We start from the raw sequence: 144,179 nt of genomic DNA, 5'->3' as shown, positions 1-144,179 counted from the left end.
AAAATCCTCTTAATGTCATGGTGAAATGTCGACAGGAAGGCGGCCATTTTAGGTCAAAGTCAATATTTTGGCGTTTTAGCGCCTCGCATTTTAACGAACTCGTCCTAGAGCTTTTATCCCACTGAGCCACAAATTGCTCAGGATGTTCAGGAGGCATGTGTGATTAAATGTTGTGTTATTTCTTCTAATAGGAGACTTAGTTTACGAGGGGCGGGGCCTCAAAGTTTGATGTCTCGCCAGGAAAAATTAAACGGATATAACTCCCACATAAAGCAACATTTCTGCACCAAATTTGCTAGATATGATGGCAGTCCCCTCCTACAGAGTTCTATATGTCAATATTTTGATTATGAAATAGCCACGCCCCCTGGAGGTCAAAAGTGTTGTTTTTTGCTCACACACCCATAACTCTGGCTTGGTGGACACCACATGGCCCAAATTCACTCAGGCATCACAAAACATGTTGGTGAAGAGATCTGGTAAAGGACGTTGCTCTACGCTGCACGGCGTGCCCGTGACGCCATGGCGAAGTTCCATGCGGCGGCGTGACATCATAAATCACTATAAAATTGTCAATTTTGATCTGATCACCCTAAAACTTATAGGGATTAATAAGGGATCAGTCCTGAACAGATTAATGTGACCATTGCTGGTGTAGACCTAAGCCCCGCCCACTTACAACAGGAAGTGGTTTTTTCCACGTTTGAGGGTCATGCTTCTAAGGAAATGGTCCCAAACACTTGAGCCTCCTCCAAAACATGTCAAACCCTTTCATGATGCCACAATAAAAACCTCAAGTCGCTACGCTAAACGGGACATGGCGAATGGCGGTCCAACGCCATGAAACAGGAAGTACCTGTGACCAAGCCATGGAACCTTGGACCGCCACCAAACTTGCCATGACTGATGACAGTAAGGCCCTGAACTAAGCCCCATTGAAACATTATGGAATAAATGGAGCATGTCTCCATAGCGCCCCCTACAAAATTTCAATCAATCAGCCCCGCCCACTACATGGACCGACATGGATAAAATTCAGCACAGTTGGAGAACCTGCCAGTACCTTCAAAAAAGTCTCTTGGACATATGGGCTAAATCCAACAGGAAGTCGGCCATTTTGGAAAAAGTGCCATTTTTGGGGTCATTTCTTTGCCATGCATTTTAAACAACTCCTCCTAGGGATATTGTCCAACTGACACCCAACTTGCACAGGATGCTCAGGAGGCATGTGTGATTTAAAGTTGTGTTATTTCTTCTAATAGAAGATTTAGTTTAGGAGGGGCGGGCCCTCAAAGTTTTATGTCTCATTAACAAAGACTTATTGCCAAAACTCCCATATAAAACAACATATCAGCACAGGAATCGACACATTTGATGCCAGTCCCATGATAAACAAAATCTACAATGCAATGATATGACTCTGAACTAGCTCCACCCCTTGGCAACAACAAGTGTCTGATACCGTGAACCAGGAAGTACCTGTAACAAAGCCATGAAACCTTTGAACTTCACCATACTTGCCATGAGTCATGACAGTTATGTCCTTAATAGAGTAAAATTACAATATAGTGGAAAAGATGGTAAATGGCTCCATAGCGCCCCCTCCAATATTTCAATCAATCAGCCCCGCCCACTACATTGATCGACATGGATCAAATTCAGCACACTTGTAGCCCCTTCCCGTACCTTCAAAAAAGTCTCTTGGACATATGGGCTAAATCAAACAGGAAGTCGGCCATGTTGAAAAAGGTGCCATTTTTGGGGTCATTTCTGTCATTTTCTTTGCCATGCATTTTGAGAAGGTCCTCCAAAGAATTTTCTCCAACTGTAACCCAAATGAGTCAGGATGCTCAAGCTGCATATCTGATTAAAAGTTGTGTTATTTCTTTTAATAGGGGATATCGTTTAGGAGAGGCGGGGCAGCAAAGCAGATGTGATGCAATGAAAAGGAAAACTGACATAACTCCCACAAAAAACAACCAACCATATTTATAGACATGTATGTACAGATGAACATGCAGGTCCATCTGAAGGAATTATTAATTATGTGAATCAGTTTCATATGTGTTTAATTGTTTAGAAGCAGACTGATTGCTCTTTGATTTATAGACATTTGTTCAGATTCTTGGATAGAGTGGTATTGGATCAGCTCTGTTGATGGATTGATTAAAACATCCAGTGCGGCTAATACTTACAACAATAAGTTACTGAAAACTATATTTATGTAAATGATGTTAACAGTTTTTAACAAATGTCACAGGCATGTTAATAAGCATAATGAATTAAAACTAAACTTGAAGCATTTATGTATTATTCCTCCCTGTTGCTCTTTGTCTGTACTGTGGGGGATTACATGAAAAAGAAAAAATCTGAGGCTTTGGTTCTGAGAATGAGCAGCTAATTCTTGTTTTGAATAAAGTAAAAATAATGTAACATCCATTTATGGAAAACTGGTGGGATTTTTTTTTTTCAATTTCATTAAACACTGTGGCATATTTGATCCACTTTTAGATTATTTTTTTCAATGTATTGAAGCCAGAGTATGTAAGATTTCAAAGCGATTCTTTCCAACACTAGGTGGCAAACGCCATGTAGTGAGCAAAACCACACAACTGCTACCTCTACAAACCACCACAGGGCGGAAGTAGTGAGCTAAACATGCTCCTCACCCCTCCCATCCTCTAAATACAGCAGAACCGTCACCGTCCACAAGACTCAAAGTTTATTTCCATCCAGTATTTCAGCTACACATGAACCGGTAAGTAACTGTTAACACAACAGGCTCTTCGTCATGCTGAAAATGATACTCTCTTATGGTGTTTTTTTTGCAAAGTAGTACGTAAAAATGACAATATCGCGTATGGAATAAACGGTGGTACTAAGAAGAGGCTAAGCTACGTGCTAAGCTAGCTATAGTTGTTAGGCTAATTCTAACTTTATTAATATTTCTGCATATATTCAGCTGATGTTAGACTGAATCAGCCTAACACAGGCAGTCAGACACTGACATAATGCAGAATTTACATGTTTGAATGTTGTTACAGCGATGATCCGTGTACACACTTGTTTTCAGTGATGAATATGACATGTTAAGGTTGCCAGGAAGGCCGAGGCAGGGCTGGTGGACGGTCCGAGGACAAGCGGGTCAGTCTGAGGAAGACGAGCTGCAGCTTCCAGAGATGTGACTGGCTAGCTGTAGTACAGGTAAAATGCAGTTTCATGTTCACTGTTTTGTCTCAAGATATTACTGATAAAAAACATTTATTACAGGAATTCCACAGTATTCCAATAACCAACAATGGTAAACGAGGCTGAAGTTAGCTTCCGATTCGCAATATGTGTAAAGGGCAATTCCACTGAATTTTTCGGAAACACCACATTAGACCAGGTCCTGACAAAAAACTACAACACTTGGACTCTTAAAACCTGGGTTAAAATATTCCACATACTATGCAGATTCAATAAAACATAGTGTCTGATTTGTGAAATCTTTATTGTATTTGTGAAAATGCAAATAAGGGTCATTTCATGACTTTTTTGGCATCTGGACCACATTACATCAGGTCCTGACAAAAACTAAAACACTTAGACTCTTCAAATGTGGGCTAAAATATTCCACATACTATACCAGTTTTTTGTCAGTACCTGGTCTAATGTGGTGGTGTTTCCAAAAAATTCAGTGTAATTGCCCTTTACACATATTGCAGCCATAAGCTGCGGATCGGAAGCTAACTTCAGCCTCGTCAATGGTAACTGTTTTATGTATTATTTGTTGTTGTAACATAAATGTAATTTTATATTTGAGCTTGTTACCTACTGCTCTGTCTTCCATATGTTACTTGTTGCTTTGGCATCCAGACATTAGTTTTAGATATTACAGTAATATATTAACTTAGTCTCTGAACAAAGTTGGTAGACACAGACCTTCACTAAAAAATCTGATCTTTCACTTTTCACTTTGTTTTCCATCAGTTAGTAAAATGTGGCTCTATTTATCTAACCAATCTTTTGTATAATTTTGCAGAGACGTCTTGATGACATAAATGTGAAGGACCTAAGAAGACTCACATCCCAGCTCCTCAGAAGGAAACAAGGCTTGATTCCCAGTTGCTGTGTGGCTACTGAAGAGCAGTTTCCTGATCTGCACAGACACAACATTGGTTTTATTTTTGGTGTTTGATTCTTTTTTTTTTCTTCTAGTAAACCACAATTTAATAGCATTTCTGTGGAATCTATTGTTTACATGTTCGTTGATTGTATTGTTTCTTACTTATAACTTTGTGTTACTAATTAAGTAATTTGAGCTACTTTGTACACTTTGAAGCGTTTTTAAAATAAAGAAATTTAAATGCTTTTCCCCATTTATTCAATACATTCAAGTCATCTAAATAACTGCAGTAGGATGTGATCATACAGGAACAAGATAAAAGTTTATTACAATTTATGACTGTAATAAATACAGATCTAACAGTGTATAAACACAGCACAAATCCCACAGAGAAAAGTCTATGATCCACAAACAGAAGACACAACTATATACAAAAGATGTGAAGTTTAGATTCCACAATAGAAGGTCAATAATTCCTGTTCATGTTTTATGTGTTGCACCCTCGCTGCTGACTTCATACACATTTGTAAACTTTTTTGTTCATTACACTTATGGAAATAATTATAAGATGCAGTGGCCCAAATTCACTCAGGCATCACAAAACATGTTGGTGAAGAGATCTGGTAATGGACGTTGCTCTACGCTGCACGGCGTGCCCGTGACGCCATGGCAAAGTTCCATGCGGCGGCGTGACATCATAAATCACTATAAAATTGTCAATTTTGATCTGATCACCCTAAAACTTATAGGGATTAATAAGGGATCAGTCCTGAACAGATTAATGTGACCATTGCTGGTCTAGACCTAAGCCCCGCACACTTACAACAGGAAGTGGTTTTTTCCACGTTTGAGGGTCATGCTTCTAAGCAAATGGTCCAAAACACTTGAGCCTCCTCCAAAACATGTCAAACCCTTTCATGATGCCACAATAAAAACCTCAAGTCGCTACGCTAAACGGGACATGGCGAATAGCGGTCCAACGCCATGAAACAGGAAGTACCTGTGACCAAGCCATGGAACCTTGGACCGCCATCAAACTTGCCATGACTGATGACAGTAAGGCCCTGAACTAAGCCCCATTGAAACATTATGGAATAAATGGAGCATGTCTCCATAGCGCCCCCTACAAAATTTCAATCAATCAGCCCCGCCCACTACATTGACTGACATGGATATGATTCGGGAAACTTGTAGACCCTCCCAGTACCTTCAAAAAAGTCTCTTGGACATATGGGCTAAATCAAACAGGAAGTCGGCCATTTTGAAAAAGGTGTCATTTTTGGGGCAATTTCTGTCATTTTCTTTGTCATGCATTTCTAGAAGTTCCTTCTAAGAATTTTGTCCAACTTTAACCCAAATGAGTCAGGATGCTCAAGAGACATGTGTGATTAAAAGTTGTGCTATTTCTTTTAATAGGGGGTATCGTTTAGGAGAGGCGGGGCAGCAAAGCAGATGTGATGCAATGAAAAAGAAAACTGACATAACTCCCCCAAAAAACAACCAACCTGCACCAAATTTGCTACAGATGATGCCAGTCATATCCTTCACATTTCTGTATGTCAATAATTAGATTATAAATTAGCCCCGCCCCTTGGTGACAGGAAGTGACCGTTCATAAGGCCTAAATGGCCTGAAGTGCAGTCTGGCTGAACTTTAGGTTGAGAGAGGCATGGGAAGGATGTTGCCAGGGGAGGCGGTGGCATTATGCCGAGCGGCGCCATGGTGCGAGGGCCTATATCACCGCTTGCGGTTTTAATTATTATTATTATTTTTATTCGGACACTTCGCGTGCTTTTTTGGAGGCCTGAACGTGCTCGAAAACTCACCAAATTTTGCGTACCCCCCCAAGGGAATACGAAAAATTTGATATTTTGAGGTGCTCCAGAATGTTTGGGCGAAACTGAATGAGAGCGCCACCTAATTTAGGTGCCCCGCCACTGCATGTCGTTAGGCTTTATGAAAATTCATACACATGATCTACATGCAAGGGCGAAAAAAAAATCCTCTTAATGTCATGGTGAAATGTCGACAGGAAGGCGGCCATTTTAGGTCAAAGTCAATATTTTGGCGTTTTAGCACCTCGCATTTTAACGAACTCGTCCTAGAGCTTTTATCCCACTGAGCCACAAATTGCTCAGGATGTTCAGGAGGCATGTGTGATTAAATGTTGTGTTATTTCTTCTAATAGGAGACTCAGTTTACGAGGGGCAGGGCCTCAAAGTTTGATGTCTCGCCATGAAAAATTAAACGGATATAACTCCCACATAAAGCAACATTTCTGCACCAAATTTGCTAGATATGATGGCAGTCCCCTCCTACAGAGTTCTATATGTCAATATTTTGATTATGAAATAGCCACGCCCCCTGGAGGTCAAAAGTGTTGTTTTTTGCTCACACACCCATAACTCTGGCTTGGTGGACACCACATGGCCCAAATTCACTCAGGCATCACAAAACATGTTGGTGAAGAGATCTGGTAAAGGACGTTGCTCTACGCTGCACGGCGTGCCCGTGACGCCATGGCGAAGTTCCATGTGGCGGCGTGACATCATAAATCACTATAAAATTGTCAATTTTGATCTGATCACCCTAAAACTTATAGGGATTAATAAGGGATCAGTCCTGAACAGATTAATATGACCATTGCTGGTGTAGACCTAAGCCCCGCCCACCTATAACAGGAAGTGTTTTTTTCCACGTTTGAGGGTCATGCTTCTAAGGAAATGGTCCCAAACACTTGAGACTCCTCCAAAACATGTCAAACCCTTTCATGATGCCACAATAAAAACCTCAAGTTGCTACGCTAAACGGGACATGGCGAATGGCGGTCCAACGCCATGAAACAGGAAGTACCTGTGACCAAGCCATGGAACCTTGGACCGCCACCATACTTGCCATGACTGATGACAGTAAGGCCCTGAACTAAGCCCCATAGAAACATTATGGAATAAATGGAGCATGTCTCCATAGCGCCCCCTACAAAATTTCAATCAATCAGCCCCGCCCACTACATGGACCGACATAGATAAAATTCAGCACAGTTGGAGAACCTGCCAGTACCTTCAAAAAAGTCTCTTGGACATATGGGCTAAATTCAACAGGAAGTCGGCCATTTTGAAAAAGGTGCCATTTTTGGGGTCATTTCTTTGCCATGCATTTTAAACAACTCCTCCTAGGGATATTGTCCAACTGACACCCAACTTGCACAGGATGCTCAGGAGGCATGTGTGATTTAAAGTTGTGTTATTTCTTCTAATAGAAGATTTAGTTTAGGAGGGGCGGGCCCTCAAAGTTTGATGTCTCATTAACAAAGACTTATTGCTAAAACTCCCACATAAAACAACATATCAGCACAGGAATCGACACATTTGATACCAGTCCCATGATGAACAAAATCTACAATGCAATAATGGGACTATGAATTAGCCCCACCCCTTGGCAACAAGAAGTGTCTGATATCATGAACCAGGAAGTACCTGTAACAAAGCCATGAAACCTTTGATCTTCACCATACTTGCCATGAGTCATGAAAGTTATGCCCTTAATAGAGTAAAATTAAAATATAGTGGAGAAGATAGTAAATGGCTCCATAGCGCCCCCTACAATATTTTAATTAATCAGCCCCGCCCACTACATTGACTGACATGGATATGATTCGGGAAACTTGTAGACCCTCCCAGTACCTTCAAAAAAGTCTCTTGGACATATGGGCTAAATCCAACAGGAAGTCGGCCATTTTGAAAAGGGTGCCATTTTTGGGGTCATTTCTGTCATTTTCTTTGCCATGCATTTTGAGGAACTTCTCCTAAGAATTTTGTCCAACTTTAACCCAAATGAGTCAGGATGCTCAAGAGGCATGTGTGATTAAAAGTTGTGCTATTTCTTTTAATAGGGGATATCGTTTAGGAGAGGCGGGGCAGCAAAGCAGATGTGATGCAATGAAAAGGAAAACTGACATAACTCCCACAAAAAACAACCAACCTGCACCAAATTTGCTACAGATGATGCCAGTCATATCCTTCACATTTCTGTATGTCAATAATTAGATTATAAATTAGCCCCGCCCCTTGGTGACAGTAAGTGACCGTTCATAAGGTCTAAATGGCCTGAAGTGCAGTCTGGCTGCACTTTAGGTTGAGAGAGGCATGGGAAGGATGTTGCCAGGGGAGGCGGTGGCATTATGCCGAGTGGCGCCATGGTGCGAGGGCCTATATCACCGCTTGCGGTTTTAATTATTATTATTATTATTATTATTATTATTTTTATTCGGACACTTCGCGTGCTTTTTTGGAGGCCTGAACGAGCTCGAAAACTCACCAAATTTTGCGTACCCCCCCAAGGGAATGCGAAAAATTTGATATTTTGAGGTGCTCCAGAATGTTTGGGTGAAACTGAACGAGAGCGCCACCTATTTTAGGTGCCCCGCCACTGCATGTCGTTAATCTTCATGAAAATTCATACACATGATCTACATGACAGGACAAACAAAAAATCCTCTTAATGTCATGGTGAAATGTCGACAGGAAGGCGGCCATTTTAGGTCAAAGTCAATATTTTGGCGTTTTAGCACCTCGCATTTTAACAAACTCGTCCTAGAGCTTTAATCCCACTGAGCCACAAATTGCTGAGGATGTTCAGGAGGCATGTGTGATTAAATGTTGTGTTATTTCTTCTAATAGGAGACTTAGTTTACGAGGGGCGGGGCCTCAAAGTTTGATGTCTCGCCAGGAAAAATTAAACGGATATAACTCCCACATAAAGCAACATTTCTGCACCAAATTTGCTAGATATGATGGCAGTCCCTTCCTACAGAGTTCTATATGTCAATATTTTGATTATGAAATAGCCACGCCCCCTGGAGGTCAAAAGTGTTGTTTTTTGCTCACACACCCATAACTCTGGCTTGGTGGACACCACATGGCCCAAATTCACTCAGGCATCACAAAACATGTTGGTGAAGAGATCTTATAAAGGACGTTGCTCTACGCTGCACGGCGTGCCCATGACGCCATGGCGAAGTTCCATGCGGCGGCGTGAAATCATAAATCACTATAAAATTGTCAATTTTGATCTGATCACCCTAAAACTTATAGGGATTAATAAGGGATCAGTCCTGAACAGATTAATGTGACCATTGCTGGTGTAGACCTAAGCCCCGCCCACTTACAACAGGAAGTGTTTTTTTCCACGTTCGAGGGTCATGCTTCTAAGCAAATGGTCCAAAACACTTGAGACTCCTCCAAAACATGTCAAACCCATTCATGATGCCACAATAAAAACCTCAAGTCGCTACGCTAAATGGGACATGGCGAATGGCGGTCCAACGCCATGAAACAGGAAGTACCTGTGACCAAGCCATGGAACCTTGGACCGCCACCAAACTTGCCATGACTGATGACAGCAAGGCCCTGAACTAAGCCCCATTGAAACATTATGGAATAAATGGAGCATGTCTCCATAGCGCCCCCTACAAAATTTCAATCAATCAGCCCCGCCCACTACATGGACCGACATGGATAAAATTCAGCACAGTTGGAGAACCTGCCAGTACCTTCAAAAAAGTCTCTTGGACATATGGGCCAAAACCAACAGGAAGTCGGCAATTTTGAAAAAGGGGCCATTTTTGGGGTCATTTCTTTGCCATGCATTTTAAACAACTCCTCCTAGGGATATTGTCCAACTGACACCCAACTTGCACAGGATGCTCAGGAGGCATGTGTGATTTAAAGTTGTGTTATTTCTTCTAATAGAAGATTTAGTTTAGGAGGGGCGGGCCCTCAAAGTTTGATGTCTAATTAACAATGACTTATTGCTAAAACTCCCACATAAAACAACATATCAGCACAGGAATCGACACATTTGATGCCAGTCCCATGATGAACAAAATATACAATGCAATAATATGACTATGAATTAGCCCCACCCCTTGGCAACAACAAGTGTCTGATATCATGAAGCAGGAAGTACCTGTAACAAAGCCATGAGATTGTTGATCTTCACCATACTTGCCATGAGTCATGACAGTTATGTCCTTAATAGAATAAAATTACAAAATAGTGGAAAAGATAGTAAATGGCTCCATAGCGCCCCCTACAATATTTCAATCAATCAGCCCCGCCCACTACATTGACTGACATAGATATGATTCAGGAAACTTGTAGACCCTCCCAGTACCTTCAAAAAAGTCTCTTGGACATATGGGCTAAATCCAACAGGAAGTCGGCCATTTTGAAAAGGGTGCCATTTTTGGGGTCATTTCTGTCATTTTCTTTGCCATGAATTTTGAGGAACTTCTCCTAAGAATTTTGTCCAACTTTAACCCAAATGAGTCAGGATGCTCAAGAGGCATGTGTGATTAAAAGTTGTGCTATTTTCTTTAATAGGGGATATCATTTAGGAGAGGCGGGGCAGCAAAGCAGATGTGATGCAATGAAAAGGAAAACTGACATAACTCCCACAAAAAACAACCGACCTGCACCAAATTTGCTACAGATGATGTCAGTCATATTCTTCACATTTCTGTATGTCAATAATTAGATGATAACTTAGCCCCGCCCCTTGGTGACAGGAAGTGACCCTTCATAAGGCCTAAATGGCCTGAAGTGCAGTCTGGCTGCACTTTAGGTTGAGAGGGGCAAGGGAAGGATGTTGCCAGGGGAGGCGGTGGCATTATGCCGAGCGGCGCCATGGTGCGAGGGCCTATATCACCGCTTGCGGTTTTAATTATTAGGCCCGAGCACCTTGGCGGTGCGAAGGCCTATTGTAATTGCAGTGTTCATTAGGCCCGAGCACCTTGGCGGTGCGAAGGCCTATTGTAATTGCAGCGTTTATTATTATTATTATTATTATTATTAGGCCCGAGCACCTTGGCGGTGCGAAGGCCTATTGTAATTGCAGCGTTTATTATTATTATTATTATTATTATTATTATTATTATTAGGCCCGAGCACCTTGGCAGTGCGAAGGCCTATTGTAATTGCAGTGTTTATTATTAGGCCCGAGCACCTTGGCGGTGCGAAGGCCTATTGTAATTGCAGTGTTTATTATTATTATTATTATTATTATTATTATTATTTTTATTCGGACACTTCGCGTGCTTTTTTGGAGGCCTGAACGTGCTCGAAAACTCACCAAATTTTGCGAACCCCCCCAAGGGAATACGAAAAATTTGATATTTTGAGGTGCTCCAGAATGTTTGGGCGAAACTGAACGAGAGCGCCACCTATTTTAGGTGCCCCGCCACTGCATGTCGTTAATCTTTATGAAAATTCATACACATGATCTACATGACAGGGCGAACAAAAAATCCTCTTAATGTCATGGTGAAATGTCGACAGGAAGGCGGCCATTTTAGGTCAAATTCAATATTTTGGCGTTTTAGCCCCTCGCATTTTAACGAACTCGTCCTAGAGCTTTTATCCCACTGAGCCACAAATTGCTCAGGATGTTCAGGAGGCATGTGTGATTAAATGTTGTGTTATTTCTTCTAATAGGAGACTTAGTTTACGAGGGGCGGGGCCTCAAAGTTTGATGTCTCGCCATGAAAAATTAAACGGATATAACTCCCACATAAAGCAACATTTCTGCACCAAATTTGCTAGATATGATGGCAGTCCCCTCCTACAGAGTTCTGTATGTCAATATTTTGATTATGAAATAGCCACGCCCCCTGGAGGTCAAAAGTGTTGTTTTTTGCTCACACACCCAGAACTCTGGCTTGGTGGACACCACAAGGCCCATATTCACTCAGGCATCACAAAACATGTTGGTGAAGAGATCTGGTAAAGGATTTTGCTCTACGCTGCACGGCGTGCCCGTGACGCCATGGCGAAGTTCCATGCGGCAGCGTGACATCATAAATCACTATAAAATTGTCAATTTTGATCTGATCACCCTAAAACTTATAGGGATTAATAAGGGATCAGTCCTGAACAGATTAATGTGACCATTGCTGGTGTAGACCTTAGCCCCGCCCACCTATAACAGGAAGTGGTTTTTTCCACGTTTGAGGGTCATGCTTCTAAGCAAATGGTCCCAAACACTTGAGACTCCTCCAAAACATGTCAAACCCTTTCATGATGCCACAATAAAAACCTCAAGTTGCTACGCTAAACGGGACATGGCGAATGGCGGTCCAACGCCATGAAACAGGAAGTACCTGTGACCAAGCCATGGAACCTTGGACCGCCACCATACTTGCCATGACTGATGACAGTAAGGCCCTGAACTAAGCCCCATTGAAACATTATGGAATAAATGGAGCATGTCTCCATAGCGCCCCCTACAAAATTTCAATCAATCAGCCCCGCCCACTACATGGACCGACATGGATAAAATTCAGCACAGTTGTAGAAGCTTCCAGTACCTTCAAAAAAGTCTCTTGGACATATGGGCTAAATTCAACAGGAAGTCGGCCATTTTGAAAAAGGTGCCATTTTTGGGGTCATTTCTTTGCCATGCATTTTAAACAACTCCTCCTAGGGATATTGTCCAACTGACACCCAACTTGCACAGGATGCTCAGGAGGCATGTGTGATTTAAAGTTGTGTTATTTCTTCTAATAGAAGATTTAGTTTAGGAGGGGCGGGCCCTCAAAATTTGATGTCTCATTAACAAAGACTTATTGCTAAAACTCCCATATAAAACAACATATCAGCAAAGGAATCGCCACATTTGATGCCAGTCCCATGATGAACAAAATCTACAATGCAATAATGGGACTATGAATTAGCCCCACCCCTTGGCAACAACAAGTGTCTGATATCATGAACCAGGAAGTACCTGTAACAAAGCCATGAAATTGTTGATCTTCACCATACTTGTCATGAGTCATGACAGTTATGTCCTTAATAGAGTAAAATTACAATATAGTGAAGAAAATCGTAAACGCCTCCATAGCGCCCCCTACAATATTTCAATCAATCAGCCCCGCCCACTGCATTGACTGACATTGATATGATTCGGCACAGTTTTAGAATCTTCCAGTACTTTCAAAAAACTCTCTTGGACATATGGGCTAAATCAAACAGGAAGTCAGCCATTTTGAAAAAGGTGACATATTTGGGGTCATTTCTGTCATTTTCTTTGCCATGCATTTTGAGCAACTCCTCCCAAGAATTTTATCCAACTTTAACCCAAATGAGTCAGGATGCTCAAGAGACATGTGTGATTAAAAGTTGTGCTATTTCTTTTAATAGGGGATATCGTATAGGAGATGCGGGGCAGCAAAGCAGATGTGATGCAATGAAAAGGAAAACTGACATAACTCCCACAAAAAACAACCAACCTGCACCAAATTTGCTACAGATGATGCCAGTGATATCCTTCACATTTGTGCATGTCAATAATTAGATGATAACTTAGCCCCGCCCCTTGGTGACAGCAAGTGACCCTCCATAAGGCCTAAATGGTCTGAAGTGCAGTCTGGCTGTACTTTAGGTTGAGAGATGCATGGGAAGGATGTTGCCAGGGGAGGCGGTGGCATTATGCCGAGCGGCGCCATGGTGCGAGGGCCTATATCACCGCTTGCGGTTTTAATTAGGCCCGAGCACCTTGGCGGTGCGAAGGCCTATTGTAATTGCAGCGTTTATTAGGCCCGAGCACCTTGGCGGTGCGAAGGCCTATTGTAATTGCAGTGTTTATTATTATTATTATTATTATTATTATTTTTATTCGGACACTTCGCGTGCTTTTTTGGAGGCCTGAACGTGCTCGAAAACTCACCAAATTTTGCGTACCCCCCCAAGGGAATACGAAAAATTTGATATTTTGAGGTGCTCCAGAATGTTTGGGCGAAACTGAATGAGAGCGCCACCTATTTTAGGTGCCCCGCCACTGCATGTCATTAATCTTTATGAACATTCATACACATGACCTACATGACAGGGCGAACAAAAAATCCTCTTAATGTCATGGTGAAATGTCGACAGGAAGGCGGCCATTTAAGGTCAAAGTCAATATTTTGGCGTTTTAGCACCTCGCATTTTAACGAACTCGTCCTAGAGCTTTTATCCCACTGAGCCACAAATTGCTCAGGATGTTCAGGAGGCATCTGTGATTAAATGTTGTGTTATTTCTTCTAATAGGAGACTTAGTTTACGAGGGGCGGGGCCTCAAAGTTTGATGTCTCGCCATGAAAAATTAAACGGATATAACTCCCACATAAAGCAACATTTCTGCACCAAATTTGCTAGATATGATGGCAGTGCCCTCCTACAGAGTTCTATATGTCAATATTTTGATTATGAAATAGCCACGCCCCCTGGAGGTCAAAAGTGTTGTTTTTTGCTCACACACCCATAACTCTGGCTTGGTGGACACCACATGGCCCAAATTCACTCAGGCATCAGAAAACATGTTGGTGAAGAGATCTGATAAAGGACGTTGCTCTACGCTGCACGGCGTGCCCGTGACGCCATGGCGAAGTTCCATGCGGCGGCGTGACATCATAAATCACTATAAAATTGTCAATTTTGATCTGAGCACCCTAAAACTTATAGGGATTAATAAGGGATCAGTCCTGAACAGATTAATGTGACCATTGCTGGTCTAGACCTAAGCCCCGCCCACTTACAACAGGAAGTGGTTTTTTCCACGTTTGAGGGTCATGCTTCTAAGCAAATGGTCCCAAACACTTGAGCCTCCTCCAAAACATGTCAAACCCTTTCATGATGCCACAATAAAAACCTCAAGTCGCTACGCTAAACGGGACATGGCGAATGGCGGCCCAACGCCATGAAACAGGAAGTACCTGTGACCAAGCCATGGAACCTTGGACCGCCACCATACTTGCCATGACTGATGACAGTAAGGCCCTGAACTAAGCCCCATTGAAACATTATGGAATAAATGGAGCATGTCTCCATAGCGCCCCCTACAAAATTTCAATCAATCAGCCCCGCCCACTACATGGACCGACATGGATAAAATTCAGCACAGTTGGAGAACCTTCCAGTACCTTCAAAAAAGTCTCTTGGACATATGGGCTAAATCCAACAGGAAGTCGGCCATTTTGAAAAAGGTGCCATTTTTGGGGTCATTTCTTTGCCATGCATTTTAAACAACTCCTCCTAGGGATATTGTCCAACTGACACCCAACTTGCACAGGATGCTCAGGGGGCATGTGTGATTTAAAGTTGTGCTATTTCTTCTAATAGAAGATTTAGTTTAGGAGGGGCGGGCCCTCAAAGTTTTATGTCTCATTAACAAAGACTTATTGCTAAAACTCCCACATAAAACAACATATCAGCACAGGAATCGACACATTTGATGCCAGTCCCATGATGAACAAAATCTAAAATGCAATGATATGACTATGAACTAGCCCCACCCCTTGGCAACAACAAGTGTCTGATATCATGAACCAGGAAGTACCTGTAACAAAGCCATGAAATTGTTGATCTTCACCATACTTGCCATGAGTCATGACAGTTATGTACTTAATAGAGTAAAATTACAATATAGTGGAAAAGATAGTAAATGGCTCCATAGCGCCCCCTACAATATTTCAATCAATCAGCCCCGCCCACTGCATTGACTGACATGGATATGATTCAGCACAGTTGTAGACCCTCCCAGTACCTTCAAAAAAGTCTCTTGGACATATGGGCTAAATAAAACAGGAAGTCGGCCATTTTGAATAAGGTGCCATTTTCGGGGTCATTTCTGTCATTTGCTTTGCCATGCATTTTGATGAAGTCCTGCTAAGAATTTTATCTAACTTTAATCCAAATGAGTCAGGATGCTCAAGAGACATGTGTGATTAAAAGTTGTGCTATTTCTTTTAATAGGGGATATCATTTAGGAGAGGCGGGGCAGCAAAGCAGATGTGATGCAGTGAAAAGGAAAACTGACATAACTCCCACAAAAAACAACCAACCTGCACCAAATTTGCTACAGATGATGCCAGTCATATCCTTCACATTTGTGCATGTCAATAATTAGATGATAAGTTAGCCCCGCCCCTTGGTGACAGGAAGTGACCCTTCATAAGGCCTTAATGGCCTGAAGTGCAGTCTGGCTGCACTTTAGGTTGAGAGAGGCATGGGAAGGATGTTGCCAGGGGAGGCGGTGGCATTATGCCGAGCGGCGCCATGGTGCGAGGGCCTATATCACCGCTTGCGGTTTTAATTATTATTATTATTATTATTATTCTCCTAATAAATGAATTGCTTTTTTGGAGGCCTGAACATGCTCAAAAACTCACCAAATTTTGCGTACCCCCCCAAGGGAATGCGAAAAATTTGATATTTTGAGGTGCTCCAGAATGTTTGAGCGAAACTGAATGAGAGCGCCACCTATTTTAGGTGCCCCGCCACTGCATGTCGTTAATCTTTATGAAAATTCATACACATGATCTACATGCAAGGGCGAACAAAAAATCCTCTTAATGTCATGGTGAAATGTCGACAGGAAGGCGGCCATTTTAGGTCAAAGTCAATATTTTGGCGTTTTAGCACCTCGCATTTTAACGAACTCGTCCTAGAGCTTTTATCCCACTGAGCCACAAATTGCTCAGGATGTTCAGGAGGCATGTGTGATTAAATGTTGTGTTATTTCTTCTAATAGGAGACTTAGTTTACGAGGGGCGGGGCCTCAAAGTTTGATGTCTCGCCAGGAAAAATTTAACGGATATAACTCCCACATAAAGCAACATTTCTGCACCACATTTGCTAGATATGATGGCAGTCCCCTCCTACAGAGTTCTATATGTCAATATTTTGATTATGAAATAGCCACGCCCCCTGGAGGTCAAAAGTGTTGTTTTTTGCTCACACACCCATAACTCTGGCTTGGTAGACACCACATGGCCCAAATTCACTCAGGCATCACAAAACATGTTGGTGAAGAGATCTGGTAAAGGACATTGCTCTACGCTGCACGGCGTGCCCGTGACGCCATGGCGAAGTTCCATGCGGCGGCGTGACATCATAAATCACTATAAAATTGTCAATTTTGATCTGATCACCCTAAAACTTATAGGGGTTAATAAGGGATCAGTCCTGAACAGATTAATGTGACCATTGCTGGTGTAGACCTAAGCCCCGCCCACTTACAATAGGAAGTGGTTTTTTCCACGTTTGAGGGTCATGCTTCTAAGCAAATGGTCCAAAACACTTGAGCCTCCTCCAAAACATGTCAAACCCTTTCATGATGCCACAATAAAAACCTCAAGTCGCTACGCTAAACGGGACATGGCGAATGGCGGTCCAACGCCATGAAACAGGAAGTACCTGTGACCAAGCCATGGAACCTTGGACCGCCACCAAACTTGCCATGACTGATGACAGTAAGGCCCTGAACTAAGCCCCATTGAAACATTATGGAATAAATGGAGCATGTCTCCATAGCGCCCCCTACAAAATTTCAATCAATCAGCCCCGCCCACTACATGGACCGACATGAATAAAATTCAGCACAGTTGGAGAACCTGCCAGTACCTTCAAAAAAGTCTCTTGGACATATGGGCCAAAACCAACAGGAAGTCGGGCATTTTGAAAAAGGTGCCATTTTTGGGGTCATTTCTTTGCCATGCATTTTAAACAACTCCTCCTAGGGATATTGTCCAACTGACACCCAACTTGCACAGGATGCTCAGGAGGCATGTGTGATGTAAAGTTGTGTTATTTCTTCTAATAGAAGATTTAGTTTAGGAGGGGCGGGCCCTCAAAGTTTGATGTCTCATTAACAAAGACTTACTGCTAAAACTCCCACATAAAACAACATATCAGCACAGGAATCGACACATTTGATGCCGGTTCCATGATGAACAAAATCTACAATGCAATAATATGACTACGAATTAGCCCCACCCCTTGGCAACAACAAGTGTCTGATATCATGAACCAGGAAGTACCTGTAACAAAGCCATGAAATTGTTGATCTTCACCATACTTGCCATGAGTCATGACAGTTATGTCCTTAATAAAATAAAATTACCATATAATGGAAAAGATAGTAAATGGCTACATAGCGCCCCCTACAATATTTCAATCAATCAGCCCCGCCCACTACATTGACTGACATGGATAAAATTCAGCACACTTATAGTCCATTCCAGTACCTTCAAAAAAGTCTCTTGGACATATGGGCTAAATCAAACAGGAAGTCGGCCATGTTGAAAAAAGCTGCCATTTTTGGGGTCATTTCTGTCATTTTCTTTGCCATGCATTTTGAGGAAGTCCTGCTAAGAATTTTATCTAACTTTAACCCAAATGAGTCAGGATGCTCAAGAGGCATGTGTGATTAAAAGTTGTGCTATTTCTTTTAATAGGGGATATCATTTAGGAGAGGCAGGGCAGCAAAGCAGATGTGATGCAATGAAAAGGAAAACTGACATAACTCCCACAAAAAACAACCAACCTGCACCAAATTTGCTACAGATGATGCCAGTCATATCCTTCACATTTCTGCATGTCAATAATTAGATTATAAATTAGCCCCGCCCCTTGGTGACAGGAAGTGACCCTTCATAAGGCCTAAATGGCCTGAAGTGCAGTCTGGCTGCACTTTAGATTGAGAGAGGCATGGGAAGGATGTTGCCAGGGGAGGCGGTGGCATTATGCCGAGCGGCGCCATGGTGCGAGGGCCTATATCACCGCTTGCGGTTTTAATTATTATTATTATTATTATTCTCCTAATAAATGAATTGCTTTTTTGGAGGCCTGAACATGCTCAAAAACTCACCAAATTTTGCGTACCCCCCCAAGGGAATGCGAAAAATTTGATATTTTGAGGTGCTCCAGAATGTTTGGGCGAAACTGAATGAGAGCGCCACCTATTTTAGGTGCCCCGCCACTGCATGTCATTAATCTTTATGAAAATTCATACACATGATCTACATGCTAGGGCGAACAAAAAATCCTCTTAATGTCATGGTGAAATGTCGACAGGAAGGCGGCCATTTTAGGTCAAAATCAATATTTTGGCGTTTTAGCACCTCGCATTTTAACGAACTCGTCCTAGAGCTTTTATCCCACTGAGCCACAAATTGCTCAGGATGTTCAGGAGGCATGTGTGATTAAATGTTGTGTTATTTCTTCTAATAGGAGACTTAGTTTACGAGGGGCGGGGCCTCAAAGTTTGATGTCTCGCCAGGAAAAATTAAACGGATATAACTCCCACATAAAGCAACATTTCTGCACCAAATTTGCTAGATATGATGGCAGTCCCCTCCTACAGAGTTCTATATGTCAATATTTTGATTATGAAATAGCCACGCCCCCTGGAGGTCAAAAGTGTTGTTTTTTGCTCACACACCCATAACTCTGGCTTGGTGGACACCACATGGCCCAAATTCACTCAGGCATCACAAAACATGTTGGTGAAGAGATCTTATAAAGGACGTTGCTCTACGCTGCACGGCGTGCCCGTGACGCCATGGCGAAGTTCCATGCGGCGGCGTGACATCATAAATCACTATAAAATTGTCAATTTTGATCTGATCACCCTAAAACTTATAGGGATTAATAAGGGATCAGTCCTGAACAGATTACTGTGACCACTGCTGGTGTAGACCTAAACTCCGCCCACTTACAACAGGAAGTGTTTTTTTGCACGTTTGAGGGTCATGCTTCTAAGCAAATGGTCCAAAACACTTGAGCCTCCTCCAAAACATGTCAAACCCTTTCATGATGCCACAATAAAAACCTCAAGTCGCTACGCTAAACGGGACATGGCGAATGGCGGTCCAACGCCATGAAACAGGAAGTACCTGTGACCAAGCCATGGAACCTTGGACCGCAACCATACTTGCCATGACTGATGACAGTAAGGCCCTGAACTAAGCCCCATTGAAACATAATGGAATACATGGAGCATGTCTCTATAGCGCCCCCTACAAAATTTCAATCAATCAGCCCCGCCCACTACATGGACCGACATGGATAAAATTCAGCACAGTTGGAGAACCTTCCAGTACCTTCAAAAAAGTCTCTTGGACATATGGGCTAAATTCAACAGGAAGTCGGCCATTTTGAAAAAGGCGCCATTTTTGGGGTCATTTCTTTGCCATGCATTTTAAACAACTCCTCCTAGGGATATTGTCCAACTGACACCCAACTTGCACAGGATGCTCAGGAGGCATGTGTGATTTAAAGTTGTGTCATTTCTTCTAATAGAAGATTTAGTTTAGGAGGGGCGGGCCCTCAAAGTTTGATGTCTTATTAACAAAGACTTATTGCTAAAACTCCCACATAAAACAACATATCAGCACAGGAATCGCCACATTTGATGCCAGTCCCATGATGAACAAAATCTACAATGCAATAATGGGACTATGAATTAGCCCCACCCCTTGGCAACAACAAGTGTCTGATATCGTGAACCAGGAAGTACCTGTAACAAAGCCATGAAACCTTTGATCTTCACCATACTTGCCATGACTTATGACAGTTATGTCCTTAATAGAGTAAAATTACAATATAGTGGAGAAGATAGTAAATGGCTCCATAGCGCCCCCTACAATATTTTAATTAATCAGCCCCGCCCACTACATTGACTGACATGGATATGATTCGGGAAACTTGTAGACCCTCCCAGTACCTTCAAAAAAGTCTCTTGGACATATGGGCTAAATCCAACAGGAAGTCGGCCATTTTGAAAAGGGTGCCATTTTTGGGGTCATTTCTGTCATTTTCTTTGCCATGCATTTTGAGGAACTTGTCCTAAGAATTTTGTCCAACTTTAACCCAAATGAGTCAGGATGCTCAAGAGGCATGTGTGATTAAAAGTTGTGCTATTTCTTTTAATAGGGGATATCGTTTAGGAGAGGCGGGGCAGCAAAGCAGATGTGATGCAATGAAAAGGAAAACTGACATAACTCCCACAAAAAACAACCAACCTGCACCAAATTTGCTACATATGATGCCAGTCATATCCTTCACATTTCTGTATGTCAATAATTAGATTATAAATTAGCCCCGCCCCTTGGTGACAGTAAGTGACCGTTCATAAGGTCTAAATGGCCTGAAGTGCAGTCTGGCTGCACTTTAGGTTGAGAGAGGCATGGGAAGGATGTTGCCAGGGGAGGCGGTGGCATTATGCCGAGTGGCGCCATGGTGCGAGGGCCTATATCACCGCCTGCGGTTTTAATTATTATTATTATTCTCCTAATAAATGAATTGCTTTTTTGGAGGCCTGAACATGCTCAAAAACTCACCAAATTTTGCGTACCCCCCCAAGGGAATGCGAAAAATTTGATATTTTGAGGTGCTCCAGAATGTTTGGGCGAAACTGAATGAGAGCGCCACCTATTTTAGGTGCCCCGCCACTGCATGTCGTTAATCTTTATGAAAATTCATACACATGATCTACATGACAGGGCGAACAAAAAATCCTCTTAATGTCATGGTGAAATGTCGACAGGAAGGCGGCCATTTTAGGTCAAAGTCAATATTTTGGCGTTTTAGCACCTCGCATTTTAACGAACTCGTCCTAGGGCTTTTATCCCACTGAGCCACAAATTGCTCAGGATGTTCAGGAGGCATGTGTGATTAAATGTTGTGTTATTTCTTCTAATAGGAGACTTAGTTTACGAGGGGCGGGGCCTCAAAGTTTGATGTCTCGCCAGGAAAAATTAAACAGATATAACTCCCACATAAAGCAACATTTCTGCACCAAATTTGCTAGATATGATGGCAGTCCCCTCCTACAGAGTTCTATATGTCAATATTTTGATTATGAAATAGCCACGCCCCCTAGAGGTCAAAAGTGTTGTTTTTTGCTCACACACCCATAACTCTGGCTTGGTGGACACCACATGGCCCAAATTCACTCAGGCATCACAAAACATGTTGGTGAAGAGATCTTATAAAGGACGTTGCTCTACGCTGCACGGCGTGCCCGTGACGCCATGGCGAAGTTCCATGCGGCGGCGTGACATCATAAATCACTATAAAATTGTCAATTTTGATCTGATCACCCTAAAACTTATAGGGATTAATAAGGGATCAGTCCTGAACAGATTAATGTGACCATTGCTGGTGTAGACCTAAGCCCCGCCCACTTACAACAGGAAGTGTTTTTTTCCACGTTCGAGGGTCATGCTTCTAAGCAAATGGTCCAAAACACTTGAGACTCCTCCAAAACATGTCAAACCCTTTCATTATGCCACAATAAAAACCTCAAGTTGCTACGCTAAACAGGACATGGCGAATGGCGGTCCAATGCCATGAAACAGGAAGTACCTGTGACCAAGCCATGGAACCTTGGACCGCCACCAAACTTGCCATGACTGATGACAGTAAGGCCCTGAACTAAGCCCCATTGAAACATTATGGAATAAATGGAGCATGTCTCCATAGCGCCCCCTACAAAATTTCAATCAATCAGCCCCGCCCACTACATGGACCGACATGAATAAAATTCAGCACAGTTGGATAACGTTCCAGTACCTTCAAAAAAGTCTCTTGGACATATGGGCTAAATTCAACAGGAAGTCTGCCATTTTGAAAAAGGTGCCATTTTTGGGGTCATTTCTTTGCCATGCATTTTAAACAACTCCTCCTAGGGATATTGTCCAACTGACACCCAACTTGCACAGGATGCTCAGGAGGCATGTGTGATTTAAAGTTGTGTTATTTCTTCTAATAGAAGATTTAGTTTAGGAGGGGCGGCCCTTCAAAGTTTTATGTCTCATTAACAAAGACTTATTGATAAAACTCCCACATAAAACAACATATCAGCACAGGAATCACCACATTTGATGCCAGTCCCATGATGAACAAAATATACAATGCAATAATATGACTTTGAACTAGCACCACCCCTTGGCAACAACAAGTGTCTGATATCGTGAACCAGGAAGTACCTGTAACAAAGCCATGAAACCTTTGATCTTCACCATACTTGCCATGAGTCATGACAGTTATGTCCTTAATAGAGTAAAATTATAATATAGTGGAAAAGATAGTAAATGGCTCCATAGCGCCCCCTACAATATTTCAATCAATCAGCCCCGCCCACTACATTGACTGACATGGATAAAATTCAGCACACTCATAGACCATTCCAGCACCTTCAAAAAAGTCTCTTGGACATATGGGCTAAATCAAACAGGAAGTCGGCCATTTTGAAAAAGGTGTCATTTTTGGGGTCATTTCTGTCATTTTCTTTGTCATGCATTTTGAGAAGTTCCTTCTAAGAATTTTGTCCAACTTTAACCCAAATGAGTTAGGATGCTCAAGAGGCATGTGTGATTAAAAGTTGTGCTATTTCTTTTGATAGGGGATATCATTTAGGAGAGGCGGGGCAGCAAAGCAGATGTGATGCAATGAAAAGGAAAACTGACATAACTCCCACAAAAAACAACCAACCTGCACCAAATTCACTACAGATGATGCCAGTCATATTCTTCACATTTGTGCATGTCAATAATTAGATTATAAATTAGCCCCGCCCCTTGGTGACAGGAAGTGACCCTTCATAAGGCCTAAATGGCCTGAAGTGCAGTCTGGCTGCACTCTAGGTTGAGAGAGGCATGGGAAGGATGTTGGCAGGGGAGGCGGTGGCATTATGCCGAGCGGCGCCATGGTGCGAGGGCCTATATCACCGCTTGCGGTTTTAATTATTAGGCCCGAGCACCTTGGCAGTGCGAAGGCCTATTGTAATTGCAGCGTTTATTATTAGGCCCGAGCACCTTGGCAGTGCGAAGGCCTATTGTAATTGCAGTGTTTATTATTATTATTATTATTATTATTATTTTTATTCGGACACTTCGCGTGCTTTTTTGGAGGCCTGAACGTGCTCGAAAACTCACCAAATTTTGCGTACCCCCCCAAGGGAATACGAAAAATTTGATATTTTGAGGTGCTCCAGAATGTTTGGGCGAAACTGAAGGAGAGCGCCACCTATTTTAGGTGCCCCGCCACTGCATGTCGTTAATCTTTATGAAAATTCATACACATGATCTACATGCAAGGGCGAACAAAAAATCCTCTTAATGTCATGGTGAAATGTCGACAGGAAGGCGGCCATTTTAGGTCAAAGTCAATATTTTGGCGTTTTAGCACCTCGCATTTTAACGAACTCGTCCTAGAGCTTTTATCCCACTGAGCCACAAATTGCTGAGGATGTTCAGGAGGCATGTGTGATTAAATGTTGTGTTATTTCTTCTAATAGGAGACTTAGTTTACGAGGGGCGGGGCCTCAAAGTTTGATGTCTCGCCATGAAAAATTAAACGGATATAACTCCCACATAAAGCAACATTTCTGCACCAAATTTGCTAGATATGATGGCAGTCCCCTCCTACAGAGTTCTATATGTCAATATTTTGATTATGAAATAGCCACGCCCCCTGGAGGTCAAAAGTGTTGTTTTTTGCTCACACACCCATAACTCTGGCTTGGTGGACACCACATGGCCCAAATTCACTCAGGCATCACAAAACATGTTGGTGAAGAGATCTTATAAAGGACGTTGCTCTACGCTGCACGGCGTGCCCGTGACGCCATGGCGAAGTTCCATGCGGCGGCGTGACATCATAAATCACTATAAAATTGTCAATTTTGATCTGATCACCCTAAAACTTATAGGGATTAATAAGGGATCAGTCCTGAACAGATTACTGTGACCATTGCTGGTGTAGACCTAAACTCCGCCCACTTACAACAGGAAGTGTTTTTTTGCACGTTTGAGGGTCATGCTTCTAAGCAAATGGTCCAAAACACTTGAGCCTCCTCCAAAACATGTCAAACCCTTTCATGATGCCACAATAAAAACCTCAAGTCGCTACGCTAAACGGGACATGGCGAATGGCGGTCCAACGCCATGAAACAGGAAGTACCTGTGACCAAGCCATGGAACCTTGGACCGCAACCATACTTGCCATGACTGATGACAGTAAGGCCCTGAACTAAGCCCCATTGAAACATAATGGAATACATGGAGCATGTCTCTATAGCGCCCCCTACAAAATTTCAATCAATCAGCCCCGCCCACTACATGGACCGACATGGATAAAATTCAGCACAGTTGGAGAACCTTCCAGTACCTTCAAAAAAGTCTCTTGGACATATGGGCTAAATTCAACAGGAAGTCGGCCATTTTGAAAAAGGCGCCATTTTTGGGGTCATTTCTTTGCCATGCATTTTAAACAACTCCTCCTAGGGATATTGTCCAACTGACACCCAACTTGCACAGGATGCTCAGGAGGCATGTGTGATTTAAAGTTGTGTTATTTCTTCTAATAGAAGATTTAGTTTAGGAGGGGCGGGCCCTCAAAGTTTGATGTCTTATTAACAAAGACTTATTGCTAAACCTCCCACATAAAACAACATATCAGCACAGGAATCGACACATTTGATGCCAGTCCCATGATGAACAAAATCTACAATGCAATAATGGGACTATGAATTAGCCCCACCCCTTGGCAACAACAAGTGTCTGATATCGTGAACCAGGAAGTACCTGTAACAAAGCCATGAAACCTTTGATCTTCACCATACTTGCCATGACTTATGACAGTAAAGTCCTTAATAGAGTAAAATTACAATATAGTGGAGAAGATAGTAAATGGCTCCATAGCGCCCCCTACAATATTTTAATTAATTAGCCCCGCCCACTACATTGACTGACATGGTTATGATTCGGGAAACTTGTAGACGCTCCCAGTACCTTCAAAAAAGTCTCTTGGACATATGGGCTAAATCAAACAGGGAGTCGGCCATTTTGAAAAAGGTGCCATTTTTGGGGTCATTTCTGTCATTTTCTTTACCATGCATTTTGAGGAACTTCTCCCAAGAATTTTATCCAACTTTAACCCAAATGAGTCAGGATGCTCAAGAGACATGTGTGATTAAAAGTTGTGCTATTTCTTTTAATAGGGGATATCGTTTAGAAGAGGCGGGGCAGCAAAGCAGATGTGATGCAACAAAAAGAAAAACTGACATAAATCCCCCAAAAAACAACCAACCTGCACCAAATTTGCTACAGATGATGCCAGTCATATCCTTCACATTTGTGCATGTCAATAATTAGATGATAAGTTAGCCCCGCCCTTTGGTGACAGGAAGTGACCCTTCATAAAACCTAAATGGTCTGAAGTGCAGTCTGGCTGCACTTTAGGTTGAGAGAGGCATGGGAAGGATGTTGCCAGGGGAGGCGGTGGCATGATGCCGAGCGGCGCCATGGTGCGAGGGCCTATATCACCGCCTGCGGTTTTAATTATTATTATTATTTTTATTCGGACAATTCGCATGCTTTTTTGGAGGCCTGAACGTGCTCGAAAACTCACCAAATTTTGCGTACCCCCCCAAGGGAATACGAAAAATTTAATATTTTGAGGTGCTCCAGAATGTTTGGGTGAAACTGAACGAGAGCGCCACCTATTTTAGGTGCCCCGCCACTGCATGTCGTTAATCTTTATGAAAATTCATACACATGATCTACATGACAGGGCGAACAAAAAATCCTTTTAATGTCATGGTGAAATGTCGACAGGAAGGCGGCCATTTTAGGTCAAAGTCAATATTTTGGCGTTTTAGCGTATCGCATTTTAACGAACTCGTCCTAGAGCTTTTATCCCACTGAGCCACAAATTGCTCAGGATGTTCAGGAGGCATGTGTGATTAAATGTTGTGTTATTTCTTCTAATAGGAGACTTAGTTTACGAGGGGCGGGGCCTCAAAGTCTGATGTCTCGCCATGAAAAATTAAACGGATATAACTCCCACATAAAGCAACATTTCTGCACCAAATTTGCTAGATATGATGGCAGTCCCCTCCTACAGAGTTCTATATGTCAATATTTTGATTATGAAATAGCCACGCCCCCTGGAGGTCAAAAGTGTTGTTTTTTGCTCACACACCCATAACTCTGGCTTGGTGGACACCACATGGCCCAAATTCACTCAGGCATCACAAAACATGTTGGTGAAGAGATCTGATAAAGGACGTTGCTCTACGCTGCACGGCGTGCCCGTGACGCCATGGCGAAGTTCCATGCGGCGGCGTGACATCATAAATCACTATAAAATTGTCAATTTTGATCTGATCACCCTAAAACTTATAGGGATTAATAAGGGATCAGTCCTGAACAGATTACTGTGATCATTGCTGGTCTAGACCTAAGCCCCGCCCACTTACAACAGGAAGTGTTTTTTTTCCACATTTGAGGGTCATGCTTCTAAGGAAATGGTCCCAAATACTTGAGACTCCTCCAAAACATGTCAAACCCTTTCATGATGCCACAATAAAAACCTCAAGTTGCTACGCTAAACGGTACATGGCGAATGGCGGTCCAACGGCATGAAACAGGAAGTACCTGTGACCAAGCCATGGAACCTTGGACCGCCACCATACTTGTCATGACTGATGACAGTAAGGCCCTGAACTAAGCCCCATTGAAACATTATGGAATAAATGGAGCATGTCTCCATAGCGCCCCCTACAAAATTTCAATCAATCAGCCCCGCCCACTACATTGACCGACATGGATAAAATTCAGCACAGTTGGAGAACCTGCCAGTACCTTCAAAAAAGTCTCTTGGACATATGGGCTAAATTCAACAGGAAGTCGGCCATTTTGAAAAAGGTGCCATTTTTGGGGTCATTTCTTTGCCATGCATTTTAAACAACTCCTCCTAGGGATATTGTCCAACTGACACCCAACTTGCACAGGATGCTCAGGAGGCATGTGTGATTTAAAGTTGTGTTATTTCTTCTAATAGAAGATTTAGTTTAGGAGGGGCAGGCCCTCAAAGTTTTATGTCTCATTAACAAAGACTTATTGCTAAAACTCCCACATAAAACAACATATCAGCACAGGAATCGACACATTTGATGCCAGTCCCATGATGAACAAAATATACAATACAATAATATTACTATGAATTAGCCCCACCCCTTGGCAACAACAAGTGTCTGATATCATGAACCAGGAAGTACCTGTAACAAAGCCATGAAATTGTTGATCTTCACCATACTTGCCATGAGTCATGACGGTTATGCCCTTAATAGAGTAAAATTACAATATAGTGGAGAAGATAGTAAATGGCTCCATAGCGCCCCCTAAAATATTTTAATTAATCAGCCCCGCCCACTACATTGACTGACATGGATATGATTCGGGACACTTGTAGAGGCTCCCAGCTCCTTCAAAAAAGTCTCTTGGACATATGGGCTAAATCAAACAGGAAGTCGGCCATTTTGAAAAAGGTGCCATTTTTGGGGTCATTTCTGTCATTTTCTTTGCCATGCATTTTGAGGAAGTCCTGCTAAGAATTTTATCTAACTTTAACCCAAATGAGTCAGGATGCTCAAGAGGCATGTGTGATTAAAAGTTGTGCTATTTCTTTTAATAGGGGATATCATTTAGGAGAGGCGGGGCAGCAAAGCAGATGTGATGCAATGAAAAGGAAAACTGACATAACTCCCACAAAAAACAACCAACCTGCACCAAATTTGCTACTGATGATGCCAGTCATATCCTTCACATTTGTGCTTGTCAATAATTAGATTATTAGTTAGCCCCGCCCCTTCTTGACAGGAAGTGACCCTTCATAAGGCCTAAATGGCCTGAAGTGCAGTCTGGCTGTACTTTAGAGAGAGAGGCATGGGAAGGATGTTGGCAGGGGAGGCGGTTGCATTATGCCGAGCGGCGCCATGGTGCGAGGGCCTATATCACCGCTTGTTATTATTATTATTATTTTTATTCGGACACTTCGCGTACTTTTTTGGAGGCCTGAACGTGCTCGAAAACTCACCAAACTTTGCGTACCCCCCCAAGGGAATACAAAAAATTTGATATTTTGAGGTACTCCAGAATGTTTGGGCGAAACTGAATGAGAGCGCCACCTATTTTAGGTGCCCCGCCACTGCATGTCGTTAATCTTTATGAAAATTCATACACATGATCTACATGACAGGACAAACAAAAAATCCTCTTAATGTCATGGTGAAATGTCGACAGGAAGGCGGCCATTTTAGGTCAAAGTCAATATTTTGGCGTTTTAGCACCTCGCATTTTAACGAACTCGTCCTAGAGCTTTTAACCCACTGAGCCACAAATTGCTGAGGATGTTCAGGAGGCATGTGTGATTAAATGTTGTGTTATTTCTTCTAATAGGAGACTTAGTTTACGAGGGGCGGGGCCTCAAAGTTTGATGTCTCGCCATGAAAAATTAAACGGCTATAACTCCCACATAAAGCAACATTTCTGCAACAGATTTGCAAGATATGATGGCAGTCCCCTCCTACAGAGTTCTATATGTCAAAATTTTTATTATGAAATAGCCACGCCCCCTGGAGGTCAAAAGTGTTGTTTTTTGCTCACACACCCATAACTCTGGCTTGGTGGACACCACATGGCCCAAATTCACTCAGGCATCACAAAACATGTTGGTGAAGAGATCTGATAAAGGACGTTGCTCTACGCTGCACGGCGTGCCCGTGACGCCATGGCGAAGTTCCATGCGGCGGCGTGACATCATAAATCACTATAAAATTGTCAATTTTGATCTGATCACCCTAAAACTTATGGGGATTAATAAGGGATCAGTCCTGAACAGATTAATGTGACCATTGCTGGTGTAGACCTAAGCCCCGCCCACTTACAACAGGAAGTGTTTTTTTCCACGTTTGAGGGTCATGCTTCTAAGCAAATGGTCCCAAACACTTGAGACTCCTCCAAAACATGTCAAACCCTTTCATGATGCCACAATCAAAACCTCAAGTCGCTACGCTAAACGGGACATGGCGAATGGCGGTCCAACGCCATGAAACAGGAAGTACCTGTGACCAAGCCATGGAACCTTGGACCGCCACCAAACTTGCCATGACTGATGACAGTAAGGCCCTGAACTAAGCCCCATTGAAACATTATGGAATAAATGGAGCATGTCACCATAGCGCCCCCTACAAAATTTCAATCAATCAGCCCCGCCCACTACATGGACCGACATGGATAAAATTCAGCACAGTTGGAGAACCTTCCAGTACCTTCAAAAAAGTCTCTTGGACATATGGGCTAAATTCAACAGGAAGTCGGCCATGTTGAAAAATGTGCCATTTTTGGGGTCATTTCTTTGCCATGCATTTTAAACAACTCCTCCTAGGGATATTGTCCAACTGACACCCAACTTGCACAGGATGCTCAGGAGGCATGTGTGATGTAAAGTTGTGTTATTTCTTCTAATAGAAGATTTAGTTTAGGAGGGGCGGGCCCTCAAAGTTTGATGTCTCATTAACAAAGACTTATTGCTAAAACTCCCACATAAAACAACATATCAGCACAGGAATCGACACATTTGATGCCAGTCCCATGATGAACAAACTCTGCAATGCAATAATGGGACTATGAATTAGCCCCACCCCTTGGCAACAAGAAGTGTCTGATATCATGAACCAGGAAGTACCTGTAACAAAGCCATGAAACCTTTGATCTTCACCATACTTGCCATGAGTCATGAAAGTTATGCCCTTAATAGAGTAAAATTAAAATATAGTGGAGAAGATAGTAAATGGCTCCATAGCGCCCCCTACAATATTTTAATTAATCAGCCCCGCCCAATACATTGACTGACATGGATATGATTCGGGAACCTTGTAGACCCTCCCAGTACCTTCAAAAAAGTCTCTTGGACATATGGGCTAAATCCAACAGGAAGTCGGCCATTTTGAAAAGGGTGCCATTTTTGGGGTCATTTCTGTCATTTTCTTTGCCATGCATTTGGAGGAACTTGTCCTAAGAATTTTGTCCAACTTTAACCCAAATGAGTCAGGATGCTCAAGAGGCATCTGTGATTAAAAGTTGTGCTATTTCTTTTAATAGGGGATATCGTTTAGGAGAGGCGGGGCAGCAAAGTAGATGTGATGCAATGAAAAGGAAAACTGACATAACTCCCACAAAAAACAACCAACCTGCACCAAATTTGCTACAGATGATGTCAGTCATATCCTTCACATTTGTGCATGTCAATAATTAGATGATAAGTTAGCCCCGCCCCTTGGTGACAGGAAGTGAACCTTCATAAGGCCTAAATGGCCTGAAGTGCAGTCTGGCTGCACTTTAGGTTGAGAGAGGCATGGGAAGGATGTTGCCAGGGGAGGCGGTGGCATTATGCCGAGTGGCGCCATGGTGCGAGGGCCTATATCACGCTTGCGGTTTTAATTATTATTATTATTATTCTCCTAATAAATGAATTGCTTTTTTGGAGGCCTGAACATGCTCAAAAACTCACCAAATTTTGCGTACCCCCCCAAGGGAATACGAAAAATTTGATATTTTGAGGTGCTCCAGAATGTTTGGGCAAAACTGAATGAGAGCGCCACCTATTTTAGGTGCCCCGCCACTGCATGTCGTTAATCTTTATGAAAATTCATACACATGATCTACATGACAGGGCGAACAAAAAATCCTCTTAATGTCATGGTGAAATGTCGACAGGAAGGCGGCCATTTTAGGTCAAAGTCAATATTTTGGCGTTTTAGCACCTCGCATTTTAACGAACTCGTCCTAAGGCTTTTATCCCACTGAGCCACAAATTGCTCAGGATGTTCAGGAGGCATGTGTGATTAAATGTTGTGTTATTTCTTCTAATAGGAGATTTAGTTTACGAGGGGCGGGGCCTCAAAGTTTGATGTCTCGCCAGGAAAAATTAAACGGATATAACTCCCACATAAAGCAACATTTCTGCACCAAATTTGCTAGATATGATGGCAGTCCCCTCCTACAGAGTTCTATATGTCAATATTTTGATTATGAAATAGCCACGCCCCCTGGAGGTCAAAAGTGTTGTTTTTTGCTCACACACCCATAACTCTGGCTTGGTGGACACCACATGGCCCAAATTCACTCAGGCATCACAAAACATGTTGGTGAAGAGATCTTATAAAGGACGTTGCTCTACGCTGCACGGCATGCCCTTGACGCCATGGCGAAGTTCCATGCGGCGGCGTGACATCATAAATCACTATAAAATTGTCAATTTTGATCTGATCACCCTAAAACTTATAGGGATTAATAAGGGATCAGTCCTGAACAGATTAATGTGACCATTGCTGGTCTAGACCTAAGCCCCGCCCACTTACAACAGGAAGTGGTTTTTTCCACGTTTGAGGGTCATGCTTCTAAGCAAATGGTCCAAAACACTTGAGCCCCCTCCAAAACATGTCAAACCCTTTCATGATGCCACAATAAAAACCTCAAGTCGCTACGCTAAACGGGACATGGCGAATGGCGGTCCAACGCCATGAAACAGGAAGTACCTGTGACCAAGCCATGGAACCTAGGACCGCCATCAAACTTGCCATGACTGATGACAGTAAGGCCCTGAACTAAGCCCCATTGAAACATTATGGAATAAATGGAGCATGTCTCCATAGCGCCCCCTACAATATTTCAATCAATCAGCCCCGCCCACTACATGGACCGACATGGATAAAATTCAGCACAGTTGGAGAACCTGCCAGTACCTTCAAAAAAGTCTCTTGGACATATGGGCTAAATTCAACAGGAAGTCGGCCATTTTGAAAAAGGTGCCATTTTTGGGGTCATTTCTTTGCCATGCATTTTAAACAACTCCTCCTAGGGATATTGTCCAACTGACACCCAACTTGCACAGGATGCTCAGGAGGCATGTGTGATGTAAAGTTGTGTTATTTCTTCTAATAGAAGATTTAGTTTAGGAGGGGCGGGCCCTCAAAGTTTGATGTCTCATTAACAATGACTTATTGCTAAAATTCCCACATAAAACAACATATCAGCACAGGAATCGACACATTTGATTCCAGTCCCATGATGAACAAAATCTGCAATGCAATAATGGGACTATGAATTAGCCCCACCCCTTGGCAACAACAAGTGTCTGATATCATGAACCAGGAAGTACCTGTAACAAAGCCATGAAACCTTTGATCTTCACCATACTTGCCATGAGTCATGAAAGTTATGCCCTTAATAGAGTAAAATTAAAATATAGTGGAGAAGATAGTAAATGGCTCCATAGCGCCCCCTACAATATTTTAATTAATCAGCCCCGCCCACTACATTGACTGACATGGATATGATTCGGGAAACTTGTAGACCGTCCCAGTACCTTCAAAAAAGTCTCTTGGACATATGGGCTAAATCCAACAGGAAGTCGGCCATTTTGAAAAGGGTGCCATTTTTGGGGTCATTTCTGTCATTTTCTTTGCCATGCATTTGGAGGAACTTCTCCTAAGAATTTTGTCCAACTTTAACCCAAATGAGTCAGGATGCTCAAGAGGCATGTGTGATTAAAAGTTGTGCTATTTCTTTTAATAGGGGATATCGTTTAGGAGAGGCGGGGCAGCAAAGCAGATGTGATGCAATGAAAAGGAAAACTGACATAACTCCCACAAAAAACAACCAACCTGCACCAAATTTGCTACAGATGATGCCAGGCATATCCTTCACATTTCTGTATGTCAATAATTAGATTATAAATTAGCCCCGCCCCTTGGTGACAGGAAGTGACCGTTCATAAGGTCTAAATGGCCTGAAGTGCAGTCTGGCTGCACTTTAGGTTGAGAGAGGCATGGGAAGGATGTTGCCAGGGGAGGCGGTGGCATTATGCCGAGCGGCGCCATGGTGCGAGTGCCTATATCACCGCTTGCGGTTTTAATTAGGCCCGAGCACCTTGGCGGTGCGAAGGCCTATTGTAATTGCAGTGTTTATTATTATTATTATTATTATTATTTTTATTCGGACACTTCGCGTGCTTTTTTGGAGGCCTGAACGTGCTCGAAAACTCACCAAATTTTGCGTACCCCCCCAAGGGAATGCGAAAAATTTGATATTTTGAGGTGCTCCAGAATGTTTGGGCGAAACTGAACGAGAGCGCCACCTATTTTAGGTGCCCCGCCACTGCATGTCGGTAATCTTTATGAAAATTCATACACATGATCAACATGACAGGGCGAAAAAAAAATCCTCTTAATGTCATGGTGAAATGTCGACAGGAAGGCGGCCATTTTAGGTCAAAGTCAATATTTTGGCGTTTCAGCGCCTCGCATTTTAACGAACTCGTCCTAGAGCTTTTATCCCACTGAGCCACAAATTGCTCAGGATGTTCAGGAGGCATGTGTGATTAAATGTTGTGTTATTTCTTCTAATAGGAGACTTAGTTTACGAGGGGCAGGGCCTCAAAGTTTGATGTCTCGCCAGGAAAAATTAAACGGATATAACTCCCACATAAAGCAACATTTCTGCACCAAATTTGCTAGATATGATGGCAGTCCCCTCCTACAGAGTTCTATATGTCAATATTTTGATTATGAAATAGCCACGCCCCCTGGAGGTCAAAAGTGTTGTTTTTTGCTCACACACCCATAACTCTGGCTTGGTGGACACCACATGGCCCAAATTCACTCAGGCATCACAAAACATGTTGGTGAAGACATCTGATAAAGGACGTTGCTCTACGCTGCACGGCGTGCCCGTGACGCCATGGCAAAGTTCCATGCGGCGGCGTGACATCATAAATCACTATAAAACTCTCAATTTTGATCTGATCACCCTAAAACTTATAGGGATTAATAAGGGATCAGTCCTGAACAGATTAATGTGACCATTGCTGGTGTAGACCTAAGCTCCGCCCACTTACAACAGGAAGTGGTTTTTTCCACGTTTGAGGGTCATGCTTCTAAGCAAATGGTCCCAAACACTTGAGACTCCTCCAAAACATGTCAAACCCTTTCATGATGCCACAATAAAAACCTCAAGTCGCTACGCTAAACGGGACATGGCGAATGGCGGTCCAACGCCATGAAACAGGAAGTACCTGTGACCAAGCCATGGAACCTTGGACCGCCACCATACTTGCCATGACTGATGACAGTAAGGCCCTGAACAAAGCCCCATTGAAACATTATGGAACAAATGGAGCATGTCTCCATAGCGCCCCCTACAAAATTTCAATCAATCAGCCCCGCCCACTACATTGATCGACATGGACAAAATTCAGCACACTTGGAGAACCTTCCAGTACCTTCAAAAAAGTCTCTTGGACATATGGGCTAAATTCAACAGGAAGTCGGCCATTTTGAAAAAGGTGCCATTTTTGGAGTCATTTCTTTGCCATGCATTTTAAACAACTCCTCCTAGGGATATTGTCCAACTGACACCCAACTTGCACAGGATGCTCAGGAGGCATGTGTGATTTAAAGTTGTGTTATTTCTTCTAATAGAAGATTTAGTTTAGGAGGGGCGGGCCCTCAAAGTTTGATGTCTCATTAACAAAGACTTATTGCTAAAACTCCCACATAAAACAACATATCAGCACAGGAATCGACACATTTGATGCCAGTCCCATGATGAACAAAATATACAATGCAATAATATGACTCTGAACTAGCCCCACCCCTTGGCAACAACAAGTGTCTGATATCATGAACCAGGAAGTACCTGTAACAAAGCCATGAAATTGTTGATCTTCACCATACTTGCCATGAGTCATGACAGTTATGTCCTTAATAGAGTAAAATTACAATATAGTGGAGAAAATCGTAAATGGCTCCATAGCGCCCCCTACAATATTTCAATCAATCAGCCCCGCCCACTACATTGACTGACATTGATATGATTCAGCACAATTGTAGAACCTTCCAGTACCTTGAAAAAAGTCTCTTGGACATATGGGCTAAATAAAACAGGAAGTCGGCCATTTTGAAAAAAGGTGTCATTTTTGGGGCAATTTCTGTCATTTTCTTTGTCATGCATTTTGAGAAGTTCTTTCTAAGAATTTTGTCCAACTTTAACCCAAATGAGTCAGGATGCTCAAGAGGCATGTGTGATTAAAAGTTGTGCTATTTCTTTTAATAGGGGATATCGTTTAGGAGAGGCGGGGCAGCAAAGCAGCTGTGATGCAATTAAAAGGAAAACTGACATAACTCCCACAAAAAACAACCAACCTGCACCAAATTTGCTACAGATGATGCCAGTCATATCCTTTACATTTCTGCATGTCAATAATTAGATGATAAGTTAGCCCCGCCCCTTGGTGACAGGAAATGACCCTTCATAAGGCCTAAATGGCCTGAAGTGCAGTCTGGCTGCATTTTAGGTCGAGAGAGGCATGGGAAGGATGTTGCCAGGGGAGGCGGTGGCATTATGCCGAGCGGCGCCATGGTGCGAGGGCCTATATCACCGCTTGCGGTTTTAATTATTATTATTATTATTATTCGGACACTTCGCGTGCTTTTTTGGAGGCCTGAACGTGCTCGAAAACTCACCAAATTTTGCGTACCCCCCCAAGGGAATACGAAAAATTTGATATTTTGAGGTGCTCCAGAATGTTTGGGCGAAACTGAACGAGAGCGCCACCTATTTTAGGTGCCCCGCCACTGCATGTCATTAATCTTTATGAAAATTCATACACATGATCTACATGACAGGACAAACAAAAAATCCTCTTTATGTCATGGTGAAATGTCGACAGGAAGGGGCCATTTTAGGTCAAAGTCAATATTTTGGCATTTTAGCACCTCGCATTTTATTGAACTAGTCCTAGAGCTTTTATCCCACTGAGCCACAAATTGCTCAGGATATTCAGGAGACATGTGTGATTAAATGTTGTGTTATTTCTTCTAATAGGAGACTTAGTTTACGAGGGGCGGGGCCTCAAAGTTTGATGTCTCGCCATGAAAAATTAAACGGATATAACTCCTACATAAAGCAACATTTCTGCACCAAATTTGCTAGATATGATGGCAGTCCCCTCCTACAGAGTTCTATATGCCAATATTTTGATTATGAAATAGCCACGCCCCCTGGAGGTCAAAAGTGTTGTTTTTTGCTCACACACCCATAACTCTGGCTTGGTGGACACCACATGGCCCAAATTCACTCAGGCATCGCAAAACATGTTGGTGAACAGATCTGGTAAAGGACGTTGCTCTACGCTGCACGGCGTGCCCGTGACGCCATGGGGAAGTTCCATGCGGCGGCGTGACATCATAAATCACTATAAAATTGTCAATTTTGATCTGATCACCCTAAAACTTATAGGGATTAATAAGGGATCAGTCCTGAACAGATTAATCTGACCATTGCTGGTCTAGACCTAAGCCCCGCCCACTTACAACAGGAAGTAGTTTTTTCCACATTTGAGGGTCATGCTTCTAAGCAAATGGTCCAAAACACTTGAGCCTCCTCCAAAACATGTCAAACCCTTTCATGATGCCACAATAAAAACCTCAAGTTGCTACGCTAAACGGGACATGGCGAATGGCGGTCCAACGCCATGAAAGAGGAAGTACCTGTGACCAAGCCCTGTAACCTTGGACCGCCACCAAACTTGCCATGACTGATGACAGTAAGGCCCTGAACTAAGCCCCATTGAAACATTATGGAATAAATGGAGCATGCCTCCATAGCGCCCCCTACAAAATTTCAATCAATCAGCCCCGCCCACTACATGGACCGACATGGATAAAATTCAGCACAGTTGTAGAAGCTTCCAGTACCTTCAAAAATGTCTCTTGGACATATGGGCTAAATCATACAGGAAGTCGGCCATTTTGAAAAAGGTGCCATTTTTGGGGTCATTTCTTTGCCATGCATTTTAAACAACTCCTCCTAGGGATATTGTCCAACTGACACCCAACTTGCACAGGATGCTCAGGAGGCATGTGTGATTTAAAGTTGTGTTATTTCTTCTAATAGAAGATTTAGTTTAGGAGGGGCGGGCCTTCAAAATTTGATGTCTCATTAACAAAGACTTATTGCTAAAACTCCCACATAAAACAACATATCAGCACAGGAATCGACACATTTGATGCCAGTCCCATGATGAACAAAATATACAATGCAATAATATGACTATGAATTAGCCCCACCCCTTGGCAACAACAAGTGTCTGATATCATGAACCAGGAAGTACCTGTAACAAAGCCATGAAACCTTTGATCTTCACCATACTTGCAATGAGTCATGACAGTTATGTCCTTAATAGAATAAAATTACAATATAGTGGAAAAGATAATAAATGGCTCCATAGCGCCCCCTACAATATTTCAATCAATCAGCCTCGCCCACTACATTGACTGACATGGATAAAATTCAGCACACTTGTAGACCCTTCCAGCACCTTCAAAAACGTCTCTTGGACATATGGGTTAAATCAAACAGGAAGTCGGCCATTTTGAAAAAGGTGCCATTTTTGGGGCCATTTCTGTCATTTTCTCTGCCATGCATTTTGAGGAACTTCTCCTAAGAATTTTGTCCAACTTTAACCCAAATGAGTCAGGATGCTCAAGAGGCATGTGTGATTAAAAGTTGTGCTATTTCTTTTAATAGGGGATATCATTTAGGAGAGGCGGGGCAGCAAAGCAGATGTGATGCAATAAAAAGGAAAACTGACATAACTCCCACAAAAAACAACCAACCTGCACCAAATTTGCTACAGATAATGCCAGTCATATCCTTCACATTTGTGCATGGCAATAATTAGATTATGAATTAGCCCCGCCCCTTGGTGACAGAAAGTGACCCTTCATAAGGCCTAAATGGCCTGAAGTGCAGTCTGGCTGCACTTTAGGTTGAGAGAGGCATGGGAAGGATGTTGCCAGGGGAGGCGGTGGCATTATGCCGAGTGGCGCCATGGTGCGAGGGCCTATATCACCGCTTGCGGTTTTAATTTTTATTGCAATTGACCTGTTGGTCAACCGAAAAGCACCAAAGACTGAAAAGCACAGAGTTTCTTTTCATTTCTGGTCTTAGAGTGCCGTCTAGTGGCCATGTAAAGGAACAGTTTTCTCTTTTAGGTACTATGAATAGGTACTATTCAGAGCTACTGAGCTGACTTGATATTTTTTCAGAAAAGGAAATGGGAGTCAGGATCACAATTTACTGGAAACTGAGAACTCGTCAATTCAATTCAGCTTTATTTGTACAGCGCCACTTCACAACAATGTTGTCCCAGGATACTTTACATACACATCATTTCCAGCCAGTTCATATATATCCTATAATAGAAACCAACTGATTGCATCGAGTCATGACTTGGATCCAATCCTCCATCCTGAGCTGCACGAGGCGACAGTGGGAAGGAAAAAACTCCCCTTTAACAGGAAGAAAACCTCCGGCAGAACCCGGCTCAGGGAGGGCAGCCATCTGCCTCGACTGGTTGGGGTGGAGAGGACAGGAAAGACAGATCAACATGTACAACTGCACTTATTCAGGAAGACCTGCGGAAAAAAGGAGAAATAAGATATAGACGGCAATATTGACATATATTTATACATTAATATATGAGAGAAATAGAGCGAGGTACTTCTCAGTGCATCAGGTAACATCCTCATTGCTACATAAGTAATGGATGACTAGACTACCCATAACTATAAGAGCAATGAGCAGAACCTGGACAGTTGGGTCCCGTACATGCAGACTCCAACTCAGGAGATGCTCATATCCTAACTATAAGAATCATGGAAAAGGAAGGTTTTCAGCTCCATCTTAAAGGTGTGGAGGGAGTCTGCCTCCTGAACCCACGGTGGGAGCTGGTTCCATAAGAGAGGAGCCTGATAGCTAAAGGCCCTTCCTCCCATAGGACTCTTTGAGACTCTGGGAACCACCAGTAAACCTGCAGTCTGAGAGCCAAGTGCTCTATTTGGAATATATGGAACTATAAGATCTTTTATGTACAATGGAGCTTGGTCATGGAGAGCTTTATATGTGAGGAGAAGAATTTTAAACTTGATCCTGGATTTAACAGGGAGCCAGTGTAGAGAGGCTAAAACTGGTGAAATATGATCTCTCCTGCTAGTCCTCATCAGAACCCTCGCTGCAGCATTTTGGATCAGATGGAGACTTTTCAGGGCATATTTGGGACAACCCATAAATAAGGACTTGCAGTAATCCAGTCTGGAAATAATGAAGGCATGGACTCATTTTTCTGCATCTTTCTGAGACAAGATGCCCCTAACTTTTGCAATATTACGCAGGTGGAAGAAGGCGGTTCTAGAAACCTGTTTTAAATGTGAGCTAAAAGACAAGTCCTGGTCAATAATGACTCCAAGGTTCCTCACAGTGGTACTGGAGGCCAGATTAATGCCATCCAGATTAATTACATTACTGGATCATTTTGTTCTAAGTTTTTCAGCCTGAAGATAACAACCTCTGTCTTGTCTGAGTTTAGAAGGAGAAAATTCAGAGTCATCCAGGTCTTGATGTCTGTAAGACATCTTTGTAATCTAAGAAACTGATTGGTTTCATCTGGCTTCATGGAGAGGTAGATCTGAGTGTCATCCGCATAGCAATGAACATTTATACCATGCTGCCTGATGATATTTCCTAAGGGAAGCATGTATAATGTGAAAAGTATTGGTCCAAGTACAGAACCCTGAGGAACTCCATGACTTACCCTGGTGTGTGAGGAAGACTCATCATTTACAAACTGAAATCTATCAGATAAATCTGACTGGAACCAGTCTAATGCGGTCCCTTTAATCCCAATAACATGTTCCAGCCTCTGTAGCAGAATATTGTGATCAATAGTGTCGAATGCAGCACTGAGATCTAAAAGAATGAGTCCAGACAGAAGTCCTTCATCTGAGGCCATGAGAAGATCATTAGACTTTCACCAGTGCTGTCTCTGTGCTATGATGAGCTCTAAATCCTGACTGGAACTCTTCAGATTGTTTCTGCTCAGATAGGAACATAGTTGGGTTGAAACTGAGAATTTTAGACCAGAAGGGGAGATTAGATATTGGTCTATGATTAGCTAAAACTCCTGGATCCAGAGTTGGTTTTTTAAGCAACAGTTTAATTACAGCTGTGTTAAAATATTGAGGTACATATCCTGTTAATAGAGATGAATTGATCAGGTCCAGTCCAGATGTATTGATTAGGAAACATATTTCCTTGAATAATCTGGTTGGGATGGGGTCTAAAACACAGGTTGAAGGTTTAGATGAAGCTATTATGTTGGTTAACTCGGAGAGCTGTACAGGCAAGAAACGGTCCAAATGACAATCAGCTTCTAAAGACGTCTCTAAGGCTGCTGCAGATGAAATAACATTAGTAGTGTTCAGGTTATTACTGATTTCCTTCCTGATAGAAACTATTTTGTTTCCAAAGAAACTCATAAAGTCGTCACAGCTTTGGTTGAAACGAATAGATGGCTCAACGGCACTATGGCTCTTAGTCAGTCTGGTTCCAGTGCTGAAGAGAAACCTGGGGTTGTTCTTCTTCTCCTCTATCAATGATGAATAATAAGCTGTTCTAGCCACACGCAAGGCTTTTTTTATACACTATTAAACTTTCTTTCCAGACTATGAGAACTCTTCTAAGCCAGATGAACGCCATTTTCTTTCCAAACGTCTTGATGTCTGTTTTAAAGCTTGAAGCTGGGAATTAAACCACCGGGCCCGCTTCTTCTGACTGGTTCTCTTCTTCTTTAGAGGAGCAACATTATCTAGTGTTATACGCATTAAAGCTGTCATTCTAGCAACACATTCATGGACCTGTGTTGGAGTAAAGCTTGGATGGGTGTTTCCTGTCAGGTTAACACATGGTGTTGGAGGAAATACTGCTGAAATAGACTTCTTATATTTGTTAACAACACTATCTGACAAACATCGACTAGAATGGATTTTCTTCTCAGCCCTTGTGTAGTCAAGTAAAGTAAACTCAAAAGTTATTAAAAATGATCAGACAGAACAGGGTTATGAGGAAAAACTGTTAGTTGGTCACTTTTGATGCCATATGTCAGAAGAAGATCCAGTGTGACGATGAGAATGAGTCGGTCTGTGGACATTTTGGGAAAATCCAATTGGACTTAATATAAAGTTAAAGGCAATGTTTAAACTGTCATGTTCACCATCAAGATGAATGTTAAAATCCCCCAGAACAATAACTTTATCAGTATTCAGCACTAAGTCTGATAAGAGGTCTGAGAAGTCAGTTAGGAACTGTGAGGAAGATCCAGGTGGACGGTAGACTACTACTAGGAGAAGTGGCTTCTCTCATTTCCATCTTGGGTGGGAGAGACTAAGAGTCAGGTGTTCAAAGCTATTGGAACTATTTTATGTCTAGGACTAATCAATAGTTCTGATTTAAAGATAGCTGCCAGACCTCCTCCTCGACCTGTAGTTCTGGGAACATGAACATTTAGACAATCTGGTGGAGTCGATTCATTAATACTAACATGATCCTCCTGCTGCAGCAGGTTTCCTTAAGACAGAATAGATCAATATGATGATCAGTAATCAGGTCATTGATTAACAGAGACTTCGACACAAAAGATCTAATATTCAATAAACCACATTTAATGGTTTTATTATTTTGTCTTATTAGATTCATTGTTTTGATATTGAGGTTTTCATGGTTTACTCCACCCGTGCTGTTTTATTCTTTCTGGGTTGTGGGGGGGCAGATACAATCATTATGGGTTGTGGGTGGGGGGGCGACAGGGGTGAGATTACAGAAAAGCATGTGAGACTACAACTCTGCTTCCTGGTGGTGCCAGTGAGCTGCTGGACTGAGAATTGTCGCTTAAGGGGGGGGATATCTGTAAGACTAAGAATGATAAACCTGTTGTTACAGGGGATGTCGTTTGGTGGAGGTGCGCTGCGACGCCTTCCTCTTTGCCGCCGTGGAGCGTTATGGAACCAGGCTCCTGTTGGCTCGGTGTGGAGCTGACCGGGATCTTTGGTTTAGCTTCGTGATGCAACCAGGTCTCTGGATCGGAGAACTGTGGAAGGGTCCCAGCGGCAGAATGGCCGTAAAGACCTTTGAACCAGCTAAAAAAAAAACAAAAAAAAACGTTTGACTTGATAATAGGTTTCAGATATAATTATAAATTTAAAGTCAGCAGTAAAAATTTGTGTTTGCTTGTTAAAGCTTTATGTTAAATCCTGGATGAGAACCTGGGCGTTGTACACCACTATGCATTTGTGTCACGGTGCACCCTGATGAAGAAGTCTGCAACTTGTTATGCACAAATTTGACCAATTTCTGAGTTGAATTTATGTTTTCTCCAATCACAAGACGGAATTGAAAAATTGACAAAGCTTGAATAACTGAAAAGGTTTAAATGTGAAAAAGCCAAACATGTCTCCTGAATGAGCTTAATGGTTTAATATTTGAATGGATAAAGTGGCAAAATGACAAAATAGAAGTACTGAGTTGACTTGATGTTACAAGGTTACGCCCACTTTTTTGAAAACATTGCAGAAAGGCTGAGCTGATGCTAACTATGCTAATTTAGATAGTCACAAACAGACACTGATGGTTGAAGAACTCAGCTGGGAAGCAATCATCTAATTTGACACATTGTGAATAAAAGCAGCTTCAATAAAAGCAAAGTTCCACCATGAATTTATGTAAAACTTGTTAGTTTTTAAGTAGTTCAGGGCAAATTTACATTGAGAAACCACTCCATGTGTACAGGACTGCTGTAAAACTCTGCCAAACTAGTAATTAAATGGAAGTTGTCAGTATTTATAAGGCTGCCATGTACCGGCCACTGGAAACTGTTGCAGAGCTCTGAACCCTGTTGAAGCAATTTCCAACTCATTATGCAAAAACTGACCAATAGTTGAGCTGCATTTTTTCTGTCCAATCTGCATTTGGTTTGAAGCGCTTTCAGCCAATCACAAGCCTGAATTTATTTTTACAAAATGCTAAATTTCTCAAATCTACAAAATGGTGCCATGACAAAAGTCATAGCTTCATTCTCATGAATGTACCAAAGAGTTTAATATTTGAATGGCTGAAGTGGCACAAACGGTAAAAGAGGATAATAATAAATAAGAAAGAATAAAAAGAAACAGGAACACAATAGTGTGAATAAATGTGACCTGTGAGTTTTCTGGCCTCTTCAAACAAACGAATCAGAACACTGCACCTGCACAGACATAAAAATACAAATACAGGAGGAGGCTATCCGTCACAAGTTATTATTAAAGTGGTTTATAAACAGTTGCCAAATTGAGTACAACGGATCTATTTGATCTCTTGAGGGAAATTTGATTTTCTCCAATTGTCAGTGGTGCATTACATGCCTTAGCATATGAGTTTGGGGGATTTATTTTTCCAGTTTAAAAGGATAAGGCGTCTTTCTAACAGTGTCACAAAGCTCAAATCATTTAATTGTTTTTTAACTTAAGCCTTTAGCTGTGGATACGCCAAAGAGGACCATTGTCGGGTCCAGGAGGAGCTGTTTTCCAAAAACAACAGACAATGTCTTGAATATTTGGCGGAAATATTTGTGCATGCCCAAAACATATGTGCTAATGAAGCAGAAGCCTGGCCACAACGATCACATTTTGAGTCCACTCCAAGAAACATCTTGGACAGCTTCAGTTTAGACAAGTGTAGCCTGTGTAAGACTTTGTACTGTATTAGTCCGTGTCTACTGCAGACGGAAGTGGAATGAACCAGTTTCTGCGCTTCAGTCCATTGGTCCTTGGCCATATCGATGCCCAGTTCATCACACCAAGCATCTTTCAAGTGGTTCGATATGCTTGTACAGTCTATTTGCGAGAAATTATTATATATCTTGGAAATGGCTCCTTTCTTTAGTGGGTCTGTCAAAAATAAATTATCTGAAGGAAGACTTTGTGGTCCTGCGATGGAGCGGCGAGCTGTCCAGGGTGTACCCTGCCTGTCGCCCAAAGCCAGCTGGGATAGGCTCCAGCTTCCCCGCGACCCTGCATTGGAATAAGCGGTTTAGAAAATGGATGGATGGATGGATGGATGGACTTTGTGGTTTGTTGGGAAAAGATGGAAATGTCTCCTTAACAAAATTACGAATTTGTAAATATTTTTAAAAAAATCTTTGTTCTCTGGTAAATTTTTGTTGGAGCTGTTGAAATGTAGGGAAGATGTTATCAATAAACAGATCCTTAATCGTGTGCACCCCTTTGGAAGTCCATTGCTGAAACGCTACTCCTGAAAATAATATGTGTGCTTGATTATGAATCAATGGTGTAAATATTTAACATTGGCGCCAATAAAAGTGTCTTCTGATCCGAAACCAAAATTTGAGTGAATTAGATACTACAGGGTTTTTACATTTATATTAACCAAGATTCAAATTTGAGTGAACTAAGTATTTGAGTGTATCAGGAAAAACAGGGTTGACTTTCCATCCATTCCCAATCCGGTCCATGTGCTCCACCCCTAAAGGACATACAGCGTTTATTACAAGCCCAATAATAAAGCTGGAAGCAGGGCAATCCCATTTCACCTACGACCCTAGGTCTTTGAAGAAACGTCTTTTTAATTCGGGTTGTCTTCTTATTCCAGATAAATTGGGAAATTGAAGAGTCTGATATATTTTTTAAATATTTTAGTAATTAATATAGGGATACATTGAAACAGAAACAGGAATTTCGGAAGTGGTCATCCTTACAATATTTATTCGACCAACCAGTGAGATGGGTAGTCAGACAAATTTTTAAAAGTTCTGTTTAGTTTGTTGATATAAATTTGTGTTTTCTCTTATGTATACAAAAATTGTATGACTGAGTGTATGTTGATAAATGTAAAACATACTGTATGTATGATTGTTATTGTTAAAAAAAATCAATAAATAGAATGAAAAACAATTGTGCAGAAATGACATTTCAAGATTAAATTTTTTGTGAAAATACTTTAAAGGAAATAAAGTTGCTCACGTTGAACAATAGTCTTTCACCCAGGGGTGTCAAACTCAAATTCACAGAGGGCCAAAATTAAAAGAAGGAACAAAGTCGAGGGCCAAACTCATTTTTTTTTTATTCAGAAAGTGACGGCTAAAAAAAAAAAAAAAGTGAAAGTTCATGTTATTATCTTTGAGATACAGTACTATATTAAACATTTCCATATATTAAATAATAGTTCTATTTTCACTTAAACACTGAACCCAGAACAGGCTTAAAAAACCTGAAATAAATATCAGACCTCTACATCTGGAACTTTATATTCATTTTAATTGTAACGTAAATCTTTTCATCACAGGCCATCAAGGCCAGCACCTAAATAATAATTATCTCTTTCAACAGAACAGACCATGCCTTCAGTAAATAACATATTTATCCAGTTTAGTTTGCTTCCATTGACTCTGATGATGCTCATGGGTCCAGTCCAGATACTGGGCGTCGCTTTTCACCTGCAAGTCCATCAGTTAGTGGAGTCCGGTTCTGAGCTGAGGAGGTCCTCAGGACTGGATGAAGGTGTTCATCAGTCAGACTCCTGTGTTCTGTTCTTCATTAAAGAAAACAGTCTCTCACACAGACATGTTCTGCAGAACATGGAGAGCATCGGTGCAGCTTTGGCTCGGAGTCGGGCAGCGTGTCGGGAGGTCAGGTGGAAGTTATGCAGCGACAGAGTCAGCGTGTCATCACACTGTAGCTCAATAAGCTCCATTTGGAGGCTGGTTCACGTCAACAGCAAACTGGTTGCTAAAACGTTCAAATCTACATTTTTTGGCTTTAAGTCGTGTAAATTCAGCGTTAAGTAGATGGAGGTTTTCAGCAAACTGTGCAGAAGGCAACACGGCGGCAGAGGTCTGATCTCTCATGACTCGATGAGCCAGGTTTCCTCGCTGCATCCGACTCTCCCACAAGCACAACTTGGTTCTAAAAGCCCTCACGGCGTTGTAACCATGATGACGTGCACGCGCCCCTAAAGCTGCAGATTGAGCGCGTCGAGGTAGAGGCGTTTTCCGCTCTGGAGTCTAGCTCACCAGGACAGCATTGTGGGATTTGTAGTATTAGTGATATGGGCGCTGTATAATGGATCGGTGGGCCAGACGTGATACATATTTGAAAATCATCTTGCGGCCCAAAAAAATGTTTGTGCAGACCAAAATTGGCCCGCGGACCTGAGTTTGACATGTATACTTTAACTGATTACACAGGCAATTTTAAATGGTTTTCTGCAATGATTAATGCAGTTTAATGTAGTTGTTTCTACAAACTTTAAAACTATCTTTAATTTCTTGACAGCAGTTCAACCTTTCACATCTTTTGGCAATACTGCTGATTACACACGGGTCAAAGGCATTCCCATCCCATTCCCATGGCGAAAAACATCAATGCTTCCACCAGAAAGTAGGTAAGAGCTAATGTGGCATAGTGGTTAAATGACATGCCTTTTGTTCAGAAGGTTGTGGATTCAAACCCAAGTGCTGGATCTCGGTAGGTTGTGTCAGATGGATGTACTTCTTCTCCTAATGCTTATGCTGAGAAAAGGAAGCTAATAAATATTGTGTGTTACCTTACCCATGTAAATTTTAAGTTCTTCTGCCAGGAAGTTTAAAAAATAACATTCCAATCCCAATGGTTAAAAAAAAAAAAATCTGGGCGCTTTTGCCGGGGTGCATCTGAAAGCTGTGCTGATGTAGTGGTTAAAGGAATGGGCTCTTGTTCACATGTTTGTGGGTTTGAATTCTGATGCAGTATGTAAAATAAGTTGTATAGTTGTGCTTCTTCTCTTTATGCTTATGCACTTTCTTATTAAAACATGGTAGATAGTTGTGTGTGTTCTCCTAATGGTGAAGTTTGTGCTGTGAAAAGCATTGCTTCATGCTAATAAATCTTTTGTTCGACTTCACTCATTTTAATCTGAAACTCTTCAGCTCATTCAGGAGATATGGCTACAGCTTGTGATCTTTCTCACATTTAAACTTTTCCAGTTATTTAGGTTTTTGTCAAGTTTTTAAATCCATTCACGTGATTGGACAAAACAGGGCATAGCTCAGCGATTGGTCCAGTCTATGCACCAGTACACAGGTACACATTAGTATACAACTCACAGGTTCAAATCCAGCATCTAACAGTGTGTTGATTGCTGCTTCTGTGGCAACAGTAACACATTAAGTTTTGTTATTATAACGCTTCAAATAAAACAAGTTATTCACATTTTTGCTGAACGTTAAAATCTTCTCCAGTGGTTGGACAAAATGGAAGTCAGCTCAGCGATTGGACCATTTTGCGCACCGGTACACATACAAGGCATGGGTTCAAATGCAGCATTTAACATATAGCTCCAGCTGTTGCTTGTGTGATGGCATGCAGTTCTGCAGGCTGCTCAATGTGAACTATTGGTCTCAGCTGTGCACTTCTAGGAGAAAAGGAATTTATTTGCAAATGTCTCAGTTAAATATGAAGGATTTCTTCCAACAATGCTCCCTGCAACATTTCAACACTTTCATAAATCTTAAACACATTAAAAAAAAGTTTTTCACATTGAACAAAGTATTTGACATCTTTACTAGAGTTTCGTTTAACATTGCACATGTTTTTGCAATCCCACTGATTACACCCTGAAATTTAAAAAAAAAAGGCATTCCCATCCCAAATGGAAAAAACACGCTTTTTCCAAGGTGCAACTAAGCGTACTAGTGGCGGAGTGAGTAAGTCAGTCTGCTTTAATACAAATGTTTGTGGGTTCAATCCTGATGTGGGCTACTACTCCTGCACTGTTCAAGTACAAGTAACACAAAGTGTTAATTCATGTTTTTTTTTTTTTTTTTTTTTAAGGCTGTGGGGAAAAGGAATTTATTTGCAAACATTACATCTTTGTAGTTTAAAAACTTCAAATGTAACAAAGTGGTCTTTCCTGCAAAATGTTTGAAAAGCTACTCCTCCAATACACTTTTCCCTCAGTTTAACCATTCAAGTATCAAACTTTTCAGCCCATTCGGGAGATAAGTGCTATGACTTTTGGTCTTTGGAAAATTTTAACTTTTCAAGGTATTCAAGTTTTTGTCAATTTTTGAAATCCGTTCCTGTGATTGGACAAAACAGAAAATGCAGCTCAGTGATTGGTCCATTTTCTGCACCGGTACACAGGTACACATTGGTATACAAGGCAAGGGTTCAAATCCAGTCTTGAACATTGTACACTGTGCTGTGGGCCGATCTGATCAAAGAGTAAACTGTGCAATTAAAGTGTGGACTGTCTGCACAAATAACATATAATCTGTGCAATGTCTGTCCTTAAAAGTTGTGCAATTAATATGAAAGGTTAGATAAAGGTAAAAAGAAAAAACTGTAGAAATGACAGTAAAATATTACACTTTTGTTGTTAGTGCTTCAAATGAAACATTTCTCACGTTGAACAATAAAGTCTTCAACGGATTACACAAGCAGTTCTAAGTGGTTTTCTGCAATGATTGATGTAGTTTAACTACTGACTTCAGAATTTTAGCTGTATTTACAAACTATTTAAAATGATTGTTGGCTTCTTGACAGCAGTTCAACCTTTCATGTTCTTTTGCAATTCTGCTGATCACACACATTGGTGGCAAAATGGTTTGCCTTTTGTTCAGAAGGTCATGAGTTCAAATCCAGGTGCTGGATTTTCATAAATCATATCAGATGGTTGTACTTCTTCTCCTTATGCTGATCCATATCCAATAGATCTTGTGTGCTACTTTACACATTTAAATCTTAAGCTCTTTTGCCGATTCCACATTGCAGGAAGTGTAAAAAAAAAAAAAAAAGAAAAAAACATAACATTCCCTTTCCAGTGATGAAATATTTAGATGATTCTGCCAAAGTACAGGGGAGAGCTGTGCTGGTGTCGTGGTGAAAGAAATGGGCTCTTCTTCAGATGTTTGTGGGTCTTATCAAATAATAACATTTTATTCTTCAAGAAATCATTCCTCTCTCTGCAGTTTTCATCATTTCAAAAAATGCTTTCTTTAAATTTCTTTTATACTTTATCAGATTGGAAGAAATGCTGCACATCTGCTGGAATGTGTTGCCACGAATTTCAGTCACATCTTTTTAGCACCGTACATCAGTAATTACACATTACATTCAGCTCTGGTTCCTCTAGCCGGGTCCGGCCCTGGTTCTCCTCCAGAACTGGACTTTGGAGAGATGCAGTAGGACTGGAAGCGAAACAATATTTTGGTGTTTTGAACCATCATCATCATCACAGTGATGAAGAAAGAAGACTACAAACAGAACCGGGCTTTATTGGGTCAGTTCTACTGTACATGTTGGAACACAGCCGTTCAGCAGCAGAGTGACTCGTACAAAAAGCTAAATGGAATGCTTCAGTAATACTGATCTGTACCATATAAGGAATGCAGTCTGTTACATCATCATCATCATCATCATCATCCTCTTCCGCACTCAGAGGTATTACGTCTGCTATAGTACCAGTTCATCTGTCCTGGCTCACCTGCACAGGTGTGCATACAGTCTTTCCTTTTGTCTGATTGGTCAGTTAGAGTCCGTACCGGGAGGCGCAGCGAGGCTCCCGCCGCGGCGCTTCCCGTGGCGGCGCGCAGCTCCGCGGACGGGACGTCACGCCGTGCTCTTGGTCGGCAGCTCTGTGCTGTTGTGCCTGGTCTTGCGTGACGTGCCGTCATCGCGCGGCTGCGCCTTCTGCAGGCTGGACATGGCAGCGGTGCGCTCAATATCAATGAGGGCGTACAGCTCGGTGCGCCGTGTGGGCGTGGTTGGCGGCAGCGGCGACGTGGGGGTGCGTGGTGTGTGGGGGTTGCTGCCATCGGAGGCGCCCCTGTTGCCGGCGCTGCTGTCCATTTCCACCTCTATGTAGTTCAGAGTTTTGGCCGACTCCAGGTGGCCTGGCGGCCGACGGAAGTCAAAGTTGAAGATGGTGGGTCCATCGGCGCGGCGGCGGGCCGTGTCAGGCCGGTGTGCGCTGAGCGGCGCCGCCACATTCTCAGTGTTGACGTAGTTGTGCGAAGGCTCGAGCGTGGCAGACAGCGGGTGGGAGTAGGAGTGGTGCAGCAGTCCGTGGGCGGTGTGGTGGTTGTAGCCATTGAGCGTCTTCAGGTCACTGCTGCCCTCCTCCTCCTCTGAACTCGGCTTCCTGGCCTCCAAAACTGGCGGCAGCGCCGGCAGGTTTTCGTAGTCCAGCAGGGCGGTTCGCCGCTGGGCTGAGTTGTTGACATTCTGCAGGTCGGGCGTAAGGGGGGGTGGTCGGTGGCGGCGGGGAACGGCGGACGAGTTTGAGGAGGAGCCGTTGGCGTGCGGGGGCGGCGGCAGCTCAGCGGGGCCGTTAGTCTCTCGGGCCTCCTGAGCCTCCTTCAGCTCCTGCTGCTGCTTCTCCATCAGCTGCCTCTGAACAGGCGTGGGACCCAGAACGAAGCGCACACTCTGAGGCTCCAGCAGCACCTGGGGCTCCGGCTGGGTGGGCGGCGCCAAAGGCTCCGTGCGGACCCTGGGAAGGGGAGGGGGGGTGGGTGGACACTGAGACAGGGGGGATGTGGGGCTCTCCAGAGGGGTGGTGGCGGTCAGTGGGCTGGGCTGGTCCTCCAGGAGACCCGTGGTGTTCACATAGGTGTGGACCTGTTGACACCACATCTTCATCATCACCAGCATCATTATACTCATCATCTGCCAGGTCATGTGACCATGTATCTGCTCTTACCGCCTCATCAGCAACCAGCAGCAGGTGAGTTGACTCCTCCCCCACAGAGGGCAGGCGTGTGCTGGCAACGGAGGGGTGACGTGTGGAGGGGTGAGACGGAGCATCACCCACAGAAGGAATCCTGGTCACCCCGTTAGGGACCGAGGGCACCAAGTATCCCAGAGCTGCACAGAGACGGAGAGGTGATCAATACCTACATGGATCCAGCAGCGGCATGGCGATCAGAATGTGGATGTACCTGCAGGAGCTAGCGCCCCTTGCTGGGTGGGGTCTAGCACCGCCTCCTCCACCACATTAATGCTGTGACTATGCATCACCTCCTGCAGCATGTTGAAGATCTCCTCAGCTCTGGAACATTTGAAGGCAAAGATACCTGCAGAGACAAAGAGGAGCAGCACACACACCTGAGTACCTCTGCTTCAGGTAGAGGTACTCAGGTGTCCTAGGAATCATGCACAACGTTTGTTCGTGACTGTTGGCGCTTAGAGGACAAGATTCTGGGAAGGGATCCTTTAAACCTGGAAGTTCTTTGGAAGGCTTTCATTATGCAATGTCCATGATGGTTCCTGAAAAAGAACCAGCAATCGGACACTTCATACAGCATCACATGAGCTTGTAAGAGATGGCACATCATTCACTCATCTATGTCTGTGAATATACTTGCTGCAAACAAGGCACACATGCCGAGACCAAAATGGTCAATACTTGAGGCCAACGCCAGGGGGCAGTACACAGCACTCTGACCTAGCTATAAGGGCAATCCACCATCGGTAACGCAGCTTTGTCCTTTCCTATTGTTCATTTGTAGGCCTTTAAAAAGTTCCTGGATCCAAACACTAACCCAGATCACCACCAAAATTACAGTTACATCACATTTCCAACACCTGGAAATTTAATGAAAATGTATCCAGATTTTTTTTTAGTTATCTTGAACACAAACAAACCAGCATTTGTTGGTAAAAACATAACCTCGTTGGCAGAGATAAAAATGCCTGTAGCTACCAGCAAGGTGGATAGGCACTCTTCAAAGCTATCCGACATTATGTTCAGGCACCTCTTCACATGAATACCTCTAACATTCAAATCAATATTGCACCTTGTGCACATATCGCGTTACTGTGCGGCCGATGTGCCCACGGAACATAGGCGTAGCCGCCATGATACGTACGGGGAAATGTTGCAGGCAACAAGTATATCCCAGGCCTAATGAAAGATACAAGAAGTAGCAACAGAGTTAAAGTAGAACCAGCAACAGAGTTAAAGTAGACCTAGCAACAGAGTTAAGGTAGAACCAGCAACAGAGTTAAAGTAGAACCAGCAACAGCGTTAAAGTAGAACCAGGAAACAGAGTCAAAGTAGAACCAGCAACAGAGTTAAAGTAGAACCAGGAAACAGAGTCAAAGTAGAACCAGCAATTGAGTTAAAGTAGAACCAGCAACAGAGTTAAAGTAGAACCTCAACAGAGTTAAAGTAGAACCAGCAACAGAGTTAAAGTAGAACCAGCAACAGAGTTAAAGTAGAACCAGGAAACAGAGTAAAAGTAGAACCAGCAACAGAGTTAAAGTAGAACCAGCAACAGAGTTAAAGTAGAACCAGGAAACAGAGTTAAAGTAGACCTAGCAACAGAGTTAAAGTAGACCTAGCAACAGAGTTAAAGTAGAACCAGCAACAGAGTTAAAGTAGACCTAGCAACAGAGTTAAAGTAGAACCAGCAACAGAGTTAAAGTAGGACCAGGAAACAGAGTTAAAGTAGAACCAGCATAAGAGTCAAAGTAGAACCAGCAATTGAGTTAAAGTAGAACCAGCAACAGAGTTAAAGTAGAACCTCAACAGAGTTAAAGTAGAACCAGCAACAGAGTTAAAGTAGACCTAGCAACAGAGTTAAAGTAGAACCAGGAAACAGACTTAAAGTAGAACCAGCAACAGAGTTAAAGTAGAACCAGCAACAGAGTTAAAGTAGAACCAGCAACAGAGTTAAAGTAGAACCAGCAACAGAGTCAAAGTAGAACCAGCAATTGAGTTAAAGTAGAACCAGCAATTGAGTTAAAGTAGAACCTCAACAGAGTTAAAGTAGAACCAGCAACAGAGTTAAAGTAGACCTAGCAACAGAGTTAAAGTAGAACCAGGAAACAGACTTAAAGTAGAACCAGCAATTGAGTTAAAGTAGACCTAGCAACAGAGTTAAAGTAGAACCAGCAACAGAGTCAAAGTAGAACCAGCAACAGAGTTAAAGTAGAACCAGCAACAGAGTTAAAGTAGAACCTCAACAGAGTTAAAGTAGAACCAGCAACAGAGTTAAAGTAGAACCTCGCAACAGAGTTAAAGTAGAACCAGGAAACAGACTTAAAGTAGAACCAGGAAACAGACTTAAAGTAGAACCAGCAACAGAGTTAAAGTAGAACCAGCAACAGAGTTAAAGTAGAACCAGCAACAGAGTTAAAGTAGACCTAGCAACAGAGTTAAAGTAGAACCAGCAGCAGAGTAAAGTAGAACCAGCAACAGAGTTAAAGTAGAACCAGCAACAGAGTTAAAGTAGAACCAGCAACAGAGTTAAAGTAGAACCAGGAAAAAGAGTCAAAGTAGAACCAGCAATTGAGTTAAAGTAGAACCAGCAACAGAGTTAAAGTAGAACCAGCAACAGAGTTAAAGTAGACCTAGCAACAGAGTTAAAGTAGAACCAGCAACAGAGTTAAAGTAGAACCAGCAACAGAGTTAAAGTAGAACCAGCAACAGAGTTAAAGTAGAACCAGGAAACAGAGTTAAAGTAGAACCAGGAAACAGAGTTAAAGTAGAACCAGGAAAAAGAATTAAAGTAGAACCAGGAAACAGAGTCAAAGTAGAACCAGCAATTGAGTTAAAGTAGAACCAGCAACAGAGTTAAAGTAGACCTAGCAACAGAGTTAAAGTAGAACCAGCAACAGAGTTAAAGTAGAACCAGCAACAGAGTAAAGTAGAACCAGGAAACAGAGTCAAAGTAGACCTAGCAACAGAGTTAAAGTAGACCTAGCAACAGAGTTAAAGTAGACCTAGCAACAGAGTCAAAGTAGAACCAGCAACAGAGTCGAAGTAGAACCAGCAACAGAGTTAAAGTAGAACCAGCAACAGAGTTAAAGTAGAACCAGCAACAGAGTAAAGTAGAACCAGCAACAGAGTAAAGTAGAACCAGAAAACAGAGTCAAAGTAGAACCAGCACCAGAGTCAAAGTAGACCTAGCAACAGAGTCAAAGTAGACCTAGCAACAGAGTCAAAGTAGAACCAGCAACAGAGTTAAAGTAGACCTAGCAACAGAGTTAAAGTAGAACCAGCAACAGAGTTAAAGTAGAACCAGGAAACAGAGTCAAAGTAGAACCAGCAACAGAGTTAAAGTAGAACCAGGAAACAGAGTCAAAGTAGAACCAGCAATTGAGTTAAAGTAGAACCAGCAACAGAGTTAAAGTAGACCTAGCAACAGAGTTAAAGTAGACCTAGCAACAGAGTTAAAGTAGAACCAGCAACAGAGTTAAAGTAGAACCAGGAAACAGAGTCAAAGTAGAACCAGGAAACAGAGTTAAAGTAGAACCAGCAACAGAGTTAAAGTAGAACCAGCAACAGAGTTAAAGTAGAACCAGGAAACAGAGTTAAAGTATACCTAGGAACAGAGTCAAAGTAGACCTAGCAACAGAGTTAAAGTAGACCTAGCAACAGAGTTAAAGTAGACCTAGCAACAGAGTTAAAGTAGAACCAGCAACAGAGTTAAAGTAGGACCAGGAAACAGAGTCAAAGTAGAACCAGGAAACAGAGTTAAAGTAGAACCAGGAAACATAGTTAAAGTAGAACCAGCAACAGAGTTAAAGTAGAACCAGGAAACAGAGTCAAAGTAGAACCAGCAACAGAGTTAAAGTAGAACCAGGAAACAGAGTCAAAGTAGAACCAGCAATTGAGTTAAAGTAGAACCAGCAACAGAGTTAAAGTAGAACCAGGAAACAGAGTTAAAGTATACCTAGGAACAGAGTCAAAGTAGACCTAGCAACAGAGTTAAAGTAGACCTAGCAACAGAGTTAAAGTAGACCTAGCAACAGAGTTAAAGTAGAACCAGCAACAGAGTTAAAGTAGAACCAGGAAACAGAGTCAAAGTAGAACCAGGAAACAGAGTTAAAGTAGAACCAGGAAACAGAGTTAAAGTAGAACCAGGAAACAGAGTTAAAGTAGAACCAGGAAACAGAGTTAAAGTAGAACCAGGAAACAGAGTTAAAGTAGAACCAGCAACAGAGTTAAAGTAGAACCAGGAAACAGAGTTAAAGTATACCTAGCAAAAGAGTCAAAGTAGACCTAGCAACAGAGTTAAAGTAGACCTAGCAACAGAGTTAAAGTAGACCTAGCAACAGAGTTAAAGTAGAACCAGCAACAGAGTTAAAGTAGAACAGAAAACAGAGTCAAAGTAGAACCAGCACCAGAGTCAAAGTAGACCTAGCAACAGAGTCAAAGTAGACCTAGCAACAGAGTCAAAGTAGACCTAGCAACAGAGTCAAAGTAGAACCAGCAACAGAGTTAAAGTAGACCTAGCAAAAGAGTTAAAGTAGAACCAGCAACAGAGTTAAAGTAGAACCAGCAACAGAGTTAAAGTTGAACCAGCAACAGCGTTAAAGTAGAACCAGGAAACAGAGTCAAAGTAGAACCAGCAATTGAGTTAAAGTAGAACCAGTAACAGGGTTAAAGTAGACCTAGCAACAGAGTTAAAGTAGAACCAGCAACAGAGTTAAAGTAGAACCAGGAAACAGAGTTAAAGTATACCTAGCAACAGAGTCAAAGTAGACCTAGCAACAGAGTTAGAGTAGACCTAGCAACAGAGTTAAAGTAGACCTAGCAACAGAGTTAAAGTAGAACCAGGAAACAGAGTTAAAGTAGAACCAGGAAACAGAGTTAAAGTAGAACCCGGAAACAGAGTTAAAGTAGAACCAGGAAACAGAGTTAAAGTAGAACCAGCAACAGAGTTAAAGTAGAACCAGGAAACAGAGTTAAAGTAGAACCAGGAAACAGAGTTAAAGTAGAACCAGGAAACAGAGTTAAAGTAGAACCAGGAAACAGAGTTAAAGTAGAACCAGGAAACAGAGTCAAAGTAGAACCAGGAAACAGAGTTAAACTATACCTAGCAACAGAGTCAAAGTAGACCTAGCAACCGAGTTAAAGTAGACCTAGCAACAGAGTTAAAGTAGACCTAGCAACAGAGTTAAAGTAGACCTAGCAACAGAGTTAAAGTAGATCTAGCAACAGAGTTAAAGTAGAACCAGCAACAGAGTTAAAGTAGAACCAGCAACAGAGTAAAGTAGAACCAGCAACAGAGTTAAAGTAGAACCAGGAAACAGAGTCAAAGTAGAACCAGCAATTGAGTTAAAGTAGAACCAGCAACTGAGTTAAAGTAGACCTAGCAACAGAGTTAAAGTAGAACCAGCAACAGAGTTAAAGGAGAACCAGCAACAGAGTTAAAGTAGAACCAGCAACAGAGTTAAAGTAGAACCAGGAAACAGAGTCAAAGTAGAACCAGGAAACAGAGTCAAAGTAGAACCAGCACCAGAGTTAAAGTAGACCTAGCAACAGAGTCAAAGTAAAACCAGCAACAGAGTTAAAGTAGAACCAGGAAAGAGAGTCAAAGTAGAACCAGCAACAGAGTTAAAGTAGAACCAGGAAACAGAGTTAAAGTATACCTAGCAACAGAGTCAAAGTAGACCTAGCAACAGAGTTAAAGTAGACCTAGCAACAGAGTTAAAGTAGACCTAGCAACAGAGTTAAAGTAGAACCAGCAACAGAGTTAAAGTAGAACCAGGAAACAGAGTTAAAGTAGAACCAGGAAACAGAGTCAAAGTAGAACCAGGAAACAGAGTTAAACTATACCTAGCAACAGAGTCAAAGTAGACCTAGCAACAGAGTTAAAGTAGACCTAGCAACAGAGTTAAAGTAGACCTAGCAACAGAGTTAAAGTAGACCTAGCAACAGAGTTAAAGTAGACCTAGCAACAGAGTCAAAGTAGAACCAGCAACAGAGGTAAAGTAGAACCAGCAACAGAGTAAAGTAGAACCAGGAAACAGAGTTAAAGTAGAACCAGGAAACAGAGTCAAAGTAGAACCAGCAATTGAGTTAAAGTAGAACCAGCAACTGAGTTAAAGTAGACCTAGCAACAGAGTTAAAGTAGAACCAGCAACAGAGTTAAAGGAGAACCAGCAACAGAGTTAAAGTAGAACCAGCAACAGAGTTAAAGTAGAACCAGGAAACAGAGTCAAAGTAGAACCAGGAAACAGAGTCAAAGTAGAACCAGCACCAGAGTTAAAGTAGACCTAGCAACAGAGTCAAAGTAAAACCAGCAACAGAGTTAAAGTAGAACCAGGAAAGAGAGTCAAAGTAGAACCAGCAACAGAGTTAAAGTAGAACCAGGAAACAGAGTTAAAGTAGAACCAGGAAACAGAGTCAAAGTAGAACCAGGAAACAGAGTTAAACTATACCTAGCAACAGAGTCAAAGTAGACCTAGCAACAGAGTTAAAGTAGACCTAGCAACAGAGTTAAAGTAGACCTAGCAACAGAGTTAAAGTAGACCTAGCAACAGAGTTAAAGTAGACCTAGCAACAGAGTCAAAGTAGAACCAGCAACAGAGGTAAAGTAGAACCAGCAAAAGAGTAAAGTAGAACCAGGAAACAGAGTTAAAGTAGAACCAGGAAACAGAGTCAAAGTAGAACCAGCACCAGAGTTAAAGTAGAACCAGCAACAGAGTAAAGTAGAACCAGGAAACAGAGTCAAAGTAGAACCAGCGCCAGAGTTAAAGTAGACCTAGCGCCAGAGTTAAAGTAGACCTAGCAACAGAGTCGAAGTAGAACCAGCAACAGAGTTAAAGTAGAACCAGCAACAGAGTTAAAGTAGAACCAGCAACAGAGTAAAGTAGAACCAGCAACAGAGTAAAGTAGAACCAGAAAACAGAGTCAAAGTAGAACCAGCACCAGAGTCAAAGTAGACCTAGCAACAGAGTCAAAGTAGACCTAGCAACAGAGTCAAAGTAGAACCAGCAACAGAGTTAAAGTAGACCTAGCAACAGAGTTAAAGTAGAACCAGCAACAGAGTTAAAGTAGAACCAGGAAACAGAGTCAAAGTAGAACCAGCAACAGAGTTAAAGTAGAACCAGGAAACAGAGTCAAAGTAGAACCAGCAATTGAGTTAAAGTAGAACCAGAAACAGAGTTAAAGTACACCTAGCAACAGAGTTAAAGTAGACCTAGCAACAGAGTTAAAGTAGAACCAGCAACAGAGTTAAAGTAGAACCAGGAAACAGAGTCAAAGTAGAACCAGGAAACAGAGTTAAAGTAGAACCAGCAACAGAGTTAAAGTAGAACCAGCAACAGAGTTAAAGTAGAACCAGGAAACAGAGTTAAAGTATACCTAGGAACAGAGTCAAAGTAGACCTAGCAACAGAGTTAAAGTAGACCTAGCAACAGAGTTAAAGTAGACCTAGCAACAGAGTTAAAGTAGAACCAGCAACAGAGTTAAAGTAGGACCAGGAAACAGAGTCAAAGTAGAACCAGGAAACAGAGTTAAAGTAGAACCAGGAAACATAGTTAAAGTAGAACCAGCAACAGAGTTAAAGTAGAACCAGGAAACAGAGTCAAAGTAGAACCAGCAACAGAGTTAAAGTAGAACCAGGAAACAGAGTCAAAGTAGAACCAGCAATTGAGTTAAAGTAGAACCAGCAACAGAGTTAAAGTAGAACCAGGAAACAGAGTTAAAGTATACCTAGGAACAGAGTCAAAGTAGACCTAGCAACAGAGTTAAAGTAGACCTAGCAACAGAGTTAAAGTAGACCTAGCAACAGAGTTAAAGTAGAACCAGCAACAGAGTTAAAGTAGAACCAGGAAACAGAGTCAAAGTAGAACCAGGAAACAGAGTTAAAGTAGAACCAGGAAACAGAGTTAAAGTAGAACCAGGAAACAGAGTTAAAGTAGAACCAGGAAACAGAGTTAAAGTAGAACCAGGAAACAGAGTTAAAGTAGAACCAGCAACAGAGTTAAAGTAGAACCAGGAAACAGAGTTAAAGTATACCTAGCAAAAGAGTCAAAGTAGACCTAGCAACAGAGTTAAAGTAGACCTAGCAACAGAGTTAAAGTAGACCTAGCAACAGAGTTAAAGTAGAACCAGCAACAGAGTTAAAGTAGAACAGAAAACAGAGTCAAAGTAGAACCAGCACCAGAGTCAAAGTAGACCTAGCAACAGAGTCAAAGTAGACCTAGCAACAGAGTCAAAGTAGACCTAGCAACAGAGTCAAAGTAGAACCAGCAACAGAGTTAAAGTAGACCTAGCAACAGAGTTAAAGTAGAACCAGCAACAGAGTTAAAGTAGAACCAGCAACAGAGTTAAAGTTGAACCAGCAACAGCGTTAAAGTAGAACCAGGAAACAGAGTCAAAGTAGAACCAGCAATTGAGTTAAAGTAGAACCAGTAACAGGGTTAAAGTAGACCTAGCAACAGAGTTAAAGTAGAACCAGCAACAGAGTTAAAGTAGAACCAGGAAACAGAGTTAAAGTATACCTAGCAACAGAGTCAAAGTAGACCTAGCAACAGAGTTAGAGTAGACCTAGCAACAGAGTTAAAGTAGACCTAGCAACAGAGTTAAAGTAGAACCAGGAAACAGAGTTAAAGTAGAACCAGGAAACAGAGTTAAAGTAGAACCCGGAAACAGAGTTAAAGTAGAACCAGGAAACAGAGTTAAAGTAGAACCAGCAACAGAGTTAAAGTAGAACCAGGAAACAGAGTTAAAGTAGAACCAGGAAACAGAGTTAAAGTAGAACCAGGAAACAGAGTTAAAGTAGAACCAGGAAACAGAGTTAAAGTAGAACCAGGAAACAGAGTCAAAGTAGAACCAGGAAACAGAGTTAAACTATACCTAGCAACAGAGTCAAAGTAGACCTAGCAACCGAGTTAAAGTAGACCTAGCAACAGAGTTAAAGTAGACCTAGCAACAGAGTTAAAGTAGACCTAGCAACAGAGTTAAAGTAGATCTAGCAACAGAGTTAAAGTAGAACCAGCAACAGAGTTAAAGTAGAACCAGCAACAGAGTAAAGTAGAACCAGCAACAGAGTTAAAGTAGAACCAGGAAACAGAGTCAAAGTAGAACCAGCAATTGAGTTAAAGTAGAACCAGCAACTGAGTTAAAGTAGACCTAGCAACAGAGTTAAAGTAGAACCAGCAACAGAGTTAAAGGAGAACCAGCAACAGAGTTAAAGTAGAACCAGCAACAGAGTTAAAGTAGAACCAGGAAACAGAGTCAAAGTAGAACCAGGAAACAGAGTCAAAGTAGAACCAGCACCAGAGTTAAAGTAGACCTAGCAACAGAGTCAAAGTAAAACCAGCAACAGAGTTAAAGTAGAACCAGGAAAGAGAGTCAAAGTAGAACCAGCAACAGAGTTAAAGTAGAACCAGGAAACAGAGTTAAAGTATACCTAGCAACAGAGTCAAAGTAGACCTAGCAACAGAGTTAAAGTAGACCTAGCAACAGAGTTAAAGTAGACCTAGCAACAGAGTTAAAGTAGAACCAGCAACAGAGTTAAAGTAGAACCAGGAAACAGAGTTAAAGTAGAACCAGGAAACAGAGTCAAAGTAGAACCAGGAAACAGAGTTAAACTATACCTAGCAACAGAGTCAAAGTAGACCTAGCAACAGAGTTAAAGTAGACCTAGCAACAGAGTTAAAGTAGACCTAGCAACAGAGTTAAAGTAGACCTAGCAACAGAGTTAAAGTAGACCTAGCAACAGAGTCAAAGTAGAACCAGCAACAGAGGTAAAGTAGAACCAGCAACAGAGTAAAGTAGAACCAGGAAACAGAGTTAAAGTAGAACCAGGAAACAGAGTCAAAGTAGAACCAGCAATTGAGTTAAAGTAGAACCAGCAACTGAGTTAAAGTAGACCTAGCAACAGAGTTAAAGTAGAACCAGCAACAGAGTTAAAGGAGAACCAGCAACAGAGTTAAAGTAGAACCAGCAACAGAGTTAAAGTAGAACCAGGAAACAGAGTCAAAGTAGAACCAGGAAACAGAGTCAAAGTAGAACCAGCACCAGAGTTAAAGTAGACCTAGCAACAGAGTCAAAGTAAAACCAGCAACAGAGTTAAAGTAGAACCAGGAAAGAGAGTCAAAGTAGAACCAGCAACAGAGTTAAAGTAGAACCAGGAAACAGAGTTAAAGTAGAACCAGGAAACAGAGTCAAAGTAGAACCAGGAAACAGAGTTAAACTATACCTAGCAACAGAGTCAAAGTAGACCTAGCAACAGAGTTAAAGTAGACCTAGCAACAGAGTTAAAGTAGACCTAGCAACAGAGTTAAAGTAGACCTAGCAACAGAGTTAAAGTAGACCTAGCAACAGAGTCAAAGTAGAACCAGCAACAGAGGTAAAGTAGAACCAGCAAAAGAGTAAAGTAGAACCAGGAAACAGAGTTAAAGTAGAACCAGGAAACAGAGTCAAAGTAGAACCAGCACCAGAGTTAAAGTAGAACCAGCAACAGAGTAAAGTAGAACCAGGAAACAGAGTCAAAGTAGAACCAGCGCCAGAGTTAAAGTAGACCTAGCGCCAGAGTTAAAGTAGACCTAGCAACAGAGTCGAAGTAGAACCAGCAACAGAGTTAAAGTAGAACCAGCAACAGAGTTAAAGTAGAACCAGCAACAGAGTAAAGTAGAACCAGCAACAGAGTAAAGTAGAACCAGAAAACAGAGTCAAAGTAGAACCAGCACCAGAGTCAAAGTAGACCTAGCAACAGAGTCAAAGTAGACCTAGCAACAGAGTCAAAGTAGAACCAGCAACAGAGTTAAAGTAGACCTAGCAACAGAGTTAAAGTAGAACCAGCAACAGAGTTAAAGTAGAACCAGGAAACAGAGTCAAAGTAGAACCAGCAACAGAGTTAAAGTAGAACCAGGAAACAGAGTCAAAGTAGAACCAGCAATTGAGTTAAAGTAGAACCAGAAACAGAGTTAAAGTACACCTAGCAACAGAGTTAAAGTAGACCTAGCAACAGAGTTAAAGTAGAACCAGCAACAGAGTTAAAGTAGAACCAGGAAACAGAGTCAAAGTAGAACCAGGAAACAGAGTTAAAGTAGAACCAGCAACAGAGTTAAAGTAGAACCAGCAACAGAGTTAAAGTAGAACCAGGAAACAGAGTTAAAGTATACCTAGGAACAGAGTCAAAGTAGACCTAGCAACAGAGTTAAAGTAGACCTAGCAACAGAGTTAAAGTAGACCTAGCAACAGAGTTAAAGTAGAACCAGCAACAGAGTTAAAGTAGGACCAGGAAACAGAGTCAAAGTAGAACCAGGAAACAGAGTTAAAGTAGAACCAGGAAACATAGTTAAAGTAGAACCAGCAACAGAGTTAAAGTAGAACCAGGAAACAGAGTCAAAGTAGAACCAGCAACAGAGTTAAAGTAGAACCAGGAAACAGAGTCAAAGTAGAACCAGCAATTGAGTTAAAGTAGAACCAGCAACAGAGTTAAAGTAGAACCAGGAAACAGAGTTAAAGTATACCTAGGAACAGAGTCAAAGTAGACCTAGCAACAGAGTTAAAGTAGACCTAGCAACAGAGTTAAAGTAGACCTAGCAACAGAGTTAAAGTAGAACCAGCAACAGAGTTAAAGTAGAACCAGGAAACAGAGTCAAAGTAGAACCAGGAAACAGAGTTAAAGTAGAACCAGGAAACAGAGTTAAAGTAGAACCAGGAAACAGAGTTAAAGTAGAACCAGGAAACAGAGTTAAAGTAGAACCAGGAAACAGAGTTAAAGTAGAACCAGCAACAGAGTTAAAGTAGAACCAGGAAACAGAGTTAAAGTATACCTAGCAAAAGAGTCAAAGTAGACCTAGCAACAGAGTTAAAGTAGACCTAGCAACAGAGTTAAAGTAGACCTAGCAACAGAGTTAAAGTAGAACCAGCAACAGAGTTAAAGTAGAACAGAAAACAGAGTCAAAGTAGAACCAGCACCAGAGTCAAAGTAGACCTAGCAACAGAGTCAAAGTAGACCTAGCAACAGAGTCAAAGTAGACCTAGCAACAGAGTCAAAGTAGAACCAGCAACAGAGTTAAAGTAGACCTAGCAACAGAGTTAAAGTAGAACCAGCAACAGAGTTAAAGTAGAACCAGCAACAGAGTTAAAGTTGAACCAGCAACAGCGTTAAAGTAGAACCAGGAAACAGAGTCAAAGTAGAACCAGCAATTGAGTTAAAGTAGAACCAGTAACAGGGTTAAAGTAGACCTAGCAACAGAGTTAAAGTAGAACCAGCAACAGAGTTAAAGTAGAACCAGGAAACAGAGTTAAAGTATACCTAGCAACAGAGTCAAAGTAGACCTAGCAACAGAGTTAGAGTAGACCTAGCAACAGAGTTAAAGTAGACCTAGCAACAGAGTTAAAGTAGAACCAGGAAACAGAGTTAAAGTAGAACCAGGAAACAGAGTTAAAGTAGAACCCGGAAACAGAGTTAAAGTAGAACCAGGAAACAGAGTTAAAGTAGAACCAGCAACAGAGTTAAAGTAGAACCAGGAAACAGAGTTAAAGTAGAACCAGGAAACAGAGTTAAAGTAGAACCAGGAAACAGAGTTAAAGTAGAACCAGGAAACAGAGTTAAAGTAGAACCAGGAAACAGAGTCAAAGTAGAACCAGGAAACAGAGTTAAACTATACCTAGCAACAGAGTCAAAGTAGACCTAGCAACCGAGTTAAAGTAGACCTAGCAACAGAGTTAAAGTAGACCTAGCAACAGAGTTAAAGTAGACCTAGCAACAGAGTTAAAGTAGATCTAGCAACAGAGTTAAAGTAGAACCAGCAACAGAGTTAAAGTAGAACCAGCAACAGAGTAAAGTAGAACCAGCAACAGAGTTAAAGTAGAACCAGGAAACAGAGTCAAAGTAGAACCAGCAATTGAGTTAAAGTAGAACCAGCAACTGAGTTAAAGTAGACCTAGCAACAGAGTTAAAGTAGAACCAGCAACAGAGTTAAAGGAGAACCAGCAACAGAGTTAAAGTAGAACCAGCAACAGAGTTAAAGTAGAACCAGGAAACAGAGTCAAAGTAGAACCAGGAAACAGAGTCAAAGTAGAACCAGCACCAGAGTTAAAGTAGACCTAGCAACAGAGTCAAAGTAAAACCAGCAACAGAGTTAAAGTAGAACCAGGAAAGAGAGTCAAAGTAGAACCAGCAACAGAGTTAAAGTAGAACCAGGAAACAGAGTTAAAGTATACCTAGCAACAGAGTCAAAGTAGACCTAGCAACAGAGTTAAAGTAGACCTAGCAACAGAGTTAAAGTAGACCTAGCAACAGAGTTAAAGTAGAACCAGCAACAGAGTTAAAGTAGAACCAGGAAACAGAGTTAAAGTAGAACCAGGAAACAGAGTCAAAGTAGAACCAGGAAACAGAGTTAAACTATACCTAGCAACAGAGTCAAAGTAGACCTAGCAACAGAGTTAAAGTAGACCTAGCAACAGAGTTAAAGTAGACCTAGCAACAGAGTTAAAGTAGACCTAGCAACAGAGTTAAAGTAGACCTAGCAACAGAGTCAAAGTAGAACCAGCAACAGAGGTAAAGTAGAACCAGCAACAGAGTAAAGTAGAACCAGGAAACAGAGTTAAAGTAGAACCAGGAAACAGAGTCAAAGTAGAACCAGCAATTGAGTTAAAGTAGAACCAGCAACTGAGTTAAAGTAGACCTAGCAACAGAGTTAAAGTAGAACCAGCAACAGAGTTAAAGGAGAACCAGCAACAGAGTTAAAGTAGAACCAGCAACAGAGTTAAAGTAGAACCAGGAAACAGAGTCAAAGTAGAACCAGGAAACAGAGTCAAAGTAGAACCAGCACCAGAGTTAAAGTAGACCTAGCAACAGAGTCAAAGTAAAACCAGCAACAGAGTTAAAGTAGAACCAGGAAAGAGAGTCAAAGTAGAACCAGCAACAGAGTTAAAGTAGAACCAGGAAACAGAGTTAAAGTAGAACCAGGAAACAGAGTCAAAGTAGAACCAGGAAACAGAGTTAAACTATACCTAGCAACAGAGTCAAAGTAGACCTAGCAACAGAGTTAAAGTAGACCTAGCAACAGAGTTAAAGTAGACCTAGCAACAGAGTTAAAGTAGACCTAGCAACAGAGTCAAAGTAGAACCAGCAACAGAGGTAAAGTAGAACCAGCAAAAGAGTAAAGTAGAACCAGGAAACAGAGTTAAAGTAGAACCAGGAAACAGAGTCAAAGTAGAACCAGCACCAGAGTTAAAGTAGAACCAGCAACAGAGTAAAGTAGAACCAGGAAACAGAGTCAAAGTAGAACCAGCGCCAGAGTTAAAGTAGACCTAGCGCCAGAGTTAAAGTAGACCTAGCAACAGAGTCGAAGTAGAACCAGCAACAGAGTTAAAGTAGAACCAGCAACAGAGTTAAAGTAGAACCAGCAACAGAGTAAAGTAGAACCAGCAACAGAGTAAAGTAGAACCAGAAAACAGAGTCAAAGTAGAACCAGCACCAGAGTCAAAGTAGACCTAGCAACAGAGTCAAAGTAGACCTAGCAACAGAGTCAAAGTAGAACCAGCAACAGAGTTAAAGTAGACCTAGCAACAGAGTTAAAGTAGAACCAGCAACAGAGTTAAAGTAGAACCAGGAAACAGAGTCAAAGTAGAACCAGCAACAGAGTTAAAGTAGAACCAGGAAACAGAGTCAAAGTAGAACCAGCAATTGAGTTAAAGTAGAACCAGAAACAGAGTTAAAGTACACCTAGCAACAGAGTTAAAGTAGACCTAGCAACAGAGTTAAAGTAGAACCAGCAACAGAGTTAAAGTAGAACCAGGAAACAGAGTCAAAGTAGAACCAGGAAACAGAGTTAAAGTAGAACCAGCAACAGAGTTAAAGTAGAACCAGCAACAGAGTTAAAGTAGAACCAGGAAACAGAGTTAAAGTATACCTAGGAACAGAGTCAAAGTAGACCTAGCAACAGAGTTAAAGTAGACCTAGCAACAGAGTTAAAGTAGACCTAGCAACAGAGTTAAAGTAGAACCAGCAACAGAGTTAAAGTAGAACCAGGAAACAGAGTCAAAGTAGAACCAGGAAACAGAGTCAAAGTAGAACCAGCAACAGAGTTAAAGTAGAACCAGGAAACAGAGTCAAAGTAGAACCAGGAAACAGAGTTAAAGTAGAACCAGGAAACAGAGTTAAAGTAGAACCAGGAAACAGAGTTAAAGTTGAACCAGGAAACAGAGTTAAAGTAGAACCAGGAAACAGAGTTAAAGTAGAAGCAGCAACAGAGTTAAAGTAGAACCAGGAAACAGAGTTAAAGTATACCTAGCAAAAGAGTCAAAGTAGACCTAGCAACAGAGTTAAAGTAGACCTAGCAACAGAGTTAAAGTAGACCTAGCAACAGAGTTAAAGTAGAACCAGCAACAGAGTTAAAGTAGAACAGAAAACAGAGTCAAAGTAGAACCAGCACCAGAGTCAAAGTAGACCTAGCAACAGAGTCAAAGTAGACCTAGCAACAGAGTCAAAGTAGAACCAGCAACAGAGTTAAAGTAGACCTAGCAACAGAGTTAAAGTAGAACCAGCAACAGAGTTAAAGTAGAACCAGCAACAGAGTTAAAGTTGAACCAGCAACAGCGTTAAAGTAGAACCAGGAAACAGAGTCAAAGTAGAACCAGCAATTGAGTTAAAGTAGAACCAGTAACAGGGTTAAAGTAGACCTAGCAACAGAGTTAAAGTAGAACCAGCAACAGAGTTAAAGTAGAACCAGGAAACAGAGTTAAAGTATACCTAGCAACAGAGTCAAAGTAGACCTAGCAACAGAGTTAGAGTAGACCTAGCAACAGAGTTAAAGTAGACCTAGCAACAGAGTTAAAGTAGAACCAGCAACAGAGTTAAAGTAGAACCAGGAAACAGAGTCAAAGTAGAACCAGGAAACAGAGTTAAAGTAGAACCAGGAAACAGAGTTAAAGTAGAACCAGGAAACAGAGTTAAAGTAGAACCCGGAAACAGAGTTAAAGTAGAACCAGGAAACAGAGTTAAAGTAGAACCAGCAACAGAGTTAAAGTAGAACCAGGAAACAGAGTTAAAGTAGAACCAGGAAACAGAGTTAAAGTAGAACCAGGAAACAGAGTTAAAGTAGAACCAGGAAACAGAGTTAAAGTAGAACCAGGAAACAGAGTCAAAGTAGAACCAGGAAACAGAGTTAAACTATACCTAGCAACAGAGTCAAAGTAGACCTAGCAACCGAGTTAAAGTAGACCTAGCAACAGAGTTAAAGTAGACCTAGCAACAGAGTTAAAGTAGACCTAGCAACAGAGTTAAAGTAGATCTAGCAACAGAGTTAAAGTAGAACCAGCAACAGAGTTAAAGTAGAACCAGCAACAGAGTAAAGTAGAACCAGCAACAGAGTTAAAGTAGAACCAGGAAACAGAGTCAAAGTAGAACCAGCAACAGAGTTAAAGTAGAACCAGGAAACAGAGTCAAAGTAGAACCAGCAATTGAGTTAAAGTAGAACCAGAAACAGAGTTAAAGTACACCTAGCAACAGAGTTAAAGTAGACCTAGCAACAGAGTTAAAGTAGAACCAGCAACAGAGTTAAAGTAGAACCAGGAAACAGAGTCAAAGTAGAACCAGGAAACAGAGTTAAAGTAGAACCAGCAACAGAGTTAAAGTAGAACCAGCAACAGAGTTAAAGTAGAACCAGGAAACAGAGTTAAAGTATACCTAGGAACAGAGTCAAAGTAGACCTAGCAACAGAGTTAAAGTAGACCTAGCAACAGAGTTAAAGTAGACCTAGCAACAGAGTTAAAGTAGAACCAGCAACAGAGTTAAAGTAGAACCAGGAAACAGAGTCAAAGTAGAACCAGGAAACAGAGTCAAAGTAGAACCAGCAACAGAGTTAAAGTAGAACCAGGAAACAGAGTCAAAGTAGAACCAGGAAACAGAGTTAAAGTAGAACCAGGAAACAGAGTTAAAGTAGAACCAGGAAACAGAGTTAAAGTAGAACCAGGAAACAGAGTTAAAGTAGAACCAGGAAACAGAGTTAAAGTAGAAGCAGCAACAGAGTTAAAGTAGAACCAGGAAACAGAGTTAAAGTATACCTAGCAAAAGAGTCAAAGTAGACCTAGCAACAGAGTTAAAGTAGACCTAGCAACAGAGTTAAAGTAGACCTAGCAACAGAGTTAAAGTAGAACCAGCAACAGAGTTAAAGTAGAACAGAAAACAGAGTCAAAGTAGAACCAGCACCAGAGTCAAAGTAGACCTAGCAACAGAGTCAAAGTAGACCTAGCAACAGAGTCAAAGTAGAACCAGCAACAGAGTTAAAGTAGACCTAGCAACAGAGTTAAAGTAGAACCAGCAACAGAGTTAAAGTAGAACCAGCAACAGAGTTAAAGTTGAACCAGCAACAGCGTTAAAGTAGAACCAGGAAACAGAGTCAAAGTAGAACCAGCAATTGAGTTAAAGTAGAACCAGTAACAGGGTTAAAGTAGACCTAGCAACAGAGTTAAAGTAGAACCAGGAAACAGAGTTAAAGTATACCTAGGAACAGAGTCAAAGTAGACCTAGCAACAGAGTTAAAGTAGACCTAGCAACAGAGTTAAAGTAGACCTAGCAACAGAGTTAAAGTAGAACCAGCAACAGAGTTAAAGTAGAACCAGGAAACAGAGTCAAAGTAGAACCAGGAAACAGAGTTAAAGTAGAACCAGGAAACAGAGTTAAAGTAGAACCAGGAAACAGAGTTAAAGTAGAACCAGGAAACAGAGTTAAAGTAGAACCAGGAAACAGAGTTAAAGTAGAACCAGGAAACAGAGTTAAAGTAGAACCAGCAACAGAGTTAAAGTAGAACCAGCAACAGAGTTAAAGTAGAACCAGGAAACAGAGTTAAAGTATACCTAGCAAAAGAGTCAAAGTAGACCTAGCAACAGAGTTAAAGTAGACCTAGCAACAGAGTTAAAGTAGACCTAGCAACAGAGTTAAAGTAGAACCAGCAACAGAGTTAAAGTAGAACAGAAAACAGAGTCAAAGTAGAACCAGCACCAGAGTCAAAGTAGACCTAGCAACAGAGTCAAAGTAGACCTAGCAACAGAGTCAAAGTAGAACCAGCAACAGAGTTAAAGTAGACCTAGCAACAGAGTTAAAGTAGAACCAGCAACAGAGTTAAAGTAGAACCAGCAACAGAGTTAAAGTTGAACCAGCAACAGCGTTAAAGTAGAACCAGGAAACAGAGTCAAAGTAGAACCAGCAATTGAGTTAAAGTAGAACCAGCAACAGAGTTAAAGTAGAACCAGGAAACAGAGTTAAAGTATACCTAGGAACAGAGTCAAAGTAGACCTAGCAACAGAGTTAAAGTAGACCTAGCAACAGAGTTAAAGTAGACCTAGCAACAGAGTTAAAGTAGAACCAGCAACAGAGTTAAAGTAGAACCAGGAAACAGAGTCAAAGTAGAACCAGGAAACAGAGTTAAAGTAGAACCAGGAAACAGAGTTAAAGTAGAACCAGGAAACAGAGTTAAAGTAGAACCAGGAAACAGAGTTAAAGTAGAACCAGGAAACAGAGTTAAAGTAGAACCAGGAAACAGAGTTAAAGTAGAACCAGCAACAGAGTTAAAGTAGAACCAGCAACAGAGTTAAAGTAGAACCAGGAAACAGAGTTAAAGTATACCTAGCAAAAGAGTCAAAGTAGACCTAGCAACAGAGTTAAAGTAGACCTAGCAACAGAGTTAAAGTAGACCTAGCAACAGAGTTAAAGTAGAACCAGCAACAGAGTTAAAGTAGAACAGAAAACAGAGTCAAAGTAGAACCAGCACCAGAGTCAAAGTAGACCTAGCAACAGAGTCAAAGTAGACCTAGCAACAGAGTCAAAGTAGAACCAGCAACAGAGTTAAAGTAGACCTAGCAACAGAGTTAAAGTAGAACCAGCAACAGAGTTAAAGTAGAACCAGCAACAGAGTTAAAGTTGAACCAGCAACAGCGTTAAAGTAGAACCAGGAAACAGAGTCAAAGTAGAACCAGCAATTGAGTTAAAGTAGAACCAGTAACAGGGTTAAAGTAGACCTAGCAACAGAGTTAAAGTAGAACCAGCAACAGAGTTAAAGTAGAACCAGCAACAGAGTTAAAGTAGAACCAGGAAACAGAGTTAAAGTATACCTAGCAACAGAGTCAAAGTAGACCTAGCAACAGAGTTAGAGTAGACCTAGCAACAGAGTTAAAGTAGACCTAGCAACAGAGTTAAAGTAGAACCAGCAACAGAGTTAAAGTAGAACCAGGAAACAGAGTCAAAGTAGAACCAGGAAACAGAGTTAAAGTAGAACCAGGAAACAGAGTTAAAGTAGAACCAGGAAACAGAGTTAAAGTAGAACCCGGAAACAGAGTTAAAGTAGAACCAGGAAACAGAGTTAAAGTAGAACCAGCAACAGAGTTAAAGTAGAACCAGGAAACAGAGTTAAAGTAGAACCAGGAAACAGAGTTAAAGTAGAACCAGGAAACAGAGTTAAAGTAGAACCAGGAAACAGAGTTAAAGTAGAACCAGGAAACAGAGTCAAAGTAGAACCAGGAAACAGAGTTAAACTATACCTAGCAACAGAGTCAAAGTAGACCTAGCAACCGAGTTAAAGTAGACCTAGCAACAGAGTTAAAGTAGACCTAGCAACAGAGTTAAAGTAGACCTAGCAACAGAGTTAAAGTAGATCTAGCAACAGAGTTAAAGTAGAACCAGCAACAGAGTTAAAGTAGAACCAGCAACAGAGTAAAGTAGAACCAGCAACAGAGTTAAAGTAGAACCAGGAAACAGAGTCAAAGTAGAACCAGCAATTGAGTTAAAGTAGAACCAGCAACTGAGTTAAAGTAGACCTAGCAACAGAGTTAAAGTAGAACCAGCAACAGAGTTAAAGGAGAACCAGCAACAGAGTTAAAGTAGAACCAGCAACAGAGTTAAAGTAGAACCAGGAAACAGAGTCAAAGTAGAACCAGGAAACAGAGTCAAAGTAGAACCAGCACCAGAGTTAAAGTAGAACCAGGAAACAGAGTTAAAGTATACCTAGCAACAGAGTCAAAGTAGACCTAGCAACAGAGTTAAAGTAGACCTAGCAACAGAGTCAAAGTAAAACCAGCAACAGAGTTAAAGTAGAACCAGGAAAGAGAGTCAAAGTAGAACCAGCAACAGAGTTAAAGTAGAACCAGCAACAGAGTTAAAGTAGAACCAGGAAACAGAGTTAAAGTATACCTAGCAACAGAGTCAAAGTAGACCTAGCAACAGAGTTAAAGTAGACCTAGCAACAGAGTTAAAGTAGACCTAGCAACAGAGTTAAAGTAGAACCAGCAACAGAGTTAAAGTAGAACCAGGAAACAGAGTTAAAGTAGAACCAGGAAACAGAGTCAAAGTAGAACCAGGAAACAGAGTTAAACTATACCTAGCAACAGAGTCAAAGTAGACCTAGCAACAGAGTTAAAGTAGACCTAGCAACAGAGTTAAAGTAGACCTAGCAACAGAGTTAAAGTAGACCTAGCAACAGAGTTAAAGTAGACCTAGCAACAGAGTTAAAGTAGACCTAGCAACAGAGTCAAAGTAGAACCAGCAACAGAGGTAAAGTAGAACCAGCAACAGAGTAAAGTAGAACCAGGAAACAGAGTTAAAGTAGAACCAGGAAACAGAGTCAAAGTAGAACCAGCACCAGAGTTAAAGTAGAACCAGCAACAGAGTAAAGTAGAACCAGGAAACAGAGTCAAAGTAGAACCAGCGCCAGAGTTAAAGTAGACCTAGCGCCAGAGTTAAAGTAGACCTAGCAACAGAGTCGAAGTAGAACCAGCAACAGAGTTAAAGTATAACCAGCAACAGAGTTAAAGTAGAACCAGCAACAGAGTAAAGTAGAACCAGCAACAGAGTAAAGTAGAACCAGAAAACAGAGTCAAAGTAGAACCAGCACCAGAGTCAAAGTAGACCTAGCAACAGAGTCAAAGTAGACCTCGCAACAGAGTCAAAGTAGAACCAGCAACAGAGTTAAAGTAGACCTAGCAACAGAGTTAAAGTAGAACCAGCAACAGAGTTAAAGTAGAACCAGGAAACAGAGTCAAAGTAGAACCAGCAACAGAGTTAAAGTAGAACCAGGAAACAGAGTCAAAGTAGAACCAGCAATTGAGTTAAAGTAGAACCAGAAACAGAGTTAAAGTACACCTAGCAACAGAGTTAAAGTAGACCTAGCAACAGAGTTAAAGTAGAACCAGCAACAGAGTTAAAGTAGAACCAGGAAACAGAGTCAAAGTAGAACCAGGAAACAGAGTTAAAGTAGAACCAGCAACAGAGTTAAAGTAGAACCAGCAACAGAGTTAAAGTAGAACCAGGAAACAGAGTTAAAGTATACCTAGGAACAGAGTCAAAGTAGACCTAGCAACAGAGTTAAAGTAGACCTAGCAACAGAGTTAAAGTAGACCTAGCAACAGAGTTAAAGTAGAACCAGCAACAGAGTTAAAGTAGAACCAGGAAACAGAGTCAAAGTAGAACCAGGAAACAGAGTCAAAGTAGAACCAGCAACAGAGTTAAAGTAGAACCAGGAAACAGAGTCAAAGTAGAACCAGCAATTGAGTTAAAGTAGAACCAGCAACAGAGTTAAAGTAGAACCAGGAAACAGAGTTAAAGTATACCTAGGAACAGAGTCAAAGTAGACCTAGCAACAGAGTTAAAGTAGACCTAGCAACAGAGTTAAAGTAGACCTAGCAACAGAGTTAAAGTAGAACCAGCAACAGAGTTAAAGTAGAACCAGGAAACAGAGTCAAAGTAGAACCAGGAAACAGAGTTAAAGTAGAACCAGGAAACAGAGTTAAAGTAGAACCAGGAAACAGAGTTAAAGTAGAACCAGGAAACAGAGTTAAAGTAGAACCAGGAAACAGAGTTAAAGTAGAACCAGGAAACAGAGTTAAAGTAGAACCAGCAACAGAGTTAAAGTAGAACCAGCAACAGAGTTAAAGTAGAACCAGGAAACAGAGTTAAAGTATACCTAGCAAAAGAGTCAAAGTAGACCTAGCAACAGAGTTAAAGTAGACCTAGCAACAGAGTTAAAGTAGACCTAGCAACAGAGTCAAAGTAGAACCAGCACCAGAGTCAAAGTAGACCTAGCAACAGAGTCAAAGTAGACCTAGCAACAGAGTCAAAGTAGAACCAGCAACAGAGTTAAAGTAGACCTAGCAACAGAGTTAAAGTAGAACCAGCAACAGAGTTAAAGTAGAACCAGCAACAGAGTTAAAGTAGAACGAGCAACAGCGTTAAAGTAGAACCAGGAAACAGAGTCAAAGTAGAACCAGCAATTGAGTTAAAGTAGAACCAGTAACAGGGTTAAAGTAGACCTAGCAACAGAGTTAAAGTAGAACCAGCAACAGAGTTAAAGTAGAACCAGCAACAGAGTTAAAGTAGAACCAGGAAACAGAGTTAAAGTATACCTAGCAACAGAGTCAAAGTAGACCTAGCAACAGAGTTAGAGTAGACCTAGCAACAGAGTTAAAGTAGACCTAGCAACAGAGTTAAAGTAGAACCAGCAACAGAGTTAAAGTAGAACCAGGAAACAGAGTCAAAGTAGAACCAGGAAACAGAGTTAAAGTAGAACCAGGAAACAGAGTTAAAGTAGAACCAGGAAACAGAGTTAAAGTAGAACCCGGAAACAGAGTTAAAGTAGAACCAGGAAACAGAGTTAAAGTAGAACCAGGAAACAGAGTTAAAGTAGAACCAGGAAACAGAGTTAAAGTAGAACCAGGAAACAGAGTTAAAGTAGAACCAGGAAACAGAGTTAAAGTAGAACCAGGAAACAGAGTCAAAGTAGAACCAGGAAACAGAGTTAAACTATACCTAGCAACAGAGTCAAAGTAGACCTAGCAACCGAGTTAAAGTAGACCTAGCAACAGAGTTAAAGTAGAACCAGCAACAGAGTAAAGTAGAACCAGCAACAGAGTTAAAGTAGAACCAGGAAACAGAGTCAAAGTAGAACCAGCAATTGAGTTAAAGTAGAACCAGCAACTGAGTTAAAGTAGACCTAGCAACAGAGTTAAAGTAGAACCAGCAACAGAGTTAAAGGAGAACCAGCAACAGAGTTAAAGTAGAACCAGCAACAGCGTTAAAGTAGAACCAGGAAACAGAGTCAAAGTAGAACCAGGAAACAGAGTCAAAGTAGAACCAGCACCAGAGTTAAAGTAGACCTAGCAACAGAGTCAAAGTAAAACCAGCAACAGAGTTAAAGTAGAACCAGGAAAGAGAGTCAAAGTAGAACCAGCAACAGAGTTAAAGTAGAACCAGCAACAGAGTTAAAGTAGAACCAGGAAACAGAGTTAAAGTATACCTAGCAACAGAGTCAAAGTAGACCTAGCAACAGAGTTAAAGTAGACCTAGCAACAGAGTTAAAGTAGACCTAGCAACAGAGTTAAAGTAGAACCAGCAACAGAGTTAAAGTAGAACCAGGAAACAGAGTTAAAGTAGAACCAGGAAACAGAGTCAAAGTAGAACCAGGAAACAGAGTTAAACTATACCTAGCAACAGAGTCAAAGTAGACCTAGCAACCGAGTTAAAGTAGACCTAGCAACAGAGTTAAAGTAGACCTAGCAACAGAGTTAAAGTAGACCTAGCAACAGAGTTAAAGTAGACCTAGCAACAGAGTCAAAGTAGAACCAGCAACAGAGGAAAAGTAGAACCAGCAACAGAGTAAAGTAGAACCAGGAAACAGAGTTAAAGTAGAACCAGGAAACAGAGTCAAAGTAGAACCAGCACCAGAGTTAAAGTAGAACCAGCAACAGAGTAAAGTAGAACCAGGAAACAGAGTCAAAGTAGAACCAGCGCCAGAGTTAAAGTAGACCTAGCAACAGAGTTAAAGTAGACCTAGCAACAGAGTCGAAGTAGAACCAGCAACAGAGTTAAAGTAGAACCAGCAACAGAGTTAAAGTAGAACCAGCAACAGAGTAAAGTAGAACCAGCAACAGAGTAAAGTAGAACCAGAAAACAGAGTCAAAGTAGAACCAGCACCAGTCAAAGTAGACCTAGCAACAGAGTCAAAGTAGACCTAGCAACAGAGTCAAAGTAGAACCAGCAACAGAGTTAAAGTAGACCTAGCAACAGAGTTAAAGTAGAACCAGCAACAGAGTTAAAGTAGAACCAGGAAACAGAGTCAAAGTAGAACCAGCAACAGAGTTAAAGTAGAACCAGGAAACAGAGTCAAAGTAGAACCAGCAATTGAGTTAAAGTAGAACCAGCAACAGAGTTAAAGTAGACCTAGCAACAGAGTTAAAGTAGACCTAGCAACAGAGTTAAAGTAGAACCAGCAACAGAGTTAAAGTAGAACCAGGAAACAGAGTCAAAGTAGAACCAGGAAACAGAGTTAAAGTAGAACCAGCAACAGAGTTAAAGTAGAACCAGCAACAGAGTTAAAGTAGAACCAGGAAACAGAGTTAAAGTATACCTAGGAACAGAGTCAAAGTAGACCTAGCAACAGAGTTAAAGTAGACCTAGCAACAGAGTTAAAGTAGACCTAGCAACAGAGTTAAAGTAGAACCAGCAACAGAGTTAAAGTAGAACCAGGAAACAGAGTCAAAGTAGAACCAGGAAACAGAGTTAAAGTAGAACCAGCAACAGAGTTAAAGTAGAACCAGGAAACAGAGTCAAAGTAGAACCAGCAATTGAGTTAAAGTAGAACCAGCAACAGAGTTAAAGTAGAACCAGGAAACAGAGTTAAAGTATACCTAGAAACAGAGTCAAAGTAGACCTAGCAACAGAGTTAAAGTAGACCTAGCAACAGAGTTAAAGTAGACCTAGCAACAGAGTTAAAGTAGAACCAGCAACAGAGTTAAAGTAGAACCAGGAAACAGAGTCAAAGTAGAACCAGGAAACAGAGTTAAAGTAGAACCAGGAAACAGAGTTAAAGTAGAACCAGGAAACAGAGTTAAAGTAGAACCAGGAAACAGAGTTAAAGTAGAACCAGGAAACAGAGTTAAAGTAGAACCAGGAAACAGAGTTAAAGTAGAACCAGCAACAGAGTTAAAGTAGAACCAGCAACAGAGTTAAAGTAGAACCAGGAAACAGAGTTAAAGTATACCTAGCAAAAGAGTCAAAGTAGACCTAGCAACAGAGTTAAAGTAGACCTAGCAACAGAGTTAAAGTAGACCTAGCAACAGAGTTAAAGTAGAACCAGCAACAGAGTTAAAGTAGAACAGAAAACAGAGTCAAAGTAGAACCAGCACCAGAGTCAAAGTAGACCTAGCAACAGAGTCAAAGTAGACCTAGCAACAGAGTCAAAGTAGAACCAGCAACAGAGTTAAAGTAGACCTAGCAACAGAGTTAAAGTAGAACCAGCAACAGAGTTAAAGTAGAACCAGCAACAGAGTTAAAGTAGAACCAGGAAACAGAGTCAAAGTAGAACCAGGAAACAGAGTTAAAGTAGAACCAGGAAACAGAGTCAAAGTAGAACCAGGAAACAGAGTTAAAGTAGAACCCGGAAACAGAGTTAAAGTAGAACCAGGAAACAGAGTTAAAGTAGAACCAGCAACAGAGTTAAAGTAGAACCAGGAAACAGAGTTAAAGTAGAACCAGGAAACAGAGTTAAAGTAGAACCAGGAAACAGAGTTAAAGTAGAACCAGGAAACAGAGTCAAAGTAGAACCAGGAAACAGAGTTAAACTATACCTAGCAACAGAGTCAAAGTAGACCTAGCAACCGAGTTAAAGTAGACCTAGCAACCGAGTTAAAGTAGACCTAGCAACAGAGTTAAAGTAGACCTAGCAACAGAGTTAAAGTAGATCTAGCAACAGAGTTAAAGTAGAACCAGCAACCGAGTTAAAGTAGAACCAGCAACAGAGTAAAGTAGAACCAGCAACAGAGTTAAAGTAGAACCAGGAAACAGAGTCAAAGTAGAACCAGCAATTGAGTTAAAGTAGAACCAGCAACTGAGTTAAAGTAGACCTAGCAACTGAGTTAAAGTAGACCTAGCAACAGAGTTAAAGGAGAACCAGCAACAGAGTTAAAGTAGAACCAGCAACAGCGTTAAAGTAGAACCAGGAAACAGAGTCAAAGTAGAACCAGGAAACAGAGTCAAAGTAGAACCAGCACCAGAGTTAAAGTAGACCTAGCAACAGAGTCAAAGTAAAACCAGCAACAGAGTTAAAGTAGAACCAGGAAAGAGAGTCAAAGTAGAACCAGCAACAGAGTTAAAGTAGAACCAGCAACAGAGTTAAAGTAGAACCAGGAAACAGAGTTAAAGTATACCTAGCAACAGAGTCAAAGTAGACCTAGCAACAGAGTTAAAGTAGACCTAGCAACAGAGTTAAAGTAGACCTAGCAACAGAGTTAAAGTAGAACCAGCAACAGAGTTAAAGTAGAACCAGAAAACAGAGTCAAAGTAGAACCAGCACCAGAGTCAAAGTAGAACCAGCACCAGAGTCAAAGTAGACCTAGCAACAGAGTCAAAGTAGACCTAGCAACAGAGTCAAAGTAGAACCAGCAACAGAGTTAAAGTAGACCTAGCAACAGAGTTAAAGTAGAACCAGCAACAGAGTTAAAGTAGAACCAGCAACAGAGTTAAAGTAGAACCAGCAACAGAGTTAAAGTAGAACCAGGAAACAGGGTCAAAGTAGAACCAGCAATTGAGTTAAAGTAGAACCAGTAAAAGAGTTAAAGTAGACCTAGCAACAGAGTTAAAGTAGAACCAGCAACAGAGTTAAAGTAGAACCAGCAACAGAGTTAAAGTAGAACCAGGAAACAGAGTTAAAGTATACCTAGCAACAGAGTCAAAGTAGACCAAGCAACAGAGTTAGAGTAGACCTAGCAACAGAGTTAAAGTAGACCTAGCAACAGAGTTAAAGTAGAACCAGCAACAGAGTTAAAGTAGAACCAGGAAACAGAGTCAAAGTAGAACCAGGAAACAGAGTTAAAGTAGAACCAGGAAACAGAGTTAAAGTAGAACCAGGAAACAGAGTTAAAGTAGAACCAGGAAACAGAGTTAAAGTAGAACCAGGAAACAGAGTTAAAGTAGAACCAGCAACAGAGTTAAAGTAGAACCAGGAAACAGAGTTAAAGTAGAACCAGGAAACAGAGTTAAAGTAGAACCAGGAAACAGAGTTAAAGTAGAACCAGGAAACAGAGTTAAAGTAGAACCAGGAAACAGAGTCAAAGTAGAACCAGGAAACAGAGTTAAACTATACCTAGCAACAGAGTCAAAGTAGACCTAGCAACCGAGTTAAAGTAGACCTAGCAACAGAGTTAAAGTAGACCTAGCAACAGAGTTAAAGTAGACCTAGCAACAGAGTTAAAGTAGATCTAGCAACAGAGTTAAAGTAGAACCAGCAACAGAGTTAAAGTAGAACCAGCAACAGAGTAAAGTAGAACCAGCAACAGAGTTAAAGTAGAACCAGGAAACAGAGTCAAAGTAGAACCAGCAATTGAGTTAAAGTAGAACCAGCAACTGAGTTAAAGTAGACCTAGCAACAGAGTTAAAGTAGAACCAGCAACAGAGTTAAAGGAGAACCAGCAACAGAGTTAAAGTAGAACCAGCAACAGAGTAAAGTAGAACCAGGAAACAGAGTCAAAGTAGAACCAGGAAACAGAGTTAAAGTATACCTAGCAACAGAGTCAAAGTAGACCTAGCAACAGAGTTAAAGTAGACCTAGCAACAGAGTTAAAGTAGACCTAGCAACAGAGTTAAAGTAGAACCAGCAACAGAGTTAAAGTAGAACCAGAAAACAGAGTCAAAGTAGAACCAGCACCAGAGTCAAAGTAGAACCAGCACCAGAGTCAAAGTAGACCTAGCAACAGAGTCAAAGTAGACCTAGCAACAGAGTCAAAGTAGACCTAGCAACAGAGTCAAAGTAGAACCAGCAACAGAGTCAAAGTAGACCTAGCAACAGAGTTAAAGTAGAACCAGCAACAGAGTTAAAGTAGAACCAGCAACAGAGTTAAAGTAGAACCAGCAACAGAGTTAAAGTAGAACCAGGAAACAGAGTCAAAGTAGAACCAGCAATTGAGTTAAAGTAGAACCAGTAACAGAGTTAAAGTAGACCTAGCAACAGAGTTAAAGTAGAACCAGCAACAGAGTTAAAGTAGAACCAGCAACAGAGTTAAAGTAGAACCAGCAACAGAGTTAAAGTAGAACCAGCAACAGAGTTAAAGTAGAACCAGGAAACAGAGTTAAAGTATACCTAGCAACAGAGTCAAAGTAGACCTAGCAACAGAGTTAGAGTAGACCTAGCAACAGAGTTAAAGTAGACCTAGCAACAGAGTTAAAGTAGAACCAGCAACAGAGTTAAAGTAGAACCAGGAAACAGAGTCAAAGTAGAACCAGGAAACAGAGTTAAAGTAGAACCAGGAAACAGAGTTAAAGTAGAACCAGGAAACAGAGTTAAAGTAGAACCAGGAAACAGAGTTAAAGTAGAACCAGCAACAGAGTTAAAGTAGAACCAGGAAACAGAGTTAAAGTAGAACCAGGAAACAGAGTTAAAGTAGAACCAGGAAACAGAGTTAAAGTAGAACCAGGAAACAGAGTTAAAGTAGAACCAGGAAACAGAGTCAAAGTAGAACCAGGAAACAGAGTTAAACTATACCTAGCAACAGAGTCAAAGTAGACCTAGCAACCGAGTTAAAGTAGACCTAGCAACAGAGTTAAAGTAGACCTAGCAACAGAGTTAAAGTAGACCTAGCAACAGAGTTAAAGTAGATCTAGCAACAGAGTTAAAGTAGAACCAGCAACAGAGTTAAAGTAGAACCAGCAACAGAGTAAAGTAGAACCAGCAACAGAGTTAAAGTAGAACCAGGAAACAGAGTCAAAGTAGAACCAGCAATTGAGTTAAAGTAGAACCAGCAACTGAGTTAAAGTAGACCTAGCAACAGAGTTAAAGTAGAACCAGCAACAGAGTTAAAGGAGAACCAGCAACAGAGTTAAAGTAGAACCAGCAACAGAGTAAAGTAGAACCAGGAAACAGAGTCAAAGTAGAACCAGGAAACAGAGTTAAAGTATACCTAGCAACAGAGTCAAAGTAGACCTAGCAACAGAGTTAAAGTAGACCTAGCAACAGAGTTAAAGTAGACCTAGCAACAGAGTTAAAGTAGAACCAGCAACAGAGTTAAAGTAGAAGCAGAAAACAGAGTCAAAGTAGAACCAGCACCAGAGTCAAAGTAGACCTAGCAACAGAGTCAAAGTAGACCTAGCAACAGAGTCAAAGTAGAACCAGCAACAGAGTTAAAGTAGACCTAGCAACAGAGTTAAAGTAGAACCAGCAACAGAGTTAAAGTAGAACCAGCAACAGAGTTAAAGTAGAACCAGCAACAGAGTTAAAGTAGAACCAGGAAACAGAGTCAAAGTAGAACCAGCAATTGAGTTAAAGTAGAACCAGTAACAGAGTTAAAGTAGACCTAGCAACAGAGTTAAAGTAGAACCAGCAACAGAGTTAAAGTAGAACCAGCAACAGAGTTAAAGTAGAACCAGGAAACAGAGTTAAAGTATACCTAGCAACAGAGTCAAAGTAGACCTAGCAACAGAGTTAGAGTAGACCTAGCAACAGAGTTAAAGTAGACCTAGCAACAGAGTTAAAGTAGAACCAGCAACAGAGTTAAAGTAGAACCAGGAAACAGAGTCAAAGTAGAACCAGGAAACAGAGTTAAAGTAGAACCAGGAAACAGAGTTAAAGTAGAACCAGGAAACAGAGTTAAAGTAGAACCAGGAAACAGAGTTAAAGTAGAACCAGGAAACAGAGTTAAAGTAGAACCAGCAACAGAGTTAAAGTAGAACCAGGAAACAGAGTTAAAGTAGAACCAGCAACAGAGTTAAAGTAGAACCAGCAACAGAGTTAAAGTAGAACCAGCAACAGAGTTAAAGTAGAACCAGGAAACAGAGTAAAGTATACCTAGCAACAGAGTCAAAGTAGACCTAGCAACAGAGTTAGAGTAGACCTAGCAACAGAGTTAAAGTAGACCTAGCAACAGAGTTAAAGTAGAACCAGCAACAGAGTTAAAGTAGAACCAGGAAACAGAGTCAAAGTAGAACCAGGAAACAGAGTTAAAGTAGAACCAGGAAACAGAGTTAAAGTAGAACCAGGAAACAAAGTTAAAGTAGAACCAGGAAACAGAGTTAAAGTAGAACCAGGAAACAGAGTTAAAGTAGAACCAGGAAACAGAGTTAAAGTAGAACCAGGAAACAAAGTTAAAGTAGAACCAGGAAACAGAGTTAAAGTAGAACCAGGAAACAGAGTTAAAGTAGAACCAGCAACAGAGTTAAAGTAGAACCAGGAAACAGAGTTAAAGTAGAACCAGGAAACAGAGTTAAAGTAGACCTAGCAACAGAGTTAAAGTAGACCTAGCAACAGAGTTAAAGTAGACCTAGCAACAGAGTTAAAGTAGAACCAGCAACAGAGTAAAGTAGAACCAGCAACAGAGTTAAAGTAGAACCAGGAAACAGAGTCAAAGTAGAACCAGCAATTGAGTTAAAGTAGAACCAGCAACTGAGTTAAAGTAGACCTAGCAACAGAGTTAAAGTAGAACCAGCACCAGAGTTAAAGTAGAACCAGGAAACAGAGTCAAAGTAGAACCAGCAATTGAGTTAAAGTAGAACCAGCAATAGAGTTAAAGTAGAACCAGGAAACAGAGTTAAAGTATACCTAGGAACAGAGTCAAAGTAGACCTAGCAACAGAGTTAAAGTAGACCTAGCAACAGAGTTAAAGTAGACCTAGCAACAGAGTTAAAGTAGAACCAGCAACAGAGTCAAAGTAGAACCAGGAAACAGAGTCAAAGTAGAACCAGGAAACAGAGTTAAAGTAGAACCAGGAAACAGAGTTAAAGTAGAACCAGGAAACAGAGTTAAAGTAGAACCAGGAAACAGAGTTAAAGTAGAACCAGGAAACAGAGTTAAAGTAGAACCAGCAACAGAGTTAAAGTAGAACCAGCAACAGAGTTAAAGTAGAACCAGGAAACAGAGTTAAAGTATACCTAGCAAAAGAGTCAAAGTAGACCTAGCAACAGAGTTAAAGTAGACCTAGCAACAGAGTTAAAGTAGACCTAGCAACAGAGTTAAAGTAGAACCAGCAACAGAGTTAAAGTAGAACAGAAAACAGAGTCAAAGTAGAACCAGCACCAGAGTCAAAGTAGACCTAGCAACAGAGTCAAAGTAGACCTAGCAACAGAGTCAAAGTAGACCTAGCAACAGAGTCAAAGTAGAACCAGCAACAGAGTTAAAGTAGACCTAGCAACAGAGTTAAAGTAGAACCAGCAACAGAGTTAAAGTAGAACCAGCAACAGAGTTAAAGTAGAACCAGCAACAGAGTTAAAGTAGAACCAGGAAACAGAGTCAAAGTAGAACCAGCAATTGAGTTAAAGTAGAACCAGTAACAGGGTTAAAGTAGACCTAGCAACAGAGTTAAAGTAGAACCAGCAACAGAGTTAAAGTAGAACCAGCAACAGAGTTAAAGTAGAACCAGGAAACAGAGTTAAAGTATACCTAGCAACAGAGTCAAAGTAGACCTAGCAACAGAGTTAGAGTAGACCTAGCAACAGAGTTAAAGTAGACCTAGCAACAGAGTTAAAGTAGAACCAGCAACAGAGTTAAAGTAGAACCAGGAAACAGAGTCAAAGTAGAACCAGGAAACAGAGTTAAAGTAGAACCAGGAAACAGAGTTAAAGTAGAACCAGGAAACAGAGTTAAAGTAGAACCCGGAAACAGAGTTAAAGTAGAACCAGGAAACAGAGTTAAAGTAGAACCAGCAACAGAGTCAAAGTAGAACCAGGAAACAGAGTTAAAGTAGAACCAGGAAACAGAGTTAAAGTAGAACCAGGAAACAGAGTTAAAGTAGAACCAGGAAACAGAGTCAAAGTAGAACCAGGAAACAGAGTTAAACTATACCTAGCAACAGAGTCAAAGTAGACCTAGCAACCGAGTTAAAGTAGACCTAGCAACAGAGTTAAAGTAGACCTAGCAACAGAGTTAAAGTAGACCTAGCAACAGAGTTAAAGTAGATCTAGCAACAGAGTTAAAGTAGAACCAGCAACAGAGTTAAAGTAGAACCAGCAACAGAGTAAAGTAGAACCAGCAACAGAGTTAAAGTAGAACCAGGAAACAGAGTCAAAGTAGAACCAGCAATTGAGTTAAAGTAGAACCAGCAACTGAGTTAAAGTAGACCTAGCAACAGAGTTAAAGTAGAACCAGCAACAGAGTTAAAGGAGAACCAGCAACAGAGTTAAAGGAGAACCAGGAACAGCGTTAAAGTAGAACCAGGAAACAGAGTCAAAGTAGAACCAGGAAACAGAGTCAAAGTAGAACCAGCACCAGAGTTAAAGTAGACCTAGCAACAGAGTCAAAGTAAAACCAGCAACAGAGTTAAAGTAGAACCAGGAAAGAGAGTCAAAGTAGAACCAGCAACAGAGTTAAAGTAGAACCAGCAACAGAGTTAAAGTAGAACCAGGAAACAGAGTTAAAGTATACCTAGCAACAGAGTCAAAGTAGACCTAGCAACAGAGTTAAAGTAGACCTAGCAACAGAGTTAAAGTAGACCTAGCAACAGAGTTAAAGTAGAACCAGCAACAGAGTTAAAGTAGAACCAGGAAACAGAGTTAAAGTAGAACCAGGAAACAGAGTCAAAGTAGAACCAGGAAACAGAGTTAAACTATACCTAGCAACAGAGTCAAAGTAGACCTAGCAACCGAGTTAAAGTAGACCTAGCAACAGAGTTAAAGTAGACCTAGCAACAGAGTTAAAGTAGACCTAGCAACAGAGTTAAAGTAGATCTAGCAACAGAGTTAAAGTAGAACCAGCAACAGAGTTAAAGTAGAACCAGCAACAGAGTAAAGCAGAACCAGCAACAGAGTTAAAGTAGAACCAGGAAACAGAGTCAAAGTAGAACCAGCAATTGAGTTAAAGTAGAACCAGCAACAGAGTTAAAGTAGACCTAGCAACAGAGTTAAAGTAGAACCAGCAACAGAGTTAAAGGAGAACCAGCAACAGAGTTAAAGTAGAACCAGCAACAGCGTTAAAGTAGAACCAGGAAACAGAGTCAAAGTAGAACCAGGAAACAGAGTCAAAGTAGAACCAGCACCAGAGTCAAAGTAGAACCAGCACCAGAGTCAAAGTAGACCTAGCAACAGAGTCAAAGTAGACCTAGCAACAGAGTCAAAGTAGACCTAGCAACAGAGTCAAAGTAAAACCAGCAACAGAGTTAAAGTAGAACCAGGAAAGAGAGTCAAAGTAGAACCAGCAACAGAGTTAAAGTAGAACCAGGAAACAGAGTTAAAGTATACCTAGCAACAGAGTCAAAGTAGACCTAGCAACAGAGTTAAAGTAGACCTAGCAACAGAGTTAAAGTAGACCTAGCAACAGAGTTAAAGTAGAACCAGCAACAGAGTTAAAGTAGAACCAGAAAACAGAGTCAAAGTAGAACCAGCACCAGAGTCAAAGTAGAACCAGCACCAGAGTCAAAGTAGACCTAGCAACAGAGTCAAAGTAGACCTAGCAACAGAGTCAAAGTAGACCTAGCAACAGAGTCAAAGTAGAACCAGCAACAGAGTTAAAGTAGACCTAGCAACAGAGTTAAAGTAGAACCAGCAACAGAGTTAAAGTAGAACCAGAAAACAGAGTCAAAGTAGAACCAGCACCAGAGTCAAAGTAGAACCAGCACCAGAGTCAAAGTAGACCTAGCAACAGAGTCAAAGTAGACCTAGCAACAGAGTCAAAGTAGACCTAGCAACAGAGTCAAAGTAGACCTAGCAACAGAGTTAAAGTAGAACCAGCAACAGAGTTAAAGTAGAACCAGCAACAGAGTTAAAGTAGAACCAGCAACAGAGTTAAAGTAGAACCAGGAAACAGAGTTAAAGTAGAACCAGCAATTGAGTTAAAGTAGAACCAGTAAGAGTTAAAGTAGACCTAGCAACAGAGTTAAAGTAGAACCAGGAAACAGAGTCAAAGTAGAACCAGGAAACAGAGTTAAAGTACAACCAGGAAACAGAGTTAAAGTAGAACCAGGAAACAGAGTTAAAGTAGAACCAGGAAACAGAGTTAAAGTAGAACCAGCAACAGAGTTAAAGTAGAACCAGGAAACAGAGTTAAAGTAGAACCAGGAAACAGAGTTAAAGTAGAACCAGGAAACAGAGTTAAAGTAGAACCAGGAAACAGAGTCAAAGTAGAACCAGGAAACAGAGTTAAACTATACCTAGCAACCGAGTTAAAGTAGAACCAGCAACCGAGTTAAAGTAGACCTAGCAACAGAGTTAAAGTAGACCTAGCAACAGAGTTAAAGTAGAACCAACAACAGAGTAAAGTAGAACCAGCAACAGAGTTAAAGTAGAACCAGGAAACAGAGTCAAAGTAGAACCAGCAATTGAGTTAAAGTAGAACCAGCAACTGAGTTAAAGTAGACCTAGCAACAGAGTTAAAGTAGAACCAGCAACAGAGTTAAAGGAGAACCAGCAACAGAGTTAAAGTAGAACCAGCAACAGAGTAAAGTAGAACCAGGAAACAGAGTCAAAGTAGAACCAGGAAAAAGAGTCAAAGTAGAACCAGCACCAGAGTTAAAGTAGACCTAGCAACAGAGTCAAAGTAAAACCAGCAACAGAGTTAAAGTAGAACCAGGAAAGAGAGTCAAAGTAGAACCAGCAACAGAGTTAAAGTAGAACCAGCAACAGAGTTAAAGTAGAACCAGGAAACAGAGTTAAAGTATACCTAGCAACAGAGTCAAAGTATACCTAGCAACAGAGTTAAAGTAGACCTAGCAACAGAGTTAAAGTAGACCTAGCAACAGAGTTAAAGTAGAACCAGCAACAGAGTTAAAGTAGAACCAGAAAACAGAGTCAAAGTAGAACCAGGAAACAGAGTTAAAGTATACCTAGCAACAGAGTCAAAGTAGACCTAGCAACAGAGTTAGAGTAGACCTAGCAACAGAGTTAAAGTAGACCTAGCAACAGAGTTAAAGTAGAACCAGCAACAGAGTTAAAGTAGAACCAGGAAACAGAGTCAAAGTAGAACCAGGAAACAGAGTTAAAGTAGAACCAGGAAACAGAGTTAAAGTAGAACCAGGAAACAAAGTTAAAGTAGAACCAGGAAACAGAGTTAAAGTAGAACCAGGAAACAGAGTTAAAGTAGAACCAGCAACAGAGTTAAAGTAGAACCAGGAAACAGAGTTAAAGTAGAACCAGGAAACAGAGTTAAAGTAGAACCAGGAAACAGAGTTAAAGTAGAACCAGGAAACAGAGTTAAAGTAGAACCAGGAAACAGAGTCAAAGTAGAACCAGGAAACAGAGTTAAACTATACCTAGCAACAGAGTCAAAGTAGAACTAGCAACCGAGTTAAAGTAGACCTAGCAACAGAGTTAAAGTAGACCTAGCAACAGAGTTAAAGTAGACCTAGCAACAGAGTTAAAGTAGATCTAGCAACAGAGTTAAAGTAGAACCAGCAACAGAGTTAAAGTAGAACCAGCAACAGAGTAAAGTAGAACCAGCAACAGAGTTAAAGTAGAACCAGGAAACAGAGTCAAAGTAGAACCAGCAATTGAGTTAAAGTAGAACCAGCAACTGAGTTAAAGTAGACCTAGCAACAGAGTTAAAGTAGAACCAGCAACAGAGTTAAAGGAGAACCAGCAACAGAGTTAAAGTAGAACCAGCAACAGAGTAAAGTAGAACCAGGAAACAGAGTCAAAGTAGAACCAGGAAACAGAGTCAAAGTAGAACCAGCAACAGAGTTAAAGTAGAACCAGCAACAGAGTTAAAGTAGAACCAGCAACAGAGTTAAAGTAGAACCAGCAAACGAGTTAAAGTAGAACCAGCAACAGAGTTAAAGTAGAACCAGCAAAAGAGTTAAAGTAGAACCAGGAAACAGAGTTAAAGTAGAACCAGCAACAGAGTAAAGTAGAACCAGGAAACAGAGTTAAAGTAGAACCAGGAAACAGAGTCAAAGTAGAACCAGCACCAGAGTTAAAGTAGAACCAGCAACAGAGCAAAGTAGAACCAGGAAACAGAGTCACAGTAGAACCAGCACCAGAGTTAAAGTAGACCTAGCAACAGAGTTAAAGTAGACCTAGCAACAGAGTCAAAGTAGAACCAGCAACAGAGTTAAAGTAGAACCAGCAACAGAGTAAAGTAGAACCAGCAACAGAGTAAAGTAGAACCAGGAAACAGAGTTAAAGTAGAACCAGAAAACAGAGTCAAAGTAGAACCAGCACCAGAGTCAAAGTAGACCTAGCAACAGAGTCAAAGTAGACCTAGCAACAGAGTCAAAGTAGAACCAGGAAACAGAGTCAAAGTAGAACCAGGAAACAGAGTTAAAGTAGAACCAGGAAACAGAGTTAAAGTAGAACCAGGAAACAGAGTTAAAGTAGAACCAGGAAACAGAGTCAAAGTAGAACCAGGAAACAGAGTTAAACTATACCTAGCAACAGAGTCAAAGTAGACCTAGCAACCGAGTTAAAGTAGACCTAGCAACAGAGTTAAAGTAGACCTAGCAACAGAGTTAAAGTAGAACCAGCAACAGAGTTAAAGTAGAACCAGGAAACAGAGTCAAAGTAGAACCAGGAAACAGAGTAAAAGTAGAACCAGCACCAGAGTTAAAGTAGACCTAGCAACAGAGTCAAAGTAAAACCAGCAACAGAGTTAAAGTAGAACCAGGAAAGAGAGTCAAAGTAGAACCAGCAACAGAGTTAAACTATACCTAGCAACAGAGTCAAAGTAGACCTAGCAACCGAGTTAAAGTAGACCTAGCAACAGAGTTAAAGTAGACCTAGCAACAGAGTTAAAGTAGAACCAGCAACAGAGTTAAAGTAGAACCAGGAAACAGAGTCAAAGTAGAACCAGGAAACAGAGTAAAAGCAGAACCAGCACCAGAGTTAAAGTAGACCTAGCAACAGAGTCAAAGTAAAACCAGCAACAGAGTTAAAGTAGAACCAGGAAAGAGAGTCAAAGTAGAACCAGCAACAGAGTTAAAGTAGGACCAGTAACAGAGTTAAAGTAGACCTAGCAACAGAGTTAAAGTAGACCTAGCAACAGAGTTAAAGTAGATCTAGCAACAGAGTTAAAGTAGAACCGGCAACAGAGTTAAAGTAGAACCAGGAAAAAGAGTCAAAGTAGAACCAGCACCAGAGTTAAAGTATACCTAGCAACAGAGTCAAAGTATACCTAGCAACAGAGTTAAAGTAGACCTAGCAACAGAGTTAAAGTAGACCTAGCAACAGAGTTAAAGTAGAACCAGCAACAGAGTTAAAGTAGAACCAGAAAACAGAGTCAAAGTAGAACCAGGAAACAGAGTTAAAGTATACCTAGCAACAGAGTCAAAGTAGACCTAGCAACAGAGTTAGAGTAGACCTAGCAACAGAGTTAAAGTAGACCTAGCAACAGAGTTAAAGTAGAACCAGCAACAGAGTTAAAGTAGAACCAGGAAACAGAGTCAAAGTAGAACCAGGAAACAGAGTTAAAGTAGAACCAGGAAACAGAGTTAAAGTAGAACCAGGAAACAAAGTTAAAGTAGAACCAGGAAACAGAGTTAAAGTAGAACCAGGAAACAGAGTTAAAGTAGAACCAGCAACAGAGTTAAAGTAGAACCAGGAAACAGAGTTAAAGTAGAACCAGGAAACAGAGTTAAAGTAGAACCAGGAAACAGAGTTAAAGTAGAACCAGGAAACAGAGTTAAAGTAGAACCAGGAAACAGAGTCAAAGTAGAACCAGGAAACAGAGTTAAACTATACCTAGCAACAGAGTCAAAGTAGAACTAGCAACCGAGTTAAAGTAGACCTAGCAACAGAGTTAAAGTAGACCTAGCAACAGAGTTAAAGTAGACCTAGCAACAGAGTTAAAGTAGATCTAGCAACAGAGTTAAAGTAGAACCAGCAACAGAGTTAAAGTAGAACCAGCAACAGAGTAAAGTAGAACCAGCAACAGAGTTAAAGTAGAACCAGGAAACAGAGTCAAAGTAGAACCAGCAATTGAGTTAAAGTAGAACCAGCAACTGAGTTAAAGTAGACCTAGCAACAGAGTTAAAGTAGAACCAGCAACAGAGTTAAAGGAGAACCAGCAACAGAGTTAAAGTAGAACCAGCAACAGAGTAAAGTAGAACCAGGAAACAGAGTCAAAGTAGAACCAGGAAACAGAGTCAAAGTAGAACCAGCACCAGAGTTAAAGTAGACCTAGCAACAGAGTCAAAGTAAAACCAGCAACAGAGTTAAAGTAGAACCAGGAAAGAGAGTCAAAGTAGAACCAGCAACAGAGTTAAAGTAGAACCAGCAACAGAGTTAAAGTAGAACCAGGAAATAGAGTTAAAGTATACCTAGCAACAGAGTCAAAGTAGACCTAGCAACAGAGTTAAAGTAGACCTAGCAACAGAGTTAAAGTAGACCTAGAACAGAGTTAAAGTAGACCTAGCAACAGAGTTAAAGTAGAACCAGGAAACAGAGTCAAAGTAGAACCAGCACCAGAGTTAAAGTAGACCTAGCAACAGAGTCAAAGTAGAACCAGCAACAGAGTCAAAGTAGAACCAGCAACAGAGTTAAAGTAGACCTAGCAACAGAGTTAAATTAGAACCAGCAACAAAGTTAAAGTAGAACCAGGAAACAGAGTCAAAGTAGAACCAGCAAACGAGTTAAAGTAGAACCAGCAACAGAGTTAAAGTAGAACCAGCAACAGAGTTAAAGTAGAACCAGCAACAGAGTTAAAGTAGAACCAGCAAACGAGTTAAAGTAGAACCAGCAACAGAGTTAAAGTAGAACCAGCAAAAGAGTTAAAGTAGAACCAGGAAACAGAGTTAAAGTAGAACCAGCAACAGAGTAAAGTAGAACCAGGAAACAGAGTTAAAGTAGAACCAGGAAACAGAGTCAAAGTAGAACCAGCACCAGAGTTAAAGTAGAACCAGCAACAGAGCAAAGTAGAACCAGGAAACAGAGTCACAGTAGAACCAGCACCAGAGTTAAAGTAGACCTAGCAACAGAGTTAAAGTAGACCTAGCAACAGAGTCAAAGTAGAACCAGCAACAGAGTTAAAGTAGAACCAGCAACAGAGTAAAGTAGAACCAGCAACAGAGTAAAGTAGAACCAGGAAACAGAGTTAAAGTAGAACCAGAAAACAGAGTCAAAGTAGAACCAGCACCAGAGTCAAAGTAGACCTAGCAACAGAGTCAAAGTAGACCTAGCAACAGAGTCAAAGTAGAACCAGGAAACAGAGTCAAAGTAGAACCAGGAAACAGAGTTAAAGTAGAACCAGGAAACAGAGTTAAAGTAGAACCAGGAAACAGAGTTAAAGTAGAACCAGGAAACAGAGTCAAAGTAGAACCAGGAAACAGAGTTAAACTATACCTAGCAACAGAGTCAAAGTAGACCTAGCAACCGAGTTAAAGTAGACCTAGCAACAGAGTTAAAGTAGACCTAGCAACAGAGTTAAAGTAGAACCAGCAACAGAGTTAAAGTAGAACCAGGAAACAGAGTCAAAGTAGAACCAGGAAACAGAGTAAAAGTAGAACCAGCACCAGAGTTAAAGTAGACCTAGCAACAGAGTCAAAGTAAAACCAGCAACAGAGTTAAAGTAGAACCAGGAAAGAGAGTCAAAGTAGAACCAGCAACAGAGTTAAACTATACCTAGCAACAGAGTCAAAGTAGACCTAGCAACCGAGTTAAAGTAGACCTAGCAACAGAGTTAAAGTAGACCTAGCAACAGAGTTAAAGTAGAACCAGCAACAGAGTTAAAGTAGAACCAGGAAACAGAGTCAAAGTAGAACCAGGAAACAGAGTAAAAGCAGAACCAGCACCAGAGTTAAAGTAGACCTAGCAACAGAGTCAAAGTAAAACCAGCAACAGAGTTAAAGTAGAACCAGGAAAGAGAGTCAAAGTAGAACCAGCAACAGAGTTAAAGTAGGACCAGTAACAGAGTTAAAGTAGACCTAGCAACAGAGTTAAAGTAGACCTAGCAACAGAGTTAAAGTAGATCTAGCAACAGAGTTAAAGTAGAACCGGCAACAGAGTTAAAGTAGAACCAGGAAAAAGAGTCAAAGTAGAACCAGCACCAGAGTTAAAGTAGACCTAGCAACAGAGTTATAATTGGACCTAGCAACAGAGTCAAAGTAGAACCAGCAACAGAGGTAAAGTAGAACCAGCAAGAGAGTAAAGTAGAACCAGCAACAGAGTTAAAGTAGAACCAGGAAACAGAGTCAAAGTAGAACCAGCAATTGAGTTAAAGTAGAACCAGCAACTGAGTTAAAGTAGACCTAGCAACAGAGTTAAAGTAGAACCAGCAACAGAGTTAAAGGAGAACCAGCAACAGAGTTAAAGTAGAACCAGCAACAGAGTAAAGTAGAACCAGGAAACAGAGTTAAAGTAGAACCAGGAAACAGAGTTAAAGTAGAACCAGGAAACAGAGTTAAAGTAGAACCAGCACCAGAGTTAAAGTAGAACCAGCACCAGAGTTAAAGTAGAACCAGGAAACAGAGACAAAGTAGAACCAGGGAACAGAGTCAAAGTAGAACCAGCAACTGAGTTAAAGTAGACCTAGCAACAGAGTCAAAGTAGAACCAGCAACAGAGTCAAAGTAGAACCAGCAACAGAGTTAAAGTAGACCTAGCAACAGAGTTAAAGTAGAACCAGGAAACAGAGTCAAAGTAGAACCAGGAAACAGAGTTAAAGTAGAACCAGCAATTGAGTTAAAGTAGAACCAGCAACAGAGTTAAAGTAGAACCAGCAACAGAGTTAAAGTAGAACCAGCAACAGAGTTAAAGTAGAACCAGCAACAGAGTTAAAGTAGAACCAGCAACAGAGTTAAAGTAGAACCAGGAAACAGAGTTAAAGTAGAACCAGCAACAGAGTTAAAGTAGAACCAGGAAACAGAGTTAAAGTAGAACCAGGAAACAGAGTTAAAGTAGAACCAGGAAACAGAGTTAAAGTAGAACCAGGAAACAGAGTTAAAGTAGAACCAGGAAACAGAGTCAAAGTAGAACCAGGAAACAGAGTTAAACTATACCTAGCAACAGAGTCAAAGTAGAACTAGCAACCGAGTTAAAGTAGACCTAGCAACAGAGTTAAAGTAGACCTAGCAACAGAGTTAAAGTAGACCTAGCAACAGAGTTAAAGTAGATCTAGCAACAGAGTTAAAGTAGAACCAGCAACAGAGTTAAAGTAGAACCAGCAACAGAGTAAAGTAGAACCAGCAACAGAGTTAAAGTAGAACCAGGAAACAGAGTCAAAGTAGAACCAGCAATTGAGTTAAAGTAGAACCAGCAACTGAGTTAAAGTAGACCTAGCAACAGAGTTAAAGTAGAACCAGCAACAGAGTTAAAGGAGAACCAGCAACAGAGTTAAAGTAGAACCAGCAACAGAGTAAAGTAGAACCAGGAAACAGAGTCAAAGTAGAACCAGGAAACAGAGTCAAAGTAGAACCAGCACCAGAGTTAAAGTAGACCTAGCAACAGAGTTAAAGTAGACCTAGCAACAGAGTTAAAGTAGACCTAGAACAGAGTTAAAGTAGACCTAGCAACAGAGTTAAAGTAGAACCAGGAAACAGAGTCAAAGTAGAACCAGCACCAGAGTTAAAGTAGACCTAGCAACAGAGTCAAAGTAGAACCAGCAACAGAGTCAAAGTAGAACCAGCAACAGAGTTAAAGTAGACCTAGCAACAGAGTTAAATTAGAACCAGCAACAAAGTTAAAGTAGAACCAGGAAACAGAGTCAAAGTAGAACCAGCAAACGAGTTAAAGTAGAACCAGCAACAGAGTTAAAGTAGAACCAGCAACAGAGTTAAAGTAGAACCAGCAACAGAGTTAAAGTAGAACCAGCAAACGAGTTAAAGTAGAACCAGCAACAGAGTTAAAGTAGAACCAGCAAAAGAGTTAAAGTAGAACCAGGAAACAGAGTTAAAGTAGAACCAGCAACAGAGTAAAGTAGAACCAGGAAACAGAGTTAAAGTAGAACCAGGAAACAGAGTCAAAGTAGAACCAGCACCAGAGTTAAAGTAGAACCAGCAACAGAGCAAAGTAGAACCAGGAAACAGAGTCACAGTAGAACCAGCACCAGAGTTAAAGTAGACCTAGCAACAGAGTTAAAGTAGACCTAGCAACAGAGTCAAAGTAGAACCAGCAACAGAGTTAAAGTAGAACCAGCAACAGAGTAAAGTAGAACCAGCAACAGAGTAAAGTAGAACCAGGAAACAGAGTTAAAGTAGAACCAGAAAACAGAGTCAAAGTAGAACCAGCACCAGAGTCAAAGTAGACCTAGCAACAGAGTCAAAGTAGACCTAGCAACAGAGTCAAAGTAGAACCAGGAAACAGAGTCAAAGTAGAACCAGGAAACAGAGTTAAAGTAGAACCAGGAAACAGAGTTAAAGTAGAACCAGGAAACAGAGTTAAAGTAGAACCAGGAAACAGAGTCAAAGTAGAACCAGGAAACAGAGTTAAACTATACCTAGCAACAGAGTCAAAGTAGACCTAGCAACCGAGTTAAAGTAGACCTAGCAACAGAGTTAAAGTAGACCTAGCAACAGAGTTAAAGTAGAACCAGCAACAGAGTTAAAGTAGAACCAGGAAACAGAGTCAAAGTAGAACCAGGAAACAGAGTAAAAGTAGAACCAGCACCAGAGTTAAAGTAGACCTAGCAACAGAGTCAAAGTAAAACCAGCAACAGAGTTAAAGTAGAACCAGGAAAGAGAGTCAAAGTAGAACCAGCAACAGAGTTAAACTATACCTAGCAACAGAGTCAAAGTAGACCTAGCAACCGAGTTAAAGTAGACCTAGCAACAGAGTTAAAGTAGACCTAGCAACAGAGTTAAAGTAGAACCAGCAACAGAGTTAAAGTAGAACCAGGAAACAGAGTCAAAGTAGAACCAGGAAACAGAGTAAAAGCAGAACCAGCACCAGAGTTAAAGTAGACCTAGCAACAGAGTCAAAGTAAAACCAGCAACAGAGTTAAAGTAGAACCAGGAAAGAGAGTCAAAGTAGAACCAGCAACAGAGTTAAAGTAGGACCAGTAACAGAGTTAAAGTAGACCTAGCAACAGAGTTAAAGTAGACCTAGCAACAGAGTTAAAGTAGATCTAGCAACAGAGTTAAAGTAGAACCGGCAACAGAGTTAAAGTAGAACCAGGAAAAAGAGTCAAAGTAGAACCAGCACCAGAGTTAAAGTAGACCTAGCAACAGAGTTATAATTGGACCTAGCAACAGAGTCAAAGTAGAACCAGCAACAGAGGTAAAGTAGAACCAGCAAGAGAGTAAAGTAGAACCAGCAACAGAGTTAAAGTAGAACCAGGAAACAGAGTCAAAGTAGAACCAGCAATTGAGTTAAAGTAGAACCAGCAACTGAGTTAAAGTAGACCTAGCAACAGAGTTAAAGTAGAACCAGCAACAGAGTTAAAGGAGAACCAGCAACAGAGTTAAAGTAGAACCAGCAACAGAGTAAAGTAGAACCAGGAAACAGAGTTAAAGTAGAACCAGGAAACAGAGTTAAAGTAGAACCAGGAAACAGAGTTAAAGTAGAACCAGCACCAGAGTTAAAGTAGAACCAGCACCAGAGTTAAAGTAGAACCAGGAAACAGAGACAAAGTAGAACCAGGGAACAGAGTCAAAGTAGAACCAGCAACTGAGTTAAAGTAGACCTAGCAACAGAGTCAAAGTAGAACCAGCAACAGAGTCAAAGTAGAACCAGCAACAGAGTTAAAGTAGACCTAGCAACAGAGTTAAAGTAGAACCAGGAAACAGAGTCAAAGTAGAACCAGGAAACAGAGTTAAAGTAGAACCAGCAATTGAGTTAAAGTAGAACCAGCAACAGAGTTAAAGTAGAACCAGCAACAGAGTTAAAGTAGAACCAGCAACAGAGTTAAAGTAGAACCAGCAACAGAGTTAAAGTAGAACCAGCAACAGAGTTAAAGTAGAACCAGGAAACAGAGTTAAAGTAGAACCAGCAACAGAGTTAAAGTAGAACCAGGAAACAGAGTTAAAGTAGAACCAGCAACAGAGTTAAAGTAGAACCAGGAAACAGAGTTAAAGTAGAACCAGGAAACAGAGTTAAAGTAGAACCAGGAAACAGAGTTAAAGTAGAACCAGGAAAAAGAGTTAAAGTAGAACCAGGAAACAGAGTCAAAGTAGAACCAGCAACAGAGTTAAAGTATACCTACCAAAAGAGTCAAAGTAGACCTAGCAACAGAGTCAAAGTAGACCTAGCAACAGAGTTAAAGTAGACCTAGCAACAGAGTTAAAGTAGAACCAGCAACAGAGTTAAAGTAGAACCAGGAAACAGAGTCAAAGTAGAACCAGGAAACAGAGTAAAAGTAGAACCAGCACCAGAGTTAAAGTAGACCTAGCAACAGAGTTAAAGTAGAACCAGCAACAGAGTTAAAGTAGTACCAGGAAACAGAGTCAAGGTAGAACCAGCAACAGAGTTAAAGTAGACCTAGCAACAGAGTTAAAGTAGACCTAGCACCAGAGTTAAAGTAGATCTAGCAACAGAGTTAAAGTAGAACCAGCAACAGAGTTAAAGTAGAACCAGGAAAAAGAGTCAAAGTAGAACCAGCACCAGAGTTAAAGTAGACCTAGCAACAGAGTCAAAGTAGACCTAGCAACAGAGTCAAAGTAGAACCAGCAACAGAGTCAAAGTAGAACCAGCAACAGAGTAAAGTAGAACCAGGAAACAGAGTTAAAGTAGAACCAGGAAACAGAGTCAAAGTAGAACCAGGAAACAGAGTTAAAGTAGAACCAGCAATTGAGTTAAAGTAGAACCAGCAATTGAGTTAAAGTAGAACCAGCAACAGAGTTAAAGTAGAACCAGCAACAGAGTTAAAGTAGAACCAGCAAACGAGTTAAAGTAGACCTAGCAACAGAGTTAAAGTAGAACCAGCAACAGAGTTAAAGGAGAACCAGCAACAGAGTTAAAGTAGAACCAGCAACAGAGTAAAGTAGAACCAGGAAACAGAGTTAAAGTAGAACCAGGAAACAGAGTTAAAGTAGAACCAGGAAACAGAGTTAAAGTAGAACCAGGAAACAGAGTTAAAGTAGAACCAGGAAACAGAGTCAAAGTAGAACCAGGAAAGAGTCAAAGTAGAACCAGGAAACAGAGTCAAAGTAGAACCAGCACCAGAGTTAAAGTAGACCTAGCAACAGAGTCAAAGTAGAACCAGCAACAGAGTTAAAGTAGAACCAGCAACAGAGTAAAGTAGAACCAGGAAACAGAGTTAAAGTAGAACCAGGAAACAGAGTCAAAGTAGAACCAGCACCAGAGTTAAAGTAGAACCAGCAACAGAGTAAAGTAGAACCAGAAAACAGAGTTAAAGTAGAACCAGGAAACAGAGTCAAAGTAGAACCAGCACCAGAGTTAAAGTAGACCTAGCAACAGAGTCAAAGTAAAACCAGCAACAGAGTTAAAGTAGAACCAGGAAAGAGAGTCAAAGTAGAACCAGCAACAGAGTTAAAGTAGAACCAGCAACAGAGTTAAAGTAGAACCAGGAAATAGAGTTAAAGTATACCTAGCAACAGAGTCAAAGTAGACCTAGCAACAGAGTTAAAGTAGACCTAGCAACAGAGTTAAAGTAGACCTAGAACAGAGTTAAAGTAGACCTAGCAACAGAGTTAAAGTAGAACCAGGAAACAGAGTCAAAGTAGAACCAGCACCAGAGTTAAAGTAGACCTAGCAACAGAGTCAAAGTAGAACCAGCAACAGAGTCAAAGTAGAACCAGCAACAGAGTTAAAGTAGACCTAGCAACAGAGTTAAATTAGAACCAGCAACAAAGTTAAAGTAGAACCAGGAAACAGAGTCAAAGTAGAACCAGCAAACGAGTTAAAGTAGAACCAGCAAAAGAGTTAAAGTAGAACCAGCAACAGAGTTAAAGTAGAACCAGCAACAGAGTTAAAGTAGAACCAGCAAACGAGTTAAAGTAGAACCAGCAACAGAGTTAAAGTAGAACCAGGAAACAGAGTTAAAGTAGAACCAGCAAAAGAGTTAAAGTAGAACCAGGAAACAGAGTTAAAGTAGAACCAGCAACAGAGTAAAGTAGAACCAGGAAACAGAGTTAAAGTAGAACCAGGAAACAGAGTCAAAGTAGAACCAGCACCAGAGTTAAAGTAGAACCAGCAACAGAGCAAAGTAGAACCAGGAAACAGAGTCACAGTAGAACCAGCACCAGAGTTAAAGTAGACCTAGCAACAGAGTTAAAGTAGACCTAGCAACAGAGTCAAAGTAGAACCAGCAACAGAGTTAAAGTAGAACCAGCAACAGAGTAAAGTAGAACCAGCAACAGAGTAAAGTAGAACCAGGAAACAGAGTTAAAGTAGAACCAGAAAACAGAGTCAAAGTAGAACCAGCACCAGAGTCAAAGTAGACCTAGCAACTGAGTCAAAGTAGACCTAGCAACAGAGTCAAAGTAGAACCAGGAAACAGAGTCAAAGTAGAACCAGGAAACAGAGTTAAAGTAGAACCAGGAAACAGAGTTAAAGTAGAACCAGGAAACAGAGTTAAAGTAGAACCAGGAAACAGAGTCAAAGTAGAACCAGGAAACAGAGTTAAACTATACCTAGCAACAGAGTCAAAGTAGACCTAGCAACCGAGTTAAAGTAGACCTAGCAACAGAGTTAAAGTAGACCTAGCAACAGAGTTAAAGTAGAACCAGCAACAGAGTTAAAGTAGAACCAGGAAACAGAGTCAAAGTAGAACCAGGAAACAGAGTAAAAGTAGAACCAGCACCAGAGTTAAAGTAGACCTAGCAACAGAGTCAAAGTAAAACCAGCAACAGAGTTAAAGTAGAACCAGGAAAGAGAGTCAAAGTAGAACCAGCAACAGAGTTAAACTATACCTAGCAACAGAGTCAAAGTAGACCTAGCAACCGAGTTAAAGTAGACCTAGCAACAGAGTTAAAGTAGACCTAGCAACAGAGTTAAAGTAGAACCAGCAACAGAGTTAAAGTAGAACCAGGAAACAGAGTCAAAGTAGAACCAGGAAACAGAGTAAAAGCAGAACCAGCACCAGAGTTAAAGTAGACCTAGCAACAGAGTCAAAGTAAAACCAGCAACAGAGTTAAAGTAGAACCAGGAAAGAGAGTCAAAGTAGAACCAGCAACAGAGTTAAAGTAGGACCAGTAACAGAGTTAAAGTAGACCTAGCAACAGAGTTAAAGTAGACCTAGCAACAGAGTTAAAGTAGATCTAGCAACAGAGTTAAAGTAGAACCGGCAACAGAGTTAAAGTAGAACCAGGAAAAAGAGTCAAAGTAGAACCAGCACCAGAGTTAAAGTAGACCTAGCAACAGAGTCAAAGTAAAACCAGCAACAGAGTTAAAGTAGAACCAGGAAAGAGAGTCAAAGTAGAACCAGCAACAGAGTTAAAGTAGAACCAGCAACAGAGTTAAAGTAGAACCAGGAAATAGAGTTAAAGTATACCTAGCAACAGAGTCAAAGTAGACCTAGCAACAGAGTTAAAGTAGACCTAGCAACAGAGTTAAAGTAGACCTAGAACAGAGTTAAAGTAGACCTAGCAACAGAGTTAAAGTAGAACCAGGAAACAGAGTCAAAGTAGAACCAGCACCAGAGTTAAAGTAGACCTAGCAACAGAGTCAAAGTAGAACCAGCAACAGAGTCAAAGTAGAACCAGCAACAGAGTTAAAGTAGACCTAGCAACAGAGTTAAATTAGAACCAGCAACAAAGTTAAAGTAGAACCAGGAAACAGAGTCAAAGTAGAACCAGCAAACGAGTTAAAGTAGAACCAGCAAAAGAGTTAAAGTAGAACCAGCAACAGAGTTAAAGTAGAACCAGCAACAGAGTTAAAGTAGAACCAGCAAACGAGTTAAAGTAGAACCAGCAACAGAGTTAAAGTAGAACCAGGAAACAGAGTTAAAGTAGAACCAGCAAAAGAGTTAAAGTAGAACCAGGAAACAGAGTTAAAGTAGAACCAGCAACAGAGTAAAGTAGAACCAGGAAACAGAGTTAAAGTAGAACCAGGAAACAGAGTCAAAGTAGAACCAGCACCAGAGTTAAAGTAGAACCAGCAACAGAGCAAAGTAGAACCAGGAAACAGAGTCACAGTAGAACCAGCACCAGAGTTAAAGTAGACCTAGCAACAGAGTTAAAGTAGACCTAGCAACAGAGTCAAAGTAGAACCAGCAACAGAGTTAAAGTAGAACCAGCAACAGAGTAAAGTAGAACCAGCAACAGAGTAAAGTAGAACCAGGAAACAGAGTTAAAGTAGAACCAGAAAACAGAGTCAAAGTAGAACCAGCACCAGAGTCAAAGTAGACCTAGCAACTGAGTCAAAGTAGACCTAGCAACAGAGTCAAAGTAGAACCAGGAAACAGAGTCAAAGTAGAACCAGGAAACAGAGTTAAAGTAGAACCAGGAAACAGAGTTAAAGTAGAACCAGGAAACAGAGTTAAAGTAGAACCAGGAAACAGAGTCAAAGTAGAACCAGGAAACAGAGTTAAACTATACCTAGCAACAGAGTCAAAGTAGACCTAGCAACCGAGTTAAAGTAGACCTAGCAACAGAGTTAAAGTAGACCTAGCAACAGAGTTAAAGTAGAACCAGCAACAGAGTTAAAGTAGAACCAGGAAACAGAGTCAAAGTAGAACCAGGAAACAGAGTAAAAGTAGAACCAGCACCAGAGTTAAAGTAGACCTAGCAACAGAGTCAAAGTAAAACCAGCAACAGAGTTAAAGTAGAACCAGGAAAGAGAGTCAAAGTAGAACCAGCAACAGAGTTAAACTATACCTAGCAACAGAGTCAAAGTAGACCTAGCAACCGAGTTAAAGTAGACCTAGCAACAGAGTTAAAGTAGACCTAGCAACAGAGTTAAAGTAGAACCAGCAACAGAGTTAAAGTAGAACCAGGAAACAGAGTCAAAGTAGAACCAGGAAACAGAGTAAAAGCAGAACCAGCACCAGAGTTAAAGTAGACCTAGCAACAGAGTCAAAGTAAAACCAGCAACAGAGTTAAAGTAGAACCAGGAAAGAGAGTCAAAGTAGAACCAGCAACAGAGTTAAAGTAGGACCAGTAACAGAGTTAAAGTAGACCTAGCAACAGAGTTAAAGTAGACCTAGCAACAGAGTTAAAGTAGATCTAGCAACAGAGTTAAAGTAGAACCGGCAACAGAGTTAAAGTAGAACCAGGAAAAAGAGTCAAAGTAGAACCAGCACCAGAGTTAAAGTAGACCTAGCAACAGAGTTATAATTGGACCTAGCAACAGAGTCAAAGTAGAACCAGCAACAGAGGTAAAGTAGAACCAGCAAGAGAGTAAAGTAGAACCAGCAACAGAGTTAAAGTAGAACCAGGAAACAGAGTCAAAGTAGAACCAGCAATTGAGTTAAAGTAGAACCAGCAACTGAGTTAAAGTAGACCTAGCAACAGAGTTAAAGTAGAACCAGCAACAGAGTTAAAGGAGAACCAGCAACAGAGTTAAAGTAGAACCAGCAACAGAGTAAAGTAGAACCAGGAAACAGAGTTAAAGTAGAACCAGGAAACAGAGTTAAAGTAGAACCAGGAAACAGAGTTAAAGTAGAACCAGCACCAGAGTTAAAGTAGAACCAGCACCAGAGTTAAAGTAGAACCAGGAAACAGAGACAAAGTAGAACCAGGGAACAGAGTCAAAGTAGAACCAGCAACTGAGTTAAAGTAGACCTAGCAACAGAGTCAAAGTAGAACCAGCAACAGAGTCAAAGTAGAACCAGCAACAGAGTTAAAGTAGACCTAGCAACAGAGTTAAAGTAGAACCAGGAAACAGAGTCAAAGTAGAACCAGGAAACAGAGTTAAAGTAGAACCAGCAATTGAGTTAAAGTAGAACCAGCAACAGAGTTAAAGTAGAACCAGCAACAGAGTTAAAGTAGAACCAGCAACAGAGTTAAAGTAGAACCAGCAACAGAGTTAAAGTAGAACCAGCAACAGAGTTAAAGTAGAACCAGCAACAGAGTTAAAGTAGAACCAGGAAACAGAGTTAAAGTAGAACCAGCAACAGAGTTAAAGTAGAACCAGGAAACAGAGTTAAAGTAGAACCAGCAACAGAGTTAAAGTAGAACCAGGAAACAGAGTTAAAGTAGAACCAGGAAACAGAGTTAAAGTAGAACCAGGAAACAGAGTTAAAGTAGAACCAGGAAACAGAGTTAAAGTAGAACCAGGAAACAGAGTCAAAGTAGAACCAGCAACAGAGTTAAAGTATACCTACCAAAAGAGTCAAAGTAGACCTAGCAACAGAGTCAAAGTAGACCTAGCAACAGAGTTAAAGTAGACCTAGCAACAGAGTTAAAGTAGAACCAGCAACAGAGTTAAAGTAGAACCAGGAAACAGAGTCAAAGTAGAACCAGGAAACAGAGTAAAAGTAGAACCAGCACCAGAGTTAAAGTAGACCTAGCAACAGAGTTAAAGTAGAACCAGCAACAGAGTTAAAGTAGTACCAGGAAACAGAGTCAAGGTAGAACCAGCAACAGAGTTAAAGTAGACCTAGCAACAGAGTTAAAGTAGACCTAGCACCAGAGTTAAAGTAGATCTAGCAACAGAGTTAAAGTAGAACCAGCAACAGAGTTAAAGTAGAACCAGCAACAGAGTAAAGTAGAACCAGGAAACAGAGTTAAAGTAGAACCAGGAAACAGAGTCAAAGTAGAACCAGGAAACAGAGTTAAAGTAGAACCAGCAATTGAGTTAAAGTAGAACCAGCAATTGAGTTAAAGTAGAACCAGCAACAGAGTTAAAGTAGAACCAGCAACAGAGTTAAAGTAGAACCAGCACCAGAGTTAAAGTAGACCTAGCAACAGAGTCAAAGTAAAACCAGCAACAGAGTTAAAGTAGAACCAGGAAAGAGAGTCAAAGTAGAACCAGCAACAGAGTTAAAGTAGAACCAGCAACAGAGTTAAAGTAGAACCAGCAACAGAGTTAAAGTAGACCTAGCAACAGAGTCAAAGTAGACCTAGCAACAGAGTTAAAGTAGACCTAGCAACAGAGTTAAAGTAGACCTAGAACAGAGTTAAAGTAGACCTAGCAACAGAGTTAAAGTAGAACCAGGAAACAGAGTCAAAGTAGAACCAGCACCAGAGTTAAAGTAGACCTAGCAACAGAGTCAAAGTAGAACCAGCAACAGATTCAAAGTAGAACCAGCAACAGAGTTAAAGTAGACCTAGCAACAGAGTTAAATTAGAACCAGCAACAAAGTTAAAGTAGAACCAGGAAACAGAGTCAAAGTAGAACCAGCAAACGAGTTAAAGTAGAACCAGCAACAGAGTTAAAGTAGAACCAGCAACAGAGTTAAAGTAGAACCAGCAACAGAGTTAAAGTAGAACCAGCAAACGAGTTAAAGTAGAACCAGCAACAGAGTTAAAGTAGAACCAGGAAACAGAGTTAAAGTAGAACCAGCAAAAGAGTTAAAGTAGAACCAGGAAACAGAGTTAAAGTAGAACCAGCAACAGAGTAAAGTAGAACCAGGAAACAGAGTTAAAGTAGAACCAGGAAACAGAGTCAAAGTAGAACCAGCACCAGAGTTAAAGTAGAACCAGCAACAGAGTAAAGTAGAACCAGGAAACAGAGTCACAGTAGAACCAGCACCAGAGTTAAAGTAGACCTAGCAACAGAGTTAAAGTAGACCTAGCAACAGAGTCAAAGTAGAACCAGCAACAGAGTTAAAGTAGAACCAGCAACAGAGTAAAGTAGAACCAGCAACAGAGTAAAGTAGAACCAGGAAACAGAGTTAAAGTAGAACCAGAAAACAGAGTCAAAGTAGAACCAGCACCAGAGTCAAAGTAGACCTAGCAACAGAGTCAAAGTAGACCTAGCAACAGAGTCAAAGTAGAACCAGGAAACAGAGTCAAAGTAGAACCAGGAAACAGAGTTAAAGTAGAACCAGGAAACAGAGTTAAAGTAGAACCAGGAAACAGAGTTAAAGTAGAACCAGGAAACAGAGTCAAAGTAGAACCAGGAAACAGAGTTAAACTATACCTAGCAACAGAGTCAAAGTAGACCTAGCAACCGAGTTAAAGTAGACCTAGCAACAGAGTTAAAGTAGACCTAGCAACAGAGTTAAAGTAGAACCAGCAACAGAGTTAAAGTAGAACCAGGAAACAGAGTCAAAGTAGAACCAGGAAACAGAGTAAAAGTAGAACCAGCACCAGAGTTAAAGTAGACCTAGCAACAGAGTCAAAGTAAAACCAGCAACAGAGTTAAAGTAGAACCAGGAAAGAGAGTCAAAGTAGAACCAGCAACAGAGTTAAACTATACCTAGCAACAGAGTCAAAGTAGACCTAGCAACCGAGTTAAAGTAGACCTAGCAACAGAGTTAAAGTAGACCTAGCAACAGAGTTAAAGTAGAACCAGCAACAGAGTTAAAGTAGAACCAGGAAACAGAGTCAAAGTAGAACCAGGAAACAGAGTAAAAGCAGAACCAGCACCAGAGTTAAAGTAGACCTAGCAACAGAGTCAAAGTAAAACCAGCAACAGAGTTAAAGTAGAACCAGGAAAGAGAGTCAAAGTAGAACCAGCAACAGAGTTAAAGTAGGACCAGTAACAGAGTTAAAGTAGACCTAGCAACAGAGTTAAAGTAGACCTAGCAACAGAGTTAAAGTAGATCTAGCAACAGAGTTAAAGTAGAACCGGCAACAGAGTTAAAGTAGAACCAGGAAAAAGAGTCAAAGTAGAACCAGCACCAGAGTTAAAGTAGAACCAGCACCAGAGTTAAAGTAGAACCAGGAAACAGAGACAAAGTAGAACCAGGGAACAGAGTCAAAGTAGAACCAGCAACTGAGTTAAAGTAGACCTAGCAACAGAGTCAAAGTAGAACCAGCAACAGAGTCAAAGTAGAACCAGCAATTGAGTTAAAGTAGAACCAGCAACAGAGTTAAAGTAGAACCAGCAACAGAGTTAAAGTAGAACCAGCAACAGAGTTAAAGTAGAACCAGCAACAGAGTTAAAGTAGAACCAGCAACAGAGTTAAAGTAGAACCAGGAAACAGAGTTAAAGTAGAACCAGCAACAGAGTTAAAGTAGAACCAGGAAACAGAGTTAAAGTAGAACCAGCAACAGAGTTAAAGTAGAACCAGGAAACAGAGTTAAAGTAGAACCAGGAAACAGAGTTAAAGTAGAACCAGGAAACAGAGTTAAAGTAGAACCAGGAAACAGAGTTAAAGTAGAACCAGGAAACAGAGTCAAAGTAGAACCAGCAACAGAGTTAAAGTATACCTACCAAAAGAGTCAAAGTAGACCTAGCAACAGAGTCAAAGTAGACCTAGCAACAGAGTTAAAGTAGACCTAGCAACAGAGTTAAAGTAGAACCAGCAACAGAGTTAAAGTAGAACCAGGAAACAGAGTCAAAGTAGAACCAGGAAACAGAGTAAAAGTAGAACCAGCACCAGAGTTAAAGTAGACCTAGCAACAGAGTTAAAGTAGAACCAGCAACAGAGTTAAAGTAGTACCAGGAAACAGAGTCAAGGTAGAACCAGCAACAGAGTTAAAGTAGACCTAGCAACAGAGTTAAAGTAGACCTAGCACCAGAGTTAAAGTAGATCTAGCAACAGAGTTAAAGTAGAACCAGCAACAGAGTTAAAGTAGAACCAGGAAAAAGAGTCAAAGTAGAACCAGCACCAGAGTTAAAGTAGACCTAGCAACAGAGTCAAAGTAGACCTAGCAACAGAGTCAAAGTAGAACCAGCAACAGAGGTAAAGTAGAACCAGCAACAGAGTAAAGTAGAACCAGGAAACAGAGTTAAAGTAGAACCAGGAAACAGAGTCAAAGTAGAACCAGGAAACAGAGTTAAAGTAGAACCAGCAATTGAGTTAAAGTAGAACCAGCAATTGAGTTAAAGTAGAACCAGCAACAGAGTTAAAGTAGAACCAGCAACAGAGTTAAAGTAGAACCAGCAAACGAGTTAAAGTAGAACCAGCAACAGAGTTAAAGTAGAACCAGGAAACAGAGTTAAAGTAGAACCAGGAAACAGAGTTAAAGTAGAACCAGGAAACAGAGTTAAAGTAGAACCAGCAACAGAGTTAAAGTAGAACCAGGAAACAGAGTTAAAGTAGAACCAGGAAACAGAGTTAAAGTAGAACCAGGAAACAGAGTTAAAGTAGAACCAGGAAACAGAGTTAAAGTAGAACCAGGAAATAGAGTTAAAGTAGAACCAGCAACAGAGTTAAAGTATACCTACCAAAAGAGTCAAAGTAGACCTAGCAACAGAGTCAAAGTAGACCTAGCAACAGAGTTAAAGTAGACCTAGCAACAGAGTTAAAGTAGAACCAGCAACAGAGTTAAAGTAGAACCAGGAAACAGAGTCAAAGTAGAACCAGGAAACAGAGTAAAAGTAGAACCAGCACCAGAGTTAAAGTAGACCTAGCAACAGAGTTAAAGTAGAACCAGCAACAGAGTTAAAGTAGTACCAGGAAACAGAGTCAAAGTAGAACCAGCAACAGAGTTAAAGTAGACCTAGCAACAGAGTTAAAGTAGACCTAGCACCAGAGTTAAAGTAGATCTAGCAACAGAGTTAAAGTAGAACCAGCACCAGAGTTAAAGTAGACCTAGCAACAGAGTCAAAGTAGACCTAGCAACAGAGTCAAAGTAGAACCAGCAACAGAGGTAAAGTAGAACCAGGAAACAGAGTTAAAGTAGAACCAGGAAACAGAGTCAAAGTAGAACCAGGAAACAGAGTTAAAGTAGAACCAGCAATTGAGTTAAAGTAGAACCAGCAATTGAGTTAAAGTAGAACCAGCAACAGAGTTAGTAGAACCAGCAACAGAGTTAAAGTAGAACCAGCAAACGAGTTAAAGTAGAACCAGCAACAGAGTTAAAGTAGAACCAGGAAACAGAGTTAAAGTAGAACCAGGAAACAGAGTTAAAGTAGAACCAGGAAACAGAGTTAAAGTAGAACCAGGAAACAGAGTTAAAGTAGAACCAGCAACAGAGTTAAAGTAGAACCAGGAAACAGTTAAAGTAGAACCAGGAAACAGAGTTAAAGTAGAACCAGGAAACAGAGTTAAAGTAGAACCAGGAAACAGAGTTAAAGTAGAACCAGGAAACAGAGTTAAACTATACCTAGCAACAGAGTCAAAGTAGAACTAGCAACCGAGTTAAAGTAGACCTAGCAACCGAGTTAAAGTAGACCTAGCAACAGAGTTAAAGTAGACCTAGCAACAGAGTTAAAGTAGATCTAGCAACAGAGTTAAAGTAGAACCAGCAACAGAGTTAAAGTAGAACCAGCAACAGAGTAAAGTAGAACCAGCAACAGAGTTAAAGTAGAACCAGGAAATAGAGTCAAAGTAGAACCAGCAATTGAGTTAAAGTAGAACCAGCAACTGAGTTAAAGTAGACCTAGCAACAGAGTTAAAGTAGAACCAGCAACAGAGTTAAAGGAGAACCAGCAACAGAGTTAAAGTAGAACCAGCACCAGAGTTAAAGTAGAACCAGCAACAGAGTAAAGTAGAACCAGGAAACAGAGTTAAAGTAGAACCAGCAACAAAGTTAAAGTAGAACCAGGAAACAGAGTCAAAGTAGAACCAGCAACAGAGTTAAAGTAGAACCAGCAACAGAGTTAAAGTAGAACCAGCAAACGAGTTAAAGTAGAACCAGCAACAGAGTTAAAGTAGAACCAGGAAACAGAGTTAAAGTAGAACCAGCAAAAGAGTTAAAGTAGAACCAGGAAACAGAGTTAAAGTAGAACCAGCAACAGAGTAAAGTAGAACCAGGAAACAGAGTTAAAGTAGAACCAGGAAACAGAGTCAAAGTAGAACCAGCACCAGAGTTAAAGTAGAACCAGCAACAGAGTAAAGTAGAACCAGGAAACAGAGTCACAGTAGAACCAGCACCAGAGTTAAAGTAGACCTAGCAACAGAGTTAAAGTAGACCTAGCAACAGAGTCAAAGTAGAACCAGCAACAGAGTTAAAGTAGAACCAGCAACAGAGTAAAGTAGAACCAGCAACAGAGTAAAGTAGAACCAGGAAACAGAGTTAAAGTAGAACCAGAAAACAGAGTCAAAGTAGAACCAGGAAACAGAGTTAAAGTAGAACCAGGAAACAGAGTTAAAGTAGAACCAGGAAACAGAGTCAAAGTAGAACCAGGAAACAGAGTTAAACTATACCTAGCAACAGAGTCAAAGTAGACCTAACAACCGAGTTAAAGTAGACCTAGCAACAGAGTTAAAGTAGACCTAGCAACAGAGTTAAAGTAGAACCAGCAACAGAGTTAAAGTAGAACCAGGAAACAGAGTCAAAGTAGAACCAGGAAACAGAGTAAAAGTGGAACCAGCACCAGAGTTAAAGTAGACCTAGCAACAGAGTCAAAGTAAAACCAGCAACAGAGTTAAAGTAGAACCAGGAAAGAGAGTCAAAGTAGAACCAGCAACAGAGTTAAAGTAGAACCAGCAACAGAGTTAAAGTAGAACCAGGAAACAGAGTTAAAGTATACCTAGCAACAGAGTCAAAGTAGACCTAGCAACAGAGTTAAAGTAGACCTAGCAACAGAGTAAAAGTAGACCTAGCAACAGAGTTAAAGTAGAACCAGCAACAGAGTTAAAGTAGAACCAGAAAACAGAGTCAAAGTAGACCTAGCAACAGAGTCAAAGTAGACCTAGCAACAGAGTCAAAGTAGAACCAGCAACAGAGTTAAAGTAGACCTAGCAACAGAGTTAAAGTAGAACCAGCAACAGAGTTAAAGTAGAACCAGCAACAGAGTTAAAGTAGAACCAGCAACAGAGTTAAAGTAGAACCAGGAAACAGAGTCAAAGTAGAACCAGGAAACAGAGTCAAAGTAGAACCAGGAAACAGAGTTAAACTATACCTAGCAACAGAGTCAAAGTAGACCTAGCAACCGAGTCAAAGTAGACCTAGCAACAGAGTTAAAGTAGAACCAGCAACAGAGTTAAAGTAGAACCAGGAAACAGAGTCAAAGTAGAACCAGGAAACAGAGTTAAAGTAGAACCAGGAAACAGAGTTAAAGTAGAACCAGGAAACAGAGTTAAAGTAGAACCAGCAACAGAGTTAAAGTAGAACCAGGAAACAGAGTTAAAGTAGAACCAGGAAACAGAGTTAAAGTAGAACCAGGAAACAGAGTTAAAGTAGAACCAGGAAACAGAGTTAAAGTAGAACCAGGAAACAGAGTCAAAGTAGAACCAGGAAACAGAGTTAAACTATACCTAGCAACAGAGTCAAAGTAGACCTAGCAACCGAGTTAAAGTAGACCTAGCAACAGAGTTAAAGTAGACCTAGCAACAGAGTTAAAGTAGAACCAGCAACAGAGTTAAAGTAGAACCAGGAAACAGAGTCAAAGTAGAACCAGGAAACAGAGTAAAAGTAGAACCAGCACCAGAGTTAAAGTAGACCTAGCAACAGAGTCAAAGTAAAACCAGCAACAGAGTTAAAGTAGAACCAGGAAAGAGAGTCAAAGTAGAACCAGCAACAGAGTTAAAGTAGGACCAGTAACAGAGTTAAAGTAGACCTAGCAACAGAGTTAAAGTAGACCTAGCAACAGAGTTAAAGTAGATCTAGCAACAGAGTTAAAGTAGAACCGGCAACAGAGTTAAAGTAGAACCAGGAAAAAGAGTCAAAGTAGAACCAGGAAACAGAGTTAAAGTAGACCTAGCAACAGAGTTATAATTGGACCTAGCAACAGAGTCAAAGTAGAACCAGCAACAGAGGTAAAGTAGAACCAGCAAGAGAGTAAAGTAGAACCAGCAACAGAGTTAAAGTAGAACCAGGAAACAGAGTCAAAGTAGAACCAGCAATTGAGTTAAAGTAGAACCAGCAACTGAGTTAAAGTAGACCTAGCAAAAGAGTTAAAGTAGAACCAGCAACAGAGTTAAAGGAGAACCAGCAACAGAGTTAAAGTAGAACCAGCAACAGAGTAAAGTAGAACCAGGAAACAGAGTTAAAGTAGAACCAGGAAACAGAGTCAAAGTAGAACCAGCACCAGAGTTAAAGTAGACCTAGCAACAGAGTTAAAGTAGACCTAGCAACAGAGTCAAAGTAGAACCAGCAACAGAGTTAAAGTAGAACCAGGAAACAGAGTTAAAGTAGAACCAGGAAACAGAGTTAAAGTAGAACCAGGTAACAGAGTCAAAGTAGAACCAGCACCAGAGTTAAAGTAGAACCAGGAAACAGAGACAAAGTAGAACCAGGGAACAGAGTCAAAGTAGAACCAGCAACTGAGTTAAAGTAGACCTAGCAACAGAGTCAAAGTAGAACCAGCAACAGAGTCAAAGTAGAACCAGCAACAGGGTTAAAGTAGACCTAGCAACAGAGTTAAAGTAGAACCAGGAAACAGAGTCAAAGTAGAACCAGGAAACAGAGTTAAAGTAGAACCAGCAATTGAGTTAAAGTAGAACCAGCAACAGAGTTAAAGTAGAACCAGCAACAGAGTTAAAGTAGAACCAGCAACAGAGTTAAAGTAGAACCAGCAACAGAGTTAAAGTAGAACCAGCAACAGAGTTAAAGTAGAACCAGGAAACAGAGTTAAAGTAGAACCAGCAACAGAGTTAAAGTAGAACCAGGAAACAGAGTTAAAGTAGAACCAGCAACAGAGTTAAAGTAGAACCAGGAAACAGAGTTAAAGTAGAACCAGGAAACAGAGTTAAAGTAGAACCAGGAAACAGAGTTAAAGTAGAACCAGGAAACAGAGTTAAAGTAGAACCAGCAACAGAGTTAAAGTATACCTAGCAACAGAGTCAAAGTAGACCTAGCAACAGAGTCAAAGTAGACCTAGCAACAGAGTTAAAGTAGACCTAGCAACAGAGTTAAAGTAGAACCAGCAACAGAGTTAAAGTAGAACCAGGAAACAGAGTCAAAGTAGAACCAGGAAACAGAGTAAAAGTAGAACCAGCACCAGAGTTAAAGTAGACCTAGCAACAGAGTTAAAGTAGAACCAGCAACAGAGTTAAAGTAGTACCAGGAAACAGAGTCAAAGTAGAACCAGCAACAGAGTTAAAGTAGAACCAGCAACAGAGTTAAAGTAGACCTAGCAACAGAGTTAAAGTAGACCTAGCAACAGAGTTAAAGTAGATCTAGCAACAGAGTTAAAGTAGAACCAGCAACAGAGTTAAAGTAGAACCAGGAAAAAGAGTCAAAGTAGAACCAGCACCAGAGTTAAAGTAGACCTAGCAACAGAGTCAAAGTAGACCTAGCAACAGAGTCAAAGTAGAACCAGCAACAGAGGTAAAGTAGAACCAGCAACAGAGTAAAGTAGAACCAGGAAACAGAGTTAAAGTAGAACCAGGAAACAGAGTCAAAGTAGAACCAGGAAACAGAGTTAAAGTAGAACCAGCAATTGAGTTAAAGTAGAACCAGCAATTGAGTTAAAGTAGAACCAGCAACAGAGTTAAAGTAGAACCAGCAACAGAGTCAAAGTAGAACCAGCAAACGAGTTAAAGTAGAACCAGCAACAGAGTTAAAGTAGAACCAGGAAACAGAGTTAAAGTAGAACCAGCAACAGAGTTAAAGTAGAACCAGGAAACAGAGTTAAAGTAGAACCAGCAACAGAGTTAAAGTAGAACCAGGAAACAGAGTTAAAGTAGAACCAGGAAACAGAGTTAAAGTAGAACCAGGAAACAGAGTTAAAGTAGAACCAGGAAACAGAGTTAAAGTAGAACCAGGAAACAGAGTCAAAGTAGAACCAGGAAAGAGTCAAAGTAGAACCAGGAAAGAGTCAAAGTAGAACCAGGAAACAGAGTCAAAGTAGAACCAGCACCAGAGTTAAAGTAGACCTAGCAACAGAGTCAAAGTAGAACCAGCAACAGAGTTAAAGTAGAACCAGCAACAGAGTAAAGTAGAACCAGGAAACAGAGTTAAAGTAGAACCAGGAAACAGAGTCAAAGTAGAACCAGCACCAGAGTTAAAGTAGAACCAGCAACAGAGTAAAGTAGAACCAGAAAACAGAGTTAAAGTAGAACCAGGAAACAGAGTCAAAGTAGAACCAGCACCAGAGTTAAAGTAGACCTAGCAACAGAGTCAAAGTAGAACCAGCAACAGAGTTAAAGTAGAACCAGTAACAGAGTTAAAGTAGAACCAGCAACAGAGTAAAGTAGAACCAGGAAACAGAGGTAAAGTAGAACCAGCACCAGAGTTAAAGTAGACCTAGCAACAGAGTCAAAGTAGAACCAGCAACAGAGTTAAAGTAGACCTAGCAACAGAGTTAAAGTAGAACCAGCAACAGAGTCAAAGTAGAACCAGCAACAGAGTTAAAGTAGAACCAGGAAACAGAGTTAAAGTAGAACCAGGAAACAGAGTTAAAGTAGAACCAGGAAACAGAGTCAAAGTAGAACCAGCACCAGAGTTAAAGTAGAACCAGGAAACAGAGACAAAGTAGAACCAGGGAACAGAGTCAAAGTAGAACCAGCAACTGAGTTAAAGTAGACCTAGCAACAGAGTCAAAGTAGAACCAGCAACAGAGTCAAAGTAGAACCAGCAACAGGGTTAAAGTAGACCTAGCAACAGAGTTAAAGTAGAACCAGGAAACAGAGTCAAAGTAGAACCAGGAAACAGAGTTAAAGTAGAACCAGCAATTGAGTTAAAGTAGAACCAGCAACAGAGTTAAAGTAGAACCAGCAACAGAGTTAAAGTAGAACCAGCAACAGAGTTAAAGTAGAACCAGCAACAGAGTTAAAGTAGAACCAGCAACAGAGTTAAAGTAGAACCAGGAAACAGAGTTAAAGTAGAACCAGCAACAGAGTTAAAGTAGAACCAGGAAACAGAGTTAAAGTAGAACCAGCAACAGAGTTAAAGTAGAACCAGGAAACAGAGTTAAAGTAGAACCAGGAAACAGAGTTAAAGTAGAACCAGGAAACAGAGTTAAAGTAGAACCAGGAAACAGAGTTAAAGTAGAACCAGGAAACAGAGTCAAAGTAGAACCAGCAACAGAGTTAAAGTATATCTAGCAACAGAGTCAAAGTAGACCTAGCAACAGAGTCAAAGTAGACCTAGCAACAGAGTTAAAGTAGACCTAGCAACAGAGTTAAAGTAGAACCAGCAACAGAGTTAAAGTAGAACCAGGAAACAGAGTCAAAGTAGAACCAGGAAACAGAGTAAAAGTAGAACCAGCACCAGAGTTAAAGTAGACCTAGCAACAGAGTTAAAGTAGAACCAGCAACAGAGTTAAAGTAGTACCAGGAAACAGAGTCAAAGTAGAACCAGCAACAGAGTTAAAGTAGAACCAGCAACAGAGTTAAAGTAGACCTAGCAACAGAGTTAAAGTAGACCTAGCAACAGAGTTAAAGTAGATCTAGCAACAGAGTTAAAGTAGAACCAGCAACAGAGTTAAAGTAGAACCAGGAAAAAGAGTCAAAGTAGAACCAGCACCAGAGTTAAAGTAGACCTAGCAACAGAGTCAAAGTAGACCTAGCAACAGAGTCAAAGTAGAACCAGCAACAGAGGTAAAGTAGAACCAGCAACAGAGTAAAGTAGAACCAGGAAACAGAGTTAAAGTAGAACCAGGAAACAGAGTCAAAGTAGAACCAGGAAACAGAGTTAAAGTAGAACCAGCAATTGAGTTAAAGTAGAACCAGCAATTGAGTTAAAGTAGAACCAGCAAACGAGTTAAAGTAGAACCAGCAACAGAGTTAAAGTAGAACCAGGAAACAGAGTTAAAGTAGAACCAGCAACAGAGTTAAAGTAGAACCAGGAAACAGAGTTAAAGTAGAACCAGCAACAGAGTTAAAGTAGAACCAGGAAACAGAGTTAAAGTAGAACCAGGAAACAGAGTTAAAGTAGAACCAGGAAACAGAGTTAAAGTAGAACCAGGAAACAGAGTCAAAGTAGAACCAGGAAACAGAGTAAAAGTAGAACCAGCACCAGAGTTAAAGTAGACCTAGCAACAGAGTTAAAGTAGAACCAGCAACAGAGTTAAAGTAGTACCAGGAAACAGAGTCAAAGTAGAACCAGCAACAGAGTTAAAGTAGAACCAGCAACAGAGTTAAAGTAGACCTAGCAACAGAGTTAAAGTAGACCTAGCAACAGAGTTAAAGTAGAACCAGCACCAGAGTTAAAGTAGACCTAGCAACAGAGTCAAAGTAGACCTAGCAACAGAGTTAAAGTAGACCTAGCAACAGAGTTAAAGTAGAACCAGCAACAGAGTTAAAGTAGAACCAGGAAACAGAGTCAAAGTAGAACCAGGAAACAGAGTAAAAGTAGAACCAGCACCAGAGTTAAAGTAGACCTAGCAACAGAGTTAAAGTAGAACCAGCAACAGAGTTAAAGTAGTACCAGGAAACAGAGTCAAAGTAGAACCAGCAACAGAGTTAAAGTAGAACCAGCAACAGAGTTAAAGTAGACCTAGCAACAGAGTTAAAGTAGACCTAGCAACAGAGTTAAAGTAGATCTAGCAACAGAGTTAAAGTAGAACCAGCAACAGAGTTAAAGTAGAACCAGGAAAAAGAGTCAAAGTAGAACCAGCACCAGAGTTAAAGTAGACCTAGCAACAGAGTCAAAGTAGACCTAGCAACAGAGTCAAAGTAGAACCAGCAACAGAGGTAAAGTAGAACCAGCAACAGAGTAAAGTAGAACCAGGAAACAGAGTTAAAGTAGAACCAGGAAACAGAGTCAAAGTAGAACCAGGAAACAGAGTTAAAGTAGAACCAGCAATTGAGTTAAAGTAGAACCAGCAATTGAGTTAAAGTAGAACCAGCAACAGAGTTAAAGTAGAACCAGCAACAGAGTTAAAGTAGAACCAGGAAACAGAGTTAAAGTAGAACCAGCAACAGAGTTAAAGTAGAACCAGGAAACAGAGTTAAAGTAGAACCAGCAACAGAGTTAAAGTAGAACCAGGAAACAGAGTTAAAGTAGAACCAGGAAACAGAGTTAAAGTAGAACCAGGAAACAGAGTTAAAGTAGAACCAGGAAACAGAGTCAAAGTAGAACCAGGAAACAGAGTAAAAGTAGAACCAGCACCAGAGTTAAAGTAGACCTAGCAACAGAGTTAAAGTAGAACCAGCAACAGAGTTAAAGTAGTACCAGGAAACAGAGTCAAAGTAGAACCAGCAACAGAGTTAAAGTAGAACCAGCAACAGAGTTAAAGTAGACCTAGCAACAGAGTTAAAGTAGACCTAGCAACAGAGTTAAAGTAGAACCAGCACCAGAGTTAAAGTAGACCTAGCAACAGAGTCAAAGTAGACCTAGCAACAGAGTCAAAGTAGAACCAGCAACAGAGGTAAAGTAGAAACAGCAACAGAGTAAAGTAGAACCAGGAAACAGAGTCAAAGTAGAACCAGGAAACAGAGTTAAAGTAGAACCAGCAATTGAGTTAAAGTAGAACCAGCAATTGAGTTAAAGTAGAACCAGCAACAGAGTTAAAGTAGAACCAGCAACAGAGTTAAAGTAGAACCAGCAAACGAGTTAAAGTAGAACCAGCAAGAGTTAAAGTAGAACCAGGAAACAGAGTTAAAGTAGAACCAGCAACAGAGTTAAAGTAGAACCAGGAAACAGAGTTAAAGTAGAACCAGCAACAGAGTTAAAGTAGAACCAGGAAACAGAGTTAAAGTAGAACCAGGAAACAGAGTTAAAGTAGAACCAGGAAACAGAGTTAAAGTAGAACCAGGAAACAGAGTTAAAGTAGAACCAGGAAACAGAGTCAAAGTAGAACCAGGAAACAGAGTAAAAGTAGAACCAGCACCAGAGTTAAAGTAGACCTAGCAACAGAGTTAAAGTAGAACCAGCAACAGAGTTAAAGTAGTACCAGGAAACAGAGTCAAAGTAGAACCAGCAACAGAGTTAAAGTAGAACCAGCAACAGAGTTAAAGTAGACCTAGCAACAGAGTTAAAGTAGACCTAGCAACAGAGTTAAAGTAGAACCAGCACCAGAGTTAAAGTAGACCTAGCAACAGAGTCAAAGTAGACCTAGCAACAGAGTCAAAGTAGAACCAGCAACAGAGGTAAAATAGAAACAGCAACAGAGTAAAGTAGAACCAGGAAACAGAGTTAAAGTAGAACCAGGAAAGAGTCAAAGTAGAACCAGGAAACAGAGTCAAAGTAGAACCAGCACCAGAGTTAAAGTAGACCTAGCAACAGAGTCAAAGTAGAACCAGCAACAGAGTTAAAGTAGAACCAGCAACAGAGTAAAGTAGAACCAGGAAACAGAGTTAAAGTAGAACCAGGAAACAGAGTCAAAGTAGAACCAGCACCAGAGTTAAAGTAGAACCAGCAACAGAGTAAAGTAGAACCAGAAAACAGAGTTAAAGTAGAACCAGGAAACAGGGTCAAAGTAGAACCAGCACCAGAGTTAAAGTAGACCTAGCAACAGAGTCAAAGTAGAACCAGCAACAGAGTTAAAGTAGAACCAGTAACAGAGTTAAAGTAGAACCAGCAACAGAGTAAAGTAGAACCAGGAAACAGAGGTAAAGTAGAACCAGCACCAGAGTTAAAGTAGAACTAGCAACAGAGTCAAAGTAGAACCAGCAACAGAGTTAAAGTAGAACCAGTAACAGAGTTAAAGTAGAACCAGCAACAGAGTAAAGTAGAACCAGGAAACAGAGGTAAAGTAGAACCAGGAAACAGAGACAAAGTAGAACCAGCAATTGAGTTAAAGTAGACCTAGCAACAGAGTTAAAGTAGAACCAGCAACAGAGTTAAAGTAGTACCAGGAAACAGAGTCAAAGTAGAACCAGCAACAGAGTTAAAGTAGAACCAGGAAACAGAGTTAAAGTAGAACCAGGAAACAGAGTCAAAGTAGAACCAGCAACAGAGGTAAAGTAGAACCAGCAACAGAGTAAAGTAGAACCAGGAAACAGAGTTAAAGTAGAACCAGGAAACAGAGTCAAAGTAGAACCAGGAAACAGAGTTAAAGTAGAACCAGCAATTGAGTTAAAGTAGAACCAGCAATTGAGTTAAAGTAGAACCAGCAACAGAGTTAAAGTAGAACCAGCAACAGAGTTAAAGTAGAACCAGCAAACGAGTTAAAGTAGAACCAGCAACAGAGTTAAAGTAGAACCAGGAAACAGAGTTAAAGTAGAACCAGCAACAGAGTTAAAGTAGAACCAGGAAACAGAGTTAAAGTAGAACCAGCAACAGAGTTAAAGTAGAACCAGGAAACTGAGTTAAAGTAGAACCAGGAAACAGAGTTAAAGTAGAACCAGGAAACAGAGTTAAAGTAGAACCAGGAAACAGAGTTAAAGTAGAACCAGGAAACAGAGTTAAAGTAGAACCAGGAAACAGAGTTAAAGTAGAACCAGGAAACAGAGTTAAAGTAGAACCAGGAAACAGAGTTAAAGTAGAACCAGGAAACAGAGTTAAAGTAGAACCAGGAAACAGACTTAAAGTAGACCTAGCAACTGAGTCAAAGTAGACCTAGCAATGGAGTCAAAGTAGACCTAGCAACAGAGTTAAAGTAGACCTAGCAACAGAGTTAAAGTAGACCTAGCAACAGAGTTAAAGTAGAACCAGCAACAGAGTTAAAGTAGAACCAGGAAACAGAGTTAAAGTAGAACCAGGAAACAGAGTTAAAGTAGAACCAGGAAACAGAGTCAAAAGTAGAACCAGGAAACAGAGTCAAAGTAGAACCAGCACCAGAGTTAAAGTAGACCTAGCACCAGAGTTAAAGTAGACCTAGCAACAGAGGTAAAGTAGAACCAGCAACAGAGTAAAGTAGAACCAGGAAACAGAGTTAAAGTAGAACCAGGAAAGAGTCAAAGTAGAACCAGGAAACAGAGTCAAAGTAGAACCAGCACCAGAGTTAAAGTAGACCTAGCAACAGAGTCAAAGTAGAACCAGCAACAGAGTTAAAGTAGAACCAGCAACAGAGTAAAGTAGAACCAGGAAACAGAGTTAAAGTAGAACCAGGAAACAGAGTCAAAGTAGAACCAGCACCAGAGTTAAAGTAGAACCAGCAACAGAGTAAAGTAGAACCAGAAAACAGAGTTAAAGTAGAACCAGGAAACAGAGTCAAAGTAGAACCAGCCCCAGAGTTAAAGTAGACCTAGCAACAGAGTCAAAGTAGAACCAGCACCAGAGTTAAAGTAGAACCAGCAACAGAGTAAAGTAGAACCAGGAAACAGAGTTAAAGTAGAACCAGGAAACAGAGTTAAAGTAGAACCAGGAAACAGAGTCAAAGTAGAACCAGGAAACAGAGTAAAAGTAGAACCAGCACCAGAGTTAAAGTAGACCTAGCAACAGAGTTAAAGTAGAACCAGCAACAGAGTTAAAGTAGTACCAGGAAACAGAGTCAAAGTAGAACCAGCAACAGAGTTAAAGTAGAACCAGCAACAGAGTTAAAGTAGACCTAGCAACAGAGTTAAAGTAGACCTAGCAACAGAGTTAAAGTAGAACCAGCACCAGAGTTAAAGTAGACCTAGCAACAGAGTCAAAGTAGACCTAGCAACAGAGTCAAAGTAGAACCAGCAACAGAGGTAAAATAGAAACAGCAACAGAGTAAAGTAGAACCAGGAAACAGAGTTAAAGTAGAACCAGGAAAGAGTCAAAGTAGAACCAGGAAACAGAGTCAAAGTAGAACCAGCACCAGAGTTAAAGTAGACCTAGCAACAGAGTCAAAGTAGAACCAGCAACAGAGTTAAAGTAGAACCAGCAACAGAGTAAAGTAGAACCAGGAAACAGAGTTAAAGTAGAACCAGGAAACAGAGTCAAAGTAGAACCAGCACCAGAGTTAAAGTAGAACCAGCAACAGAGTAAAGTAGAACCAGAAAACAGAGTTAAAGTAGAACCAGGAAACAGGGTCAAAGTAGAACCAGCACCAGAGTTAAAGTAGACCTAGCAACAGAGTCAAAGTAGAACCAGCAACAGAGTTAAAGTAGAACCAGTAACAGAGTTAAAGTAGAACCAGCAACAGAGTAAAGTAGAACCAGGAAACAGAGGTAAAGTAGAACCAGCACCAGAGTTAAAGTAGAACTAGCAACAGAGTCAAAGTAGAACCAGCAACAGAGTTAAAGTAGAACCAGTAACAGAGTTAAAGTAGAACCAGCAACAGAGTAAAGTAGAACCAGGAAACAGAGGTAAAGTAGAACCAGGAAACAGAGACAAAGTAGAACCAGCAATTGAGTTAAAGTAGACCTAGCAACAGAGTTAAAGTAGAACCAGCAACAGAGTTAAAGTAGTACCAGGAAACAGAGTCAAAGTAGAACCAGCAACAGAGTTAAAGTAGAACCAGGAAACAGAGTTAAAGTAGAACCAGGAAACAGAGTCAAAGTAGAACCAGCAACAGAGGTAAAGTAGAACCAGCAACAGAGTAAAGTAGAACCAGGAAACAGAGTTAAAGTAGAACCAGGAAACAGAGTCAAAGTAGAACCAGGAAACAGAGTTAAAGTAGAACCAGCAATTGAGTTAAAGTAGAACCAGCAATTGAGTTAAAGTAGAACCAGCAACAGAGTTAAAGTAGAACCAGCAACAGAGTTAAAGTAGAACCAGCAAACGAGTTAAAGTAGAACCAGCAACAGAGTTAAAGTAGAACCAGGAAACAGAGTTAAAGTAGAACCAGCAACAGAGTTAAAGTAGAACCAGGAAACAGAGTTAAAGTAGAACCAGCAACAGAGTTAAAGTAGAACCAGGAAACTGAGTTAAAGTAGAACCAGGAAACAGAGTTAAAGTAGAACCAGGAAACAGAGTTAAAGTAGAACCAGGAAACAGAGTTAAAGTAGAACCAGGAAACAGAGTTAAAGTAGAACCAGGAAACAGAGTTAAAGTAGAACCAGGAAACAGAGTTAAAGTAGAACCAGGAAACAGAGTTAAAGTAGAACCAGGAAACAGAGTTAAAGTAGAACCAGGAAACAGACTTAAAGTAGACCTAGCAACTGAGTCAAAGTAGACCTAGCAATGGAGTCAAAGTAGACCTAGCAACAGAGTTAAAGTAGACCTAGCAACAGAGTTAAAGTAGACCTAGCAACAGAGTTAAAGTAGAACCAGCAACAGAGTTAAAGTAGAACCAGGAAACAGAGTTAAAGTAGAACCAGGAAACAGAGTTAAAGTAGAACCAGGAAACAGAGTCAAAAGTAGAACCAGGAAACAGAGTCAAAGTAGAACCAGCACCAGAGTTAAAGTAGACCTAGCACCAGAGTTAAAGTAGACCTAGCAACAGAGTAAAGTAGAACCAGCAACAGAGTAAAGTAGAACCAGGAAACAGAGTTAAAGTAGAACCAGGAAAGAGTCAAAGTAGAACCAGGAAACAGAGTCAAAGTAGAACCAGCACCAGAGTTAAAGTAGACCTAGCAACAGAGTCAAAGTAGAACCAGCAACAGAGTTAAAGTAGAACCAGCAACAGAGTAAAGTAGAACCAGGAAACAGAGTTAAAGTAGAACCAGGAAACAGAGTCAAAGTAGAACCAGCACCAGAGTTAAAGTAGAACCAGAAAACAGAGTTAAAGTAGAACCAGGAAACAGAGTCAAAGTAGAACCAGCCCCAGAGTTAAAGTAGACCTAGCAACAGAGTCAAAGTAGACCTAGCAACAGAGTCAAAGTAGAACCAGCACCAGAGTTAAAGTAGAACCAGCAACAGAGTAAAGTAGAACCAGAAAACAGAGTTAAAGTAGAACCAGGAAACAGAGTCAAAGTAGAACCAGCACCAGAGTTAAAGTAGACCTAGCAACAGAGTCAAAGTAGAACCAGCAACAGAGTTAAAGTAGAACCAGCAACAGAGTAAAGTAGAACCAGGAAACAGAGTTAAAGTAGAACCAGGAAACAGAGTCAAAGTAGAACCAGCACCAGAGTTAAAGTAGAACCAGCAACAGAGTAAAGTAGAACCAGAAAACAGAGTTAAAGTAGAACCAGGAAACAGAGTCAAAGTAGAACCAGCCCCAGAGTTAAAGTAGACCTAGCAACAGAGTCAAAGTAGAACCAGCACCAGAGTTAAAGTAGAACCAGCAACAGAGTAAAGTAGAACCAGAAAACAGAGTTAAAGTAGAACCAGGAAACAGAGTCAAAGTAGAACCAGCACCAGAGTTAAAGTAGACCTAGCAACAGAGTCAAAGTAGAACCAGGAAACAGAGTCAAAGTAGAACCAGCAACAGAGTTAAAGTAGACCTAGCAACAGAGTTAAAGTAGAACCAGCAACAGAGTTAAATTAGAACCAGCAAGAGAGTTAAAGTAGAACCAGCAACAGAGTTAAAGTAGAACCAGGAAACAGAGACAAAGTAGAACCAGCAATTGAGTTAAAGTAGAACCAGCAACAGAGTAAAGTAGAACCAGAAAACAGAGTTAAAGTAGAACCAACAACAGAGTTAAAGTAGAACCAGCAACAGAGTAAAGTAGAACCAGGAAACAGTGTTAAAGTAGAACCAGGAAACAGAGTCAAAGTAGAACCAGCACCAGAGTTAAAGTAGAACCAGCAACAGAGTAAAGTAGAACCAGAAAACAGAGTTAAAGTAGAACCAGGAAACAGAGTCAAAGTAGAACCAGCACCAGAGTTAAAGTAGACCTAGCAACAGAGTCAAAGTAGAACCAGCAACAGAGTCAAAGTAGAACCAGCAACAGAGTTAAAGTAGACCTAGCAACAGAGTTAAAGTAGAACCAGCAACAGAGTTGAAGTAGAACCAGCAAGAGAGTTAAAGTAGAACCAGCAACAGAGTTAAAGTAGAACCAGGAAACAGAGACAAAGTAGAACCAGGAAACAGAGTAAAAGTAGAACCAGCACCAGAGTTAAAGTAGACCTAGCAACAGAGTTAAAGTAGAACCAGCAACAGAGTTAAAGTAGAACCAGGAAACAGAGACAAAGTAGAACCAGCAACAGAGTTAAAGTAGAACCAGCAACAGAGTTAAAGTAGACCTAGCAACAGAGTTAAAGTAGACCTAGCAACAGAGTTAAAGTAGAACCAGCACCAGAGTTAAAGTAGACCTAGCAACAGAGTCAAAGTAGACCTAGCAACAGAGTTAAAGTAGACCTAGCAACAGAGGTAAAGTAGAACCAGCAACAGAGTAAAGTAGAACCAGGAAACAGAGTTAAAGTAGAACCAGGAAAGAGTCAAAGTAGAACCAGGAAACAGAGTCAAAGTAGAACCAGCACCAGAGTTAAAGTAGAACCAGGAAACAGAGTTAAAGTAGAACCAGGACACAGAGTCAAAGTAGAACCAGCACCAGAGTTAAAGTAGAACCAGCAACAGAGTAAAGTAGAACCAGAAAACAGAGTTAAAGTAGAACCAGGAAACAGAGTCAAAGTAGAACCAGCACCAGAGTTAAAGTAGACCTAGCAACAGAGTCAAAGTAGAACCAGCAACAGAGTCAAAGTAGAACCAGCAACAGAGTTAAAGTAGACCTAGCAACAGAGTTAAAGTAGAACCAGCAACAGAGTTAAATTAGAACCAGCAAGAGAGTTAAAGTAGAACCAGGAAACAGAGTTAAAGTAGAACCAGCAACAGAGTTAAAGTAGAACCAGGAAACGGAGTTAAAGTAGAACCAGGAAACAGAGTTAAAGTAGACCTAGCAACAGAGTTAAAGTAGAACCAGCAACAGAGTTAAAGTAGAACCAGCAACAGAGTTAAAGTACAACCAGCAACAGAGTTAAAGTAGAACCAGGAAACGGAGTTAAAGTAGAACCAGCAACAGAGTTAAAGTAGAACCAGGAAACGGAGTTAAAGTAGAACCAGGAAACAGAGTTAAAGTAGAACCAGGAAACAGAGTTAAAGTAGAACCAGGAAACAGAGTCAAAGTAGAACCAGGAAACAGAGTCAAAGTAGAACCAGGAAACAGAGTTAAAGTAGACCTAGCAACAGAGTCAAAGTAGACCTAGCAACAGAGTTAAAGTAGACCTAGCAACAGAGTTAAAGTAGACCTAGCAACAGAGTTAAAGTAGACCTAGCAACAGAGTTAAAGTAGAACCAGCAACAGAGTTAAAGTAGAACCAGCAACAGAGTTAAAGTAGAACCAACAACAGAGTTAAAGTAGAACCAGGAAACAGAGTTAAAGTAGAACCAGGAAACAGAGTTAAAGTAGAACCAGGAAACAGAGTTAAAGTAGAACCAGGAAACAGAGTTAAAGTAGACCTAGCAACTGAGTCAAAGTAGACCTAGCAATGGAGTCAAAGTAGACCTAGCAACAGAGTTAAAGTAGACCTAGCAACAGAGTTAAAGTAGACCTAGCAACAGAGTTAAAGTAGAACCAGCAACAGAGTTAAAGTAGAACCAGGAAACAGAGTTAAAGTAGAACCAGGAAACAGAGTCAAAGTAGAACCAGCACCAGAGTTAAAGTAGACCTAGCACCAGAGTTAAAGTAGACCTAGCAACAGAGTCAAAGTAGAACCAGCAACAGAGGTAAAGTAGAACCAGCAACAGAGTAAAGTAGAACCAGGAAACAGAGTTAAAGTAGAACCAGGAAACAGAGTCAAAGTAGAACCAGAACCAGAGTTAAAGTAGACCTAGCAACAGAGTCAAAGTAGAACCAGCAACAGAGTTAAAGTAGAACCAGCAACAGAGTAAAGTAGAACCAGGAAACAGAGTTAAAGTAGAACCAGGAAACAGAGTCAAAGTAGAACCAGCACCAGAGTTAAAGTAGAACCAGCAACAGAGTAAAGTAGAACCAGGAAACAGAGTTAAAGTAGAACCAGGAAACAGAGTCAAAGTAGAACCAGCACCAGAGTTAAAGTAGACCTAGCAACAGAGTCTAAGTAGAACCAGCAACAGAGTTAAAGTAGACCTAGCAACAGAGTTAAAGTAGAACCAGCAACAGAGTCAAAGTAGAACCAGCAACAGAGTTAAAGTAGACCTAGCAACAGAGTAATACTAGAGTAAAGTAATACTGGGGATGAGCAAAGTAATACTGGGGCAGTGTAATACTGGGAATGAGTAATCGTAGAAATTAGTAATATGTGATGATGGTAGAAAGTAAATGTCAAGCAGGTTTCCAGGTGTTTAATAGAGGTGTTAGAAATGTGAGAGAGCCATCAGTTGATGATGATGATGATGATGATGATATGGACACCTCTATCAATGGTCAGTCAGGAGAATGCAACCCAACATTCACATTAGAAACACCACAGAGACAATGTGCATAAATCCCAGGGCCACCTCCCGCCCCCCTGCTAGCTAACAAACACACCATGACTATTACTAACAAGTACATTAAAACTTACTTCTGGGATAAATGACCTTTTTTTTTATTGGTCTGTTTTCTTAAAGGTGGTGTTTTCCGCAGTAAAGCTGCTCTCCAGCTGGCATTCCATTCTAGATTTTGCAGTCTGTTGGCAGCAGATTGTAGTAGCTCTGACTTGCTATCTTGACTTTCTTTGAAAGTACAAACTCTTCTCACATAGATATTACCTCAAATTAGATCTTTTTTTTCCTGAGGATTTCATGCCGGTTCGGAGGGTGTGCTGCAAGGAAGATTTTTCTGCATATGTGACTCTTTCAAAACTTGTTATAATGAGTCTCCATGGCAACAAAAGACAATCAGGATCAACTGATTAACCTCTCCCAAATCAGGATAGTCAGCGAAATAACAGAGTTGAAAAGAAAGAGAAGAGGATGCAGAGCAGGAGTGAGTCAAAGGAGAAAGCGATGGAGATTTAAACCATATCTACCAACTGTCTTAATGGGTAATGTGAGATCACTAGCTAACAAAACGGACGAGCTGGAGATGCTAACAAGGTCTCAGAAAGAATACAGAGAGTGCAGTATTATGTGCTTCACCGAGACATGGCTGCATGAACACATCCCTGACTGTAATGTGTCTGTACCGGGCTTTAAAACGGTCCGTGCAGACCGCAGTAGACAACACAGCGGAAAGCTAAAGGGTGGTGGAATTGCAGTGCTGGTTAACCAGCGTTGGTGTCATCCTGGACATGTTACTGTCAAGGAGAAGATATGCACAAGGGACATGGAACTGTTAGCTGTGAGCTTCCATCCATATTATTTACCCAGAGAGTTTACCAGTGTTATTCTGGTAGCGGTTTATATAATACCTAGTACTGCACCAGACACAGCCTGTGACGTCATCAGCTCCGTCGTTGCTCGGCTACAAACACAGCATCCAAACTCATTCATGGCGATCTCCGGAGACTTCAACAACGTCTCCCTCTCTGCAACTCTACCAACATTCCAGCAGTTTGTCAGCTGCTCCACCAGAGAAAATAAGATGTTGGACTTATTTTATGCAAATATGAATAATGGATACAGTTGTTCTGCCCTGCCTCCTTTAGGAAGATCTGACCATAATCTGGTTCTTCTCACCTCCACCTACAAGCCCATCGTTCAGCAGCAACCAGTCATCACAAAGACTATCAAAATCTGGTCTGCTGAAGCTGAAGATGCTCTTAGAGGAGGCTTTGAGGCTACAGACTGGAACGTCCTCTGTGAACCTCATGGAGACGACATCAACGCCATGACTGAGTGTGTGACAGATTACATAAACTTCTGTGTGGACAGCATCGTCCCAACAAGAACAGTGAGGTGCTTCCCCAATAACAAACCCTGGATCACCAGTGACCTGAAAAAGCTGCTGAACATCAAAAAGAAAGCCTTCAGGGATGGAGACAGGGAGTTATTGAGGGCAACACAAAAACAACTTACAACACAAACTAAGAAGTGCAAGGAGGACTACAGGAAGAAGTTAGAAAGTCAGCTCCAGCAGAATAACCTGAGGGATGTGTGGTCTGGAATGAAGAAGATCACCGGCTTCAAGTTAAAGGGGGACCAGCCTGATGGAGGTCTGGACAGAGCTAATGAGCTGAACATATTCTTCAACAGGTTCAGTTCACCCCCTACCTCCAGCCCAACAGACCACACACCCTCCATAAGCCCACTGCTTTCCTGTCACGCCTCCAATCTGTCACCCTGCAGCTCAGTCATGGACCAGAACACAGCTTCATCTCCCTCCACATCAGGACATCCTGAGACCTCCACCTTGTTTGTCTCCTGCAATCAGGTTAAGAAGCAACTTGAGAAACTGAACCAGAACAAGGCTGCAGGTCCAGATGGTGTCAGTCCCAGAGTTCTCAAGACCTGCTCAAAACAACTATGTCCGATTCTCCAGCACCTTTTCAACACCAGTCTGAGACAAAATAGAGTCCCAGTGCTGTGGAAAACCTCCTGCCTTGTTCCAGTGCCTAAAAAAACACAACCAGCTGAACCAAGTGACTACAGACCAGCTGCCCTGACATCTCACATCATGAAAGTCCTGGAGAGACTCTTACTGGCTCACCTCAACAAGCAAGTAAACACCTTTCAGGACCCATTCCAGTTTGCATATCGTAATGGACTTGGGGTTGAAGATGCCATCATATACCTGCTCCAGAGAGCACACTCTCATCTGGACCATTCAGGCAGCACTCTGAGGGTCATGTTCTTTCATTTCTCAGTGCTTTTAATACCATTCAGCCTGCTTTGTTATGTGAGAAGCTCCATAAATTCCAGGTGGATACCTCCACAACCACCTGGATCTATGACTACCTCACAAACAGACCCCAGTTTGTGAGACTGAAAGGTTGTGTGTCTGAGATGGAGGTCAGCAGCACTGGTGTACCACAAGGAACTGTACTCTGGCCATTCCTCTTCACTCTGTACACCTCAGACTTCCAGTACAACTCTGAGTCCTGTCATCTGCAGAAATACTCTGATGACTCTGCAGTTGTGGGGTGTATCAGGGATGGAAAAGAAGCAGAGTACAGAGAACTGGTCAGTCAGTTTGTTAAATGGTGCGATAATTGTGCAGCCCGGACACACCAAACGCAATCAGACAGGATGCACAAGGATCACGACCACAGCAAAACATACAGCAGGGAATAACACTGATTGATCAGTGTGATTTTAAAGCACTACTGCTCAGTCAGATCAGTGTGTGTGTGTGTGTGTGTGTGTGTCATGTGAGACTTACCCACTGACCCTTCCAGATCCTGACAGTGTGCACGAAGAAACACCAAAAACAGTTAATGACCTGAAGCCTTACCTGAGCTGCTCCCGAGTCACTTACCTGTGTGTGGGTGTGTGTGCGCGTGCACGTTTGCTCACCTTGACCTGTCTGGCAGCGGCGGCCGCTCTCGAAGGAGAACAGGTTGGAGTCATAGCCATAACGCCGCAGGCACAGGTAGGGCCACCTGACATCGTCACGGCGATGGGTGTGTAGAACGAGCTCGGTGTCAGTCAGCTCCATCACACCTGAGCCCAGCTCGTTCCCATCATCGTCCACATTGATCACCTGACCACAAACGGTGTATAAACAGTGGATCAGCTGCTGTATCTGACTGGAAACCATTTCTGTCACAATGACTTAGTTTCGGGTTAGCACTGTTTGTTTTCCAGACTAGCCCTGTGGCAACACAGCGGGAGTGACGACACTGTACGGTACGGAAGCCTCGCGTTTATACGGTTCTGTAGGAAACCAGCGGGAGTGACGACACTGTACGGTACGGAAGCCTCGCGTTTATACGGTTCTGTAGGAAACCAGCGGGAGTGACGACACTGTACGGTACGGAAGCCTCGCGTTCATACGGTTCTGTAGGAAACCAGCGGGAGTGACGACACTGTACGGAAGCCAAAATAGGGGCTGACTGGGCAAAAAAAAAATCTTGATTTTCATAAAAATAAATCTTTATAAGCAGCAAATTCAAATAAATCGATTAATCGCCCAGCCTTAATTTCCACTACAGAGAAGCTGAACAGTGGTCCCAGTAAGGATTCTGGCAGGGTCCATACTGGGATTTCACCATATCTTAAAGATCTAACTGTACAGCCCTGTTTTTGTTTTCAACGCCCTGAAAATCCAATGACAACCCTACGCCCACAGCTGACCTCTAAACTGGTTCCATGTTCCATGAAATCCAACACGATCTCCTCGTCCAATCAGATTGTTCTTTTACTTGGAAAAATTCCATTTTTAGTTGAGTTTCTACTTTTCTGATGTCTTCTTGGGTTTCTATGTTTCTCCCCTGCAACATGTTGTTTGGACCTCACATTGCGCATCCTGAACTTTTCACTTGCAGACTAATTTACATATTCACACCTATGCAGGTGTGAAGAATCAAGTTGAGTGTTCAACTGGTTGATGAAATATTTTGTTTGAGATGCACCTGAACTAGCGGGTTGAGCTGGCTACTTCCAGCTCCCAGAGCAGATCCAGATCATCAGAAACTGTTCATGTGCATGTTGTGATGTAACAGCCAACCAATCAGCTGATCTCAGCTCCACCTGCAGCAAAGGTGTGTTTGAAGCAAGACTCACCTTGAATTTACTTTGATGATTATCTGGAACAGACTCTTTCTCTGGACAGCTTAGGCAGCTACCCATGGCTTCTTCAGAGCACCATGTGATGTCTAAGGAGGATGGAGACACAGTGAGGAATTTAGCTGCTTTGCGAGTCACTCAGGAACAGATCTGCAGGTGGACACTCACCTGAACCCTGCCTCCTGTAGCTCTGCTTCCATCCTCAGAGCCTGATGGCCCAGAACAGCAGTTCTGCAGAAACAAAGCAGAGGATTAGTCTACATCTGGTCAATTCACTATATAGGACATGTTCACACCAGCCTTATTGATCTGAATCAGAGTCCGTTTGCTCAGAAAGTTTGCTCGTTTGGGGAAAGGTGAACACGCCAAACAAAATCTGACTCGGACCAAAGAACCGGACTCGGTCCGTCTACAAACGTAGGTCTCGGCCCGTTTCAAGCGGACCAAATACAGGAAACGGACTACAAACTCGTCCCTTCCTGCATGTGGCGTAGCATTGCATTGTGGGTAAATCCATAGCGATGGCGTTAAGGGTCCTCTGCCTCGTCTGGTGTTCATACTGCGTCCATTGTTGCAGTGGATTTCTGCAGTATACTTGCATAAGACACAATAAAAACCCAAAACAGCCATAGTTTGGTCTCCATGTTTAACTGGCAGGTGGAGGAAACAGAGTTTTCTTCTTCACGCCGGTCTGGTCCTCTCTTCTGCTAAATACTAGTGCAGCGCCACCTCTGGTGGGAATGGGGAGATATTATTCTAATGGTTTGGTTGGTTTCACCAAAGTGCAGCGTGAACACGGTCCGCATGGATACACCCCCCTACAGCCGGACCCAGTCCCCAACCGGACCGAGTCCCCAATCAGACCAAAGTCCCTGACTGGACAGTCCTCAATTGGACCAAGTCCCCAACAGAGACCCCAATCGGACCGGGTCCCCCATCGGACAGAGTCTCCAACAGAGACTCCAAGTGTTTTGGCAGAGCTCCCTTTCATATGTTAATCAGGACATCTGTTTCAAACGGGATGCGTCACTGTACTCATACTTCCATGCATCTTTTACGTCCCTGTTGGGAGTCAGTTCATGGATTAGTGGACAGAGTTCAACATTCACTTCCACATTCTGACAGAGGTGGGTAGTGCTAATGCACCACTATCAAGCTCTTTACAACCTTCCAAAAACACCAGAAGAAGAAACCCACAAAGTTTTTTTGTACATCCTGGGAGAGGAGGTGGAGGTGGTGGAGGAATACAAGTATCTTGGAGTTCAGCTGGACAACAAACTGGACTGGAAATGCAACACTGACTACATCTACAAGAAAGGTCAGAGCAGACTGTACTTCTTAAGGAAGCTGAGATGGTTTAACGTCTGCACCAAGATGTTGCATATCTTCTATAAGTCTGTTGTGGAGAGTGCAGTCAGCTTTGCAGCATCTGCTGGGGTAGTAGCATCAGAACCAGAGACTTGAAGAGAATCAACAAACTGATCCAGAAAGCTGCTTCTGTGCTTGGAGTAACTCTGGAGCCGCTGGAGCTGATTGTCCAAAGAAGAATGCTGCACAAGCTGATGAAGATGATGGAGGATTCTTCACACCCTCTCCACAACACAGTGATGAAACAACAAAGTGTGTTCAGTGAGAGGCTTCGTCAGGTCCGATGTAAGACTGAAAGATACAGAAGATCATTCCTGCCAGCAGCCATCAGCCTCCGGAACAAGACCTCCTCTAGTTATTATTATTATATACTACAATATTTCCCTTTGGGGATTAATAAATTAATTTTCATTTAATTTAAGCTGCTTCCATTCACGCTGTATCAAATTACTTGATTTTATGCATTTCTACCAGCTGCTTGGTGCAACCAGCAACGTCTGTTTGTTACTAACTAAATCAGCATAGTATCAGCTAAGGATTTTTCTTTTTTTTTTTTAAAAAAAAAGGAGGGCCTGTTATATCATGTCAGCTCTGTACCTCAGAGTAGTACCTATCAATAGCGCTTAAAATGAAAAGTGGTCCCTTTCATCGCCACTAATAGCCCTTTTCCATCAGTATCAGCTTGTCTCGACTGAACTCGCCTCGGCTCGGTTTGGAGGGTTTTCCACTCGGCTTTTGGACCCGTTTACCGGTACTTTTTTGTAACTCCTCAGCCCAGGTTCTAAGTGAGCCGAGTCGGGTTGTGTGTGACGTCGCCAGACTGCATGCCACTATTGGTCAGGGGCGCGTCCAATCGGGCCAATCAGAGGTCAGAGAGTGACATCACTAGCAGAGCGGCTCCAACTCACAAATTGTTTACATTACGTGACAAGCAATGGCGCAAGTCTGTCCCGTGGTCCAACACTGAGGTGGAGACATTTCTTTGCTTGGTTGCTGAGGAAAGGATACAGAAGGAACTAGATGGAGTGACATGAAATTAAAAATCTATCAAGAGCTTTCTGATTCAATGGCTACACACGGGTACCAAAGGAGTTTCCAGCAGTGTCGAGAGAAGCTGAAAAAGCTCAAAAGTGACTATTGGCAGGTCAAGGACCACGATGGTCGGGGGGATCAAACAGACGAGACTGGAAGTGGTCCCAATAAATGGATGCTATTCATGGTCAGCGACGGGCAAGCAATGGGAAGACAATTGGTGTTGACTGGGCCACTACCATGTTGGGAGAGTGTATTGGTGGATGGTGAGTGGATTTCCATTGTTTACATTAGTTATTTGGTGTAGAGATCATACATAAATTGAAGTAATAATGACAATAATGCCAGCTAGTTGCTGATGGATGATGGCTTCATACTCTTCTGCATTTTGTGTGACCGTTAATGTTGGCTAAATTCATATCACTCTAACCGCTTGCAGCTGCCGCTGGCTCTATTTTTTTATTTGTTGCTGAAAACTAGCCACAGGTAGCAGATATATTGCCTCTTGGTCCTCCATATTGTGTTTGTCGCGTTTTTTTTTGTTTTTGTCGCGCACAACACTGACAACAGTGATTTCACACAAACCCTGCCCATTTTAGAGCCTAAAATTGTACTCAATTGCAATGGAACACAAACAGGACCAAGCTGAGACGAGTTGAGGCGAGTTAAGTTGAGACAAGCTGATACTGATTGAAAAGAGGCACAAGACCAGGAAAGAAAAGAAACTCCATGCTTTTCTGTCTACGGTGCTTTTCAGTTGACCAACAGGTCGATGGTAAAAAAATGACTGCCTTGGTGCTGCTCAGTCTTCTGGTGGTGTAGTGGTTTAATGAAAGGGTTGTGGCTCAGAAGTTTACAGGATTAAATCCTGATACTGCATCATGTAAAATAGTTTAATCTCCTAATGGTTGCACGTATGCTCAGGGAACCATGGCTTCAAGCTTCTACATCTGTTGTGCTACTTCAACCATTCAAATATTAAACTCTCCAGCTCATTCTGATAGATGTGCTTTTGCACTATTTATAACTATCTTTATCACAGCAGTTTGTTAAACCTTTCACTTTCAGCAATCCTGCTGATTACATGCATCTCCACCTCTCATCTCTTTCATCTGCACCTCATCTCCACCTCTCATCTCTTTCATCTCCACCTCATCTCCACCTCTCATCTCTTTCATCTGCACCTCATCTCCACCTCTCATCTCTTTCATCTCCACCTCTCATCTCTTTCATCTGCACCTCATCTCCACCTCTCATCTCTTTCATCTCCACCTCTCATCTCTTTCATCTCCCTTTCATCTCCACCTCTCATCTCTTTCATCTCCCCCTCATCTCCCCTCTCATATCTCTTTCATCTCCACCTCTCATCTCTTTCATCTCCCCTCTCATCTCTCTTTCATCTTCGCCTCTCATCTCCACCTGCTTCTTTTCTCATATGTACTGTTTCTACTGTGATTTTTACTGTTTATTCCTGTAACTTCAAACGTCTGGAATATAATGATTGATCAGATGATGACTGAAGGGGATGCTGGGCACCTCCATACCAGGACAGGGGACGCCGGGCACTTCCATACGGGGGAAGGGAGACAAGATGTGCAGACGGAAGAGCGTAAGAAAGTTTTGCAGAGAAGACATCAGAGGTGGGGGCGCGAGGGTTACGGTAACGGTGAAGAGGTCGCAACCAGTTTGCAGCTCATCATGCAAAAAGACAAATAACTCAGCATTTTCTCAATGTCCACTTCGCGATTGGTAGAAGTTTTATAACGAGTTCTGTTGACTACTTTCAGTCCAGCTATGTCAGGGCTGTGAGAGTCATGGTGCATGATACGCACCGATAAGGCCGGCGAGGTGCGCCGTTAAGGCCGGCGATGGGCTTGGACCCAGCTTTCAGTCAGCCTGGTGTAGATTGTGTAGATGCAGAGCAGACCTGAAGACAGCTCCCAGCATCCTGAAGAAATGACAACCTGGCTCTGAGGGATCCGGTCGATTAAAGCAGCTCACACCTGCAGAAAACCGCTCTGAGCGTGTTCTGGGACATGCTGTAGGAAACCAGCCACTGTTAGTTTGAAACAGAGAATCCGGATTAGAATCTGGATTTAATCTGGATTAGAAGTGGGATTTAATCCGGCTCCTCTGGCCTCAATATAATGTTTCTACTAAGTCTGATGGTGTTTACTAACCAACATGCTACATAAGTCATTACACAGCGCAAGCCTGGCATCAACTAACCAGAACTAGCAGCTGAAGCTTGCTAACTAACTCTGCCCTGGTGGTTCCCAGGTCCAGGTCCTCAGAACCCCCCTGCCCTGCATGTTTCACAGGTAAGCCTGTTGTAACACACCTGATGAAAAGATGGGCTTGAAGTTGACTCAGGGGTTTTGGACGGGAAACGTGTTTGAAACGTGTATGGCACCTGGACTGGGAACACTGGTCCAGTAGCAGCAGTATGAAACACTGGTCCAGTAGCAGCAGTATGAAACACTGGTCCAGTAGCAGCAGTATGAAACACTGGTCCAGTAGCAGCAGTATGAAACACTGGTCCAGCAGCAGCAGTATGAAACTTCTCATGAAGACTGATAGCTCAGAGGCTAGTTAGCTCCGAGGCTAGTCACACCAGCGCGTTCCACCTCACAAGCTGTCGGTCGGACACACAGACTTACCGGGCTCCGTTCGGACTCCTAGAATCCAAACTGTGTGTAATGTAGCGGCCAGGCAGCTGGAAGGGTCCGGGAGACGGTGGGCAGCTGGGTGCTAGCTGTTAGCCTTTAGCTGCTAGCGGCTACAGCTGATCCTCCATCTTTCCTCTGCGCTGCTGGAGCGCCAAAAGAGTTATCACAACTTCTTCCAAACGCCGTGAACGCTCCTCTTACCGCGATTTAAACCACTCCAAACGGGTATAATCCATGGGTAGTCCTCGGTGGTTCACTGTGGGCGTGCAGGTCCCGTTCTAAGGAACTTTTTCTGGCTGAAAACCAAGTTTCTGGCACTAGCAGGGTCTCCGCTGTCCGGCTAGGTAGCTAGCCCTGACACACTGCGCATGCGTGGCAGCCAGGGCCTCTCCCCGCGAGCGCGCTGACATGCGCACAAAGACACAACAGCACAAAACACACAGTGGCTCAAACTGGTGTCCAACCCTCCAACCATAGGGTGTTTCTCTCTTCAGGGTCTGCACACTTCCAAGTGCTCAGACTGCGTAGGCAATGAAGTGTTCTACGTCGTCTGCACACCGAAGTGCGCTTCCTGCCAGTAAAATGAGACGGCCTATCAAGTGGACGAGAATTACCCATAGTGCTCCAGTCCTCCGTTGCCTAGCAACTACATATGCCAAGTTTATCTAACCACTGGTCCCATTCTTCCACAAAAAGACAAAAATAATTTTTAAATGACAGAAAATGTTGCCAATAATTTAACTTTGATTTACTGTCATTTTCCTTTGAGTGTAAATGAGCAACATGAGGAGGAGGCGGTTTAGACGAGCTCTCCTCTGGCTGACGGCTCATTCTGTCAAGCTGATGTTAACCTCAGTGGAAAATAATCCTTGTTAGACACATATAGACTGAACTGAAGCTCGGTAGGCGGTTCCTACCATCACCATCTTGGCAGGGGCATGCGTGTCGTCTCGCTCGTAAAATACAAATATGGGCAAAGAGGTGGAGCTGAAAGGGGGGCTGTGAGCGTCACGATGGATGATTGACATCGAGCGAACTCTGAGCTTTCTGTAGCTAAGAGCTAACCGAGCTAACCCGGAGATAACAGGAGCTAACCAGCTAACGGAGGTAAGCGGGCTAAAGCTAAGTCATGTTAACCGGCTAAAAACCGTGGTTGTTCTACGTTCTTCTGGCTTGAAGCGGGACTGTCAATCAAAAGTACATGCCCCTAAATATGCCGAATTTCAAGATTAAAATACTTTTAAACAGGCGAGTTAGAAAAAAAATTCACTCCCCCCACAGTTGTCATGAAAGTAAACATGACCTATTAAACCTAAAATGGATTATTGAACCAGTCTGTAAATGTGTTTATTTCTGCTGTAAACATGTTTATTTCTGTTGTAAACATGTTTATTTCTGCTGTAAACATGTTTATTTCTGCTGTGAAGTTGGTCTTTAGCTGCGGGGATCTGCTGTTTTGGAGCCCCTAGTAGATGAATGGGAAACTGCAGTTTAATGCACTTCCGCATCGGCTTCCATTTTCACCGCCGGAGGTTGCTGATTGGTTTGGAGGCAGAAAGTTTAACAGCTGTTTGTTGAAAATGAAGATGAGGAAAATAAGCTGAATGCTCATGTTGGTATTTAGTTCACCTGGTAAAGCAGCCAGGTGTAAGGTTCAATTACACCTGACGTACATCAGGTGTTTGGATGTAACTTACTTCCAAATCTCCCTGACCCACTTTCTCATCTATTGCTGAATAATAAAGGACACTAGAGGCCACACCATGTTACATTATAACACATGGTGTTAAAATAATATGTTTTATGGTTTTAATTTAAATACAATTTATAAATAAATATAGAAATACATCCATCATCTTCTTCCGCCCATCCGGGGTCGGGTCGCGGGGGTAGCAGCCTAAGCAGGTAAGCCCAGACACCCCAGCCACATTTGACAACTTTGCGGGGGGATCCCGAGGCTTTCCCAGGCCAGCCGAGAGATATAATCTCTCCAGCGTGCCCTGGGTTTTCCCCGGGGTCTCCTCCCAGAGGGACGTGCCTGGAACACCTCACCAGGAGGTCCAGGAGGCATCCTGACCACATGCCCGCGCCACCTCAACTGGTTCCTCTCGATATGGAGGAGCAGTGGCTCTACTCTGCAAGTATTGTAGAAATACAATGAAATTGTTTTTTTTAAATTCCATTAAAAAACAAAACAAAAAACAAAACAGGTTTTTAGCTTTAAAGAAGTCATTTTGGCCATTTGGTTGGTCAAAGATAATTGCCCCAGGCCAAATCTAGCTGCCAACCCCTGATTTAGAAAATAACAATTAAATATGTGATAAGCAAGTCACAAAGAGTAAAATTAAATTACTTTCCACATCCACTGATCTAGGTTTCAAACTGTTTACATTGCTACAGATGTATTTCTTGTTGTCTTGTGCAACAGTAGGGTCTCTTTTTGAGAGTTTACCGCTGCATCTGGGCTGAAATATGCATGTCCCAATCTAAGATTCAAATATATTTACATCTGACTTGTGTTTGAGTCCCCACTCTTTGAAATTATTCTCGTTCTGTTACAACCTGTGAGAAGAAGGGAGAGGAAGTGGCGCAGCGAGAACTCAGTAACTAACTGCAAAATTGAAGAGAAAGTGTTTCATTTAATTCCCTCCTCACATATCAATTGCAGTACTGACAAAAATAACAAAATAATCATGAGAATTTTTCATGTCTTTCAAGCATATTCGAAGTTCATGCATACGCCTGCTGAAACATTTAGCATTGTGTTCACTTCTGTGAGCTGAGCTTTGTGTGCATGTCATGTCTGCTTCTGCACTTCTTGGTTGTAGACTGGAATCTGATGAGGGTTGTGTTTATATCATGTAAACAATAATGCACAATAAATAAATCAAATCAACAGTCAGCAAAAGATCAGAATTAAAAGTCAAGTCCTACAATATTAAAATTAAGTTTCTGCACAATGACTGATTAGTTTTAGTCAGGTGTGTTGGAGCAGGAATACATGGAAAACCTGCAGGATTGTGGCCCTTGAGGACCATGATTGGACATGCCTAGTCTTAACTGGTTTAAAAAAATCTTTAAACTCATTAAGTAATTTTTTTAAACCTCTGTACTCTGATACTTCAATGAATCTTGGCCAAACTTACATCCATCCATCTTCTGCCGCTTATTCGGGGTCAGGTTTCGGGTGCAGCAGCCTAAACAGGGAAGCCCAGACTTCCCTCTCCCCAGCCACATTTGAGGCGTTCCCTGGCCAGCCGAGAAATATAATCCCACCAGTGTGTCCTGGGTCTTCCTTGGGGTCTCTTCCCAGAGGGAAGTGCCCGGAACGCCTCACCAGGGAGGCATCCAGGAGGCATCCTGACCAGATGCCCGAGCCACCTCAACTGGTTCCTCTTGAAAAGTCTACAATCTAAGAGGCAAGGCCAGAGGTCAGGCAATGGTCAGTATATCTAGAAGCATTTGGTAGTTATCAAGACAACAGGTCTGGTTCAAATGATAATAAAAATTAAAGCAGAAAGCGGCATCGATCAGGTCCCTCACACTGACCCTTCCCCCCCAAGTTGTGACAAAGCTTCCTGCCAAATTTGGAGTCAATCGAATGAATCTCATCGTTCAATTCGTTCATGTACAATGCACATAAAGTGAATAAATGGGCATAAACACCAAGATGGCGGACACCCGGTTGACATGGCAACAGGTGTTTGATTGACTTCTTTGCTTGTCTTGGGGTGTTACACATGTGTGCTGAATTTTGTTGTCCTAAGTCAAAGTAGACTTTCAAGATATATAGCCCGGGCCCCAATGTTATCAAAATGTTTATTCTTCTCCTTCTCAGCACAACTCACCCAAATTTGACCTCCTTAGCCCCTGTGAAAAGTTGGGAAACTTGGCACACACCATAAGCCTGGCAAAAACAGTGATATTCTATGGTCTGCATACACTTCAATGCAAAAAGGGTTTGACACCGCCCCCTAGGGGGCACTGTAGAGCCATTTTTGGATTGAAATGTATGCAGACCATAGAATAGCAAAATTTTCATTGTCATGGGACACAGGTAAGTGACGCAATGCTGTAGGCAACGTAGTCAGGTTGAGACGGCGGAATCACACTAGGCACACTAATTAGCAAGTGGAAACACTGGCCACAGAAAATGTGGTCCTCAGAGAGTCGGTTAAATCCCTTACCGAGGGGTTAAACAGAGTCTCCGAGGAGAGCAAGAAGGAAGCGGTGCTGAATCTGCAAGCCAGAAGCATGAGGGACAACTTGGTGTTTGCAGGGATTCCAGAACAAGCAGATGAAAACCCAGAGACCACGGTAAAAAACTTTATCCAGACTCATCTCAAGCTCCCGGAAGAAACAGTGGTAAACATCGCCTTTCACCGAGTTCACTGTCTGGGTGGAAGGAAACCCGGAGCTGGAGCCAAGGCCCATCATAGCGAAGTTTGTTAACTACAAACAGAAGGAGCAGGTGAAGAATCGGGGTCATGAACTTCGAGGCCTCCTTTATGCAATTAATGACCAGTTTCCAAGAGAGATCCTGGATCAGCGAAGAGTCCTGTTCCCCACCAGGAGGATTTCCATCGTTGAAGGAGCTTGCGCTGTCATCGCCATGGATAAATTATTTATCAATGGACAGCTGTACTGTGACCTGAACATCACTCCGAGGTTCTACTGACTTGTTGGTATGTGCTTTAATAATCTTAAATCTTAACTAAATCATGCCATATCTGTAGTTAATAGTTATCAGTATTTTCTCTGCCCGCCTCCACAACACTGCTCTCGACACTGATGTTTTTATTAAATTATTTTCTTCCTTTGGCATGGTCCCTCTTTTCACTTTAATCAGTAATTTCCCCTGCTTCTATATTGATATGATTCGAACACATTCACAAGATTGCACAACAACAAGGGTCTGTTGTTGGCTTCAAACTCGCCAGCCTGGAGGAGGTGGTGAGGGACAGAATGTTGTCAAAACTGCTGACAGTCATGGACAATCCCTCCCACCCCCTCCACAACACTGTGGACAAACTGAGGAGCAGCTTCAGCAACAGAGTCCTGGAGCCTCGTTGCTCTAAGTAACAGTACAGGGAGTCATTCCTGCTGTTTACCATCAGACTTTATAACTTATCCTGTTCTGATGAACGAGTGAGGTTCTGATGTTTACAGCCACCACGGGCATCCGGCAAAGGATGAAACTTTAGTTCCGTTATAACAGTCTTTAATTACTGCATTGTAGATGAATGTGGTCTACAATGAAGAACAACAAATGCAAATTAATACAAATATTCAAATAAGTACAAAGTATATTGCAGTAGTAGCAAGCTATATTAACAAACCAAAGTTTACTTTACATACTGCTTAACATTCAAAGCAACTACATATTTACCAAAAGGTGTATGTTAAACTTACTTTCTTTCCATTTACTCATACTCCGAACAAAGAGGAACTAACAAGAAAGCATTAAGAACGTCCACACTTTAACATCGGCCATGCTGCCCATGCATCTGCTGGGTGGTGCACTATCATTGGCTGACATGACTGACACATGGACCAATCACTGAGGCCGACACTCAGTCAGAAATTACATGTCTTAAAGGGCTACACACATGCTTATCTAAGGCATTGTCAACATATCCCTTTCTGTCAAAGCTGTGCTCACATAACTGCATGAATGCATCATCCCATGTAACCTTTTCAGTTACATGAGCTGTTTTAATTTAATCTTATTCTTATTTCTATGCTATTTAAATATACTTGCTGCTATGTGTGTGTTTATGAAACCTATAGCAATACTGTATTTATATTTTAAGTCTATATGCTGGTGGTTTTCATCTTTACAATTTGGTTCAGAACTGTCAGCAGTTTTTGAAGGTAATTGAAAGGCTTCTTGCCAGAGTTTTCATTACTACTCAGAAACTGGGCAAAAAATTAATTCCCATCTTCCACCGTAGCATATGCTGGGTCAAGCAGATCTATGAAAGCTTTTGGCTTTGCATGGGGACCTAATGACCTGACTACAGTAGCAGCCGGGGGAAGTAAGGTATCAACAATACGTCTCACCAACTCTGCACCTAAAACAGTCGGATCAGCCAAGTGGCATTCAACGTTATTTCTCCAAGTGTCATTGTCAACCTCAAATGTTGGGCATGCATGGCTGGTGCATGCATTTGAGATGAGAGGTCTGCGCTTTTCACTTTGTGTTCAGCCACAACATGCTGCACTTCAGGTGGGCTAAGTTGTTCGGGAGATCAAGGGAATTGGGACCTATTGCATACTCAGCCGGTGCCACAATGGTGTCCTGATGTGTGTCAGACTCACTTTGTTCTTTAAAGTGGAACTATTCTGTGCATTTCAGGCTAATTTATTTTTATTTCTGAGCCCAGAAGGGCTGGGATTGATGGAGTTATTGTTACAAATGGCTTTATTTACTTCAGACCGACCCTCTCCGTAGGCTGTTAGATCAGCCTGTGGGCAAAACGAGTGGATTGAGACTCTTCCGCATTAAGCCCCGCCTCCCCGCCACTGCACGACATCGGGAGCGCGCACCGCACCTGCTTTCACCGTCATTGTAACATCTCATAAACAGAAGGATTAGGCTCATATGAACTCAATAATAAAACAAAATACAATGTCAACACATAGCATACAGCCCTACATGTTGGAACCTGAATCAGAGCCTGAAAACGAAGTGGAAAACAGCAACCCACAGCAACGAATGCAGCAGGATGTCTCTCTTTGGTAAACTCACCAGCCATCGTTGGAAATAACTTTATCCCACGTTTTCCACCCGCCTGATGTATTTGTACATGCCCTTGTTAACCAGTAGAAGGGAACCAATCACCGAACCTTATCCCCCGGGACGTCACAAGGATTTCCACGTAGAAAAAAACTCTCTAAAATGACACGTTTTTCGTCGCCATGGAAACCAAACGAGAGTGCTGGAACTCAAACTCAAACATGCGTTTAGGTGATAAAAAAACAGTGTCGTCCACATGTCTGATGAGGATTCAACACTGTAACACTGTAGAAAGCTCAGAAAACTCCAAATACCATAATAGGAACCCTTTAATCATCTCAGTGATTCATGCTAACTCATCATGTAACAGGTTTCCAAAAGATTTTCCTCTGAGTTTTGCAATATTGCAAAGGTCTGACAGAAATATTTTGGTGACATCTGTACCCTTCTCACAAGAATATGCACTAGCTAATTATTCAATGTGAAAGACAACATCATTATCCAAATCACTTGGTCTATCGAGAGTTAAATCTTTCTCAAGTGTCTCCACAGCGGCACCAGATGCATACTCAATAAGAGCCTTACCATACAACTCAGAGGTTCGATCTGAAACCTTGGTCATTCTGCTAATAGACCCAAATTGCTTAAAACTCCAAAATGTCCTCATCTACCTCAGTATGTCAACCCCGATACAATCACGTCATTGGGAACCTTAATACCTTCTCTTTCAGTCAGATCCATTTTAACAAAATAGTGGTAGAGGTTCAAACTCAAACACGTTTAGCTTAAAGTATCTGGAAATAACTTACTCAAAGCTCCTGGCTGGCCTGCCACGTTTTACTGTGTAACCCACTTCTGAGTATGTACACGTCTACCGAGGTTCATAGATAAGTAATGACCAATGGAGGCAGGTATTCAAGAAAACCTTTTTTAGTTGACAATTTTAACACAATACACACAATACACAATATTACAAAACAGGGCCATTTAACCTAAATGAAAATAAAAATAAAATAAAATTGTCCTTGAGGGATGCTCAGTGTTAATCCATCCAAAGGTCAAGTCAGAAGTCAAGGAAAGTCAAGTCAAGGGAAGTGTTAAGTTGGCTCTCGTTGATGTCAACCCGTGGGACTTACACAAGGTTACCTGTATGGTGTGGTAGAGCTCAAGGTTTAGCTGGGAGGCTCGCCATCAGTGGATCTCAGGTCATGTTGGCTTCAAAGGTTGGAGCATCATGTTTCATAAAGAAGACCCGACCTGTATTTACAAAACAGGTTGACAATCCACGTCATCTGCAAAAAGCAGGGACCCAATCCCGAGGCCACCAAGCCAAATCCCCTCAACACCTCGGCTCCGCCTAGAAATTCTGTCCATATAAGTTATGAACAGAATTGGTGATAAAGGGCAGCCCAACCCTCACCTGAAATGAATCCGACTTACTACCGGCAATGCAGACCAAACTCTGACACCTGTCGTACAGAGACTGGACGGCTCGTACAAGGGGGTCCGGTACCCCATACTCCTGGAGTACTCCCCACAGGAGCCCCCGGGGGACACAGTCAAAGACCTTCTCCAGGTCCACAAAGCACATGTAGACTGGTTGGGCAAACTCCCATGCCCCCTCCAGGACCCCAAAGAGGGTATAGAGCTGGTCCACTGTTCCACGACAAGGACGAAAACCACACTGCTCTTCCTCAATCCGAGATTCGACTATCCGGCGGACCCTCCTCTCCAGGACCCCTGAATAGACCTTACCAGGGAGGCTGAGGAGTGTGATTCCCCTGTAATTGGAACACACCCTCCGGTCCCCCTTTTTAAAAAGGGGGACCACCACCCCAGTCTGCCAATCCAGCGGTACTGTCCCCGATGTCCACGCAATGCTGCAGAGGCATGTCAGCCAGGACAGCCCCACAGCATCCAGAGCCTTAAGGAACTCCGGGCGGATCTCATCCACCCCCGGGGCCTTGCCGCCAAGGAGCTTTTTAACCACCTCAGCGACTTCAGCCCCAGAGATAGGAGAGTCCAACCCTGAGTCCCCCAGCTCTACTTCCTCATCGGAAGACTGGTTGGTAGGATTGAGGAGGTCTTCGAAGTACAAAGTGTTGACTGAGCACTGTCCCCCCTGGCTCTGACGGGGGACTCAGCCAGACGTTCCCAGCAGACCCTCACAACGCGTTTGGGCCTGCCAGATCTGACCGGCTTCCTCCCCCACCATCTGAGCCAACTCACCACCAGGTGGTGATCAGTTGACAGCTCCGCCCCCCTCTTCACCCGAGTGTCCAAGGCATGTGGCCGCAGGTCCAATGATACGACTACAAAATCGATCATCGAACTGTGGCCCAGGGAATCCTGATGCCAGGTGTACATATGGACACTCTTATGTTGGAACATGGTGTTCGTTATGGACAATCCATGATGAGCACAGAAGTCCAATAACAAAACACCATTTGGGTTCAGAGGGGGGGGACCATGCCTCCCAATCACTCCCCTCCAGGTCTCACTCTCATTGCCCACGTGAGCATTGAAGTCCCCCAATAGAAAAATGGAGTCCCCAGAAGGAGCACCCTCCAGCACTCCCTGCAAGGACTCCAGAAAGGGTGGGTACTCTGAACTGCTGTTCGGTGTATAAGCACAGACAACAGTCAGGACCCGTCCCAGGGACGGGTCCTGCCTCAAGGAGTGGCGGCGAGGAAGGTGAAGGTGTGGACCCAAACGCAGAGATGAGGGAACAGGGATACAGATTTTAGTAAATTTATTTTAACCAAGGATTTCCGGGGACTACAACAAACAAACTAGCACAACAAAATGATCCAGCAACTCAAGACTAAAACTGAGGGGTATAAAGACACCAGGGAACCAAACAAAAAACAGAATGAACTAAAACAAGACCAGATGGACTCAATGAACAGGAAATCAATAAAGCTAAACAACAAACAAGGGAACCAAACAGGAAAAACTACAAAATAAAACAGGAAACCTGAACTAAGGACAAACACAAACCACCACATCATGACACTATTGAACGATTGATGTAGTTATAATTATGTATAAAACAGAGTTTGTGAGTAAACACCAGTTTTAAAATGAACTTTTTTAGGTAAACTTTTTTTTTAAAACAGCGTACGCTTACATCATGTTCGTCGTGACGTTCCAGTTCTAACAACATCAATGGAAAAACAAGTTCAGCATGGCTGCATGTCTGTTGCGAGCAAAGATTCAAGTCACCTTAAATAATGGGAATCCTATCTCTGTCTCAGCATTACTGGACTCGGGCTCAATAGGGAACTTCATCTCTGGATCCATAATTAAACCTCTCAATATAAACTGCACGCCCTGTCCGACTCCCTTCGACATTGAGTCCATTACTTAATCGAAGCTCAACCATGACCATTACCCATTGATATGCAAATTGGTTTTCTACATACTGAAAAAATGTCATTTTTAGTCCTCGATAGTTCTACTGTTGATATCATTTTCATGGAAAACCAGTGAAATATTAAAGTGGGGTTCTGTCTGTTATCCACACTGTTTCCCCCAACTCCCTTTGTTTAAAGGGGTGCTATGATGGTATTTCAAGTTTTCTGAGCTTTCTACAGTGTTACAGTGTTGAATCCTCATCAGACATGTGAACGGCACTGTTTTTTTTTTATCACCTAATTCACCTAATTCAAACGCATGTTTGAATTTGAGTTCCAGTTCCAGCACTTTCTCCGTTCGGTTTCCATGGCGATGAAAAACGTGTCATTTTAGAGAGTTTTTTCTACGTGGAAATCCTTGTGACGTCCCGGGGGATAAGGTTCGGTGATTGGTTACCTTCTACTGGTTAACAAGGGCATGTACAAATACATCAGGCGGGTGGAAAACGTGGGATAAAGTTATTTCCAACGATGGCTGGTGAGTTTACCAAAGAGAGACATCCTGCTGCATTCGTTGCTGTGGGTTGCTGTTTTCCACTTCGTTTTCAGGCTCTGATTCAGGTTCCAACATGTAGGGCTGTATGCTATGTGTTGACATTGTAGTTTGTTTTTTTTATTGAGTTCATATGAGCCTAATCCTTCTGTTTATGAGATGTTACAATGACGGTGAAAGCAGGTGCGGTGCGCGCTCCCGATGTCGTGCAGTGGCGGGGAGGCGGGGCTTAATGCGGAAGAGTCTCAATCCACTCGTTTTGCCCACAGGCTGATCTGACAGCCTACGGAGAGGGTCGGTCTGAAGTAAATAAAGCCATTTGTGACAATAACTCCATCAATCCCAGCCCTTCTGGTCTCAGAAATAAAAATAAATTAGCCTGAAATGCACAGAATAGTTCCACTTTAAGCAGGCACCAAAGATCACTATCACCACGACAACGGTGGATAGTCCAGACAATAATGCTGAATCTAACATTCCTAAGGCGTATCAGGAATACCGGGATGTTTTCAGTCAGGCACTGGCAGCTGAACATCCTCCTCATTGCCCTTGGAACTGTACTATTGAGCTATTCCAGATGCCAAGGTTCCTTCTGGCAGGGTCTATTCCCTTTCTATTCCTGAACAGCAGGCAATGAAGGAGTATATAACTGAGGCCTTGGACCAAGTCTATATCCGGGAATCCACGTCCCCAGCAGATTCCAGCTTCTTCTTCGTGGGAAAGAAAGATGTCGGTCCGAGACTCTGCATAGATTATCGGATGCTTAACCAAGGTACCGTTAAATACAAATACCCACTTCCTTTGATACCATCTGGATTTGAAAAACTCCGTGGTGCCACCATCTTCACCAAACTGGATCTTTGGAGTGCCATAACTTCATTCAGATTAAGGAAGGAGATGAATGGAAAACTGCATTCATTACCCTGACTGTCATTATGAATATTTAGTGATGCCGTTTGGATTGGTCAGTGCTCCCTCTGTGTTCCAGAATTTCATGAAGGAGATCTTTCGTGATATACTTCAACAATTCCTGATCATTTACATCAATGATCTCCTTATTTACTCACCAGATCTGTCTTCCCATGTCCAGCATGTCACCCACGCGTTTGAGTGACTTCAGGAGCATTGTTTATTCCTCAAAGTTTT

The 144,179-nt window shown here is 41.6% G+C and overlaps 1 protein-coding gene across 2 annotated transcripts; it reads right to left on the bottom strand.

Annotated features, from left to right (window-relative positions):
- Window positions 1–49,904: 49,904 nt before the first annotated feature.
- frs2a (fibroblast growth factor receptor substrate 2a) lies at window positions 49,905–132,729 on the bottom strand. Of its 2 annotated transcripts, XM_079260993.1 has the most exons (8): window positions 132,377–132,729; window positions 131,549–131,664; window positions 127,485–127,547; window positions 127,314–127,405; window positions 126,105–126,291; window positions 51,646–51,780; window positions 51,408–51,571; window positions 49,905–51,325 (listed from the first exon to the last, which is right to left on the bottom strand). In XM_079260993.1, exons 4-8 carry the CDS (start codon window positions 127,377–127,379, stop codon window positions 50,315–50,317), a joined length of 1,563 nt encoding a protein of 520 aa, XP_079117119.1. In that variant the 5' UTR covers window positions 127,380–127,405; window positions 127,485–127,547; window positions 131,549–131,664; window positions 132,377–132,729; the 3' UTR covers window positions 49,905–50,314. The 2 variants fall into 2 exon arrangements, with proteins under 2 accessions (XP_079117119.1, XP_079117118.1); XM_079260992.1 differs by lacking the exon at window positions 131,549–131,664.
- Between the last annotated feature and the right edge of the window lie 11,450 nt (window positions 132,730–144,179).

The sequence above is a fragment of the Telmatherina bonti genome (genome assembly GCF_933228915.1).
Source record: "Telmatherina bonti genome assembly, chromosome: 2".
Lineage (NCBI taxonomy): Eukaryota > Metazoa > Chordata > Actinopteri > Atheriniformes > Telmatherinidae > Telmatherina > Telmatherina bonti.
This window is presented reverse-complemented; position numbering and strand designations above follow the sequence as displayed.

What these genes read in the sequence shown, in the direction of transcription:
- frs2a (XM_079260993.1), bottom strand. Translation starts at nt 127,379, where the DNA reads ATGGGTAGCTGCCTAAGCTGTCCAGAGAAAGAGTCTGTTCCAGATAAT. An exon ending in ATCATCAAAGTAAATTCAAG is followed by an intron (nt 126,292 to 127,313) that starts GTGAGTCTTGCT and finishes GTTTGTGGTCAG; the next exon opens with GTGATCAATGTGGACGATGA. An exon ending in TGCTGGTTGCTGATGAGGCG is followed by an intron (nt 51,326 to 51,407) that starts GTAAGAGCAGAT and finishes TGGTGTCAACAG; the next exon opens with GTCCACACCTATGTGAACAC.